The sequence below is a fragment of the Uranotaenia lowii genome, chromosome 3 (assembly GCF_029784155.1).
Source record: "Uranotaenia lowii strain MFRU-FL chromosome 3, ASM2978415v1, whole genome shotgun sequence".
Classification (NCBI taxonomy): domain Eukaryota; kingdom Metazoa; phylum Arthropoda; class Insecta; order Diptera; family Culicidae; genus Uranotaenia; species Uranotaenia lowii.
In genome coordinates, this window is record NC_073693.1 from 183,960,708 (window position 1) to 184,063,701 (window position 102,994).

General features: G+C 34.6%; 7 protein-coding genes across 10 annotated transcripts; 4 read left to right on the forward strand and 3 right to left on the reverse strand.

The window, feature by feature from the left end:
* The first annotated feature begins 7,999 nt into the window (after positions 1–7,999).
* Positions 8,000–48,587, forward strand: LOC129757530 (uncharacterized). The gene is made up of 9 exons (XM_055754800.1): positions 8,000–8,506; positions 31,027–31,243; positions 43,182–43,924; positions 45,314–45,430; positions 45,635–45,810; positions 45,880–46,153; positions 46,215–46,506; positions 46,605–46,735; positions 46,892–48,587. Exons 2-9 carry the CDS (start codon positions 31,038–31,040, stop codon positions 47,041–47,043), a joined length of 2,091 nt encoding a protein of 696 aa, XP_055610775.1. The 5' UTR covers positions 8,000–8,506; positions 31,027–31,037; the 3' UTR covers positions 47,044–48,587.
* A 2,371-nt stretch (positions 48,588–50,958) lies between these two features.
* LOC129756518 (protein-L-histidine N-pros-methyltransferase) lies at positions 50,959–53,209 on the reverse strand. Its single transcript, XM_055753427.1, has 6 exons — positions 53,065–53,209; positions 52,233–52,324; positions 51,882–52,172; positions 51,675–51,826; positions 51,354–51,526; positions 50,959–51,241 (listed from the first exon to the last, which is right to left on the reverse strand). Exons 1-6 carry the CDS (start codon positions 53,153–53,155, stop codon positions 51,030–51,032), a joined length of 1,011 nt encoding a protein of 336 aa, XP_055609402.1. The 5' UTR covers positions 53,156–53,209; the 3' UTR covers positions 50,959–51,029.
* Positions 53,210–55,610: 2,401 nt separating this feature from the next.
* LOC129754395 (uncharacterized) lies at positions 55,611–58,304 on the forward strand. The gene is made up of 2 exons (XM_055750447.1): positions 55,611–57,966; positions 58,097–58,304. The coding sequence occupies exons 1-2, from the start codon at positions 55,768–55,770 to the stop codon at positions 58,292–58,294; spliced, it is 2,397 nt and encodes a 798-aa protein (XP_055606422.1). The 5' UTR covers positions 55,611–55,767; the 3' UTR covers positions 58,295–58,304.
* Positions 58,305–60,296: 1,992 nt separating this feature from the next.
* On the forward strand, positions 60,297–63,759 carry LOC129752821 (protein ROP). Its single transcript, XM_055748601.1, has 8 exons — positions 60,297–60,414; positions 61,237–61,398; positions 61,465–61,620; positions 61,680–61,783; positions 61,852–62,000; positions 62,070–62,844; positions 62,917–63,101; positions 63,161–63,759. Exons 1-8 carry the CDS (start codon positions 60,387–60,389, stop codon positions 63,378–63,380), a joined length of 1,779 nt encoding a protein of 592 aa, XP_055604576.1. The 5' UTR covers positions 60,297–60,386; the 3' UTR covers positions 63,381–63,759.
* A 5,291-nt stretch (positions 63,760–69,050) lies between these two features.
* On the reverse strand, positions 69,051–72,937 carry LOC129751205 (putative fatty acyl-CoA reductase CG8306). Of its 2 annotated transcripts, none has more exons than XM_055746570.1 (11): positions 72,802–72,937; positions 71,236–71,350; positions 71,085–71,165; positions 70,769–71,020; positions 70,566–70,711; positions 70,388–70,497; positions 70,141–70,333; positions 69,957–70,076; positions 69,705–69,824; positions 69,354–69,611; positions 69,051–69,285 (listed from the first exon to the last, which is right to left on the reverse strand). In XM_055746570.1, exons 2-11 carry the CDS (start codon positions 71,341–71,343, stop codon positions 69,147–69,149), a joined length of 1,527 nt encoding a protein of 508 aa, XP_055602545.1. In that variant the 5' UTR covers positions 71,344–71,350; positions 72,802–72,937; the 3' UTR covers positions 69,051–69,146. The 2 variants fall into 2 exon arrangements, with proteins under 2 accessions (XP_055602545.1, XP_055602546.1); XM_055746571.1 differs by lacking the exon at positions 72,802–72,937 and adding an exon at positions 72,423–72,445 and having other exon boundaries at positions 69,057–69,285.
* A 3,445-nt stretch (positions 72,938–76,382) lies between these two features.
* LOC129751204 (protein dachsous) lies at positions 76,383–99,993 on the forward strand. The gene is made up of 7 exons (XM_055746569.1): positions 76,383–76,582; positions 76,735–76,802; positions 76,983–77,272; positions 77,334–77,446; positions 93,643–95,099; positions 99,417–99,583; positions 99,846–99,993. The coding sequence occupies exons 2-7, from the start codon at positions 76,751–76,753 to the stop codon at positions 99,897–99,899; spliced, it is 2,133 nt and encodes a 710-aa protein (XP_055602544.1). The 5' UTR covers positions 76,383–76,582; positions 76,735–76,750; the 3' UTR covers positions 99,900–99,993.
* Positions 84,108–90,469, reverse strand: LOC129751206 (uncharacterized). Of its 3 annotated transcripts, none has more exons than XM_055746573.1 (6): positions 90,356–90,469; positions 90,224–90,297; positions 89,930–90,162; positions 89,570–89,782; positions 89,353–89,472; positions 84,108–84,568 (listed from the first exon to the last, which is right to left on the reverse strand). In XM_055746573.1, the coding sequence occupies exons 3-6, from the start codon at positions 89,939–89,941 to the stop codon at positions 84,503–84,505; spliced, it is 411 nt and encodes a 136-aa protein (XP_055602548.1). In that variant the 5' UTR covers positions 89,942–90,162; positions 90,224–90,297; positions 90,356–90,469; the 3' UTR covers positions 84,108–84,502. The 3 variants fall into 3 exon arrangements, with proteins under 3 accessions (XP_055602548.1, XP_055602549.1, XP_055602547.1); XM_055746574.1 differs by having other exon boundaries at positions 89,842–90,162; XM_055746572.1 differs by having other exon boundaries at positions 89,570–90,162.
* Positions 99,994–102,994: the final 3,001 nt, after the last annotated feature.

Sequence of the window (102,994 nt, forward strand, 5' to 3'; positions counted from 1 at the left end):
CTGAATTCTGAATCTGAATTCTGAATCTGAATTCTGAATCTGAATTCTGAATCTGAATTCTGTTAAAATCTCTTACTGTTTTTGTGAAAATAATTTTATAATAAAAATAGTCAAAATAGCCAATTCCCAAAACCGGCGGCTAAATGCGCATATTTATGTTTTTAGCTTTATTTCATTTACAGTTGCAATATTTTTCATGGTAATATTTTGTTCATATCGTATTTTTATCGGATCAGTATTAAGCTCTTCTTTTTTCACCGTAAGATTGTGATTTGAGCGTAGATTAAATGATTCAATGATACAAAGTAAGAAATTTATAAGATTAATCTTTTGTTTTTTTTCCTGATATAGGCATTTAACCTGTCTGCATTCGAAACCTGTCTCTTATTCCGATATCTTATCATTTACAACTTTGCCAAAAGCTTCAATTTGTTGAATTTTCGATTTCCAGATGAGTAAGAAGAAAATCCATTAACATTTTTGTTAACAGATTCTGTACGCACGATAAATAAAGCTCATTATATTTTAATAAAACTGACAAAAATCTTGTTTGAATTTTTAAATTTTTTTTGACTTCATATAACCATAAATTTTGTTCATGCTACGAGTCAGAAGCAATACGCTTTTTCTACCCTCAAACTGCACTGATTAGATATGTTGAATCTCCAGCCATATCGTCAATCGGCTGTATACGCATAGTACCCAATATGCGCATTTAGGAACACTTCCCCCTAAGCGTGCGCTCTTCCAAAGTGACGCCATAATGCGACTTACTGTCGCTATTCGAGACTCGGAAGAGTTGTTCGAAGTGCTTAGTCCATCGTTTGAGCTGATCTGTTCGATCGGTAAATAATCACTCATAGGACTGATGATTGAAATTTAAAACCCGATTTTCATTAACTTTTAACTTTTTCGAATCAATTTAATATTTTTTGTAACGAAGTATTGAAAGAAAATTAAATGAATAAAATTCAGAGATATTAGTAAAAAGCGCCCGGGTAGGAATGTTTAGGAAAATTGACCAAACTCCTGGATCTACGAAACTTAAGACCGCCGAATTCAAAATTTTTGATTTTCTCAAGTTAACAACTTTATGTTAAGTTCATGGTTTTGTAGAATTTCATTTCGTTGTTTAATTCATGACTTTGGAAATTTTCTATAATACATAATACATAAATGAAATATTTCGTTTTTGACCCTCAATAGATTTCAATTATGAAAAATACTACATAATAAATAAATTTCAAAGAGTAAATGACTATTCACGATTATTAAACCAAATTGAGGGTTGGCAATTAAGAAACTTAATGCCCCAACATGTTCTTTTAAAGTTTTATCACAGACAAAGTTTTACTATGCGTTTAAAGTGTAATACGGTCAAAATTTGGTCAAGGGAAAACGCGTGTAAATCAGTGAAATCGTTTATTTGAAAAATCAAATTTAATTTCTTTTTCAAGTTTAATTAGTATAAAATTCAGGAAAAATATTCAGTAAGGCTTCCGTTTTTCCAAATCCGAATTGCCGGGCCTTACGCTTAACCCTTGCCATCAGATTTTGTACAGCCACCTTGTCCACCTTCTTCGCCGCAAAAAGCTAGTTTGCCTCGAACTGCTGTTCGTCCTTAGTAGATTTTTGGTCATCTTTAGGTTCCGCTTGACAATAGCTAAGTATTTCTCAATTGGGCGGAGCTCCTGCACGTTGTTGGCGGCCTACCACTCCATGGCCTTTTTACCGTAATAACAAGATGCCAAATCCGGCCAAAACAGTACGGAACAACCGTGTTTCTTCAAGAAAGGCAGCAGACGTTTATTCAAACACTCTTTCACGTCAATTTCTTGGTTGACAGTCCCGGATGCTATGAAAATGCTGCTTCTCAAGCCACAGGTACAGATGGCTTGCCAAACCACCCGAATAGCCAAGACCATGGTATTAGTATAAAAAAAACCATAATTTTCAATTTAACAATAAACTTCATCGTAATATCTAAATATTTATCAACCGATATTAATCTTGAAACTACCATAATTTGGAAAGTCACCATTAAGTCTATTGTTAATTCAAAATCTTCCATAGTTGACATTTCTATCAAAAGCATGGTTGCACAGTTTTTTTCTTGTAATTTTTTATGTTACAATGTATTTCAAGGTAAAATGAAAATCCAAACCATACGAAAATTGATAAATTTTTGCTCTTTTGCACTTTTACAATTTTCCGTGTAGAGAATTTTTTTCGCGCTCAAACTGTTTTTACGAGAATCTTTTCGTGATTTTCGCGGCTGAAATCAGCTTAAGAAAAGCTCCGGAAAAGTTCCGAAATCAACCTTGCGGGGTTCAGATAGGGAGAGGATGCCTTCAACTGCAGTGATGATGGTAAGAACTTTTATTATTATATATTCATCGATTTGTATGATGATAGAAATTTCTTTTATTTCAGAACCTGCGACGGCAAAGTTCCCAGCTTCAGGTGAGGCCCGCATATAATTTGGCTGACGTGGGCAGGTCAGACGTCCGACGCAAACCCGTATCGCACGGATTGGTGTTCTGGTGGACTGGTGAGCAGCCGTATCTCAGAGAATGGTTGTGGAGAAGAAGGCTCAAGAGCCGCAGGTGTTGAAGGTTGAATTGAAAACGGTTCGATAGTCCCGGAAGCTGCTTGTAGTCGGCTTTGACGTAGGTTTCGTCGTCCACTACCACGCAGTCAAACTTCACCAGCATCGTCGTGTACAGCCTCCGGGATCGCGCTTTGGCCGTCGTATTTTGTTTATCATTGCGATTTGGAGTCACTACCTTCTTGTAAGCAGGCTTGTAATTGGTCACCATCGTTTGAATTTTTCCGGAGACAACAACCACACATCGTTCGTGACAATCGTGGAGAGTGCAATCGTTTGATCGGAGAGCAAAAAAATGTCAAATGAAATTCTGATCTTTGGTGTGGTTAGTCGTTTGACTTTCATCCCTCTTGCGTAGATAATCGAGATAATCATTCCACATTGTTCGACCAACACATCCAAACATCACCCGGCGCTGCAGAGTGGCTAATTTTTTTTTCAACAGGAGGGAGTGAATAGAAAAGATTGCATTTGCTTATTGAGTCTGTAAGTTCTGCTGCGTGAAAGAGATAGGCGATGTCGTGAACTGTCGGGAATTATGGTCGTTTGACCATCAAATTATCCCTCTCGTGTACCAAGACACGAAATTTCGTTCGACAATCACACAAAGAAGAATGAATGTCGTTTCGTTTGATGGTAGTCGACTGTTCGGCAAGTTTTCGGTTGCATTCGTTTGATGGCACGAACAATGAAACTGATAAAAGCAGGCTGTGCGACTGTCAGAGAAAATGTCGATGGTTTACAAGTCTGCTTGTAAGTCGGTAGTCCGGCTCGTTTTTTTTTGGCTCGATGCACGGTTGTAGACGATACACCCAGCTTGTTTGCAGCATCTCGGAGAGAGAGGTTAAGGTTTCGCTTGAAACTACCGGCAACTCTCTCAGCGGCTTCCGGTTTTCGATTTCCCCCCGATCCAGACTTCCTGGCTGTCGACAAACGTTCCCCAAACACTTTAATTACATTTGTAACGGTTGATTTGGCAACTTTTAGCGATTTTGCCAGCTTTGCGTGCGAGTAGCTCGGATTTTCGCGATGCGCGAGCAAAATTTTGATACGCTGCTCTTCTTCCTTGGACGGCATTTTGACAACTGAAGAGTGAATTCCAAAATCAAAATAGGAGCAACATTCTACACACACACCTTCAAAATGAGGGGTGTTCAGGTTTTTTAAATGCAAAATTGAAAGAAATACGTCAAGTTTATATTGACCAAATTTTCACCCTTTATTCAGTCTCATCTAAACAATTTTATTTTGATAGGGGGAAGCCTTTCTTTATTACATCTTGAAAAATTCAGGCCCTACAGAATAGATGATTGAAAATTATCTTCCGACTCCCTCTGCTGTTCCCTACCCATACTAGGTATCTGTTAACGCATAACATTCTTCCAATAACCGAACTCTGTAATTTGAAAATTTTATTTTTTTTTTGTTTCGATTATGGTCGTTTTAACATCTTTATGTCATTCGCGACTAATATCATTGAAAAACTTATCCGGTACAACTCTTGGGCTCGAACTCACGGACATCGGCTCAGTAAGCAACTGACTTGCCAAGGGAGCTGTATGCTAAACAAATGCTAAACAAGAACGTTATCAGTTTTATCTCGCTATTGGCTGGCGGATCGCTCGATTTTATATTTCACTAGCTGACCCGGTGTGCTTCGCTACACCTTCTAAAAATCAATAAAATGTGTGAAAATAATTTCATTTTTAATAAATTTTTGATACCTTGAGAACTTTTACATCAAATTATTATTGGAAGACAAAGAAGATCATATTTCCTGAAATGATTTTTGTGAAAACTTGATCTGAAATTGTTTTTCAACAGTCGTTTTAAATCTGATATTAAGAACTCGTTTTATTTGCTCCCAGCAAAGGGTCCACGAACTGCCATAACAACATTTTTCATAACTAAATAACATCACATTTCACATAAATGTGGCTCCATCTGTTTGATAAGTTTTCGAGCAATACATGCTTTCATTTTCTTCTCCTCTGAAAAAAGCAGTGGTCTTGAATCTTTAAAAACCTCTGGTGTAAAGTGTGTTTTTTTAATAACCATAGAATCATTCCTCGTACCCTCAGCTCTCCCATGTAAAATTTGGTTAAATTTATTTGATGAGCTCTTGAATTTATCAAAACAAACGTATTTAACTATTCCAATACTTTTCCCAATTTGTTACCATCTGCTAGATTAGCACTCCATTTATTAGAAAAATTGTATGGGAGCTCCCGTTCACCTTTCCAATCGAGTCAGTTAAAGGAGGAATAATCCTTAAACAATCATTGAAAAAAATCTACAGAGATAAGCTCTGCTATTAAATTTGAATAATAAGCTCTCGAGTGATCCAAAAATTTTGTACGATAATCTCCTTCCTCCTTCCCGTCTTCCCGTTGGCGAAAGGGAAGGTTCTCGGAACAAAAAGAATCATTTCTCGTATTCGAATATACTTCCATGACATTTTTGTTTATTCGATTAGTTCTCGAGTAATGCATAAGACTGTATGGGAGCTTCCCTCCCCCAAACATCGTTAAAACTTGACTCGTAGTCTTTCACCTTCCTATGTGAAATTTAGATTCATTTGCATGATTAACTATCGAATAATGCAACCTCCCCTTTGTATCTCCCCAATCGAAGAGGGTGGAGTCCCAAATAAGCATAGAAACATTTGTTGTATCCAAATAAGCACCCATGTCAAATTATTATTTTCCCATTGGAAGGAGGGGTACCACACCATTTCAGGGACTTTTCTCGTACCCAAATACACTCCCATACCAAATTTGGTTTCAATTGCATGATCGGTTTTCGAGTTATTCAAACATGTTTTTTTTGTTTAAAAAGTCCCTCCCCCCTTCCAAAGAGTGGGAGGGGTCTCGAACTTTTATAGGAATCTTCCCCGACCTCCAATACACCTATCTGCTAAGTTTCACGTAAATCGGTTCAGTAGTTTCTGAGTCTATAGCTGATTTAAGTTATTTTGGAATAGTTCAAAATATATCCTTCTATCAATATTCATCCAACTTGGTGAAAGTCTTATACAACTTTTGACTACTATCCCCGAACTTGCGGTAGAAAGAAAAATTCTTACTTAAAAAAGTCATAAAATGCTGGCTTTGCTTCGCTATTTTCCTTTTTTCAATAAAAGGAATTAATAATGTTTAATTTTAGTTTTTAAGTTTATTGGAATGATTCGCTGGATCATTTAGATCCGAGCAACTTGTGAAGGTCAATTCGGTAAAAAAGCATAAAACTTTTAAAAGCATTACTGAATCACATCACAAATTTCAAACTTTTGCATACGTATTTATGAAACCTATAAAAACTTTACCCTTTACACTAAATTTGAATCCTTTTGAAATGTAGCTGCATATACGGATCTTAAACTTGAACATAGATTCTAATATTTGATATTCGACAATTTTTGCTATTCAGAATCTATTATTTTCTCTTTTGAATAATTTATTAAAAAAATTGTGACGCTTTTTAATCGATTCGAAAGCTTTTTTTGGCAAATGTTTTTGAACAATATATTTTGAAGAATTTTAAGCATTGTCATCCAAAGTTAATGCTTTCCAGTATCACACAAAATAAACTAACAAAACCAGATTAATGTATAGATCGTATACGAAATCTGTCATAATTAAAAAAAAAACTGTCGGTGATAACGCTATAATAAATAGAGGAAAAATCGAGCATCACAGCTCCGTAAAATTTTGAATATTTAAATCTTAAACCTGGCTATGATTTGGTACTTGAGTTTTGCAATGTTGTTGTTTCAACAATTCTACGCTGCGTAATTTGTAAAAATGTAAAATTTAAAATGACACCACCACCCCCCCCCCCCCTGAATCCTTCCAAGGCCCCCAAATTTCAAAGTTCCGTTCACCGCCCTCCTGGAAGCTCTCAAAGCCTCCCAGGTTGCGGTAGGGACCACTTTGAAAACCATTGATCTAAATCAAAACTTACAAAGTTTTGTTGAAAATTCAGTCTAGGTGGCCAAACATAAATCAAACTGAAGAAATAAAAACTTCAATTTACATAAACTTCATGCAAACATAAGCAAGGTCCGCTAAATTCAACTAGTATTACATTCATTTTTTGTGAGCATACTTATTAGTGTAACATTATTTCCAGCTATGTAGCATCACACTGAAGTTACATGTGCTTATTTTCGTTGTAATTCGAAGTTATTTGAAGCCTTTCATTAGGGATCGGATCTCCAATGTTAGAATCTTACTCAACTTAAAAGAGGCAGCCGAAAAAATTTAATGCAGAACTAATTTAACCCTTGTAGAGAGCACATTTATTCCGTCCATTTGTCAAATGCTGATATTTCTCTCAATGTGTACAAAAATCTGCTATAGGCAGTCATGTCTAGACCATTTGAATGGAGTTCGGCAAAATAGTAAGTAAGCAATCAAACTGTGTTTTTCTAACTTCAAAATGCACAACCATGAACAAAAAATTGATTTGAACTGAATGTTTTTCTCTCACTAATTTTTTCTTGATTGCAAAGTGCTGTAGAACATGTGACTTCAAATTAAATGTTCAGTTATGTACAGAATTAACAGTAAGAAAAACGATTTGGTACACTTGCTCATACGGATACGCACTATGCGTCGCAGAAAAGATATTGTAAGGAAATATCTGATCATGGTTTGGCGTCAATGTCAAAACTAGGTCTAGAAAATATGTCAAAGCAGCGGTGCAAAAATGATTTGTTTGGTTCAATTTATTTAACGGTTAAGCCATTCAGTTTTCATTCCGCTAGCGCCAGTTACCAGATGGAGAGTGAAGGAAAAAAATCTCTAGAACAAAGTGTAGGAAGAGTTCTCGCATAAAATTTTCCACCAACATAAATCCAGTTATATCATGCAGTACATTCGATCGTCTGGGCTAGTTTTTTTTTCCTTCGATACTCCCGTGTGCCAGAATTTGCAGCATTAACGGGTTGCATATTTAGTATGACAAAAATTTTCCCATGACGTTTTCCTACACATTTTCGTGGGCTGATGTGTAACTTTACAATCATTGTAGATGAATCTAAGTTTGTGTAATTGGTACAACCCAGCATGGCAGTTTTAATGCCTCCACCGCATTTCTGGCCGTGGTGTGGTTAGATGGAAAACATAAGGCCGCGGAATTGTGTACCACATTACCGTAAACTAATTCTCGCTTTTCCTCTTTACTTTCCTCTTCCATTAAGGTTTTCGTTCGAATAAATCGCTCTTTTCTCCTCTTTCTCTTAGTGATTCTCTCGTAAAAGTCCCAGTAGAAACTCGTGGCTACGGCACGTTCAGCAATACACTTTTGCCAGTCAGCAAACGAGTGTCTGAAAGAGAGTTTTGAGACAGATACTGCTATGTTTTACAAGAATAACCATCCACATCTTCCGAAAGGCAATAAAAAGCCTCGCGAACATTAGCTTCAAAGTCATTGCCCATGATGCAACCTCAATGTTAACATCGAGCAAGTTTTGCTACTTTTCCTTAGCCTCGTTTCCAGTACTAATGACTGCAACAGTGCTTTTGTTCTTAGCGTGCGGTTACGGTTCCAAAGGATAATCATTCTTTCACCATCCTGTCTAATCTGTAGTGATCGTCGTGGTGTGTTTATGCTGTAAAAGCTCGGATCGGTGACAGAAAACTGCAGTTAATTGTGCACAACGTGGCTAGCGGCAGTATTCAGTTGCCTCAAATACCGTTACAATTCCATCATCCGTTTACGGTCGAAGCCGAAGAAATTGTAAGAAGAAGTGATAATACAAAACTGTAATAGTCGTTTCAAAAGATTCAGACACCCGAAAAATTGGAGATCGGAAATTGGAGCAGCGAAACGGTGCCGGTGATTTACCAGTTCAGTGAATAATTCTGAGATTTTTATTCATCGAACCGAAGAAAGGTATGAAATGAATCAACTCAAGTCATCTATATAGTGCATAAGCGAACACAGAACATCCAGAGTGAGAGAAATCGCGAACAACGACTACCATTGAAAATGTGTCAAACAAAAAACTGCAGCTTCTATCTATGTGTGATGGGAATTTGGGGGAAAAAAGAAGGTTCGCTGCTAACCATCCGTTGAAGTCTCTCTCTGGAACACGAGCAAAATCGACGTTTTTCATTCCGGCTTTCTTGCGCCGTACAGAATGGGTTAAGTAGTATGTGCTTTCTTCGGCGCGTTGTATTGGTGTAAGGTGATCGGTATCTTGCTGCGAAACTGTGTCACACAAGAGACGCCCTCTCGGAGGTTTGCCTAACTGTAGATTAGAATAGGGCTCACTGAATGCAAGGAGCATATTATAGATGCTCATTGTGCTGCAGGTCAATGATGTTGCACTGCTCTGGAAGAAGCTGTGTACTACCGATTCGTCTCGAGGCTGCCCTGAGATCCCGGTAACGGTAAACTGGGAACGCAAATTTAGCATCCAACGAACTGTACTCCGTTCATATGCAGATGTTGCTTTAATTGCTGGGAAGTGCGGAGCCTGGTGTTTTCGTATGTTGTGTTAATTCAATCATTGTACACGGAGTGAACTGAAGTTTTACCTTTGTACGTTCAACATAGCGAATACTCTGCTGTGTCAAATTCAGTCGCCGATTAAAATTTATTTGAAAAGTTGGGTTCATCATTTAACTGGATTTAAAAAATTACTACACATTGAGTTCAGAATAATACGTGGTCTGGATCGTGTTAATCTGTAGCAAAGTGATGCTAAGTTATTTAAATTTTTAATTTTAAATTTTTCATTATTCTCATTTTGACATCTTTGTTGATTATTTTAAAATCTCATAACGTAATATGATTTACAATATTTTTTAGTTCATTTTTTTATAGTATTTTTTTCATCAAAAATATTTCTTAGATTCAGTAATCAAAGTTTGTAAAATTTAAAGGTTCTTTTTTCGTCTGCACTTGTTTAATTTTTTAACGAAAAATTGGTTTTGTAATAAAGGAACATGAGTTTGTTATGTTCATTATGATATAAATAAATGTCTGATTTTTTTTTTCAAATGATGTTTAAACAAAATTGAGCCATATTTTACTTTTTAAACTTCTATTTAATAATCTTTCACTTCATCCATTCAAAATTCACACAGTGAAGCCATCTAGGCCAATTTTGTGAATAAACTGAATGTGAACTAGTTGCTCCTGACAGCCAACATTTCAAATAATAGACAAAATTAAAAAAAATTGAACCACCCTAAAATCCATGGAGTACGTTAAACAGTAAACACAAGGCTTCCGAAAACTCGAACTTTCACTCTAAAGTCGCTTGGTTTTTTTAATTCTTTTAAAAACCCCGTCTTCAATTTTTGTGATATGGATTTCTCTACAAATTTTTACGAACTGATAAAATTGTCAATGAAAAGATACCAAAAATTGTGAATTTTTCGTTCAGCGGATTCAAACTTTCAAAGCTCTAAGGCCAAGTAACTAAAACGCCATTTTTTTATGAATGCATAAAAAAGAAATATTAGTTTAAAAAAAACTTAACTTCAGATCAAATGCTTGGTTTATTCCCAGTAGGGTAAGTATGAATTAAAATAGGGTTCCCATATCCCGCAACTACAAACAGACTACATTGAGCGTAAAACCTCGGATTACACAAAATACTAGCCCTAACCTTTTGCTCTAGCATTGCATATCACCCAGACGCTTAGCTTGGCTTACATGGATTTTATTTTTCCTCAAACCACAAAGAAACATGATAAAACAATCTATTTCAAAAAGAGTAGGGTAGAGTGGGGTATCATGAGTCACTTTTTGTCTTTGCTCCATAAATTTATTATAAAAGTTCCGAAACGACCAAATATCGTGCAATGTTTATGAGTTGACCCAAACAAAACTAAGAGTAGATTTTTGTTACAAACTTCATGTTTTCCACCAACGCAATTTGCGAGTGCTTGTACAATTATAGATGTTATGTTTCTTTAGCTGGCCATATAATCCAGGTCACAGGTAAATTTCCTTTACAAACATTATTTGATATAAGTGCTCATTTTATTTGTATACGAGGCATTTAAGCATATTACCTAAATTTTCTGCATATTGATTACTGTTTGCATACTCAAAGGCGCTTATCGAGCTTACTGTTTCTAAATACCAAATATGCATGTTTATGAAAACAAGATGTGAAAGTAATTTGTTAAAAGCTGTATTCCTTTCGTAATTTTTGCAAAAGACGTGAGACAACTTCATAAAATGGAAGAAGTACGTTGGTTTTTCTGATCAAAAGTCTTTCAACAATTTGGTAAAATTTCCCAAAAAGAGGAGTACGTGCTGATTTTGATTAGAAGTTTTCTATGAAAATGTTCATAAATTCTCGCTTTTGTGATTTTTTCTTGAATATTTTCTCTCCCTGCATGCGACGGTAATTGCGAATTCATAGAATCTGATGACTTCAAGAATCTAAAGTCAAAGAATTTCTCGTTATAACAATGTTTTTAAACATGTACGATTCACTTTGGCAGTGTTGCTAGATTTTTTTAAATGAAAATATACAACTTTCTTTGAGACGTTATACCTTTGTTTTCTTTCCAATAGTTTTGCATGTTGTCAAAATTGTAATCAAATAATTTTTTGTTAAGCTCTCTATATATTAAAATTCCATAATAAAACGACACTCTCCCAACAGAGTTTTCCGTTTTTCCGAACAAAACATATAATCAAAACAGGCGAAGCTGCATTTTATGATTAAAATCTGAAAAATCCACAAATTCATTTCGTCCAAGAGGGAACTTTTTTGATCCCAGGTGATTTTAAATTTCATAACAGGTAACAACTGACGATTCTAATCTTGTTTTTTTTTGCTTTTAACAATCAATCAATTTTCACCCCTAATTTAATCTTAACCTGGAAGACCAAATACCAACATAACTGGAAAATATGGTTGTTTGTTAGTGAGGGAATCCTTTCTGAAAAATATTATAAAACTGTCATTTTAGCTTCAATCACCTAAATTTGACCAAAAAGATCAGAAAATATATTAAATCTACTTTTTATTATTGATACAAACTATTACAGTAAAGAATCCTTGTTTGTGATGATTAAACTGAACAGTTTATTTGGCAGTGCACTAAAATTGTTATGAATTAGCAATGAATCGCATATAATTTAAGAATTGAAAAATAGATTTAAGCATTTTAAATTAATGTTTTTTCTTGCATGACATAATGATGCACTAACATCATAATTCCTAAAGTTGATATGATAGAATTTTTTTTATTTACATACCTAATTTCTTTTAATAAAATAAAATATGTTTTGTACTCTTGTTCAACGAGAGTGCTGGAAATTCTTCCAGGCCACTCTCGGGCATTTAACTGTTTTAAGCACTAAGGCTCGTGCCCTCACAACGTACAGGCTGTTCGGGAATTCGAACCGAAATCCACGCTCCACGCTGTCTTTAAATTAATAATTTCCTACTCCATGCAGCTCCATTTAGATCGCTCCCGGTCGGCCCTGAGCTGATGATATCATTAAAAACAAACATTTATCTCCAAATCAGCTCAGATGCAAACAAAACGGTGGAAAACGAGGCCACTCGAATTAATTCGATTGAATGCGCCTATATTGAACGTTACTTGTGCTTCCTCTTCAAAGACTGTGAGTTGGTATAACGGGTTTCTTTCGGTTTCGTGAAATCATCTGCCTCAAATATTTTTACTGTTTCTATTTGGCTAACGTTTCTTGTGGTTTGCAGTACGTTCTTGTTATGAATGCTTTTTGAAGAACAGGGTAACGCTTGTTTTCCGCAATTTCCCCTTTTTTCAATCTGGATCATATGAACGATATTTGAAAAGATGAACGTTGATATAATTTGACCAGATGATGGCTTTCAGTTCAATTCAATCTAGATCAAATAACTGAGATCTTCCCAATTTTCGAAGCTTGCGTTCTTAATAGCGAACATTATTGTGAAAGTTGGTTACTTAAACCTTAAACTTTAATTTACAGAAATCAATGTTTTTTTTCAATCGTCTGGTCATCTGATTGTTTACTCCAAACTTTTCCCTAAGCGCTGATTACTAAAAATAGGTTCTGAAACATTCCCACGTCGAGGAACTATAATGCCATGGACAATTTCAATTTAAAGACTAGCCACACATACACAAGCTGGAGTAAGGTATCCATCTCGGATTAGGAATGGTTTCAATTGTCCACTTATGAAGATAAACGTTCAACCTTTTTTATATGGATCTGTCATAAATTTCCTCACGAAAATGGAAACGACATGTTATTATTCATGCTTTCATCAATCATCAAGATATCATACGCAATCAATATCTTTCACTTTCAAAATTTTATCAAAGAAAAATTTTCATTTTGCAATTAGCCTTAATCTTGTATTTGTTCTTTATATTATTTTTAAATTTTTTATAATTCAGTTCTTCAGTATTCTACCAATCATAACTCTGTATGTATGTGGTTGTTGTTGTACTAGACTTTTTTTCGAAATCCATACTGACAATCATATAATAGTACCACTCTGTTTTCTGATATTTAATATAATTTTTTTGTATAAAAATAGTACCACTTACGCATTTCTACAAAATCAAGATAATTTCTTAATACATTAAGAACCGCGAAGAAATTCCAGTCGGTAAACACAAAATCTCATCGGCATTCTATAAATCAGAAATCACTGAATCAAATTTTTCAAATTCAGTATTCATGTTACAAATGTTGGGTTTAATTATAAAAATGCCATCCCAGAACATACAAATTTTAAAGTTCCTTCGTAACTTGAAGTGAGTTCAGTATATTGCATTCAAATAACCATTACATCTGCGTAAAAAGTAGTTCCTGGTACCGTAATCCGGGGTAATATTGATCACTTTTTTCAATATTTTTCGATTATTTTTTCTGTTAAGGGGAATGTGCCATGTTTCATATTTTTAAAACCAGTACTGGACTCCTATGAACGTAAAACATGGTTGCGGAAATTTATTAGACTACTTTAAATTCGCTCTAAAAATCGATTTCTTCTCTGTTTTCAATCTAATGCTTTGGGGTAACATTGGTCAGTCTCTATTTTCGACGGTTTTTACGAGTTTCCTTGATCATAAAGGATACAAAAACCTTCATAATATTTACAAATGCTAGTTTATAAATTTTATCATGCTTTTTAACGTTTTCTTTTAAAAACATTTATAATCGGAAAAATAACAATTATGGTGCATACATTTAGGGGCAAAATTTAAGTTAGTTGCTAAATAGTTTGAGCTACAAAATACAAATGAATTTTCTAGTCCACACATTCCTCTAGACCCTCCCACTATTTTCATTTTCATTTTTTCTTCAAAGTTTACCATTTGATAGGGTTCCTACCCATTTGTCCAATACGGGCTCTTGGAAAATGTCCTTATGTTTTAAATATTAAAAAATTATCACTAAATCACTGTAAAAATAGCACTGTCAATACACATCTACAAAGAAAAAAAGTTGTTCTTTCACTTTCAACAACCTGTTTGCATCTAAATGCTTTTTGGTATCATCAGGAGAGCTGTTTGTTTTCGAGCCTTAGGAAACATAGATATTTTAGGATTTTGATATTGAATTTTTACTAATACAAAAAAATTTCAAATACAAACCAAATTTTGCCTATTTGATACTCAATAAATAGGCTTTCAAACGTAGAAAACAGTTTTCAAAAATTCAAACTATAGACTGAGTTGTTGTTGGTCAAAATTACCCCGGCGATCAAAGTTATCCCATTTTACGGTATCTCTAAAGATTAATACATCTCGTGCAATCATTGGGGAAGAGCTAATCGAAAAATCGAAAATTTGATTAGAGTTGTTAAATGCAGAACTAAAATAGCAACTTTTTAATAACTCTATCAACAACTAAAATTCCATGTTTTAGAAAAAATGCTGCTTAATTGAAAGCAGCAAAAATGTTTCCATCGTGATATTTGGTAAGCACCTAATATTATGATTTCAGACTTAGAGTTTAAAATAAATAGGATAAAATAAAAGATTTTAATTTAAATTAAAAAAAAAAGCAGATATAAGAGTTGAAGGGTAAAATTTAAAAACTAAAATCACAATTCAGCGTTTTTATTTAAAATTATAATTTCCAAGCAAGATTTGAGAAACAAGTTATAAATAAAAATCACAAATACAAAATTAAAATCAGTCCTCAGACCTAAAGTAGGAATTGTAAAATTTATAATCCACTCGAAATGTTTATTTAAACTTCATATTATTGAAACACAAAAAAAAGCCATTTATGTAACTTGTTAAAATGTAATGCATATTATAGTTTAAGTAAAGAAATAGCTTCTCTTTTCGTTTTAATAAAACAGAAATTTTGTCAAATCCTTCTTTTGAATGTGACAAAAGTTACATTTGAAAACATAAAATCGACCTATGCAACAATTGTAAATAACAAAACGAGTTTGGCTCCTTAAAGCCTCATGATATGAGCCGTTTCGATCAAGAAAATTACAAAAATATAATATCAAAATGGAAAATACATGTTTTAAACACACAATCAGTAATCGTTAAAAATATCAGATAAGGAACCTGAATGAGTTTAGGACCTTAAACAAAGCTTTTGAGTTCTAAAACTCAGAAAAACCATGGAACTGAAGAAACAAAACAAGACTTATAAATATTAATGTATTGCATCTTTAGTGCAACATCGGAAGAAGACAATATTAAAAACATAAAATAATCATATTTTGAAAATCACTTAACTAAATTTGCGATTCGAGATGAGAATGTGCTTATGATGAAAATAAATTGAAAATGATCAATTGGAAAATTATGACCTTAATTCACGATATTTACTTCAGTAAACAAAGTTTTAAAAAAGAAGTACTTCAGAATCAATAACATAAAACTTGGTTTAAATCAGCTGGAAAAGTTTTATTTATTTATTTATTTATTGTTCACGGTCTTCGATAACTCAATATCATACAGACTGGTTACTTAAACTACGCTGAGGCGACATCCATTAATTACGTAACGCAAAAAAGGGACTTTTTTTACCCCCTCCCCTCCGCATGTCACAAATCGTAACGCTGCGTCCTACCCACCGATAAAAGTTACGTAACGCTGATTAACACCCCCTCCCCTCTTCTCATTGTTTTGAATTCTGAAGGTTAAAAAACGAATTTAAACATAATGGTTTTTTCATCATTCTTCAAATCACATACAACAGAATAAACTGAGTTAATATCTGCCCAGATTGCTTCTTAGAACTCAATAATGATAACTCTCTGTTAACACTGATTGATTGTCTTATTCCGAGTTTCCATGTGCGTGTTAGCTGATGGTCTAAAAAGTCTCTCTCAAAATCTTCATGAAAGGAAAAGATACCAACCAGAGGGATCTAAGTAAGCATCGATCGTTCGGAGATGTGTTTGACAGTCGTTCCCGAAGATGTTCTACATCATCATGAAGATAAAGAAAAAAAAATCTAAAGCATAGTTTGAAGGAACGAGAGCTTTTGTTGAGGTTTACTGAAATTTGTAAAACATTAACTGAGAAGAACTGGAAAAGGTGAATGGTGGCAAAGATTGGATTACTTATGGAACAAGCCTCAAACTGTGAAAGTTTCGAGTATGATCAATCCATTTTTTGTATTATTTTTTTTTTAGTATTCTACATGGCAAATTGAAAATTATCACTTCAAACCCGAATCTTATAGAATCATGTGAAGTGTTTGGCAAGGAACTCCACGCTTCATTCCTCCCTCTTGTTCCTGTATCTTTTGCGTTTTACATCACATGGTTGGCCTGGCCTTAGTAGTTTCTGCAATGCATGTTCGATATTTCAGATATCTACAATAGTGAAACGACAAATGCGGATCGCAAGTTTATCATTTTCCAGGATTCCTTCAAGTTTCGGCCATGTTGGTGTTAGAAGACGAAGAAGAAGAGGAAGAAGAATAAATGGAAAAGATACAAACTAATTAGAATAATATTGAAGCTTACAAATTTGGTTTACATTCCCCTGGAAGATTTGCATGATATCAAAATAGCTGCGATAAAAATGAAATTTTTCAAAAGAGAAAATCGTTACGTAGCGATGAGCATACTTCCCCCCTCCCCTATGTCACAATTCGTAGCGTTACGTAATGAATGGATGCCCCCTCAAAACTATCCTTACTTATATTAAAATCAAAACACACGTACACTTGGTTGAACAATCTACAAGAGATGTCAAATGGCTGATAAAATTCATTTCTTCCATAATTGTTTAATCTTAGCGGCTCGAAATTTCTTAGAGAACGAGATGGAACATGATACGGTATCATTTCGATGAGACTGGCACTATCTGCCAGTGTTCCCGGATATGACGTCGAATATGAAAAGCCGACGAAGCAGCACAGCACGTGAACCGATTGGTTCGATGTTCAAGATTCCACATCGGCCATGGTAGGAGGGAAGTCGTTGAGGTTCATTCCATGGTAAATTTGGAAGCGCGTATCGCAGGAACCGCTTCTGGATTGACTCAAGTAGTTTCAGCCCGCCAATTGATTCGATTTTCAAATCTAAGACTGAAATTGGAATGGATATTCCATAAAGTGACTCAGTATTACTGATTGGACCAATTTATACACGTAGTCTTTGATTTTTTTCCAAAATTGATTTTCGGAAAAACGATGTAGAGTATATAAACCACCGAATATTTCATTATTTATTGAAAAGCATACAACAATTTTACATATTTCATTCTCATAATTATGCCCCACTGTGCAGCACTGGACGCAGAGACGACTGGAACCAGGAAAGGAAGAAACGTGAACAACAGTACCACTCCTAAAGTTGGAACGATACATGAACTCGTATATGAACTAGAAGCATTTTCTTCAGACTAAAAAAATTATGATATTTTTTGAGTTACAGGAAACTTGATCCTTTACTAAAGGAGACTTGATCCTTTAATCAGGGTACCCCGACTCTTGGCAAAAATCTAGCAAAATCCGAAGATAAAAAGTCGGTTGACTATTTTTTGCCATATTAGTCATATTAGAAGTATCAGACAAAAAGAATTTTAAAAATTTGTCTACTACCTTAAAGTGATTGCATATTTCAAGGCGCAATTTTCAAGGTTTTTAGATAAATTTAGTATTTTTAGTTCTTTTTATCAGATATTACTGGATAAACATTAGTTATAAGACAAATATTAGTAACTTCATGATAACCAATGATCACGATCCATTCAGAAGAAAAATGTATTTTTTTGGACTACAGGGATCAACTATACCCATAAGATACATTTTAGAAAAAATCTTCTTAAAAAATTTAGAGTTTACTATTGCTTTGAAAATATGCCATTATTAAGTTCATATTATACTCCACCGATAGACATATTGAAATAAATATTTTTATCATATTATTTTCATGTGAGAAACATTTTAAAGAGAATTTTTCAAACAAAGGTCAATAACTCGGAAAATAAAATTTTTAAAATTTATTGAGGGAACATCATTGGTGTTTTGTTCTATTTGGCACATTTTTCTAGAATATTCGACATTTGTAAGACATTCCTGTTTCGAGATATAGCGAAGGAGTCAAGTATCCCAAGGGATCCCAAGGGATCAAGTATCCTCATTCTTCCCTACCTATTTATACCACCGGGGGCAAATGTCCCCTGACACTTTTTCCGCTAAAACTCTCTTATTTTTCAACCGATTTTTACCAAAGCTTGTAACAGGACTTAAATATGATTTTCAGACAACATTCAGCTACAATGATAACGTTATTCAAAGTCTAAGAAAAAAATCCAAAAAAACTGCAGATATGGAAATATTTTTTTTTTAATTTCTTTAGATCATGGCCAAAAAAAAGTAAAAAAAGTTCTGTGAAAACCGAACTTTTTTTTATAAATCAACCGCCAAAGCTGTTCCAGCCACAGTAGAAATTTGTTTAAAAGTGAATTGGAAAGTTGACATAATATGTGACATTGTAGCACCTTTAGATAAAAAAAACACAGAATTAGGTGTTAGAATAGTCTCAGGAAATGCAGTTTAATAAAAATTTCTTAAAACAGCTACCTCTGAATAACCGTCAAGAATTCTGTGATTCGTGTTTTATAAATCTAATGATGTCACAAATTACGTCAACTGTAATGAGGCTGGAACAGCTTTGGCGGTTGAAAAAGTACGGTTTTTACACCACTTTTTTACATTTTTTGTGACCATGGTCTAAAGAAATTTAAAAAAAAAACACTTACATACGTGCACTATATAGCTTCTAACTTCAGAATTCTCAATCACTGAGTGAATTTTATTCGAGCACTTAACTGATTTTCCGGAAGCATGTTTTTCGATTTTTTTTTCTTAGACTTTGAATAACTTTAAAGTTAATTATTGTAGCTGAATATTGTCTGAAAATCATATTTGAGTCACGTTACAAGCTTTTCAAAACTATGAATTTTGTAAAAATCTGTTAAGAAACAAGAGAGTCTTTAGCAGAAAAAGTGTTAGGAGTCATTTGACCCTCGGCGGTATAAAAAGGTACATATATACAAAGTGTCGGTATGTTTAGTGTTAACACTAAATTCATATAATTGAAGAAATTAAAGATTGAAAAAAACTATTTCAACTTTGAAAATTCAATTAATTAGAACATGACACTAGAATCTGAGGCCTTATATTAGAATAAAATAAGCAGAACTCAAAACAAAAAGATCCTGGCTTTAAAAAGGGAAATTTGGAAGTACGATCATATTAAACGTACGAACAGGTAAAGATTTAAATTAAATACCACAAACTCAACTGAAAAAACTCTGGCTACAGAATTAATTTCTAAGGATTGAAGATTTCGAATTAATTTCTTTAACCTCAGACAGAAATAGAAATTTTATAAATAGCCACGTTTTACAATTTGTCAAATACAAAAATTTATTTTCAACATACAACGAAAAAACACTTTTTAGAGTGAATAATTGTTTTCTAAGTTTAAAATTAAACAATCACACCCGTAGAAGGTACATCCATTTTGATAAAAAGAGCAACATATTTACAAAGCCTTTCAAGAAAAGGGAACCATTATTCTGAAAGCATAACGAAAACTCGTTCAAATGTGCTCAATTTTTCTTACGATCGATTGTGATCAGATGAAATAAATGAAAAGTGAACCAACCTGATAAACATATGTTACAACGTTTATTTACAATACAGGGATTAAGGGATTGAAACATATACTTCAAGCGAAATTTTCATAGTCTAATCATATGTTTAATGAGGATTTGTTCTGGTGTTCTGGTATTCTGGTATTTTTTTAAACTAAAAAAATGGTGCTCACTTAAGATTAACATAACATCACATTACTTTGTTCAACAATCAATGGATGATTTAAAATAATTGTTGATGGCTTTGATCAGCCAACGACGGCTGATGCAGCCAGCAAGGTTGAAATTTAACAGTTGCGTTATATTGTATGGGAACAACGGATGGGTAATCATTATTGTTATGCCTTGCCGTGAATTTCAGTGCTCCCACGTTCTGGTTACAGTTCATTATGTTTTGCACAAGTACAGTTCGATGGAAAGAGTCTTCAGGGGTAGTTTAACTTTTCTCGTCAAATATTCCGACTATGACTGGCGAACAACAGTGTTTGTTTCTTTTTTTATAACGCCGCATTTTTCCCATAAGGTTTTTGGTTTAAGCTTTCTATTTTACTTTACATTTTATTATACTTGTTTGCTGCTTTCATATCATGAGATAAATATTCTAATGTTGGAGAAATTTTATTCAATTGAGATCGATATTTCAATGTATTACGTCAGTGTTGTGTTTGGAGCGTTTTTAGCACCTTGAACCACGAAACCTCTTTGCCTATCATTTCTTCCTCGCGCGTACTTTTTCATGGTCGTACAGTTGATTCATTGAAAAAACAAATCATCCATGAAACTGCGAATGCTTTATTTGAATTCTGTTTTACATAACTTCACAGCGTAACCTGGCGATTATCTTCGTCTTCAGTTTTTTCGTCTTTAGCTATTTTAACCAACAAATTACTCAAAAGTTACAAACAAAAGATAACGGCTTTAAGATGTGTACCGGAAAAAGACGGTACAATCATTAGAATCAATAAATCAAATCAATATACGCTGCCCTGTCAATGAAAAGTGAACTCAATCAATATTTAACATTCAAATCCACCAGAAAAACAGTTAACTGCTAGTTTGTTTTTTTTTGTCCGATACCATAAGGGAACAACCAATGATTTTTAAAGCCCCACTTCTTCCTTGAAAAGTTTGCCTTTTTTATAAAACCGATGATTCCATTTAGTTAAAAAATCTTAAATCTCAAATTTCAAATCTGAAAACCGAAATCTGAAATCTAAAATACAGGGCTCACAAGTTACTTTTTTTGAAATTTGGTTCCTTTTCTTTCCTTTCGAGTCCTGTGGGAATTCACACGACCTAAATTGAGAGAATGACTCAGATTCAGTAAGGAAGATTATTGTTTTGTTTTGCTTTGATATATCGCTTACACTTGAACATCATATGGATGACAATTGCAATTTAAACAAAAATAGTTTTTCGCCTAAAAAATATGTAGTTTTTTGTTTATTTGTGACACTTTACCAATGTTTTGGCATTCGTGTCGAGAAAAAATAATTTCTAAAGTGACACTATTACAACATGTTTAACCAAGATTTAAAGTGTTATGAATTTTAAACCTCGAATTTGTTAAAAAAAAATTTCAACTTAATTTAAAAAAAATAAATCAAAATCTGTACAGTGCACTTAATCACATGACAGGAAACATTCCATGCTTTCAATGCTCTTGGTTGTAGTAATGGAATCATTTAGAATTATTTGAAACATTGGTAGATATACATAGATTTCGATCCCTTCTTGAGGTTTTCGATAACTTCCAGTAATTTTTATAACTTTTTAGAGGTTTACTGATATATTTTCTACAATATTTCAATAAGTGTTTCTTGGATGGATACAACATTTCTGAGGTGTTTCTTGGATCTGTTAATTTTTTAAAGATATTGTCGTGTTGAATCATTTATGAATATTTTTTTTAATTCCTTCCTTTTTTAACATCATTTTTCTCTAGTAAATCTTTCTAATGATTGATATGTAAATCATGCAATAAAGTCTGCAGTGAACCTCTTTGGAAATGTTCCATTTTTGTATGTAAAATGTAAGTAATCTTTGAGTTAGTTTTAAATTTGAAAAATTATATTCTACCTTGAAGACAAGTATCGTAAAATTATTTAGCCTTTTTTGTGTCATCTTAAGTCATTTTTTTCGCTAAGCTTCTTTAAGTCATTGTTAATCTTCTGTCAACATTTTGTCCTTTACCTTTTTTCAATCCTCTATCATTGTTTTGTCACTTTTTCATGAGGACCTCCCAATTTTTAATTTCATGACTCTTTCATAAAGTGAAATTTCTATAAATGTAAATCTGATCTCAATTTCGAGAAAATTCTTCAAACTTCTCGTTAAACATGTATTGGTTTTTTATTTGCATTTGTAGATCTCTAACATATAACAATTTTATTGAAAATTTCGGTTTCTGTAAATTTATTTCGAATTGTTGACTTTTTTCAATATAATTTTAGACTTTTTCAACTCTTTTAGTGACATTGAAAAAATTCAGATGGTGTAACACTATAGAATGAATTTTCAAAATTTGTGGGTTTTTTTCAAAGAAAATGGATAAACTCGAAATTCTTGTCGGGCTTAGTTGTCCTAGTCTTCGCAGTACGATCTTTTGGTTCCCTCCCATTGTTTCTTTAGAACTTTAGGATTCTGCGTTCGCTATTCTTAAATTATCTAAGCCCATTTAAAATGTTCCTCTTTTGTCCAACATATTGCTTTTCTAAAAGTGAGGCCAAGAGCCTTCCAAAAAACGTTTTTTATTTAACAGAATTGTCTTTAAAGCATTTGGTTTTTTATGTCATTTTTAGTTAGTTTTCGTTTTGATCTGGTTACTACTTTTACCCTAATTTCACTTCAAAGTAACTATTTTGCCCTATTTTTTAACGCATAGTCGCTTCTAGCCCTGAAAATAAGAATTGATAAGCTTGAAATCTATCACAATTTGAAGCACAAGCAAGCTCTAATATACCTACCGTCAACTGGAAGACATCAATGTCAATGGGGTGTAGATAAAATTTTATGCAGTTGGGGATCAAAAGAATTACAGTTGATAGAACATAGCAAATTGACGCGATTAAAAAAATATGTGTTCCGTCCAGGGTTGCCAACATTTCTTTCCCAAATTCAGGTAGCTTGAAAATAAAAATCAGGATAAATCAGGCTAACATAAAATGATCGAGCTGAGTGCAATTTTTGGTCACCGTTATAAAATTTTGCGGTGTATCAGTACCGTTCATAATTACTACATGCTCACTGTCACTTCAATCTGCAAACGCGACATTTTTTGTTTTCATGCCTTTTATTCACATTACCTTTCAAAGGTTGGCCACTTATCACATTTGTTCTGACGAAATATATCATTTTTCAAATATGTGATATGTGATTCAGCAGTTGTTTGAAAATTTACCTTTTTGGACTTGTTTTATTCAAACTGTAATATTTGAGAAACTAATCAAAGCCTTTTGGAAAAATTCTTGTTAGTAGTTCTCACGAAGTTAAGCTTAAATGTGGTGGATTTGAGTTTTCGTAGAAAAGGATGCGCAAGAACAGGATACGCAGAACTTAATTGCCGATTTCTATAAAAATATGAACGAATGTTTGCATACGACAATATTATGTACCAGTCATTAATTTATTCTCTAATCAATTAATGTTGATAGAAAGTACATTTTCCTAAGTTTCTGACTTTGAAACACAAATCAATCATTCATTTCCTTTTTATACTTATTATTTTGAACAGTATGCAATTGACTGATTGTTGGGCGAAATATGAAATGTTTTTCCGTAAAACGTCCAGCTTTTCATAAGGAGTTTCGCAGTATCTAAGATAAATTTTGTAGTTTGAATGAATTTTAATTTAAAGTCACATATATTTTACAAGTGTTTAATTGACTCAGTCAAAGGTGCGATAACACAAGGCAACAAAATTCAAATTCTTTCCGAGGTGCCAAAAATTTGAAATTTAGTTTTGACTAATTTGGAGGTGCAATTCAAATATGCAATTTTGTTTTTTTTTTTTTTCTACCAGCTCTGGTTTTCAAAAATTCATTTAAGAAATTTGTGCACTTTTTCGGCATAACTGTAGAATAAAACATGATTATAAAAATTAAAATTTTTATGCGATAATCAACTTTCCCGAAGACCGCGAGTGACTTTGAAATTAAAAATTTTATTTATTTTAATTTTTCCCTGTTCTGTTAAAACGGAATTCAAATGAAATTTTAAACCAAAATGAATTTAAGATATTTTTTAAGGTGTAAATTAAAACGCTTGGCAGTCTTTAACATAGAAGTAAAAAATAATAATAAGATTCTTTATCTTGAAACTGTTTTTTATACGCCTCATCAGTAAAACTGGATGCGATAGACAAAATCAGACACAAGATTCGAGTTCAGGACGCCGAAATGTTCTAAACCAGTTATAAAAAATCAATAGAAGATTTTAATCCAGGATATGAAGTTATTGAGTTCAAGGTTGGAGTTACGACGAGCAAGCACTGATTTTTGAACGGATTTTGCTTATTGAAGTTTAAATATTTTTTTGTGAAAACCAAACAATCAGGCAAAATCAGGCTTATTTCAATTTAAAATAATGCGAAAAAATTGAAATAATTGCACGAAAGCTTGTTTTGCAATAAAATTGCATACTATATCGTTGCACTAAACTTAATAACTTAAACTTATCGATAATTTTTTATCGAATAATTCAATCAAATCAAGAAAACAAAAGGTGGAATAACTTCCATTTTCTTAAATTTGTTATTTTTGTCTTGTAATCTTTCAAATATTGGAATTTTTTATTAAAATTTACATAAATTACTTCAAACTTTATTTATTTCCCCCTTCGGGTTTTTTTTGGAAATTTCAAAGGGGGAGTGGGGGGGGGGGGGGGGTTTGCAAAAGAATAAATTGATATTTGTTCCAGCCTAATTTGGGATTGACAAAAAAAAATTTATCTCCAAATGATGGAATGAACACGAACAACTCTTGCAGGGTTCTTCCGATTTGCATGTAATTTTTGTTGTTGTTGTGTTCGTCGTCGGGCAAAGAAAACATAACGGAGAGATCATTTTAAAAATTGTTTGTGGAGTTTGATAATTAATTTTTAATTTTTATTTGTATCAAATAAAAGTCATGGCACCCATTTTTTCATTTTTTTTTTTTATTCAAATCACCTGTCAAGGCTTACTAATGCTCATACATCTTTATGTAGGAAGTTTGCCCATTTTCAATGCCTCTTTACTCTTCACGTGGTACTGTTGAGATGGATACTTGGATGTGATCTTCCATTTGGGGTGAAATATAATACGTAACTAGCTGGTATAGAGCATATTGACGAATATAGGTAGTTATTTTTTCCTGAGAACCATGAAAGGTTCAACATTTGTTAAATAATTGTTCGCCGTTAATATTTTTTTTTATATTTTTAAAATTCATAACAGTGAGTGTCAGATTTTTAAAGAAACTCAATATGGCTGTAAAATTGTTAACAGACTCAAAAGAAAACAACAATTAGATAACTTCAAAATAAGTATTCCATAACCAAATCATTTTGAATATTGTATGGAGCACCACGAGAAAGTCATTCAATTGTTTTTAGACAACCTAGATTTTTTTTCGTTTATTATAAGAAAATGTTAAGAATTTATTTAATAGGTGCAAGGATGGAATGTTTGGTAAATTTTAGATTCCAAGGAATTGCATTATTTCATAAGAACAATTGAAAGATAAGGAAACAATGGAAAATCCACCTTAAAACACTTCTTGCGAATCATTGACCGCCACACATCAAAAGCTATTTAAATCATAATTGAATTCAACTATTTTCTTATGTTTTGGTCTCTGTCAAAAAACCCTGCTAACTGAAAGCCACATTGTGTTTGGCGGCAAAGGGGCCACCAACCCTAACTTGATTTCAAGAAAGTAGTGTTTTTTCATCGGGACCGATATTTTTTAAAATAAATGTACATAATTTACTTTTCTTTTGAATAGCTGATGATCTTTAAAAATTTACCATCAACTGTGATTCATCTGATTGCATTTAGTGATAATTCTAGTAGAAAAAATATTATTAAATTTAATTATTTTTTCTATTTTAATAACCAGTTAGCGGATCACAAATTCCTGATTTCTGGATATATGGAGTGTGTCACGGATTAAAGGCTTATAAAGTACAAAAAATGTATTTGTACGAGATAATTGGGTTAATATTGAAGCGCCTATCGTTAATTTACTGTAAAAAAAAACAATTCAGAGTGACCGCAAGTCCCTTTCCAATGCCCAATTGATTAGGCAAAGACGCACAAAACATGTGGTGATTGAAATTTGGTGGAAAATACCTTACACGAATTATTATAAATTAATCCTGATGAAAAAATCGTTGTTTGGAGAGATTTATTAGAAATTACCAAGACCAAGTCGATCTTCACCCATGAAATCTCTTAAACTACTGTACCAGAGTATATTCCTCATCAAAACAGCAAAAAATATATTTAAACGAAAACTAACTGACTCTTGTAGCAATGAATATTTATGTTTTCTTACCCAACAAGATCAAAACATGTGAACATGGATGTGAAAATTTGTGGGTGGCAAAGGGGTATTAGTGAATTTATTTGCCAAAATTAAAAAATATGTGTCGCCTCAATAAACGTCAAATAAACGTTGTTTTTTGGGAAAATGTTGTAAAATGCTTTGTTTTATTTGAGAAGATTATTCACATGAAAAAAATCATTAAAAAATCTATGGAATTTACTGGAACACAACGAAGTTCAAGTGCTTTTTTCTCGGAATCAGCCTTCATGCACTTATACACCTTTGGCTCTAAGGGCCTCAATTATGAAATCACAGTTTTGGGTCAACTCATAAACTTTACATGCTATTTGCTCAAATTGGATTTGGTACCCCACCATTTTTAAGAACCCAGAAAAAAAATCCTTTTTTTAAAAACAGTTAGAACTCATTGATTTTTTTTAATTAAAAAATGCCTAATGATACGCTAGAAATATAAAAAAACTATACTATTTTTTCCATTTTATATCTTATAATAAAGAAGTTATGGAGCAAAGAATAAAGTGACCCATGATACCCAACTCTTCCCTATAGAACTATAACTTATAATTAGATCCAACACTCAGTTTTAGAAATCTGAAACAGGGAGCATATTTAATAACATTATCGAATACTTCTGGAGAATACATAAATCAGAAATCTTAACCGTCTTAAACTTTTTTTTTTTTGTTTCGATTATAGTCGTTTTACTATCATTATGGCATTCGCGACTTTATCAACGTTACAGTTGGTGGATCGTTAGGAAAGAGTGGGGATACTGGATCCCCTTTTCTTATTTTCACCATATCTTTTTGGAAAAATTTAGCAACTCGCACTCTTTTACACTAGAAGCATTTTCGTGGGAATAAAAAATTGCGTTATTTTTGAAGTTAAGGGAGACTTGATCCTTTATTCAGGAAGCCCTAATCCATGGAAAAAATCAAACAAAACCCCAAGATAGAATGTTAATTGACTATTTTGGTCATGTTTGTTCTCATTTCACAATCTATAATTGTCAGAAAAAAAATTCTATAGCTTATTCTCAACCCTTATGACATTGCATACTTACGGGCGCAATTTTTTATAAACAAGAGTAAATAAATTATTTTAGCCCTTTTCTTCAGATAATTGATAGATGAATATTAGCTATTGGATAAATATTAGTAATCTCGTAATCAGCAATGACTATGATCCATTGAGAAGAAGAATATACCGGGATCATTTGTACCCATATATTAGGGATCATCATCAACATTTTAGAAAACTTTTTCTGAAAAAAGTTGGGAGTTTTCCATCGCTTTGAAAATATTGTTTTTTGAAGTTCATTTTACACTCGAAAGATTGATGTATTGGAATGAATATTTTGTTATAATATTTCCATGTTTGGAACATTTTAAAATGATGAAAAAAGATCTTCAAGTCACATTTTGTGAAATTTTTAAAACAAAGTTCAAAAACCCAAAAACTTATTTTGTTAAAATTTTTTGAGCTTCAACCATTGCTATTTTGTTCCATTTGGCACATTTTTCTAGAACATTTGATCTTTGTACGACATTCCAGTTTGGAGATATAGCTAAGGAATCAAGTATCCCCAGGGATCAAGTATCCTCATTCTCCCCCATTGAAAAACTTATCCGGTACACTGTGTTCGATGTTTACTCTTGGGCTCGAAATCGCGGACATCGGCTCAAGAGACAACAGACTTGTCAACTGAGCTATATCACAAGCACTCATAACCGCCTTAAACCCAATTTTGCTGTAAAATTCGCAGCAGCTTAGTTTTATGATTACAAATAACTTTTGCTCTACGAAAAAATGTATAAATGAGGAAAAAAATTTAACAATTTTTTCAAAAAATGCATATGCACAGGGGCTTAGGAACTTCACTTTCAGTACTTTCTCGGTAGTAGTTTTCACACACTCCAATTATTTTTGCTAAATTTTGAACATATTAAGACTGACTAAAGGCTATATTTTTACATAATTTTTGTCAAAATTGAACACCAAACAGAACAAAGATATTTCAAATTTACATAAAACGTTTATATTAAACACATTTTTTGAACTGTTGTTGTTCCCAAACCCTCCGGTAGACAGGGTTTATGTTTCATCTCTGCTACTTAACTTATGATATTTTTTTAAAACAATTCAGAATGGTGGAAGCTCTTAGACTTAACTGCCAATCAGTTATTAGGATCGAAAAACAAATGAACCGAAAATTTACCTAGCAAATTGTAATTTTTCAAAAAATATTCTATTTCCAGTTTTCATGTTTTTAAGCTTCTCTAAGCTGAAGCTTTTGAGAACTGCTGTCAAACAGTTTTCATTAGTATGGATTGTTAGATTGTTAGACATATTTTAAAGAATTCTTCGCAAAAAGTATGTAAAAATAATGATTGGACACATTTCACGCACTTGTACCGCTCAAAAGTGATTTTTATCCGTTCGCGTATCAAAAAATCTCAAACCTGTCTATAATTTTGATATTTCAAATCACACAAAACCAACGGAAAAAAAGAGAGAGAAAAAATTACACATGTTTTTCATGATTTTTAAAATAAGTTTTCTTTTATTGGAAAAAGTGGTTATTTTGACAACTTTTACAAAACAATTAATTATAATAAATGGATGAATTTGTTTTGGAGCCAAAAAATACTGCTTTATTTTGTAGAAAAAAGAATTTGTTTATATCCAATGAAGTTGTTTTGAAAAGCGAACATAAACAGTCGTAAATGAGTGAATTCACGTCTCGCAAAAATCGAACTTTTTAATTCTACGAGAAAACTTTGACATTTTCTGACACAAAAAAATGAGATATTCTTAAAACCCTTAAAACCCTTAAAACGATTCTAAAACCCTAAATTTTATAGAAATCGGTTGGATTCCAGCTGATTTGCAACAGCGCGAATGAGTAAATTCACGTCACAAAATTGATTTTTTGTAAAATTTTATATGGAAAATATGCTCTGAAAGCTGTTTTGACCCTCTAGATGGTCGAATTTTTACAAATCGAGCATAATTTTGTTGATTTTTTTAATAAGTTTCATTATTTTCAAATAAAACTCCTAAAAGATTGAAAAAATTTTTTTTTGGTGAATCTTTAAATGAAGACAGTAGTAATATTAACGTATGATCCCTCGATATGTTGCTATTCAAGTGCCAATCAAAATTAGGAAAAAGTTAGGTGCAGATAACGAAAATTTATGATTGTAAAAATCGGAACAACAAAATATCGTATTTGAAAGTGCACATAAAATTTGAAGGCTCTAAAGAATGGTTCAGAATAACTTTATGTTTCGTGGCGTGAATTCAGTCAACTATCCTGTTCTGTTTAAACTGAGTGAATTCACAACTTCAAATAAGCCTAACTTTGCTCGTTGTTATTTTATTGAAAAGCTACGTACATCAAATTATGGGTAATTGTTTTTTCTACAAGTCATTCGAAGACATCAATATTTTATTTCCATAGAGAGAACAGGAAATCTAAGTTGTATTTACTAAAATCAAAAATGGTCAATTCTAGCGTGAATTCACGTCACAAAAGTAATCGATCAGAACAAAAATAACTTAAATTTTATAATGACCAAATTATATTCATTTTGAAGAAAATTCAATTTGCGACCGTTTGCTACAATTTGTTTCATTTTCAAGTAAATTGGTTGACTTCTAGAATGATAACAGTGCAGAAAAATCCGGAAAAGCGATTTCACGTCACGGTGGAATGTGTCATTAGTTTTGGTTTTATGTAGATTTTGGTAAGCCCCATGAAGATAACTTACTTTGAAATGCTCAAGTGTCATAAAGAATAATGGCGGGAAGCCATTTGATTTTTACTTTTTTTTACAATACAAGGAATCAATTTATTTCAAATCGCATTCCGTAACTTTTATAATTTTGACTTACCAAACTAATATTGCTACGTAAAGAACTTTCACTTTCAATGCATTCAATGAATTTATATTAAAAAAATGTAGTAGCTTCGTTTTTTCCATGATAGTTAGGTTGTCTACCTTTCGCAGTTAAAAGGTAATCAGGCGAACGTTCAATTTTTGTCAATTTTTTTCTTCAATTCCAGCTCAATTAAACTCGTTTCATTCAATCGCGACAGCTTGCATATTTCCCCAAATGATGCTGGGAATAGCATTAAATAAAAAAAAAGATAAGTCGAAAGCTGGAGTAACTTTCTAACTACCACCTACCCTTACTTGTCTCGAAGTATCAAAGCTGCTCTACTCGTCGAGTCTCCTCATCATTACATGGAGAGGCCGTAATGTCCGCAACATTCACCTACAAAAACCAATTTAGCTGAAGGAAAACGATCACCAGCTGGAGAAAAACCGCTATTGGGAAGCCACGCTTGGTGGCTTCACTAGGCGAGTTAAATCTGTGCTACATTTCAGTTTTCTCTGACCCGTTTTTCTATGGTACCTACACAGTGTATTCCGACAATTGCGGCAGCTTGTTCAACACACGACTGCAATGCACTCCAGGCGTCCAGTAAGTAGCCTTTTCTTGAGCACTTTTGGCTTTGAAATCGCAAGGTTACTTTCTGTTTTAATTCCGGTGCAAATTTAAGACTATATGAGGAAATGCGGCGGGACTCTTGCTATCTAATGAAGGAATGTTCGAAAGTTAGACATTTCGAGCTCAATAAATAGTTTGCTATTTGTTCACAATGCTTCTATTTATCCAGTATCTACTTACTGGATCGTTTATTATCAAAAAACAAACGCACATTTTCAGAAAAAAATAATTCTTTCTATTTTTGTTTTTGCACTCTTTACAGGCCCGTGAACAATGAAAACACGCATAGCAAGAGCGATATTATCAACGCATTTACTGTTGGGCCTGGCAGTGAATCTCGCTGCCGGGCGAATAGCATTCGAAAAACTGACAGATTACGATTTCCAAGGAACGACATATTACAGTGTGAAAAATCTTTCGCTTTATGAATGCCAAGGATGGTGTCGAGAGGAACCGGATTGCCAAGCAGCTGCTTTCAGGTGAGTGGATCAATCATCTTTGGCGAATACAAATGCAACAGTTCAACTATACTCAAGTTTTTTTTTTATCTTTACACAAAATGTAAAATATTATAACATCTACTTAAATGTATAACTTACCAGAACATTAGACTGCTGCAAGCATTGAATGAACATTTCAAACTTTAATTTATTCACCTCCCAGAACTTTTTTTGGTAGTTTTTAATGCCACAAATCGCAATAAAAATTTTGTCAGCTATTCATTCAGTCCTGAATAAGCGCAACGAGTTTCAATTTTGTGTGGAAATTTGTATGGGAAAACAAAATTATTCATTCAAAAATTTCCAGAGATGCATTTAAAGTTTGAAAAAAATATAACTTTGGATGATAAATATTCCTTGATGCTCGCAGACATTTCATGTGAACAAACCACAAACCTAACTTGTACCCCAGAAAAGTTATTCGATATTATAAAAGATAAAAAATTCAAAATACATTTTTATTTTATTTAGCGTTTTTGACTGCTAATTTGAAAGCGGTTCTATGATTTGTATAACCTATTTAGGCCAGAACAAATATCAATTTCTTCTTTTGTCAAACCCCCCCCCCCCCCCTTCCTTCGGAATTCCAAAAATCCCGAAGGGGTGAATAAAGTTTTAAGTATTTTATGGAAATTGTGAAAAAATATTCAAATATCCGAAAGATAACAAGAGCCAAAACCAAATTGTGGAAGATAGGAGTTTTTTCACCATTTGTATTCTTTATTTTATTGATTTTTTCAATAAAAAAATAATTGACTTATAGGTTTTGTGCAATGATATAGTATACAATTTTGTGGCATACAAGATTTCGTGCAATTTATTCAAATTTATCAGTTTTTTGCATTATTTTTTTATAATAACCCCCCCCCCCCCCCCCCCCTCGCGATGGTCCAACTCCGAGTGACAGAAGAAGGATTTGAAATTTATTCCGGCTTTGACAAAAACATTTCATCAAATGAATGAAAGCTCTAGTGAGCATAGCCTGCCATTTTTATATCATTCTAAATTAATTCAGACTTTTTATTTTGAAATAGTCATAACTTTTTTTACTTTTTCTCAAGTTTGCAAAAATATGAAGCTGGAAAAATGGAACCAAACTTTATTTAAAGCTATTTAAATTTTCTAGATGATGAAATGTGCGAAAATGTTTTCTTCCATAAAAATTGAAATGCTTTGCGCTTATTTAGGAATCATCACTCAAATTTTACTTTTTGGTGACCCAAATGGCATCGAAAAAACATATGGGAGCAAATAGTCAATTTTTGCAGCGGGGGATTTTTTTTATTATCTGACGGGTTTGCGCCGGGGGTCTTCAGATTTTCCCCAAAATTGAAAATTTGGTTCATTTTTGCGACTTAAAAACACATGTATTTTTTCAGATTTCTAAATTTTTTATTTTTTGAGTTAGCTTCGGTTAGATTTTTTTGTAAATAAAAAATAACCATTTTTCAAAGCTACATAACTCTGTTGTTTCTCAACGGAAATTATAAAATAGCACATCCAAATGCATTGAAATTTTATCAGCTTTCCAAATAGAATAGTTGAAAAAAAAATAAATAATGGCCTTCAACATGAAAAGTTGTAAATAAACTTTAAATTGCATCTAAAAGTACCGTCTGCACCACCGAATATTTTGCAAAAAATACCATTGTATAGCTCGATTCATGATGCAACTTTCATCTGAAGACACCAAAGTGGGCCATTAACACCTTGAAGAGTTATGAAAGAAATAATGACAATAAATCTCTTTTTTTGCGTCGAAAACAAACAATGGTCGAACAACTGCACTCACATATGGAGATAGCAAGCACTTCTAACAACATGGAAACAAAAGAACTTATCAAAGCTGGTAAAAAACACTATTTTTTTCGTCCTTTTCAGACTGCCCCTACTCGCATAACAGTCCCATATGAATTTTCGTCATTTTAGGTCAACACAAGGCTTCAACATAAAAGACTAAAAGACTAAAGGTTTCAAATATGGTCGATAAACAGTCCCATAATGAATAAAAATGGTGCTCTCGACCTTACCAATAACCCAATTTCTAAAATTTCAGGTCTAACGATTTATTATGACAACCTAGAAACGATTTTCGTTTATGCTGAAAGTGGTGGTCACGATTTGAAAACATATTCCAAAACAGAAAAAAGCTGATTGTCTCGTTTGCTTATTTTTGTATATGGGACTGTTATGAAAGAAGGGGCGGTAGACTGTTGCAGCTTAACTGACTTCATGTTATATCCAAAAATCTAATAACGTATTCGTTTATACCCAGTTTTGCACCAGGTCACAACAAGTTATGCACATTTTACTGTAATTTTAAGAAGTTTATGCGCTAAGTTTTGCATCCGTAATTCCCCAGATTTGATTTAAAATGGACGGTGGAACACTGAAGATTCGTGTGTGAGCGATCGAGGTAGCAAAACACTGACGACGAATTATGTTCGTTCTAGTATGGTAAACCTCAAAACTGGGCGAATGTAGAAAACGAATACGGTAAAAGTATCATATTTTCATCATTTTACAGTCTGGGCTGGCCGAACTGAGCTCTTTGATTATTTCTACAACATTTGTGCCACTTTCTCCTTTTTTAATCAATGGGAAAGAATTTTGGTGTCCAGTGCTTAGCTCCCGATATAAAAACTATGTAAAGCACGTCTATATTTCATTTTTTGAATCACATTTTTGTGATCCCAAACACAGGGACTGAACCTTCTACTATTGGCATTGATTATACTTCACAATGATCTTTGATCGAAAAATTAATAAGTTATATAGTATATGACCAGGTTGTAAAAGCAATATTCCCATTTTTAGTTATATCACATAAACAATACGATACTCAGAATTTTGGTTAAAATTTAAAGTCAGTTTTGCTGCAAACACTCTACAAAGCACGAAAAAGTAGTGTTTTTTACCTGCAGTAGCTTTGGTAAGTTCTTTTGTTTCCATGTTGTTAGAAGTGCTTGCTATCTCCATATGTGAGTGCAGTTGTTCCACCATTGTTTGTTTTCGACGCAAAAAAAGAGATTTATTGTCATTATTTCTTTCATAACTCTTCAAGGTGTTAATGGCCCACTTTGGTGTCTTCAGATGAAAGTTGCATCATGAATCGAGCTATACAATGGTATTTTTTGCAAAATATTCGGTGGTGCAGACGGTACTTTTAGACGCCATTTAAAGTTTATTTACAACTTTTCATGTTGAAGGCCATCATTTAATTTTTTTTTCAACTATTCTATTTGGAAAGCTGATAAAATTTCAATGCATTTGGATGTGCTATTTTATAATTTCCGTTGAGAAACAACAGAGTTATGTAGCTTTGAAAAATGGTTATTTTTTATTTACAAAAAAATCTAACCGAAACTAGCTCAAAAAATAAAAATTTTAGAAATCTGAAAAAATACATGTGTTTTTAAGTCGCAAAAACGAACCAAATTTTCAATTTTGGGGAAAATCTGAAGACCCCCGGCGCAAGTTGTCAGATAATAAAAAAAAAATCCCCAGCGGTCAAATAAACATATTGGTGTTAAAGACTTTTTTATTTTATTTTACACAGCACAGTGGTGCAGAACATCAATCTAACTGTACGAAATTAATAGCGCTCAGGGATGAAGATATAGACATTTGATGTCTTCAGCAAAATTTTTCAGTTTTACATGGAGCATATTCCAATATCAAAATTTTTGCCGAGAGGTCCACCAATAGCGAGATAAAAATGCTATCTTTTTGTTCTTCAAATTAGGGCTTTGATGTTTTCGACAAAGTTGTTTATCTGATCAAAATGATGTTGAATATGTCAAATTCCTATCACATCACCCTCAGAAGTTACAGTCAAAGTAAAAAAATCTCTTAAAAAACAGTTTTTTGAACCTGACACGTTGTAGATTGGATAACAGGGTTTGTTGTCTTTGAAACAAAGTTGTAACAAGCCACGATCTACAATTGTCTCATTCATTATGATGGGTTTAGAAGTTGCTGAAGCCCTATAGAAAGCATATAGTGTATTTTATTGGCAATTTTAGAAGGCTCGTCCATTGAAAAATGCACATTCTCGCAACACCCCCTTTTATGTGATTATTTTTTATGATAAGCGGAACCATTTCCATTTGAAATTAGCGGGGAAATCAGTGGAAATAGTAGAGATTTGAATGATTGAAAATACACTTTTTATATGAAAATAACCTATTTTACTAATAGAAAAAATGTTGATAACATTTAATTCATTAATAAAGTGTTGCAGTTTTCTTTTAAATATATTGGTTTATTAAAAGACATTTAAATTCGATTTTTCAAATTATTTAAACTAAAAAAAGAACTAATGGTTGAAGCGGTTATTTTGTACTGGCAAACCCGGTTCTTATTCTTTTATATGAAGGAAAATACTAATTTGCCAGCCAGTTTGCGAGACCAATATTGCAGAATAAAAGTTGATATTAAACGTCGCTTTGATCGAAAATTTCCCAAAAAGAAAAAAAATGCTTTCATGTGGTGCTTCCAATCGCATTTCAGACCAAGCTTCTGGATTCAGATATAAAAATTACAACGTGAATCTTAATTTTTTTAAATTCCCAAAAACACAACTTTCACAAACATTTTTCCACTTCGATGACCATCAATTTCGAATGTATTTTTACCATTAAGTAACTTAGATATCACTTGAAATTTCCCAACAATCACAGCACTATGGGGCATCTCCATGCAAACTGGTGGCCAAAAATATATCTCCTCCAATTGAAGTCCTAGAGGGTTATACTGTCTTCGGCAAAGTTGCTCTGAATGCCGAATACTATCTAACCCCCCCCCCCCCCCCCCAAGCCCAGATCTGACCCCCCCCACCATCATTTTTAAAAAATATGGTGTATAAGAGTATTGTTTTACCAACCAGGAATTTTGATAAAGAATTATTTGTCTACGAAAATTCTCCCCCTTGCCCCACACAAATTTACCTAACCCCCCTACACTATGGGGCATTAGACTGAGTCGATTTGGGGTCATTTTCGAATTTCTCAAACCCTGGGGTCTTAAAAGCTTCGTTTTGGTCCGAAACTCATCCATGAATTTTTGCAGAAGTTTTAAGTAACGTTTACATGAGTAAATTTGAACTTTTAGGTTGGTATGGAAAAATTGAATATTTTGTACTGAAAAATCAACATCATTTTTGTTTCTCATGTGGAACTGAGCCTGCTAATGGTTTTTGTGCCAATTTATAAATATTTTCCGCTGAACAACTTTGTCGAATACCATAACTTCGTATCTTTTTAGAGAAAAAAGTTATTAGCTGTTTAACAGGTTTATGTCTTACCCCCAAGCCTAGATCTGACCACACCCCCCGTAATTTTATTCATTTTCTACATCTTCATCAAGATCAAAATCATCATCCAGATCAATATTATATTTTGCCTTGATAAATTCAAATTCTTTTGTTGCATTGACTTAAGATTCTTTTGGATCAAAAAGTGACACTATGCTCCTATGTTCCATATTATCACAAACATTTTTTTTCAGATTTTTTTCGACTAAATATCTACTGCACAATAAACACGTAAAGTTTGAGTTTAGTTGGTAGAAAATGTAAATTGGCATATTTCCTTTAGGAAGTTTAATTACAGTAACAGTAGTAATAATAAATATTTTCGATTTTTTTGGTTTATACTTGCATAATTGATAATTATAACTGACAAAAAAAAACAAAAAAAACAACATTTTTTCGAATTTGTGCCAAATGCTCATCCGCAGCTATCTGCAACTGGGCTCACGTTCCGCAGATAGTATAGATTTGAAACTAAACTGTGATGGTGGTCTCTTGAGACTGCTCGGCCCTGCTCGTTAGATATAGACCAACTTAGGCCAAAAAATACATTTTTTCAATAATTACCCATTTTTGCTAACTTAAATTAACCGTGTAAACTTTAAATCAAACCCATTTTGAAGTTCAGACAATTACCTTTCCAACGGTGTATTACATTCAAAAGATGGACTATTATTCGCTGAGAAAATTGCATTTGTTTAAAATGTATTTTTTCTACAATTTTCACAATTTTGCTAGGTCTGATGTCTGTGGCGCAATGAGTTTTCATCACAGACGGCTGAAATTTTGGGAATCTAGGCTGAATTCTCTGGCTATCAAATGGTATACAAGACACGTCATTCAAAGCAAGTCAATTTTTCGATTTTTGGCCACCACTTTCCCCATAGTGCACAGTGGTCAAAAATGCGAAAAACGTGATCGTTGCTTATAACTTTTTTAGTTCACATTTTAGGTTATTGGTGTCTTCGGAGAAGTTTTTCAGTATATTCAGCACTATAATAAAAAAATATTATTTTTCTTATTAATCGCCCTACAAGTGAGATAAAATTTCTAACTTCTTTATTCTATGTTTTAGCTCTTTGATGTCTTCGACAAACTTGTTTAAAATCAAATTTTCTATAACTTTGTTTCAGATGTCAAGTTTTTAAAATAATTACTCTCCGAGCTATAGGCTGAATAAGAAACTGAACCTCTAAAAATCAGTTTATTAATAATAACTTTTTTCAGTTAATTTTTAACTTAATAATATGTTCTAAAAGTTGTTTGTCTTATTGAAATACCCAACTTTGTTGAACATTTCAAGTTTGTTAAATGTGATACTGCAGAGCTATGTTAATAAGATTACCGAAAATAGTGCTTTTTCACGCCGCACTTTTTTTATCACAGTAGAAGCAATTTTTTAAACTAAATCCATAGACTTTTGAAAACATTTCAGGTAAGTTTGGATTTGGATTCCCCATCGGGGGTCCGGTCCTCGGAAAGCAGTTTCGCTCACAGTTCACAACGATCAAAAACCGCCAACTTCAAAATAAAATTGATCACTGTCACTCTCAAGATTAAATCATGAAAAGTAAAACCTATTAATTTGCTATAAAATATTTTTGAATAGGAATTGCGAAGCTCGAAAAAAAGGCGGTCCGAAATTATTTACTAAAGACATTAGGTATATGTACACTATACAGGCTCAAAGTCTAATGTTCTCGGTTATTAAGCAAAGATCATGATTTTCCTCATATTGATATTAAGGAATGTATGGACGATATTGGAGTATTTATCGATATGACTCAATGACCTTATCAGCCACTGGTGGGTTTTCATACATACACGCATACATGTCTCATCATCTCATTGCAATGTTCTTAAAGTGAAACTTCAAAGTAAAACATTTTGAATTCACAATGTTTTATGATGAAATCCATGGTTTTCATGACCATGGCTGATCTACAGCTCGTGTATGAATAGAAAATTTAAAAAAATCAGTCTATAGAAACGAACGTGAATATCTGGTGAAAAAACGCAACCAGTTAAGAAAATGCAAAGGGGGGATGATTTGAAGACATATAAGATGCCTTTTTCTCCCTCCTTTGAATCACATTGAGCAAAATCAGGAATAGTTTGCAGAATTTAAATATCGAAGAAAAAATAAGTAGAAAATTCATTTTCCGAATACACCCTTTGATACAACTTCAGATAACGAAACAATAAAATTGTAAACGAGAGAATAATGTTATAAGAAGGTAATTTTCCAAAATTTAGAATTTATTTCAACCAACTATTTCTCAGAAGAAATTTCCCATCAGATTTTAGGTTCTTAGCGGAAAACTTCAATAACTGTTATCTTGGAACTATCCGTATGGAAATGTTAGCATATGTTATGTTTTTCTTTTGAATTATAGCCAATTTAATCTGGTTATTTAAAACTTTTATTACAGCATAAACTTTATTCTGAAGTAGTTGGTATTAAATATCCAAAAAATAGTTGCATGCCAGCTGATTTTCATCAAACAGCGTATCAAAGTTGTAGAGGATAGAATTATTTCACATCATAAATAGACGAAAAACTTCAAATATGTCCTTGTGTAACATTGTATTAAGCTAGAGTTACCATATCCTACAACGCCAAAAAGAGTACATTTAAATGAATTTTAAAAAGATTTTAGAAAAACGGAAAGAAAAATATAATTTATGCCAATTATGTGACTTACCTGACAATTTTGAATTTTTCAATCTATTACATTTACTCAATTAAAAAAATCTAACTTTGATGTTATTTTTCTATTTCTTGGTTGTTTTGGTGGAAAGTAAAAGGCTTAATTTGGTTGGAATTTTCGATGAAATTGAAGTTGTGAAAATTGTTACCTGCTATTTCGTTCTCAAATGATAAAAAACGTGTTTTCTTTAATGCGACGTTTCGACATTTAATTATGCGATTTCTAGCAATTTTTCCTTCCTCCATTTTTTGTAATTTGCCAGAACTCTTGGAGACATAATAAATGTCAAAACGTCGGTTGAAGTAAAAACACATTGTTCTTATTTTCTTATTATATTCTTTAAGAAATCGTCGAAAACCCTTTTCGACTTTTTGGAATTTATTCTGATGAAACATGATAAAATGTCCAACAAGAGTTTTTTACTTATAACATTATTCCCTGTGTTCCTGTGTCGTTTGATTTGCGTACGAGTTTTTAAAGTGAGTTTCTGTTGTGCATATTGCCTACTGTTTAGGCGCAAAGGCGCTTAATGCCTTCACAGTTAATTTCGAAGTCTGGAAGAACCCTTCTTTAAAACCGGATATGTTATATGTTATGATATATTGTATTTACCGGAGATAATATATGTTATGATATGTTGAATTTAACTTTTTGGGAAGTATTGCTAAATAGAAAAATTGTTATTGACGAAAAATCATGATTTAATTCGATTCGTGATCCCTTCCATTTTCATCCATCGTTTGGAGAATTAAACTAAGGAGGTAAACTGAAGTATCTTGGAATGAATGCATAGAATGTTGCATTTCTTTCGAACTTTTTCTACATAAGAACATGAATTTTGTGAAAAAAAAGAAATCGTTTAAAAAAAAGCCCATAGCAACCGGACAAAAACCATTGCATCATCGAGTAAAGTGGCCAACTTGGACAGTCGACCGTTTTCATACTGGTAGACACTTCTGAGGTGGTTTGGCTGAAATCGGGAAGCTCAAAGATTTTTTCTTGATATTGTTTTCTGCTACGGTTATTCCGGAACATCTGCGGAGTCTCTAAGTAGCCATTCCCTAGCCATACTTCTGTCGGAATGATAAGTTCGAATGAATTGACCATCCAAGAGTCGATTAGAAATGAAGCGGGAATGTCCAGGACCTGTTTTTGATGTGTTCGAAAAACGCCTTATTTCGAGAAAATCGTTTTAAAAAATTGTTTAAAATAAAACCGTGTAAAATAAGATCGTTTGAAAAAAGAATAGTGGAAAAAGAGGATACTTGATCCCTGGGGATACTTGATTCCTTAGCTATATCTCGAAACTGGAATGTCTCATAAAGATCAAATGTTCTAGAAAAATGTGCCAAAATGAGCAAAATAACAATGCTTGCAGTTTAAAAATCTTTAGCAAAATAATTCTTTGAGTAAATGAACTTGGTTTGAAAAATTTTACAAAATGTAACTTGACGATCTTTTTCATCACTTTAAAATGTTCCTTACATGGGAGAATTATGAAAAAAATATTTGTTCCAATGTATAATTGGTTCGAGCGTAAAATGAACTTCATAATGCCATATTTTCAAAGCAATGGAAAACTCTCAATTTTTTCCAGAAAAAGTTTTCTAAAATGTTGATTATGGGTACAATTGATCCCCTAGAGTTGGGTACAATTGATCCTACTTCCAAACGGCATATTCTTCTTCTGACTTGATCGTTGACGTTGATCGACTTGATGATTGCTGATTACAAAATTACTAATATTTATCCAAAAACTAATATTTATCAAACAATTGTCTGAAGAAAAGGGCAAAAATAATTAATTTTCTCTTAATTATAAAAAAAATAGCGCCATTAAGTATGCAATGTTATTAGCGTTGAGAAAAAGTTATAGAATTTTCTTCTTATGTCTGCTATAAACTGTGAAATGAGAACAAACATGACCAAAATAGTCAATTAACATTTTATCTTGTGGTTTTGTTTAATTTATATACAAGGATAAGGGCTTTCTGAATAAAAGATCAAGTCTCCTTCAATAGGGGATCAAGTCTCCCCTAACTTCAGAAAAATCGCAATTTTTTTACTCCCACGAAAATGCTTCTAGTTCATCAATGGGTTCAAGTATCGTTATAATTTTTGGAGCATAGAAACTTGAAGTTACAAGCTGTCAGAAAATGTAAAAGACGGCGAGTTGCTAAATTTTTCCAAAAAGATATGGTGAAAATAAGAAAAGGGGATCAAGTATCCCCACTCTCCCCTACAGTGTAAAGGTTATCGGAGATAATGGCTGAGAACGAAAGGTGTCTTGCCCTCTAAATCTAACTCTTTTGGATTGGTTAGTTATATCGGTCATATCTTACATGTTGTAGAGAATAAACAGGAAACCTTTTTTTTCAAATTATATATGAACCATACCATTCCTATGTGGAACGAAATTACAATAATAGAGGAGCATGCCGCGTACGGTGGACTTGAGAATTCTCTGAAGCTCATAGTATTGGTCTAAGGTAAAATTTGTCCAAACCAAAAGGTGTGATTGATCACTATTAAGTTGCTTTCCATTCGAGTAAAAAAAAATATTCTGACCAGTTGATTTTAAATTATCGTGATTTTAATTTGTATTCGAACTTATTTACCCTGTAGAACAGAACCATTTTGTTTCAAAATGAATATAAAAATTGAAAACTGTAGGGGAGAGTGGGGATACATGATCCCCTTTTCTTATTTTCACCATATCTTTCTGGAAAAATTTAGCATCTCGCCGTCTTTGAAATTTTCTGACAGCTTGTAACTTCAAGTTTCTATGCTCCAAAAATTATAACGATACTTGAACCCATTGATGAACTAGAAGCATTTTCGTGGGAGTAAAAAAATTGCGATTTTTCTGAAGTTAGGGGAGACTTGATCCCCTATTGAAGGAGACTTGATCTTTTATTCAGGAAGCTCAATCCTTGTATAAAAATCAAACAAAACCCCAAGATAATATGTTAATTGACTGTTTTGGTCATGTTTGTTGTCATTTCACAATTTATAGCAGACATAAGAAGAAAATTCTATAACTTTGTCTCAACGCTAATAACATTGCATACTTAAAGGCGCTATTTTTTTTTATAATTAAGAGAAAATAATTATTTTTGCCCTTTTCTTCAGACAATTGTGTGATAAATATTAGTTTTTGGATAAATATTAGTAATTTCGTAATCAGCAATCATAACGATCAAGTCAGAAGAAGAATATGCCGTTTGGAAGGAGGATCAATTTTACCCATAATCAACATTTTAGAAAACTTTTTCTGAAAAAAGTTGAGAGTTTTCCATTGCTTTGAAAATATGGCATTATGAAGTTCATTTTACGCTCGAACGATTGATACATTGGAACAAATATTTTTTTCATAATTCTCCCATGTAAGGAACATTTTAAAGTGATGAAAAAAGATCTTCAAGTTACATTTTGTAAAATTTTTCAAACCAAGTTCAATTACTCAAACAATTATTTTGTTAAAATTTTTTAAACTACAAGCATTGTTATTTTGCTCATTTTGGCACATTTTTCTAGAACATTTGATCTTTGTAAGACATTCCAGTTTCGAGATATAGCTAAGGAATCTAGTATCCCCAGGGATCAAGTATCCTCATTCTCCCCTACAGATTCATCACGGTTATTCCAGAGTTCAGAACCAGAAGCTATTTTATAACAATCATCGAAATAGGAAACAATAGAAAATTAAGAGCTAGTTCTGTTTTTTTTCTTCGTTTTAATCATTTTTAGTTTGAATTTTAAATCGAAATTTCAGGTTATATTTCTATCATTTCATATCGATAGCTTTAACATGCAAAATAAGAATAGAATCATGTTTTGTAGCATCTAACAAAACTTTGTTTTTTCTTTTGGCTTCAACATTTTCTTTGCTTAGTTTTGTCGTCAACCCGTTAACGCCTGTTCAGGAAACGTTGTGCCAGTTACAGAACGTGACAGCAGCTAACAATCCCGCAAGCACGCCGCAGCGATCATCCAGCATGTACTATATGGTAAAGCTGTTACTAAGATCCGAGAACTCGTGTCAACGACCTTGGAATTTCGAAAGAGTTCCGAATAAAATCATACGAGGATTGGATAACGCCCTTATTTATACGAGTACTAAGGAAGCTTGTCTGTCGGCATGCCTAAATGAAAAACGCTTCATTTGTAGATCAGTAGAGTACGATTACAATAACATGAAATGCGTTTTAAGCGATTCTGATAGACGAACTATCGGTCAATCCGTTCAACTAGTCGACGCGCAAGGTGTTGATTATTTTGAAAACCTGTGCTTGAAATCCAACCAAGCGTGTAAATTTAACCGAGTTTTCCAACTACCTCGAACGGGCGTCTCGGAAGACAAGGTGTCGCAATTCGTTGGCCTTCACTACTATACCGATAAAGAACTGCAAGTTACGTCCGAATCCGCCTGCAAGCTTGCCTGTGACATTGAAACGGAATTCCTGTGTCGGTCGTTCTTGTTCATGGGACAACCCGTTGGATCCCAGTACAATTGCCGTTTGTACCATCTTGATCACAAATCGCTTCCCGATGGACCCTCTACGTACCTCAATGGTGAACGCCCTTTGATAGATGTCGGTGAACCGTCTGGAGTGTATTACGAAAACACATGTGAAAGTAAGTATGTTGCAATTGGAACTAGTTCAAAAAATTTAAAAACAAATCGTGAACTTCACCGAATCGACCGAAATTTTAATTGTAAAATCGGGCGCTTAAAATTCATTAATTCGTTCGGGATTAAAATTCAAAAAAAAATCAGTTGAACAGATTTTGAGTTATGCTGCAATTACGAAAGTTTTGGAAAAATAGAAAAAGTACTTTCACTTAGAGTGAATAACATAAATTTGAAATCTTTTTTCTACACATTGAAGGTGAATAAATTTGCTATCGATCATTTGAACTTTATTTTTGCGATTGTCTTGAGTATTGTTGATATTAGTGAATTTACCAAACGGTAACAAATTAATCGCTGTACTAAATTCGTTTCATGTTATTGAATAAATTTCTTCATTGATCTTTTCAGATTTCCGATTCCATTCAGTGTTAACTGGAGATAGCATTCTTATTTTTCTCTTTTTTCTGTTATTTCAATTGAAAGTGAATCATAAGTTTGTGATTGCGCTGATAACATCCACTTCTTCATAGCATTCAAAACCAATTAATCGATACATTTCACGCTAGATATTTTTCTTTTATGATGTTTTGTTACGAAAATTCACCCAGAAAGAAAAGAGTTTGAAAACAAAAATACACGATTTTATTACAAATTCTGTCTTAGCTAGACCAGTGCCAAAACTCGTACGGGGTCAACGGTATGAGCAATTGGAAATTGATAGGCCTCTTAAAATTTTCATCTCTTTTTTCATCTGCGTGAAATTTCTCCTCATGGGTGGAGTATGTTGTAAAAAGAAATTGCAAACGAAGCTGTGCTTGACCCAAAATTATACAACTATACGAAAGAGAAAACCATCAATCGCTAATCATTATGATTTCCAAGAAGGAAATAAGTGTTTATTGGTTTTTTTACGCTGCCGTTTGCTCTTTATGTTTTGACTGCTTCAATATTATTTGAGCAGCATAGGCTTTTTTGTATTTTTACATAACTTGAATGCTACTGAAACATAATTATTGTAAATGGTTATGCTAAATAAGCCACATAACAACTGCTTCAGAACACAGCCACAATACAGATTTAAAGTAATAGAAACTAAAGTTTCAAAGTCCAAAGGTTCACCACTTTTGCCAAAGTAACGAACTAAACACGTCTTGAGTTATCTTTGGTTTACATCTAATTGCTTGCTCTTCTTAGACCACGTGGCGCACCCAAGTATACTCTCAAATAAACGTAATATTTTAGAACAGAACACTCATGACCTACTGTTTGGATGATTTGCTGAAATTTAAAAAAAATACCTCAATCACATGACAGGAATGAATTACAAGATTGGTTTGTAGGATGCACTCAATAACTAAAACTTATTTTCTTCGTTTATTGTAACAAAATAGAAGCCGCGCCTGGAGAAAATACATTGCCGGTAGTTTTCGATGCTGCAGAAGATCATTCAATAACAAATTTGACGAGAAACGATGCTAACTGCGATAAAACAGGAACCTGTTATGATGGTAAGTGTTTATTTTCCAAATGAGACGCCTACGAATTGTTGCTGAAAATAATGGCATAGTCATTCCCTTATAGTTTTGAGATTTTAGGTACTAATTTTGTTTTGCTGGGAATATTTTTCTTTTCATTAAACGAAATACATTGCAATAAACCTAAAAGCGATTTGAATCCACATACTGGCGATAAACCATTTCTGTGTCTTTTAGTTTCTGTCCACTGTAAAGACACGCGAATTGCTGTGCAAGTTCGTACGAACAAACCGTTCAATGGTCGGATATATGCTCTCGGTCGCTCCGAAACGTGCAATATTGATGTGATCAATTCCGACGCATTCCGGCTGGATCTGACGATGGGAGGACAAGACTGTAACACCCAGAGTGCCGTATGAAAAACATGACATTAGGTAACTTTTTCAACTAAGATGCTATATTATAACGGATATTTCTTTCAGACCGGTATCTACAGTAATACAGTAGTTTTGCAACATCACTCGGTCGTGATGACAAAAGCTGACAAAATTTACAAAGTTAAGTGTACTTATGATATGAGTTCGAAGAACATCTCCTTCGGTATGCTTCCGATCCGCGATCCTGAGATGATCCATATCAACTCATCACCAGAGGCACCCCCGCCAAGAATCCGTATCTTGGACTCGAGAAGTCGCGAGGTTGAGACAGTGCGAATCGGAGATAGGTTAACGTTCCGTATCGAAATTCCAGAAGATAGTACGTCGCGAAGAGTTTTTCGATCGACGTTATTATATTCATCTGTTTCTCTTATCCCCAGCTCCTTACGGCATCTTCGCTAGATCGTGTGTAGCTATGGCCAAGGACTCGAAGAGTACTTTCCAAATCATTGACGATGACGGTTGTCCTGTGGATCCCAGCATTTTCCCTGCATTCACACAAGATGGAAACGCACTACATTCCATCTACGAAGCATTCCGGTTCACCGAAAGCTATGGTGTCATCTTCCAGTGCAACGTAAAGTATTGCTTGGGGCCATGTGAGCCAGCAGTGTGTGAATGGGGTAGAGATTCCGTGGAGTCCTGGGGCAGAAAGCGACGTTCTTTGACACGGTAAACAATTCATATCTGACTCCTTTTCTCATTTCAAACTTTAAGCAAAGCCAACCATTCCATGAATAATCAAACATGTTTTTTTTTTGCTATCCTAGGAACGAAACCGACCTTCCAAATGAGGAAGAAGAGGACATGAATATTTCCCAGGAAATATTAGTGCTAGATTTTGGCGATGAGAAAAATCGCGATTTCCTACGAAGCGAAGCGAGCACGGAGTATGGTAGAGGTAAGTGGTTCTCCAACTAACATCCAGAGTAAATCCAACTTAAGTACGATTTTGGAAGCTTCTAAGTTTTATTTACATTATCCACATTAATAATAATTTGCTGATAATTTGTTGTTCGATTAACGTAGAAATAAAATGATCTTTGTTCTTTCACAGACAAAACAGTGACCATCATCGAACCATGCCCTACAAAGACCTCTGTGCTAGCGTTGGCCGTAACATGTTCGCTCATGGTTTTGGTGTACATGTCTACGCTGTTCTGTTATTATATGAAAAAGTGGATCCAACCACATAAAGTCATGGCTTAACTGAATAGAAATGGATCGGACCAATTGGACACGGCTATAGGATGTAGCTTAGAATATTGCTTGTGCTGTATTACCTTGATAAGGTTATGTTTTTCTTGAAGATCGGCGATAAACGTGAAAAATCGATCGATAGCTGCATGAGGGTTCCAATTCGAGAAATCTTATAGAATAATTTGATATTTATTTTAGTCTTAAGAACCCTATTACTCCGAAATTAATGAGAAGCTGAGCGTGCAAAATGGATAAGCTAAACGTGCAAAAACTTTCGACCCTTACATTAATACATAATTAAGATGGCCGGACTAGTTTGGTAGCTAAGTATATTGGAAGTATCCAACATTCAACACCGTGCGATAGAACTACAAACATTTATTTTTTAACTATTCAAATGATTGAAAAAATCTTCTTACTGTAGTTCAACAACAGTAAGGTTCTTTTCTCAAATTTTCCGACTTCCAAATTATCACGTTTTTAAGCAGATTCCAGATGTAGACATTCGTATTCCAAAAATGTGCCAAGTCATCGGTTTAGCGTTTTTGTCAATGCAATGCACAATTTTCATCAAACATTGTCTCAATGAAAAAAGTACCACCAATTTCCGGTAAAAATGTCTATCGCATTTTAGCACGATCGTAAAGCTGACTTTGTGTTTAGGATAAAAAAAATCATTAGGAGTTAATAAGGCATTGAAAACAGTGCAGTATTGTCAATCCTCTGAGTATGATAGAAGCTTGGGATATCTAAGTTTATATGTACAACGACCGATAATGCGCTTTCTATTGGGTTAATAATAACGTTTAAGGAGATAACTGGAAATGTCAATCTATCAAATTCTTCGACTGGGACCTCTTAATCTGGTCAACCGTAAAAATCTCGTGATGTTTTGTTGAAAACACGAGATTCATTTAGTGCTTATTTATTTATTTGTCATTGAAGAAGTAATTAATTTATTTATTTATTTGTTTTTTATTTATTTATTTATCTGTTAAGAGTTTATATATTCAATGGCTATTAGAGAAAAATGTGCTGATGTTTTCATTATGCCCCATTCAAAAGTTTCGTTTTATTGTGACTTGGTTTTAGAATCGAATGTACATAATGTGGTATACTGAAAATCAACAAAATGTTGTATCGTACATACTGTTTAAAAAATGCAGCGATTCCATCGAATCAGAATAAAACCATTCATTTAAACCATTTCAAAACTACTCCCAATCAGTGTTTTGAAAGATAAAGTGTTATTAACCCATATAGAGATTGCAGTAATAGAGTTATTTATGTTAAAAAATATAGTAATTGACATCACAAATGACCCGTAACTATTACATGAAATCATCAAATTTAGGGCCGCATTTGTCGAAAACGTAAAACTGAACAAATTTATTTTAATATCTCATAATCACTCATTTAGCCTTTGTCCTATTTTAAACGCACGACAAATCATTCTTGGAACCCCCTTAAAACCAGCTGTATTTTTATTTGTTATAAATAAAAATTTTATGCAAAACATTCTTAATAAATTTACTAAAAGGTTTTAAATATTATTAATTTATTTGTTTATGCGTAGATCCGAAATCCGAATTCCAACATGTTTAAAAAAACAAAACAAGACGTCAAAGATAAATTGTCTCAAAAAATATCAATTTCTCATTTTGCCACTACTGTCCTTTTTATCATTTTTGAAACTCCTGCTCTTTTAGTCATTTTGTCATTTTCGTCATTTTTAATTATGTCATTTTTAATTTTTGTCATTTTTGTCATTTGAACATTTTGAACATTTTGGACAATTTTGTCATTTAGGCCATTTTTATCAATATTTTTTTTTTTTTTGTCATTTTTGTGATTTTTGTAATTTTTGTAATTTTTGTAATTTTTGTAATTTTTGTAATTTTTGTAATTTTTGTAATTTTTGTATTTTTTGTAATTTTTGTAATTTTTGTAATTTTTGTAATTTTTGTTGTTTTTGTTGTTTTTATGGTTTTTATAATTTTTGTAATTTTTGTAATTTTTGTAATTTTTGTAATTTTTGTAATTTTTGTAATTTTTGTAATTTTTGTAATTTTTGTAATTTTTGTAATTTTTGTAATTTTTGTAATTTTTGTAATTTTTGTAATTTTTGTAATTTTTGTAATTTTTGTAATTTTTGTAATTTTTGTAATTTTTGTAATTTTTGTAATTTTTGTAATTTTTGTAATTTTTGCTATTTTTGTAATTTTTGTAATTTTTGTAATTTTTGTAGTTTTTGTAATTTTTGTCATTTTTGTAATTTTTGTAATTTTTGTAATTTTTGTAATTTTTATAATTTTTGTCATTTTTGTCATTTTTGTAATTTTTGTAATTTTTGTAATTTTGTAATTTTTGAAATTTTTGTCATTTTTGTAATTTTTGTAATTTTTGTAATTTTTGTAATTTTTGTAATTTTTGTAATTTTTGTAATTTTTGTTATTTTTGTAATTTTTGTAATTTTTGTAATTTTTGTAATTTTTGTAATTTTTGTAATATTTGTAATTTTTGTAATTTTTGTAATTTTTGTAATTTTTGTCATTTTTGTAATTTTTGTAATTTTTGTGTAATTTTTGTAATTTTTGTAATTTTTGTCATTTTTTGTTATTTTTGTAATTTTTGTCATTTTTGTAATTTTTATAAATTTTGCAATTTTTGTAATTTTTGATTTTTTTTTTTTTGTAATTTTTTTGTCATTTTTGTATTTTTCGTAATTTTTGTAACTTTTTCATTATTGTCATTTTTGTCATTTTTGTCATTTTTGTCATTTTTGTCATTTTTGTCATTTTTGTCATTTTTGTCATTTTTGTCATTTTTGTCATTTTTGTCATTTTTGTCATTTTTGTCATTTTTGTCATTTTTGTCATTTTTGTCATTTTTGTCATTTTCGTCATTTTCGTCATTTTCGTCATTTTTGTCATTTTTGTCATTTTTGTCATTTTTGTAATTTTTGTCATTTTTGTCATTTTTGTCATTTTTGTCGTTTTTGTCATTTTTGTCATTTTTGTAATTTTTTGTCATTTTTGTCATTTTTGTCATTTTTGTCATTTTTGTCATTTTTGTCATTTTTGTCATTTTTGTCATTTTTGTCATTTTTGTCATTTTTGTCATTTTTGTCATTTTTGTCATTTTTGTCATTTTTGTCATTTTTGTCATTTTTGTCATTTTTGTCATTTTTGTCATTTTTGTCATTTTTGTCATTTTTGTCATTTTTGTCATTTTTGTCATTTTTGTCATTTTTGTCATTTTTGTCATTTTTGTCATTTTTGTCATTTTTGTCATTTTTGTCATTTTTGTCATTTTTGTCATTTTTGTCATTTTTGTCATTTTTGTCATTTTTGTCATTTTTGTCATTTTTGTCATTTTTGTCATTTTTGTCATTTTTGTCATTTTTGTCATTTTTGTCATTTTTGTCATTTTTGTCATTTTTGTCATTTTTGTCATTTTTGTCATTTTTGTCATTTTTATTTTTTGCCTTTCTTTAATTTTTGTCATTTGGGTTATTTTTGTCATTTGAACATTTTGGACAATTTTGGCATTTTGGCCCATTTTGTGATTTTTGTGACTCATTTTTGTTTTTTTTTTATTTTTGTCATTTTTGTCATTACATAGATTTTTGTGAATGTGAACGAGTTTAAGAGTCATCTAGTGAGAAAATTTTTATTTTCGTTTCCAGAATGTTTGTGGTGCATCAGAGCACTCTGGTGGCGGAATAGGACTTTATGTTATCAAATGTTGGTGGTGAATTCAATAAATTCGCTCCAGAGACATCTGGCGACATAATTTGGTTTTCCATTTCATAGAAAACGCTTCGTTATTCCTGCAGGTTTGCAAGTTGTTCTACGAAGAGGCATGGTTCCTAGGAATTTCCCACCCTTTCTTATGAAACACAATAGTTTAATGAAATACGCATTACAGATTTATTATTTTTGAACATTTTGTACTACCATACAGCAGCTACGCTTACACCTACTAGTTCCGAACTATTTTGAACAAATAACAATAATGTCATTTAACCAATAAAATGCTTGTTTAAGATCGCCTTCACACAGGTAGGGTGCCTTAGTCCAAGATAATATTCTAAAACCTATGCTTTCTAGTTGTTTAAAAAACTTTTCAATTTCTTGCTCCATAGTTACACCCGTGTGGTTTGGCCAATGGTCGAAAAGTGGTCTCAATGGAAGGTGACTAGAATCTGCGGGATAAAATAATTACAAAGATGAATAAAAAGAATCAAAATACGAGTGATTCTGTTTGTTACTGCAATAAGAAACAAATACAGTTTGTAACGATTTCGAAAACTTTACTTTTTTCCACATAGTGGCTGTAAGGCAGAACCAATGCCAAGAGGAGTCTTCCATCAGGTGCCAATCCGTTGTACATATCAAACAACAGTTGATGTGGATCGATGCAACGATCCAGCACGTTAAGACAGGCAATAAAGTTGATGTCTTTTAAATGTTGAATGTCTTCTAAAACTCTGAAAATACAAAGGAAAACACGTTTGAAAGAAAAGCTGCCGCGCTCATAAACAATATCGTACTAAGATATTTTTTACAACACAAAAAAGGGGGAGGCTTAATAGCGGCACGTTAAGCAGAAAACGTGAAAAATCAAATGATTCGTACGTTATACTTTTTTCAGATAACCTATTCCGCATTATCCAACTAGACTCAGTTGCGTGCAGTTGTATCGAACTTGATGGAAAAAGTGCAGCTAAGGCATTCACAAAACGTAACGTAACTTCTCCATCTCCAGCACCGATATCCAGCACATTTATCTGAAAGGTAAATTACAACTTAATTCGCGTACAAAGAATATTCTTAAACACTTACAGAGCGCATTTTGTTGTTATGAATTTCACTAAAATTACTCTTCAACAACAAACGCTGGAATTGAACTTCTGAAAGGATGAACATTGATCCTCTTCGAAGAATGCCATTCACGTCAGTTTGAGTCATGAAAAAACTCAATATTGCTTTGGCAAATAAATGCCACAACTGCATCCATAATTTATTAGACAGTTCTTTAGACCTATCAAGCCATCCCAAGGTAATTTCATCGGGACTTTTCATTTCTACAAATCTATCTAAATATTGACTTGGAGGGTTATTCAAAGTGTACCACTGAAAAATAGAATTTCGTTAAATAATGCTTTATATTTATTAGGTTTTGTTTTATCATACCTGCGTCATGTCACAGTTTTCCAACTCCAAGTCATTTCGGGTTTTGTCAGCAGCCATACGAGCTAAGAAACTCCTGGGAATGTAATGGGTATCTGAAAAAAATAGGGTTTAAAAGGTTACTTTAGGAGTAGTGTGTGATACCACATTGATGAAACGAGCAAGGTTCGAAGGAATTGCATCCTTCTTAATTTTTCGTCCATCAATTTATAGAAGAAAAAATTGATATGACGATCATTTAAAAAATGTTTTAGTTTTCAATGCTGTGATTCTTGAGAGATATCTTATTAAAATTAAGAAGGCCTTGTGCTATCCTGACTTTTCTAGTTTCTTTAAACAAACTAACTGAATATCAGAGGAATAGCCTTATAAATAAATTCATTAAAATTTAAAAAAATGGGTGGGCTGTAAAGAAATTCAAGGTACTGTTAATGTTAGTTCAAGAAATTATCACAAATAGCACGTATGCAAAATAATAAGATAATTCTTTCGCACGTGACGAAACCGGACACGAACCCTTTGCGTCGCCAGACTTTTTTTAACTGGACTTGGACGAATCGAGTTAATGATGTTAATTCAGGTCAGGAATTAAGGTTCTAAAAGGTCAGGAATAAGCACCACAGCATTCTTAAAAATCACGCGAAAAATCTCAAAGAAAACCTTTTCAGCATATACGAAACATCCTTATATTTATCCTTAAATTGATTGTGCAGCTTCAGGAAAGCTCTATCGGATGACTTTTTCCCATTTCGTTTAAGATAAAAAATCAACTAATAAAAAACGACAACTATTACTGGGTAACAACTAAATTTTTAATATATAAACTTGAACTTACCTGCGTTGTTTGCCATAAATTCGTCTTGAACTCGTCCTGAATAGATACCGCAAACAATTTTTGCTGATTCGAATCGATAAATTTTCTTCATCCGAATATTTATTTACATTATCATACACACTCGTAAACTTGTACACAATCTGCACTATATGCCTCCCTTTAACCATCTGTTTTTGGCCTGCACACGTAGAACTTTTTTATGAGTACATAAAAAAGTCGACCATAACTTTCGATTTTAAATTTTTAAGAAATTATTCTGATGAAAAAACAACGTCTCGAGTTAAGAGATCCTTTCAAGATTATCATAGAAACGGTCTAGAAATCATTATTCATACTTAAGTATTTATATTTATGATTAGTTTTAGCAACATATTTTGGCAAACTAGATTTTTTTTTATTACATTTGTTTTAACATTATTTGTCAAGAGAAAAGGTAATTCAGGTTTTGTTAGTTTTTAAACGTTAAAAATGGATATTTTTTAATCATTTACGGGTAACAGGGATAGGCTTGAAAACAGTCTCATATTTCTTAATTTGATAAACAGTTCGCACGCTCCTTTATTTTAACTCAAAATTAAGTACGACCGATGTTCAAAACATAGTTCGATTCTAGGAACTTAATGTTGAGTACTCTTTTTCCTCCTTGCGATGGTTCAAAACGGAATTCGAAATTGATCCTTTTTTTCCTTCGGCGAGGGAGCAAAGCTGAGTTCGACCCTATGAACTAAAACTTGAACTCTTTTTGTTAGACTGAAAACACTTAGCGAGTTCAGTTCAAACCGGAACAGCAACCAACGAACACGTCGCAAAATTTTGTTGTTCCGGAACAATTACCGGAAGACAATGAAGGAACTTCATAACGCTCACCGTGTCAGCGTAAAATTCTGTCCGTCATTGTTATCATACGGTGAGCGGCTTGGAAAGTCGGGAAACTTCCGGATGTTGTTTACTTCCCGTAGGAAGTAACACCCGGAAGTTTTCTTTGACCGGGAGTGTCAAAACTTTCCACCGCTCCGTAATTGCAGTGCAATGTACCGGAACAGCAACATCCGGGTACAACAAATTTTAATCATCCTTTAATTCCCTGAAAATAAGCTACCCTCGAAAAAAAGGATAAATTCGAGTTCGGCTGCCGAACTTAGTATTGAGTATGCCTATCAGAACTTAGTTTTGCTATTGCCCAGTAGAACTCAAAGTTGAGGGCTGCCACCAAGGGGCTGAAAGAGAAGAAAATTTCCGAACTGACATTTCAGTACCGCACTGACGTTTTGGTTCCAAAATTCCATTGAAATCAAAGGGGAACTGACGTTCTGGTTCCAAAAAGTCAGTACGGTCGGTTTGTATGTGATTTGACCATTTGACAGTTGCTTCAGTCCTTTGGCTGCCACCGACGTGCTGTTTTGAACCAAAACTACTTAATTTTGAGTTGAAAAAAGGAGCGTGCGCGTTGCATTCTACACAGCAAAAAATTTCTAAAAGTATACGGAATCTAAAACATGAGTAGTCTAATTTTTTACAAGTGTAAATCGAAGACGATGTAATTTTCAACTCCTTTTGATGTAATTTTAGTCTTTTTTCAAAAAGTGAATAGAAATACATTGTTTAGCTATAATTTTACATTCCGTGATGTAAAAATCAAGCGGTCAATGAATTTTATATCACAAACAGTGTAAAATTGTATGTTTGATTTAAAATTGAATGGAAATGTGCAACTTGTGCGGCGCGCGTCGAATAAAAAGTAAACAAGTAAGAAAATTATTCGAAAACGAGTCGTAGGCGTAGCTCTAGCATTTCCAGAATCCTTCAAAAGCTGGTAGGTTCATAATAATGTCATATTGAAAAAAGAATGCTGTTTAAATTAATCAGTTTTCTCTCCATTGCAGCAAGGTCAGATTTTTCGCAGCGGCAGTGATTTTTCGGAGAAATTTTCGTCAGGCGGAGGTGACGCTGACCGAAAAATAATGGTGTTCTAGGACGAATCGAGGATCCTGGTGATGGCCATCTGTGCAACACCACCGTGCTGGGAATCATCGGATGAAACGAAAATTCCAGGCTGACGCTGTGCGTGGTGGTGTATTTTTTTTAGGTTATTTTTGGAAATATACGCGAAATTTAAATTTTAAAAGCAGCCTATTCATTCATAGACAACAGCAAAACCTGAATATTTAGCAAAGATTTCTAATATTTACGATAATAAATCTTAAAATTTACATCCCCGTGTATTTTTATACGACGGCTTTCGTCGCCCGATTTCGTGCATTGTTTTCGATCTAAATTTACACGCCTCAAAAATTACATTCTTGAAAAAAATACATCGTGATAGAATTTTACATCAAAATCGATGTTCCGTTTTCGTGCATCGTTTTCGGTCTAAAATTACACGAATTTTTCTTGCTGTGTACCAGAAGTAAATCTTTTTCATAACGAAGTTGATCAAACTCCTGCCAAACATAATACTATGTTGACTTAAACAAATAAAGGGAGCTAATATGGTGTAAACAACTAAACAGCATTTCACGCATATTTCTGACCAACATCTAGGACATATGAAGAAAGGTTGATTATCAAAAGTGTTGAAAATTGATTTTTTCAGTTTTAGTATTAGAATCAAACGAAAAGTACAAAAACATCTTTAGTATTCTTGTACCATTCTTCAATTCAGTATGCTTGCATTACCAAAGAACTAGAATAAGTGCTTCAAAGATGAATTTTATTGATAATTTATTGAATCAAATGTCATCCACATTCAATCAGCAATTAGAGCTGCCGAAACAAGCTGAAATTTCTATGGACGAGACCTTCAAATGGCGTGCACTGAAAAACAATCAATTTGCGAGTCGATCCAAAGGTACCCGTAGCTTAAAAGACAAACCTGAACCTGAAAACAGTGAATTATCAGAAGCACCATGCATCAGTGACAAAAATGAAATAACTGCTTGTGCTATGATTGAAAATTTAATTGACTCTACTGTTCAAATAAGTGATACTAATGTGGAAATTGAAATTGCCAAGGACATAAGTGGAGATGAGATTCGTGAAGCTGTTGCGGCTTTCCAGGTTTCGACTGAATTTTTATATCACGACCACAGCAGAACCACAAGAGAAGTAATTATTTCCAACGGAAGTGATTCTTTGCCAGTGAATAGTGAGCAAATTTCATATCCTGCAATTGTTGATAAACATGACGAAAGAATCTTGGCAACTGAATCTTGTTCAATCGATCAAAACATTGATAAAACCAAAATCCATTCAGAAGGAGACAAAGATCAAATCACAGTTCCAAAGCCGACGGATCAAATAATCAGTCAGATGTCTTCCACTTTCAATATTCCCAATGAACTGATCTCGAATAGTACACCCGTTAAGGGAAATTCTAAAAGGTATGGTAGAATTCATGGTAAATTGGAGCATAAACATAAAGCAACATCAACTTCAAAACTGTCAAAAGAGGTCATTCGAAGATCTAATCGACTGAATAACAAGGAATTGTTCACTGATGCCAAAGAAAAATTGCAAGGAGAAAATTCAATCAAAAATCAAACAATACATGATCGTTCTCAACACTCTATTAATAATCGAAATATCAAAAGCATCAGGACGGTCATGAAGAATACACCACGAAGCAAAATCGAAAGCAGCATGAAAAATCAAACTCGAAGCAATAATTTACCAATCTCCGTGTCATGCAGCCCAGAAAACTCTATAATAATTAAACCATATGATCCATCAACTGATAGAGATAATAAAGAAACCCAGCATGCAGAGTTGAAGATAAACCATGATCAATGTACACCAGTTATAGCTATCAAATCGCAACATATAAATAACAAAAGCATGAAAAAGGCGATTTTAAGAAGAAGGTGTAAAATGAGATCTATGAAACAAATACGATCAAAGCATCCGAGAACTAAAGCTATAATTACGGAACGCAAACGGAAAACCCTAAAAGAAAACGAATCAAGTATTTCCAAAGATAATAAAAAATCTCCACTTCTCCGTGGTCGTCTATCAAGACCTATAAAATTATCTGCTAAAATATTAGCTAACAGTGAATTAAGACAAGGTTTCGAATTGCAAAACTCCGTCAGATTGAGTCTGAACACTGATCTTGTGCAGGCACAAACTTTGCCAGAAATACCTAAAGAATTCGCTTCGTCCAAGCCCAAAACTCCGAAATCTACTAATAAGTCATCATCCATCAATTCTGCGGAGTTAGAAGACTTTGGATCTACACCTACAGCTATAAGCACTGCTCCATTATCCGCCGAAGAATACACACAAGTTCTAGGAAAAAATGATCATGTCCAGTCCATCACTGTAGATTCTTGTCATTCTAAGGATGACAACCAAAACGCTAGTACAGATAACCTTGAATTGAAAGAAAAACACTTTTTGATGCTTGGACTTGTTAGAAGTCACACCATAGAAAAATCATTGAACGCTAGTAACGCAGTTATTAAGTGTGAAGATTCAAATATCGCAAACAAAGCAATGGACAAAAGTTGTCCAACATTTGGCAACAAAAAAGGCAATAATAGCAGATCACCAATCATTCAAATGAAAAACTCAAATTCTAGTCAAAAGAAATCCAACCTAACTAATGTCAGCCATAATGATTATCATCCTATGGTTATCTTACCGCCTGATTATCAATCAAAGCATATATGCTATTGTCGAAAACGTACTAGATACTTCACAACAAAGACCAAAAGTCGTACTTTTTGCACGGCCACAGACAGCGTAGATGGTGAAATTTTCGGTTGCCGCAATCTACTAAATGGAGACCTTCTGAACCTTCTTCGTCCCAGTAAAGAAACCAGCTATCAGTTGTTTTGCAACGCTCATCATCGAAGATTTAGGAACCACGGATGCTGTCCTTTCTGTGGAGTGTTTTGCTTACAGGTAAATTTAATTTAACACCACATTCTTTGCTCAAAGTTATTCCAATTTCAGATGATTTTCAAAAATGAACCATTGTCAAATTGGACTTTGTAGATTATAACCAACATTCGTTTTCAATTTTTGTTTCTAGGGAGATTTTGGACTTTGCTTCAATAAGCATCTGTTTCATTGGGAATGTGCTGAAAGACTTGCAGTACCTTCCAAATTTAGCGCAGTCCTTCCTGAAGCCATTTATCAATGTCCTCACTGTGGACTAGAAAGTCATAAAAGTAAGTATACATTCAAGGTTCAGCTTCCAACAGAATTTAAGATCATCTCCCAAAGATAATATAATTTAAATAAACAAAAAACTTTCATTCAATATTTAAAGATTTGTTTAAGTATCTCAAAACAGTCCGAAAAGACATTTAGTATCAAGTAGCGTTCAACAAGCGATTTATTAAGCGATAATCAATTTTAGTAGTTGAACAAATCTTTTTTTTTTGTATATTCTTTATTTGAAACGACTTATACATTGAGGCTTTAAGGAGCCAAACTCGTTTTGGGTGTTTACAATTGTTTGCTTATATGGTTAGATTATCACTTTTTGAAAGGAACAGAAAATCGAAAGAGGAAATAAGAAGAGAGTTACAGACTAACATCAATAACTTTTAGGTGAAGATTTAATTCGAACATGTAGTACGAGTTCAACACAGCTAGCACTAACTGGAGCGTCGAGTTGTTTTCCTCGGTTGAACAAATCATTCAAAATGCTAATATAAGCCATGTAAAATTTGTATTATTAATTTTTCTGATTTGTGTTTTCTTGAGCGATAAGACATATTTTAAGAAGAGTATTGATTTTTTTTTTTGGTCTAATGAACCAAAAATTTGGCCTAAACAATCTTCGCCATTTGAAAAAAAAAATCAATCACTTTTTAGATTAGTCTTTTGCGCATTGCCTTTTCATACACGGATTTATTCCGCTCATGATTTCAAAAAGTCAAATCGCATATACCTAATACCTATATAATTATACCTAAATCTTATTTCCTATTTACCATATCAAATTTGGAGCTGTAGCATGTCGTACTATATATAATCACTTAATTGTACTGACATCCAAGCACTAAATTAAAGCAGAAAAGTACATATGTCACATATTTCTTAGGTAATCATGCTGAAGGTTGTTTCTATCCCAAGTTTGATTGTTGACAGTTTTTTCGGAATGCAAAACATACGACGCTTCAAGAAAACATTTCAAGATTAGTGAAAATCTCAGTGATATAATCAATAATGATATTGAGTGTATGAACAATCTAGTGAAGTTTTTTGAAAAAAATAGCTTATTCGGAAAAATTTAATATAAATTAACATTAGTTATTACGTGAGGGTAAAAGTTCAAGACTAAAAACCCTCTTTAAATAAATGTACAACAACAACAACAGTTTTTTCAACAATAATTTAAGAACGCTTCGTGCGCTAATTGGCAAAAAAACATTTGAAGTGATAATGTTCAAACACATTTGCAACCCGTGTAATTCGTATCAGTAGGAAATCATATTTAAAAAGAGTCATCAAAAGGCAAATCAATTTTTATAAATAAGAAAGTATTTATGTTGAAGCCTGTTGTAGTTTTTAATCAGAAACAATCGGCAACCCTGAATCATGTAATTTTGCATACACTGAAAATCGAAAATACCCAAACTTGAGAACTGCCACCCGCCAAACCTAAGTTCAAGATTGACAACTTAAGTTTGTGAAAAAATCACAGCTTGCCAATAAGCCAAACTTGTCCTTCAAGCGAAGAACTGTTTTTTTGGGGGGTTTTTGTTGTAAGCGCATCTTATTCTGTTACCTCCATCGTGGCAGATTTAGGTTTGGGGGGTAAGTTCAAAGCGAAGAACTGTTTTTTTTGGGGGACAACTTTTATTCTCGCTTCATTCGCAGAAAATCTCACATATACGATGATGTAGCTGCCTCTCTCAACAACTCTCCGGTGGTCGAGCGGTTAGCATCCTGAGATGGTAATCGCAAAGCCATTGCAGGTATGGGTGTGATTCCTGTACCTGGCAATATTTTTTTTTATTTTGATTTCCATTTTATTGTGGTATCAGATTTTGGGGGATGAGTTCTCCTTTAAGAGCTTAACTTTGTGCTATGCCACCAATAGCCAAACCTGTAGGGAGGGAGTTTCATTCGGGTTGGCGGGGAAAGTTCTCAAGTTTGGGTATTTTCGAGGTTCAGTGTATGACATGCACAACCTTTTAATCGAAATTCTTGTTAGGAAATGAACGGAACATGAAAAGTGCTATGAATATAGTGACGTCATGGATGTATCAAACCTTGATGATTCATTTCTTATAAGACTGACGCCAGGGCTTGGCAGTTTTGATTATTGTTCACTACTGTTCAGTCGAGGAAAAAATATTCGATTCGCCATGGCGCTGAAATTGTTAGTTGGGCAAAGTGAGTTACGATTTTTATACATCAACGTGATTTAATTTATACGAATATTTATCCGGTGTATAGAGTGAAGATCAAAGTGTTGCTGTGAAATGGAAAAATCCGTTGATTTTGTATAGCATAATACTTTTATGCTTTTATGAATTTGATAGACTCGTGATTGGCGACGAAGTTTCATTTTCACACCTTACGTTTATAGTACTGCATTGATTTGTTTTTCATAGAACAGGATTATGATTTATTTGATAAATATGTTTAAATGTTCATAATACAAAGCCTTTTCATAGGTGAAAGTTATATTTTTGGATTTTCTGAAACAGTTCAAAATGTGAAATTATTGATTTTTCTCATTGCGATATAGTTGCGCAGATGTGTATGACGTCATCATTCTTTGCTGTCAAAAAGACTGCAATATTGACATCGAATGAATCCAAATGAACACCCACTGGCAAAACTTCGAGAAATTCTTGTTGTATATTCGAGAGGAAATTTGATACAAGTTTTAATTGCTGATAGGCTACAATTGGTTAGTCATCAGCCATGGAACTTGTTTTATTTAACGAGCCTATTAGTAACAGGCAAGAAATTTTATTTTAAAATACAGGACTTCCATTATAAAAACGTCGAATGTCGTTTAGATTCTTTAATTTTCATATTTATTAACTTAACGTTCAAAATTTAGAAGAGCTTAAATTTGAGAAGTTTCTGTCCTGTTGGTAGAAAGATTTAAAAATGGCATAGCTTCACTTTCACTTTTCTTATTCTCATCACGTTTCACGAATCCTTTTTTTATAATTGTTTTTTAAATCTTTATTTTGTTTCTAGAAATTATGAACGAGGTGGTTCGCTACAACGGATCACCAAGTAAAACACGAGCCAACGGAAAACCGGGGACGGAATGGAGAATCTTAATAGTTGACAAACTTGCCATGCGCATGGTCTCCGCATGCACTAAAATGCACGAAATCAGCGCCGAAGGAATAACACGTGAGCTCGACTTTCTACTATTTTAAGTTAGAATGATTTTAATTATGTATTCCTGTTCACCTACAGTTGTTGAAGACATCAACAAAAAAAGAGAACCACTACCAGCAATTGAAGCGGTCTATCTAATCACTCCATCTGAAGATTCCATCCGTTTGCTGATGAGAGATTTCGAAAATCCGGCTAAGCCAACGTATAAAGCTGCTCACGTCTTTTTCACCGAAGGTACATTAACGCACAGTCATAATAATTCTTGAGATTGAGATTTTTTTTCGGTTTTTCAGTTTGCCCGGAAGAACTATTCAATGACATTTGTAAATCTGTAGTATCGAGGAAAATCAAAACTCTTAAGGAAATCAACATTGCTTTCCTTCCATATGAATCCCAAGTAAGTATGATTTGATGTTTTTTATAATAAGCTTATCTTACTTTCTTCATTGATAACACTTGTACTAGGTATATTCTCTGGACTCGCCTGTTACATTCCAATGTGCGTATTCCCCAACATTGTCTTCAGCTCGTTATGGTAACATGGAGCGCATTGCTGAACAAATTGCAACATTGTGCGCAACTTTGGGGGAGTATCCTTCTGTGCGTTATAGAAGGTGTGTGTTATTTACTTCATTCCATGGGTAATAGTGACATGCCATTGCTAAACATTTTGTATTTTACAGTGAATGGGATGGTAATGTTGAACTGGCACAGATGGTGCAACAAAAGCTCGATGCGTACAAAGCTGATGAGCCAACCATGGGTGAAGGGCCAGAGAAAGCCCGATCTCAACTGGTTATTTTAGATCGCGGATTTGACTGTGTTTCTCCTTTACTTCACGAGCTGACTTTGCAGGCGATGGCTTACGATTTATTGCCAATAGTCAATGATGTTTACAAATTTGAACCATCGCCAAATGCTGCTGAAAAGGAGGTTTTGTTGGACGAGAATGATGATCTCTGGGTTGATCTGCGCCATCAACATATTGCTGTGGTGTCACAAAGCGTTACACAATATTTGAAAACATTTACCGAATCAAAACGATTGACCCAAAGTGAAAAACAATCGATGAAAGATTTATCTCAGATGATCAAAAAAATGCCTCAATATCAAAAGCAGTTGTCGAAATATTCAACTCATTTGCATTTGGCCGAAGATTGCATGAAAGCTTATCAGGGTTATGTTGATAAATTGTGCCGTGTAGAACAAGATTTGGCAATGGGCACTGACGCTGAAGGAGAAAAGATTAAGGATCATATGCGCAACATTGTGCCAATTTTATTAGATTCAACTGTCTCTAATTACGATAAAGTTCGTATAATTGCCCTTTACGTTATGATCAAAAATGGTATTTCCGAAGAAAATTTGACGAAACTAGTAACGCATGCTCAAATCGAGCCAAAAGAACGAGAAATGATTACTAACTTGAACTACTTGGGAATAAACGTTATTGCAGATGTAAGTATTAAACGTGTTCTCCAACTTATAGCAATTTTAATTTTTTGCAAAATTTTATCATTCGTTTTATAGGGCAACCGCAAAAAGCCTTACACTGTACCACGTAAAGAACGCATTAACGAGCATACCTACCAAATGTCACGCTGGACACCCGTTATCAAGGATATCATGGAAGACGCTATCGACAATAAGTTAGATGAACGCCATTTCCCTTTCCTCATTGGCAAGAAAACAGCCGGATTCCACGCGCCTACAAGGTATGTAAAGTGCGATAATTTAATCAATGATCAAATCAAAATAAAGATTTGATTTACAGCGCTCGCTACGGCCATTGGCACAAGGATAAATCTCAAACAGCGGTCAAAAACGTGCCACGTTTGATTGTGTTTGTTGTTGGAGGATGTAGCTATTCTGAAATACGATGCGCCTATGAAGTGACCGCTGCAGTTAAGAACTGGGAAGTCTACATTGGATCGTCACATATTCTCATACCCGAAACATTCCTCAGTGATTTAGGTTCTCTCAATAAAGAGTAAATATCAAAGCCTTGTGTTGAAGTATTTACGCATTCAATGTTATAATTACATCACTGCATTTGAAATGATGCTATCTAAGAAATTTCTAGTTACACGAATGCTAAGTTTGTAAAGTATTTCCTAATATCTGATATCAAACTGTCATAGTCCATCTATAAGCTTCACTGTTATTATTTTAGAGCTTTGTATATAATCTGTATTCAAAATAATAGCTGTTATTTATTGGATCGTTTTGAAATTCAAATTAAAATAAAATCTATCGTTATAATTCACATACGCAAGAAAATGATACCCATAAAGCTACATTTCCAGTTTCATTCAGATTACAACCGTAGTATAGAAAACGTGTGGATCAAAAACAAAAAAAAAATGTAAAACATGACGTTTCTTATTTCACATCAATAAAAATTTGATTCAATTACCAAAAACAAATGTTTTATTGGGAATTTCAGGAGGTTTTTTCTTTATATAGTACGCCGGAGCAAGTGCAAATGTTCAACTTTTCTCCGTTAAAAACAATTGAAAATCAGTACATTCAAGTTATATTATTACAGTAAATTAAGTATTTAGATCAATTATGATCAGTTTAACTCTATGATTAAGTTAATTCTAAACATTGTTTATTTGACTCAAATTTGCTACAGCATTAAAAGTATTTGATAAATAGCAGAAGATCCTAGAGCAAAGAAAATGCTTATGATACATACACAGCCAGATCTTGTCAGCATCCCGGTGAGTAGTGGGCCGGGCCCACTGTGCAGTATTGGACGCAGAGACAACTGCAACCAGGCAACGATAACGTCACTTCAAGATAATGAAGAAGGCTTTTCCGCGAACAATCATTCTTCTATATGGACCTTCGATGTAGGTGACGCCATCTAGAGAGTTCCGGCAACAAGATTCATGCATCTAGCCATGGTAACTAATGTGTTTCTTGAAAATAAATCAGCATAACATGTATATCTGTCAGAAGTAAGTACTGCAGAGGCATCTACAATAATACGGTTGCTTTGATAATTTTGTATGTTATTTGACGTTGACGTTGTTGAATACTCAAACCATTGACCCCCATGAAAGGTGTACAAGCTATTTTAGCAGCCTGTTATGATACCTCCGCTCAGAAGGGCTGCTCCTGGCTGTGCAAGAATTTTCCATAAGCCACCGCACGCATTGAAAACAGGAGTTATGGCTGTTTTACCCTCAATTTCCCAACATTTTTCAATAAATTCAGGAAATTGAGCGCTTCGTTGGACTCCTCGGAAAAGATCACACAAGATACGTCCCATTTAGTTCAAAATTTTCAAGTCCTTACATGATTTTTCTAAACTATTTGAAATTATAGGGTAATTAAAAAAGAAAAAAAAGACAAACGCCGTCCTTAGACAATTTAGGCTTTACAGACTGGATAAATGACGTGGACAACTTAAGATTAACATTTAACACCCAGTACCGAGATGGGAATCGAACCCATGTCATCAGTGGACCGTCGATTACCGTCTTACCACGCTAACCACTCGACCACCGAGACGTACAATTGAGGGTAAAACTGCCATAACTCCATTTTCCGAAGCGTGCGGGGGTTCAAACAGCCTCCAATCGATTCCTTGGAAAAAATCACACAAGATACGTTCCGTTTGGTTCAAAATTTTCACATGCTTTTTCCTGAAATAATTGAACTATTTATGGGGAATTGAGGGTAAAAACAGCCATAACCTAATTTTCCGAAGCGTGCGGTAGCTCAAGCAGCCAACATTGACTTAGAAAAAAAAATGCATAAGATAGGTCTATTTTTGCTCAACATTTTCAAGTCTAAATAAGTTTTTTTCTTGATCAATTTTCCGAACAAATTTTCCTTTTTGTTACAGGACATTTACGTTTTTTTACAGGAAATAATTTTTGCTGTGTACAGACAGATTCCACCGTGACGTGAAATCGCTTTTCCGGACTTTTCTGCACTATTATCATTCTAGAAGTCAACCAACTAACTTGAAAATAAAAAAATTGTAGCAAACGGTCGCAAATTGAATTTCCTTGAATATAATTATAATTTGATGTTTTCGTTGTAATCGATTGAACAACAACGAACGAAGTTTTGCTTATTTGAAGTTGTGACGTGAATTCAATCAACAGCACAGGGTAATAGTTGAGTGAATTCACGTCACGAAATATAAAGTTATTCTGAACCATTCTCTAGAGCCTTCAAATTTTATGTGCAAATTCAAAAACGGTATTTTGTTGTTCCGACTTTTACAATCATAAATTTTCAGTATCTGCACCTAACATTTTCTTTATTTTGATTGTCACTTGAAAAGCAACATATTGAGGGATTATACGTTAAAATTGCTACTGTCATCATTTAAAGATTCGCCAATTTTTTTTTTTTATTTTTTTTAATCTTTTTGTACTTTTATTTGAAAATAATGAACTTATTAAAAAATAAACTAAATTATGCTTGATTTGTAAAAATCCGATAATCTGGGGGGTCAAAACAGCTTTCAGAGCCTATCTCCATAAAAAATTTACAAAAAATCAAATTTTGTGACGTGAATTCAGTCATTCGCGTTGTTGTAACTCAGCTAGATTCTAATCGACTTCTATAAAAACTAATGTTTTAGAATCTTCTTATCATTTTCAAAGAAGATCTCATTTTGTCAGAAAATGTCAAAGTTTTCTCGTAAAATTGAAAAGTTCCCTTTTTTGTGACGTGAATTAACTCATTTGCGACTGTTTTTGTTCGCTTTTCAAAACAACTACATTGGATATAAACAAATTCTTTTTTCTACAGAACGAAGCAATGTTTTTTGGTTTCAAAACGTTCTAAAAAAATTTCCAAAACAAATTCATCCATATATTTTAATTAATTATTTTGTAAAAGTTGTCAAAATAACAATTTTTTCCAAGAAAAAAAATTTATTTTCAAAATCATATAAAACATGTGTATTTTTTTTTCTCTTTTTTCCGTTGGTTTTGTGTGATTTGAATTATCAAAATTATAGACAAGTTTGAGATTTTTTGATACGCGAACGGATAAAAATCACTTTTGAGTGGTACAAGCGCGTGGAATGTGTCTTCAGGGTGTTCAATAAGTTCGAATACAAATAAAAATAACGATAAATTAAAATCAACTGAACAGAATATTTTTTTCTTTCTCCAATGGAAAGGTAATTTAATAATGACCAATCACACCTTTTGTTTTTGGAATTTTTTACCTTAAAATAATTATATGAGCTCCAGAGGTTTGTTAAGTCCACCGTACGCGGCACGCTCCTCTATTGTTGAAATTTCGTTCCACGTAAGAATGCTAACGATTTTTCTATAGTCAAAATAGGTTTCCTGTATTTGTTTAATCTCGACAACATGTAAGATATAACTAATCAATCCAAGAGAGTTATATTTGAAGGGCAAGGCACTTTTCATTTTGAGCCAAAATTTCCGAAAACCTGTATTATTCTGTGTAAAATTGGCCTATAAAAATAAACACTACATGCACAATTAGCAAAACAATCCATTAATTACCAATGTAAACTAAATACAAAGTTACACAAGCACATATTTAATGGTTTTCGTCTATTTATGATGTAAAATGGTTCTATCCTCCATCACGTTGCTGAAAATCAACTAGCCGTAGCTACTTTTTCGACATTTCACACATAAATAAATTATTATTATCATTGATACGAAAAAATAGATTTTATATAAGACAAGGTTAGGAATTCTGTTTTTGTCTATTCTCGACAACATCAATGATTATGAGAATTGGACCAATAAAGGCATATGAGGTGACCTGTAAACTATTTATTTTGGTCAATGGATTTTTCGTCTGAAAAGGCTGAAAAACGAACATTAAACAAAAATTAAATCTTTGACACCAAGAATAGTTTGTGTGATGATAGCACAAAATTACTCTAACAAAAAGTTAGATGTAAGGTACACCGGGGTAAGTGTGGACGCGGGGTAAGTGTGGACGATGGCTATTAACACTAGAAAGACCGCACCAGTCAAAATGACTGGTTGGACACTTTGTTTGTTGCATATCTTTTGAACACTACGCTCTAAAAATTCGCAAAAAATACGACTTTTCATGAATTTTGAATCTCTACAAAACTGTGTATTTTTTTATTTCACTAGCTCTTTTAATAAGCGAGAAAAATTTCGCCATGGACACTCGGACCGTGACCAGTCAAAATGACTGGTAAAATTCAAAACCCTATAACTCAAACAAGATAATTTTTTTTCGCTTGCTTTTGGTTTCATTTGCAATCTACATTCAAGACAATGAACCTTATACTGTATTTGTTTTCTCCACTCGTGGAGTGTTCCACCGTACCCGATAAAAACAAACACAAATCCTCGCCAGTGTATTGCTACCTCGCTCACTCACACGCTCTCTCGCAACACTGGCAAAATTATCGGTGGGCCACCGTCCGTAAGCAGAACTCCGACAGGTCAAAACCAGTGCAACACCGTCCGAATAAACAAACAGTTTGACAGCACCTAGTGGTGCACCAGTGCAACACTCGGCATAAACAAATACGGTATTAGTTGATTTATGGTGGGCAGGAGTGTGTCATTCGTAATTAAATTATTGATTTTCGATGCGAAGTCATGGAAATTTGTAGAAAAAGTTTTCGGATTGACCGCTGTGTGGCGCTTCAAGCACTTGACTCCCAATTTTTTTTTTTGATAATTATTTGACATATTCATTTTATGACATACACGCATTCGCCAACTATGCGAAAATGAGGTGATTCCGTGCACCCATGGTGAAAAAATATTTCCATTTTATAACAAAAATGATATTGAATAAATAACAAAATAATTTCAAAAGAAAAAAGTTAAAAATATTATGATATAAAAAATTTTCCCTTTACCAGTCATTTTGACTGGTCGCGGTCCGAATAGGTATATTCAATTTGCCGGTCCTTCTAGTGTTAAAACAAAAGTGTGCACTATTTTTTCAAACTTTTAATGCAGAATGTTCAATTTACTCGTAATCTATCCAATAACTGTGAAAAAGATACGATTCCGAGAATAACGGATGTTTACAGCGACTTTTTGCGAATGTTCTATTTTCAACTACTAAATACTAGTAGCACCATGAACTTTTTTCAAAATTTTGGACGGTTCGAGCAATAAAGTAACGTATTCGACCAAGAATACACAAACTTGTTGAAAATTTTCTGAAAAATCATAGGTAAAATCTACCGTCCACACTTACCCCATAAAGCGGGGTAAGTGAAGACACCAGCAGTCCATAACAATTTACTTGATAACTTTTCTCGCTTTGATTCTTTCAAGCTTATCTCTTCAGCGTTTGTTAAAAACATGTTCTGCATCACATTGAACGCCATTTTATCAAAATTGATCAACTGCTGATTTTATTATGGTTTTTTGAAGTTGAACTATACGAAAAACCGTCAACACTTACCTCGGTGTACCTTATATATGTAATACGGCTTTACCACACCATTTGATTAAAAAGGGTATTCGAACTCATTGAACCCTGTATATTTTATCCGAGTACGAAATCTGATTTGAAAATGCTAATTCTGAGATCTGAATCCGAATGATCTGAAATCTGCGACACAAAATATTGAATCTGAAAGTCCTTGAAGAAGTTTTTAACAATTGAAAGGATTTCTTTCAAAAAAACTCTAGAACAGAAATAAATTGTACCTTATCCTTCCATTTTATCCGAGACCAAATTGTAATCAAACAGTCGTAGTTCCTTGTAGCAGGTATACATGGAAAATTCATACATATTCATCACAGCAAGTTTAAAGCTCCATACAATACAGGAACCAAGACCAAAGCACCAATAGTCGGAATTCCAAATGCTTTTGATATGATAAACCATAGAAGTGCAACAATTAGTGCTTGAAATAGGATATGAACGATTAGTAATCTGTTAAGAAAAAAAAATTGAATTATTCTGGCTTTTACTAGTTTAAGTAACAAAACTGCTCAACTCACATCGAATCTTTCTTGCGAGCTGCTTCCAGTGATTTGGGATGTTCGTTGTTGAGATAACGGCGCACTCCCTGAGCCAAATTCACGAAATATTCAGGCCACTGCAAGGACGTGATGTCAATTTCGAATACGGTTCTGTCTTTTTCAGTCAGCTGTCGACTCAGTTCCAAAGTTTTGGCATTGTTGAACTTCCATTCGCTGAAAATAAACTTTTCCAATCGATTCAGTGACTCCCAAACATTCGTGTGTAATCGAACCAAACTGGAAATTAAAAAAAATAATAAAGGTTAAGTTAAATGATACGAACTAATCTACTAAAAATAGCATAGGATTTCCAATTCAATTATCACTTACATGGGTCTTCCTCCACATATTTTGGTAACAAAATCTAGCAAGTACGCTGGTAAGAAATGAACGAGTATCGCAGAGATTTTGTATAACCATAAACTCGGTACAAACTTGAGATGAGGATACCTGGAATCAGCAAAATTTTAAGTAAAGTTCTTTAAAAAAGGAATAATATTTTTTCGCAGAGAATTTTAATCATCTAGTGCTTGAGTTAGACACTTGTAGACTCTATTTCATTTGTAAAATAAACTTGCTCACCACACAGCAGATTTCAATGGATATTTGTGCAGATATTCGTTAACCTTATCTTTAACACTATCCCATTTGAATGGATTACACGTACTTGACGTGCAATGGAAAATACTTATTTGTTTGGTGCTACAAAATAATGATAAATGATAAATAGTGGTCCTTCCTTTTTGTCATCAATTATTTTCCTTACTTCCTGTCCGCGATATAATAACCCGTAACTAAAATCTGATTTACTACAGTGTCAACCGGTATGTAATCACAAATAAGCTCTGTTCCAACTGGCAATCGCCGAATAATACCCTTAGCTGCGCCCATCAGAAATCCTTGAGGTCCGTTTTTTGAAATTGTCCATCCGGGAACAGGTTCCTTCCATGCACCAGTTACTGAAAGATGTCGATATGATGAAAGTATTCTATCATGCTGATAAATTTACTTACTCATACTAGGTCTAACAATCCCGCATGGGAAAATGCTGGCACATTTGTCCACCTCGTGCTCGGCTAAATGCTTCGTAAATGTATAAGTATTAGGATGATCCTTAAGTAATCTACAGTTTAAATAAGCGTTGTTTAAATAAAGAAATAAATATTGAATTCGATTATAACCAAAACAAACCTATCAGTAAGTTCGTCTAATGCGTCTTCGCTTAAGGTGTTGACGAGATCGATAATTTTCTCTGCACTTTCGTGCGTTGGGTACAACCTTTCTTCGGTTTCCTTCAGAAATGCGTTTACATATGCGCTTGATACATGAACCATGCACTGAAATTAAAATTTCTCTTTAAAATTATTGACGAAGATTTCAATTTAATAGCTCACTTTTAAATTTTGCATTTCTCTACACAGTTGCATGACACGGCGAGTTCCCAGGAGGTTAATCTGTACAGTAGGTTTCAAGGTAGCTTGGAAATCCAATGTAGCAGCGGAGTGGATGACTACATCAATAGTTTTCGCCAGCGCAGAACGATCCTCTAGAGAAAGACCCAAATTTTCCTCTCCAACGTCACCCGCTACTGCATGCAGCTTCTTGAAAATATCGTCCGATACTTGCTGTAGTAGGGTTTCGAATATCTGCAAGCAAACCCAAAAATTAAAGTAATAATTTGAATGCATTTTTTCTGTGAAAATTTGTTACAGCATTCGTGGTAATTTCCTGTAACCTTTCCGCAACATTTTTTCCTTTCTTCGGTCTCATCAATAAATAAATGCCACCAACCTAAAAAAAATATAGAGAAATATAGTTGAATACTAGTCAACAACATTTATAATAGTTCTTTTCCACTTACATCCGGACACGACCGCAAAATCTTCTCAACTATAGCGATACCTAAAAATCCAGTACCACCGGTGATGAAGATATTTTTATTTTTATAAAAGCTTTGAACACTCGACATTTTGTATCTGAAATGAAAAAAAAAATTGCTATGTACCGCACTGTTTTTTTTAAATAAGTTTGGAATTAAGGAAAAATATATCTATTTTTTTAAACTAAATCTTTATCTTTTCTCATATTTGACGAACGAATTTCTTAAGGTACCCTTGGTGACTGTGAAAATTCCTTAATTTGTTTCACTTCCTTATTGACTATTCCGTAATCTGACGGGATTCGGCGTGGCAAGGTCACCTCACTTCCCTTAACTTAACCCCTTTACCTAAATTTAACAATTTCGTCGAATAAAATTGACATAGGACATTGACAGAGGACAAAGGGATTTTTTAAAGTTTATGCAACGATACAAAACTTTAAATTTTTTGACCATTTGGATGTTCAAGAATTAAGGAACGAAAGATTGATAAAAAACATTGAGAAAAATATTAAGTGCTCTTATAGGTGGTGGACTCTGGTTTCTGCTGTTATACCTACAACATCCTTATTTTACATCTTAAATTACTCAATGAACAAGATGCACCCAAAAATCAATCCCCGAAAAAAAACACATATTGTGTTAAACCCTATGAAGAAGGGAGGGGCGGACTTAAATATGCCGGAAGAACGTCCTAGCTTATCAAGGCCTAAAATGTTTCAAAACATAAAAAATTGTTTCAATTATAATTTCTAATTGTTGTTTTTGTTGGCTCAAGGTTGAATCCCGAAAATCAAATCCAATTTTACATGTATAAGTTAAGAAGATTGATTCTCATCAAATTGTATACTTTTTCCAAGCTTTTTAGTCATAATTCCTGAGGTTGTCAACAATGTTGACTATCAAAAACCAGTTGTAAAAAACCGTTATGCATAAGGAATTTTGTAATTTGGATCATACGCTGAACGGCATACTCAATCAAATCAACAAAAAAGATTTTCAGATTAAAACGCTGGCCAAATTGGACTCACAGTTTTTCTTTTTATTTTTTGGATAACAATTTCAAGTCTCGTGTCATACTCAAGTGACAACAGTTGAACGAAAAATAATCAAAACGAAACTGCACCTTTGGAAAGCATTAGTAATTAATATTAATTTTGAAATTTCACCTGTGTTAATGAACGCACAAAGAAAGCACATCGTTTGAACTGAACCTTTTTGAAAGCAGTTCAAGTAACCTCAATGACCGATGAAGCGACAAACTTGATTTCAGTTTTGGGACTATTCAACTGACGAGGGGAAGCTTGCATGGATCTACGTACATGATCAGTTAACTTCGAAATTGTCTTCCTACGTTTCGTAAGCCAACCATGAATAACAACATGAACAAAAAAAAAACTGATTACGTCAAACAAGTTGAAGTGCCACCAAAGCTAGAACCTTCATTTCACAATTAGACACACCAAATGTTCAAAGTCACTTATTCAAACACTATTTCACACTACACAGCGAAGGAATACCAATGGAAAATAATATGGAAATACTTACATGATTATTAAACAGAAATATTTATTTAACAAACTTGGTTAGGACTGAGCAATCCAGCATCACTCGTGGCACTGTTGGCACGTCTTTAAACGCTTTAAAAGAAGGTCTCGCAGTTTTATTTCTCTCGCTCGCGATCACCGAAGATTGCTGCAAGATGATCGTCTCATTTGATTCATCTTTGCGGGAGCATCGACTTATGATCTCTTCGTTTTACCTTTGCCGTTCATTCAACATCTTGTAAAAGAGATTTGCTGACTGAGAGACTTTCTATTGAGGAAAGAGAAATGAAAACGGATTAATACCATTCTGCTGAAGCGATCCAAAATTTTAAATGTCGACTGCAACATGTTCCATAAAAGATTTACCGCATCAAAAAATAAGAATTAAAAATGTCACAAATGATGGGATACAAAAATATCGAAGTGATGAAATTTTGAAAATTCGGAATGAAAGAATGAAAAATGAAATGAAATTAAAGAAGGTTTTAGTTTGCACAGCTGTTCATCAATACAGTTAGCTTATCTTTTGATTTTAGCAATAAAAATTGATCGAAATAGCATGGGCTTGTGATATAGCTTAGTTGGCAAGTCAGTTGCTTCCTGAGCCTATCTATGGGTTCGAGCTCAAGAGTAAACATCGATCACAGTTGTACTGGATAGTTGTTCAATGACTCCGCCAAGTGCATCGTGATATAAGTCGCGAATGACATAAAGATGTTAAAACGACTATAATCGAAACAAAAAACAAACTCTGAATAAGTTTTTGTAAATAAATTCTGAACTTAACATTTACCGATTGTCATTGAATAAAATCACTGATTTCCAGCCCTTTGGCGATTGATTCAGCTATCCATCTTGCCGCAAAGTCAGTGAGACAAAGATCAGCAAAATGTTGCTGACTTCTAGATTCGTTGTAGGTAAGAAAGGAAATTTCATCATTTGAAAAACTTTGGGTTCAGCTTCTATTTCGAAACGATTTTTATACATACCATATTTAGATTTTTTATTTTTAATATGATTTAAAGTTGTTATAATCACTTATTTTGAAAATGTAGATGACCCAATGTCACGCTTGTCCACCACATTTTTTTCAATTTGTTAAAATACGTATACACCAGTTGAAAAGTGAATTCATTAGTATTTTATTTTTGCATCTAAGTTTCAAAAAGTTTATTTTTGATTAAAAAAAATGTACTTTTTGATGAATACTTCAAATTTTTCTCACTACACGGGTTACACTCAAAAATTTTAAGATTTTTTATAGCTTTTATCTTAATAGAGGGTGGAAAAAGGGGTATTTTTAACGATGTGAGGCAACGAAATTTAGATGTTTTTTTTAACGTCCATCCACTTTCTTTGCACAGAACCCCAGTTTGCTTTGAAGTGCTTCTCGCTGCTAATTGTTTTTTGGGTCTTCTTAAAGTTCTGCTTAACTATCGCCCAATATTTTCCTATTGGAAGAAGTTCTGGTGTGTTGGGAGGGTTCTCATCCTTGGGCACAACCTGAATGTTGTTAGCGGCATTCCACTCCAAGGCCCTTTTTTCATAATGCTTTTGAACACATTCTTTCACGTATATTTTCTGGTTGAAGGTCCCGGTTGCAACAAAAATGTAGCTTTTCAAGCAACTGGTACACTGGTATTAAACTTTGATAGTTTAATATGTATTCCAATTTCATTTATAATAATAGTGTTTGGTACTTGGAAAAAGGGGAATTTTTGATGACGTGACGCAACGAAATTTATATCGTTTTTTAAGTATACAACGCACTCTAAATATACAATATGCAAACTTCTGAATACACCACAACTCTATATTAAAAATTGTGAAATAGCCTATGAGTAGCCCCAACCATTCCTTCAAAGAGCGATAATTTGCTCACTGGAATGGTTTTACATTTTGTAAAAAAAAAACTGAAATTCGGATTCTCTTCAAAACTTTTGAAGCCACGTTCAATGTTTTTTACATAATTAGAATCGGTTGAGGAATAAAGAAGTTACAATGGGGTAAATGAAATGATGTGACGCAACGAAAACTGTGTTGTGGAACAAATTGTTTGTTCATTTTTGGTACTAGTATTTCATTGCATCTTTCAGGCGCACATTTTAATGTTACAAACATTGCATACTTTTAAAAAGTTAACAGTTAGAATTTTAGGCAATTTTACAACCATTATAACTTTTTTGTTATGACTCTAATCGAGGTGTAATTACGGGTGAATTTGTCATGATATAAGCTTCAATAAAACTCACATTCAAAACCAATCGATCACTATTGAAATAAGTTATTGAAGAAATCCCAGTACTACCTTTTTCGTTGCGTCACGGGAGCAATCGTGTCATGTGACGCAACGAAACGTCAATTCATACAAAACGTTTTCACAAAATTGTCTTGTAAACCACTGCTTAAACAAAAAAAACTTTTATTCATTGCAAATTGAAGGTTAACTTGAGCAAAACAAGGCAATATATAGTTTGTCTGGTAGAATTTCAACACCAAAAAGTTATCACAAAAATCATTGAAAAAGTTACGCAACGCTGGAATAGGTCAGCTGTACTTTTTCAATGAAATCGAATTGATTACCTTCTGGTTACGGGAGGATGCCTTCGTAGCAGTCTCTGTGGTATAAGCATACCGAAATTTTCCGAAAACATGCACGCACTTTATCACTTCTGATGAAATGGCGTGTATTTTTTTTTTAAATAGTCAGTTTGGATAAAATCGATCTTAAATAACTGATAATCTAATAAAGCTAAATGCAAAATGGAAGCTGATTTTGAATCACTTTATTATCCTACATTCAATCTAGGATTCATATTTTGCCTATTTAGAGATACAACGCTTTAAAAAAAAATAAATTTCACTATTTTTAGAAATTCCAATAGATAAGATTACAACCTTTTCTGACATCATTCCAGACCATTCCAGCCATGAAGTATTTGATTTGATATGAAAAATATTAACTAATTTAACAACTTTGTTGAAGACTGCGAAACGATTTGACTTACGGATTTATAAATATCATAAAAATATCAAAGTTTCAATGTAGTTTAAATTTTCTTTTAAGTTTCATTCAAATTTCCTTTTTTTGAAGAATTGGAAAAAAATACAAAAATAGCTTTTTACTCAAAAAAAAAAAAAAATTCTCGTGGATCTGTATTTTCAAAATATTGTTATATTCTATAGCTTTGCCAAAAAAAAATTGCACAAATTTGTTTAATTAGTTTTTATCTATTTCCAAAATTTATAGCGAAAACTAGAGTTGATTGAAAAAAAAACTAAATGAATATTTAGAATCAGCGCTCCAAATCAATGTTAGCTCTAATATTCTTAATACCTCGAAAATGTTAATTTTGTTGCCTTGTGCAAAAATATCTGAAAAAAATTAAATAATTATTCTCTAACGTATACGTTTTACATTTCTAATAATTTTTTTCCCTGCAAACATTTGCACAACAAATTCTCAATGATCAATGACGTCATAGATTCAATTTGACGGTACAGGTAAATTTCGACGTCCTCTTTTGTTACCTTTTTGTCTGCATTCATACAACACGCATTGACGGTTGTGAGTTTTGCTTTTCTGCCATAGCTGTGTGCAGCTACCTTGAGAGAGCTCTGTGCGCAAGCTAAGAAAACAAGTCATTACCTACCTGTATTGCGAAGATGCTTGGAAAAACTAGTTAGCTTCGAGTAATTTTTTGATTAATTTGAATAGCTATTTGAAAAGTGAAATCCTCGAGAGATGCTCTTGACTGATATAGTTTTTAAGCTGATTTGAGGTAAATTTTATCGAATAATGTTACAAAAAGCCTTAATAGTGATGTAGCTTAAATGTTCAGTGATGCGTAACTGTGATGGGTATCTTATAAGTTCAACAGCAAACTGTAGATTGTCTACCGTTTGTAATATATTTTCTTTGCTTTTATTTCAGATCTAAAGTTCTCAAAATGTTGCAGAGATTATTCATGACAATTTTCATATGTTTTCATTACACAAAAGGTAACTGTTTTGCTATTTCGATAGAATTTTTTAACGCTGTCCTACGAAACACTCCTTGAACGGGATAAAATGTTCATGTAGTTCGACATCATGTATTTTCAACAGTGTCTTTCTTTTGATCTATTTTTATCTAAAATTTGGTGTGATTCGAATAATAACACAATTCCCCTCTCCTTACAGCACAGGTGCATCTTATCGACTCGAGATGTTATTTAGCGGAAGGAGGATCGGCCGAAAACTTTTTGGCAACTGAAGATGCCGCTGTAGGGTCCGTGCTTGGTACCCTGAGTGTCAATGGAGATCCACTGAATGACATAACCCTTTCACTACGGGAAAAGGATTCCCCGGTTACGATAGAACGAAATACCAAGAATATTATTTTGAACAAACCACTCGACAAGGAAGGGCTGGAAGGGCCGTCATCGGTTTATGTGAACGTCATTTGTGACCGAAAACAAAGCAACGATCCGGTAATAGTAGATGCTGTTCAACTGTAATTCAAATATCATAAATTGGTATACTTCCTTCCAGAGTTTTCTGATACCGGTAAACATAAGGGTTACAGATGTGAACGATAACTCTCCCAAATGGATCGGAGGACCGTATGCTGTAAACATATCAGAAGTTACAATCATAGGAACGAGGTAAGTGAAGTCACTTTGGTTGAATATCATACTGTCTAGTTTTTGCTGGAAAACAGTTCCAAATCAAAACAGTGTCAAAAAGTAGATCTTTTTGACACTGTTTTGAAAACTGTGCCAGCATTTTTTTCCGTAAAAAGTTGCAAAAAAATCTTCAATGCACTCAATTAGTACTGAATATCGACCGATCGCTGATTGTGAAAATGGTCTCTTAATTTCAATAAATACCAATACATTTTTTTTATTACAACTATTTGGCTTAACTTCTGTTACATAACTGGTTAAGTGGGTATCGAAAAAACCCTAAGCTTTTTTACGGTCATTCCCTTATATGTACAATGTTTTTACAACTTTTGTAAAATAGGTATTTCGTTTCGAAGTATAATTTTTAAAAGGCCTGCTTTTTCTACAGATAAAAGGGGACAAAATAGTACTTTTCGATACAGTTTAAAAACAATGTTTTGATTTCGGAGGAAAAACTACAATCGTTTTTTTATTCAGAAATGATAACTTGATTTTACAAGGATATTTTCGGCATTGCAAAAAATGTGTATCCACCAACTCGTTTTTTACCGTAATCCGGGGTAATATTGATCACTTTTTTTCAATATTTTTCGATTATTTCTCCTGTTAAGGGGAATGTGGCATGTTTCATATTTTCAAAACCAGTACTGGACTCCTATGAACGTAAAACATGGTTGCAGAAAGTTATTGGACTACTTTAAATTTGATTAAAAAAAACGATTTCGTCGCAGTTTAGGTATTGATGCTTAGGGGTTACATTGATCAGTCTCCATTTTGACGGTCTTAACGAGTTTTCAGTATTATGATTGATAAACACAGTGAATAAGCTCAATCAAAACTATAAAAAGACTAACAAAGCTTACAATGCTTACATGTCCAAACATGGGCAAAACTCCTTATAATGATGAATACAAAACATAAAAAATTTCTAAAAGTTAAACGTCTGATTTTGATGTACATTTTATGTGAACCCGAGCAACGCCGGGTAAAATCAGCTAGTTAATATAGGGGAGGAGCGGGCTATATGCACCTATTAAGAAGAATACTGATTTTCTCAAATATTGCATCGAATATGTGTACAAAAACTATATACACATGAGCAGGCATCTGTTTTCTACACATTGGAGTAATTTTTAACGTTGAAATCTCCTTCAGCTTTTGAGAAATCGATTTTATATAACTGTTGTCAAAATTGCCGAACCTCAAACCGTGCGGGCTAAATGCGCCTATTTATGTTTTAGGCAAAATTTCTGTTTCTTGACAATATTTCCGTATAATTTCATTGGAAATGCTAAAAACTGATTACTTTCATACGACAAAGCTGAAGTTTTATAAAAATTTATTTCTTCTATTATTTTATACAATAAAACAGAAGTTAGGGTTGCCATATTATGGAGGCAACTCATCCATAAGATAAACTTTATCAAATCTATTTTGAGATCTTCAATTCTCTCTAAAGGTGTTAATTAGAGCTAGAATTCGAAGTTTAAAAGATAAAAACCATATATTTATTCTATTTAACCTATTATGGGTAGGGGCATTTTACAAACATGATGGGGGCAACAAAAACACTCTCTTATTCCCCTTTCTAATCATTATGAAACCATTATAATAGCTTAAATTCGTTTTACTTCTCAGGTTAATTTGAATATGAAACAAAAACCACCCAACTTTTAGTTTTAGCTTCTTTACGTATAATTTTTAAAAGTCAAAATATTACATCAAAAGGTATCAAAACACTGTATGAATTTTTAAATTTTATGAGTTGGTTTATTCACAAAATTCTTTCTTGCCTTATGTTCAAAGCGAATTACCCTCAAAATGCATTGTGTCATATGTTGTCTTGTTAGCCATTTCGTCAAACTGCCGTAGGGTCATTTAACCCGATAGGCCATTTTTTTTTTTGGGAATAGCAGTTGTATGCATTTTTTAAGTCATTTGACATCAAAATTACAATTTCTATTCTCACGCTTTCTATCAGTTCTCCCTTTGGTGATTTTCGAGTGTTAAAAAAATCAGAACTTTGAGCACTTTGAGCACTCCTTAGTTCGATTGAGCTGAAATTTTGCAAAGGTTAGTTTTTTGGGTCAACCAGCTACACCCATAGAAGAGGTAACAGAAATCCAATGCCTTTTTAGCAAATCTCTGTGCCGAAAATGCTCTGAAATGTGCACTGTGCCGAAGACGGTATGTTTGAAAAACCGTAACTGGCATAAGGACTCGGCTTCCAACCAAAATTATGCATGACCACTACATTCAAGCGAAACAAGAAAAACATTTTATGGGATTTCGTTCCTATTGGATAATCCATCCCAGAAACAAGTAAATAAAAATAATAACCACAGCGCCGTGGGGAGATTCGAATTCAAACCACCGTTCAAATCGTCTTACCAGTCCGACATCTTAACCAGTGTACTATTTTAGCTTCATGCAGGATGAGGGCTGTTTGTCATAGGCTTTCTGCCACCGATCAATCACAAAAAACGCAAAAAACGCACGACGGAGGCTTCCCGGCGTTTGGCCTCCTTTCAAGGTATTCCTTTGTTTTGTGATGGAAACGGGAAAGGGAACGGGAGTGAAGGAAACGGGAAACCCATTGAATGAGAACTGTGTTTGCTTACCGCCTGCTATTACATACACACGCTACATATACACAGCTGCTAAAGCCGGGCAGCTTGGCCGGTGCGTGGTTGTTTGCCGGTGAATTGAAGGAATGCTTTTGTTGTTGCTTTTGCTACATACACACGCACAGCTTAGCCGTGGTTGTTTGCCAGTGGATTGAATTGAAGCAATGTTTTTTTTGTTGCTTTTACTGCATACACACGCACAGCTTAGGGAACATCCATAAATGACGTAGCATTTGAAGGGGAGGGGGGGGGGAGTTTGACTTTGTGTGACGATGTGTGACGAGAGGGGGGATAGGGGCCCAAGTAAAGCTACGTAGCTTTAATTAAATATTGAAAAAAAGCAAAATTGAGCAAAATTATGCCTAATTCAATCCAGTCTGAACATGCAGCTTTTGACTCCTACTGCCCGACTGTTTTCAAGCGTATCAAGGGGCGTACATGCAAGAAATGCAATTTATATTTTGCTTCAAATGTTCTCCAAAAGGAGCATTGCAAAATCTACAAGGCCCTCAGCCTCGGATAGAAAGATTCGCCCAAAGCGAATTGTAGGCAAAAGAGGACACGAAGTGCTGGTCATCACTCCGGAGGACGATAGAGAGTGAGTGGAGGCAGCTTACATCGCAGATGTATTTATTCCAGCGGAACAGACGATGGAGGAAAGCTGCCCAATGATTTCATTGGAATCCCGAATGGAGATAATTTGGACCGAAGCAACTGATTGAATACTTACTTGCTATCCTGTTTGTTGAAAGGTAGCTTGATTTTTTTTGACTGATTGATATGCTTTTTTAAACTTCCATTTATAACTTCTTTCCCTTTTTTTGTTATTTTTTGTATTATTCTTGCAAAATGCTGATAAGAAATATAAAAATTAAAAACCGATTTTTGAAAATGCGGGGGGGGGGGGGGGGTTATTAAAGCTACGTTATTATATAGGGGGGGTCTATGACTTTGTGACGAAATGCTACGAAGGGGGAGGGGGGCGTATAAAAACTCAAAAAAAGCTACGTCATTTATGGATGTTCCCTTATAGGGCTTGTGATATAGCTCAGTTGGCAAAGTCTGTTGTCTCCTGAGCCGATGTCCGCGAGTAAACATCGAACACAGTTGTACCGGATAAGTTTTTCAATAACGATCCGCCAACTGTAACGTTGATAAAGTCGCGAATGCCATAAAGATGGTAAAACGACTATAATCGAAAAAAAAACACGCACAGCTTAGCTTGGCCGTGGTTTGCCGGTGCCGGTGGATTGAATTAGAAGGATATTTTTGTTGTTGCTTTTGCTACATTCACACGCACAGTGCTCGGTTCGCTGGCTGCCTGGTGTTGGCCGGTATTTATTTCCATCCTTCTTCGTCTTGTGATGCGATAGGGAGGGACGTGCAAACGTTTTTATTTTGTTTCTTTCAGACATACGCAATTCGGTTAACTTGGGAGATTAATGCCAGTGGGAGCAAATCGAATCAGCACCGGTCGCGTTAATTGACTACATGCCATTGGCACAGAGGCTGAATTTTGGGTGTATATATGGTCAATTTTTGAAATTGGACACGGCCATTTTGGCTGCGACCTCAATGAGAAGTCCAAAACAGATAAAATTGTAATGATTCTTAGTTTTTATTTGTTAGAAAAGCTGTCTACATGTGTAACAAATGGCAGATAAAAAGTGATTCAAAAAAATACATCCATTCTTCTATAAAAATTATGAAATTCATCAGAAAAATGTTCTGCTTTTGATTATTTTAAGGATTTTAAGCATCCAGAGAAACACTTTGAACCTACTATTGCAAGTTGAATAGAATTGTGTAGATTTGACGTGTAACCATTCATTTAATGGTTACAATAAAAATTGTGATTTTTGGGCCAGTTTGGATGAAAACTTTGTAAATATTGTAAATAAAAATTATTGTTCGTAAATGTCTAAAATTAGGATAAGATATCTCATGTTTGTGTGGTGTCTTGTTCTAATTTTAATAGCAATCGGCTGGTGTCATTTAGGGATTTAGTTTTGTTTATTTATTTATTTATTAATTTATTAAATTCTTCGTTATTTATTTATTTATTTATTTTCGCGTTATTTATTTATTATTCATTTAGTTAGTTATTTGTTAGGTTTAGTTTTGTTAGATTAATATATTTTGTTATGGAACGCACGCCATAAAATGTTTTGTTCGAAAAGACACCAGCCCTCTATATGTCAGTTCCTGTATTGTTCCTGTCATGTTGCTGTCATCGAAGGGGACGAGAACATCACCGACGGGAAATGGGAACAGGGCTAAAATCAGAGGCAGAAAAGGTATAAATAGAAGGAGCTCGCAAGACGCGAGGCTTCTTATGCAAGTTCCGGTCCGTGGTTGAGCTGCAACAGCGACGTCACACACTCAACGTGACCCTTACGTTTCAACCCGTAATTAGGCGGCTTTGACCCCTTTCCCCGTTAAAAGTGTTCCGGCAGTGACCCGGAAGAAAATCAACGGCTAGTTGGAAGACTACACTTCGTTTTTCCCCAGCTAGTCGGTCGAGGCGGCTTCCGTGTAGTGGACCTCGGAACAATTGAATTCCCCCAGTGCTGCTAATCATCATCAGCAATTCTATGAACACACCGGTGTCCCGTGAGTGCGTCAGGTCGTGCCAGTGAAAGTGCCCCAACCCGTTACAACCCCCTTCGGGGCACTCCGCGCTGTGGTGAGGCCTGGTGGGAATTCCGTCCGTGTGTTCTAGGGCCGACCGAAAAGCTAAAGCCCCTCGATAGAGTGAGACACTCGCGTGGTGACAGTGCACAAAGAACGCTCCCCGGACCGTGTAGTGAAACGTAGGCCTACGCCCAACAGGCCGAGTTGTTGCTCGAATTGCTCATCGTGCAATTCGACCTGGTTCCTGTAATTGCCCTGTTCCTGCTTTCGCCATTGATCCCGTCCGACGTCCTAGCCAGTCCCCCAACGAGTCGACCACCGAGAACGGCCGCATCGAGACCAGTGAATAAATGCGCAAGTACTAAATCAAAAATTAAAATCCCGAAATATTACCTTATTTTCTCTTGGGTCATTGACCCCTCCAAAAATAAAGAACACGTAACACAGAAAGAAACGTGAAATTCTTAGTTTCATAAATAAAAATTATGTATGGTCTTTCTTCATCCAAATTGTTGCGTCTTAATTTAAAGTGCATTCCCTAAAATCTAAAATTATTCCTTCTTGTTGTTCGTTTTTGTAAAATTCAAATAGGTTTTAAAAGTCCGCCCAAGAAGCATAGTTTTAATTGTAATTGTTGTAAAATTTCTCCGGTGATCAATACATTTTCCCCTGTTGAGCTAGCGCAGGGAAGTAGGGTCAAAACGACTCTAACAATTGGCGCCCAACGTAAAAATTTTGATCAAATTTAATCCTTTCTATTTTTAAATAGTAAGAAAAAGTGGTCTACTTCCAAGACCAGAAGTAGATCCCTTTTTCTAATTGGTCTCCCGGAGAAATTCAGTTAAATTTAACCTCATTAAAATCGCGTAGTCGTTGAAGCAAGTTTTTTCAAAGTCAATTTCACGAGGAAATTTTGGGGATGAAAATTCACTGATTTCAGCGAATGATTATAACTATTATACAAACCATACTCTTCTCCCGAATTGTTGATCAATCTGAAATTGTTACTAACCATTCTAAAGTACCTTCTTATCCAACAGCAAAATTATAAGTTCATATTTGCCAAGACTAATCTTGCATTTAGTTGTGTTCATACCAGATATTGCTTACGTCTTGGCGTTTAAAAAAACCCAAAGCCACCCACATAAGTAGCATATTTCTTTTTCAGCTCACATATCCAAAATTATCAGATTAGTTAATTTATTACTTACTAAGCTAGAGTTAGTCAATGATGGAGGACTTGAATTTCAATCAAGCGATAGATCGCTTGGTGAAGTGGTATCATGTCATGCGGGTGGAATTATTGGAGGAAGATGAACTTGAGCAAGAGCTCAAATGTCGCGACGTGATACTATCTGGGTTGGATTTATCTCGGAAAAGAAAATGTTTGCGAGATGCATTAAAAAGGGAAAAAGAATCCGGTTTAAAGTTAAGTTCCTTAAGCCTAAGAACGGATCCCGAGAATGAGCGGGAACTTTGCCTAATTAAATTTAATCAATTAAAAACACTTTTGAAATCTAACAGTACGGATGAATCACAGAAAAGGATTTGCTTAGCCCGCCTAGCCCATGTGGGTACACGAGTGGCTACCCTTCTGTGTTCGTCGCGTGGTTCACCGAATCTTTTAACGCAGATGCAAAATGTGTTGGTGGAATTAGTCCAGCTCATGCAATCTGGATACGATCCGACGGGTATCGAAACTCAGGAAATCGTGGTCCAAAATCCATCGCAAGCTATCACCGAGGCTAACACCAACACGGAGGTCGAGCTTCCATCACCCTCTGTTCTGGGCCAGGACGACCTGGATTGGATCCACAGCTTGCAGGCGAGGATAGTTGGCCTAGAAGAAGAATTGGCAAAACGAAAAGAAGGAAGAGAAGTTGAGACTCAAACGGAACAAGAAGTGTTTAATGTTTCGAACCCACTGGAAAGGGATTCCAGAAATCACTCTGAAAACTTTTCTGCTATCTCCAGTTTTCAGAACAATTCTTTCCCTCAAATTTCCCTTAATCCTACTTATCCTCATCCACATTTATCTTACCATCAAACTACCAATCCTTATCCATACCTTACAGCAAATAGTTCTCAGTCCCACAGTGAGAATAAACTTCCAAATATTCCGTCCAACCAGCCCACCATTTCCAATTTTCATTTGAACCACCCTCGCAATCCTCAAAACCATTTTCCCATTCCTACCAATCAAAATCCTATTAACCCCCATCAATCCCTTCCCAATGTGAATTTCTCACATAATGCCGGACAGCCAAATTCCTGGTCAAACAATTGTCCAAATCTGAATCCTCCTCAGCATCAGCTCCAATATAACGCGTTTCCAGGCCAGTACCAGGGACCATCCGGTCAACCTCAAGGACATTGGGGATCACCTTACGGGAATCCTGGGTTTTCGCATCAGTTTCAGACACCTTTTCATTCCCGGCATACTTTGCCAGTATCCAAATGGAATATTGCAAAGTACAGCGGAGATGATCAAGGGTTGAAACTGAATGAATTCCTGGAAGTCGTTTATGCTCTGTCCATGGCTGAAAGGGTGTCCGATCAGGAGCTTTTTGAATCGGCTGTACATTTGTTTTCTGGGTCTGCCCTTAAATGGTACATGACACAGCGATCCCTGGGCCGCCTCGTCAGTTGGCAGCACCTAGTTTTCGAGCTCCGCAGGACGTACATGCACCCAGACTTGGACGCTCTCATCAAAATGAAGGTGTACCAAAGGCGTCAACGGCAGCAGGAGTCCTTTCACGAATTCTACAGCGAGGTAGAGAAGCTGATCCGCACGATGAGCGTCCCTATACCAGAATTCGAGAAAATCCAAATCCTCCAACAAAACATGAGAATGGACTACAAGAAGTTCATGGCTTTCATCCCCATCTTGAACTTGGAATCCTTACTTTCAGCGGGTCAGAAGCTTGATGCACTTAATTTTTCAGCGTACAGCAAGGTGTTCGGCTCCGATAAGGCGGTTCACGTGATCGAAGACCAAGATACGGAGCGGCATAGATCAACTAAAACCAAAAAGCAGCCGTCAAACTCTGATTTCGTATTACCGGTTCAGCAATTGCAGAATTCTAATTCATATCCGAGGGGTAGTTCAGCAGGTCCTACAACGAATGCTGTCCCGAAGAACCAGATCCAGTTCGCGCAAAGTTTACCTGGCCCGTCACGGCAAATGACCAGTAAATCTACAGCAGTTGGGGAATCATCTGGCAGCCAGTCGCAGCCTCAACTCACCCTGGAGATGGTGGTAAACAATCACAAGCCACCTCCATCAAATCGGTGCTACAACTGCAATCGAGAGGGACATCATGCAGCAATTTGCCGTCAACCACCCGTCATTGTCTGCTTCAAGTGCGGGCTTCGTGGATTTCCGACTGCAATGTGCCCGTACTGTTTAAAAAACCACGGTACTGCGAGCCAAAACCGCGGTTCGCAGGAACGCCAGGCGTAACTTCTTCTGACAATTTGTCAACTCCTCCGTGGTTCTGGGAAACGGTCCCGAATCATTATTATTCCACAGATACTGAAATCTGCAATATTTCATATCCATTCCTAAATGATCACCGTCCATTTGTAAACATCCAGATTCATGATATTCCCGTTTGTGCCCTACTAGACAGTGGCAGCAATTACACCTTGATTAACCAGAGAGTTTTCCGCAAGACAAGGCACGAAACATTGAGTCCACTGACCAAATCGCTGGATCTCCGGTCAGCTAGTGGTGATTCGATGGAAATTTTAGGCCAGGCCTTTCTGCCTATCCAGTTTGATGGACGAACCAAAGTCATCACTACTCTGGTAGTGGCCAATTTGTCTATCGACTGCATTTGTGGGATGGACTTTTGGACCAAATTTCAGATCGTTCCCACTATGTTGTCTGGGGATTCCGTGAATGCAGCGGTCCTGGAAAATATTTCTTCATCCTCCAACTGTTTGTCGCTAGAAGAAGAAAGAAAATTAGAGGAGATTAAATCGAGTTTTTTAGCAGCAGGTCACGGTAAACTCACCATTACTCCTATGGCCACTCATCGGATCGTCTTGAGGGAGGAATTCAAAGGCAAGCCACCAGTCCGTCAATTCCCGTACGTGATGTCTCCAAAAACGCAGGCGTTGGTAGCAGTAGAGCTGGAGCGGTTGCTCGAGGCCGGCATCATTGAACGGAGCAATTCGGATTGGTCGTTGAATTGTGTGCCGGTCATCAAACCCAACAAGGTTCGGCTTTGCTTAGACGCACGGAAAATCAACGAAAGAACTGTCCGTGATGCTTACCCTCTACCCCACCCTGGAAGAATATTAGGTCAGTTACCAAAGGCAAAATATTTGTCTACAATAGACCTGTCCGAAGCGTTCTTACAGGTTCCCTTGGAAAAAGAGTCCCGGAGGTACACAGCTTTCAGTGTGCAGGGAAAAGGGTTGTTCCAGTATACCCGGATGTGTTTCGGATTGGTCAACAGTCCTGCTTCATTGGCCAAAATCATGGATTCCGTACTGGGTCATGGTATACTGGAACCGAATGTTTTTGTATACCTCGATGACATCATCGTGGTTACAGAAACATTCGAGCATCATGTGCAGCTTCTTACGGAGATCTCTCGTCGTCTACGCGAAGCCAACCTAAGCATCAACCGGGAAAAATCGCGATTCGGGGTATCCGAAGTACCATTTCTAGGATATCTTTTAGGAACAGAAGGCTTGAGGACAAATCCCGATAAGGTACGGGCAATCCTTGACTACGAGCGACCAACTACGGTCACGAAACTCCGGAGGTTTCTAGGAATGGCCAATTACTATCGGCGATTCATCCCAGATTTCAGTGGGACAACTGCGGCTTTAACAGACCTACTCCAAACCAAGTCCAAACTGATTCGTTGGAATGAGAATGCTGAGACAGCTTTCGTTTGCATAAAAGAGCTGTTAATTTCTTCGCCTATTCTGGCAAGTCCCGATTTCAGCCGTCCTTTTACAATTCAGACCGATGCCAGCGACGTAGCAGTAGCCGGTGTGTTAACGCAGCAGCAGGAAAACGGAGAGTGCATTATTGCATACTACTCCCACAAACTTACCACACCACAAAAAAATTACCATGCTGCCGAAAAGGAGGCATTGGCAGCAATATTAACTATCGAGGCCTTCAGGGGTTACATTGAGGGTTACCATTTCACCTTGATTACCGATTCATCCGCTCTTACTCACATCCTTAATGCAAAATGGAAAGTCGGATCTCGTTGTAGTCGGTGGGCGCTCAATCTGCAGCAATATGATATGAGAATAGTGCACAGGAAAGGCAAAGAAAATGTCGTCCCTGATGCACTTTCTCGTAGCATTGCAACAGTTGACGGCTCACCTACAACTTGGTACGATTCCATGATGCATAAAGTTGTGAGTAAACCGGAGGAATTTGTCGATTTTAGGGTCGAAAATGGTAATCTGTTCAAGTATATCTCTGTACCCGACTTCCCACACGATTCGAATTTCGAATGGAAGATGATACCACGCTCGGAGAATATTCCAAAAATAATTGAAGAATCCCATAACTCGTCATTTCATTCCGGATACGAGCGAACGCTAGCACGGATAAGACAGCGTTATTACTGGCCTCGGATGGCGGCCGAAATTAGGAATTTTGTTCGGCAATGCTCAACGTGCAAAGAGGTAAAGCCCTCCAATGTCGCAATGGTACCCGAAATGGGTAAAATGCGATTGGCAGATCGTCCCTGGCAGATAATCTCGGTGGATTTTATCGGCCCTCTTCCCAGAAGTCATAAGGGCAATCAGCATTTGTTGGTGGTTTCGGATTACTTCTCGAAATGGGTCTTAGTTCAGCCTGTGAAGAAAATCGCTAGTTCAAGCCTGTGCGTTATTTTGAAAGATCAATGGTTCATGAAGAATTCGGTTCCTGAGATAATTATAACCGATAACGGTTCTAGTTTTCTCTCGAAAGAATTCAAGTCATTGCTTGATCAATTCAAAATAACACATTGGTTGAACTCACGATATCATTCGCAGGCGAACCCCGTAGAGAGAGTAAATCGAACCATCAACGCTGCTATCCGCACGTATGTGAAAGAGGATCAGCGGCTTTGGGACACGAAAATCGCCGAACTAGAAATGATCTTAAACACCAGCGTTCACATGCCCACTGGATTTACACCGTATTTCATCGTTCACGGGCATGAATATGCGGAACTGGGGAACGATTATCGCCTAGCACGTCACGATCAAAATCTTTCTTCCGAGCAGTTTGAGGAGCGACGCAAAACACTGTTCAGGGACATCTACGAACATGTAAAGAAGAATCTTGCCAAGGCGTACGCGAGTTCAAAACGAACGTACAATTTGCGACTTCGCCCGGCAAAACCGTTTGCAAAAGGGCAATTGGTATACCGAAGGAATATGAAGCTTTCCAACGCGGTGGAAAGTTATAATTCCAAGTATGGTCCGCAATTTTTGCCCTGCCGAGTAAAGAGCGTACGAGGCACATCCTCGTACGAACTTGAAGATTTAAATGGCAAGGACTTAGGAGTTTGGCCCGCAGCCCATATAAAGCCAGCATAGCATAATTCGCAAAATTATAATAAAAAGGAAAAATTAAATAACAAAAAGAAAACTCACCATGACACCTTTCAACCAACACCCGGAATTATCTATCCAAAGGTGACCGGGAGAAGCAGTTTCCTCGTCATCACCGTCTCCATCCTGCTTGACATTAAGCTCCACCTTAGTTCGTTTGTTCTGCTCTTGGAAAAACGATAGCAATTGCTTCATCGAGACGAACTCTTTAAGTAGGATAGCGTGATTTTCACGATCCTGCACGGTTCAAATCACGTACCAATTGACCTCCTCGATGGACATCGGGCTGAGGATTGAATGCTGGTCCAGGGTACCATGGCGGAAGGTACATTGAGCATATCGCTTTTCCTCCTCCACAGGAAAAAAAAACTATTCGCGGGTTCAGTTTATAATCTATCCTGCTCTGTTGATTGACTGATTCATCCATGGCCATAGTTTCATTCAAGGTGGCAATTAATACCCTTCTCGAGTACTGCAATAAGGGTAGATTTTCCGTTAGCATTTACAAATGGTAAACAAGAATTTCTTCACCGATTTTATCATCCTTCAAACCCGTCTCAAACTAGCGAGCTAGCTGGCTAAAGGGAGAGCTGAACCGGGACGGAGTCATCACACTCACCGGATTGTTCATCGGACTGAATCGCACTTTGGCTACGTATCGCGGAAAAGGATTCCAAATGGTAATAGGAAGGTAGCCTCGCTATGAGACGACGACGGGGAAGCAGGATGTTCCAAATCTGTCTTGCAGGAGCCGTCTCCTCTATGGACAAACCATTTCTCCACTCCAAGGTACGTAAATATCCGAGAAGCACTCCAACCTTCCGTATCGTATCCGCGGGAATTTGCTGACACCTGAAAAAAAAAAAACCAACAATGTAACCCGCATATCGAAAAACGCAAAGTAGAATTTTACCTGGGTAGCCGGCATCTAGGAAGCGCCCAGCAGGCTTTCTCGACTGGATCCATTTTATCACGCCTCTCAATTCCCTAAAAACAACGGTTTATTAGCTAAAAGGCAACAATTATACAAATTTTCTCAACTTACTCTTCCTTCTATCGTCCACCGCATGCAGAGAAATCAAAACTACAGTTATCCCCATGCATCAATGAATGACGTTTGATTGCCACGTCATCATCCGTCATCATCAATCACCAGCAGTCATCATCAACGAAAGCGAGTTTCGTTCAGTTTGGCTCAGGACGCAGCCAGTTAGTGCGATGTTTGCACACGATGAAAGATTAAACCCATTTCTGCGTTATTTCGCTATTTTGCACTCAAAATTGAGCGATAAATGAAATAACGTTTCGAGTTGGTAATTCTTATGATAAAATCAATCGTTTCAGTTGCACGAACTGAAACTGATGAATTAATATAAGTTTTTTGTTCGTAATAATGTTATTAAGTGTTTGATGTTAGTTGTAGGGCTTGAAGGTTGAATGATAGCATGAACGGTAGTATGAATGATTTAAGGAACGAAAGAAAATACTAGTCGGATGAATGAAGAAAGAATGCGTGATTAAGGTAGCAATAGGTAGTTTAGTTATTTATTTAAGGCTAATTTAGGGTAAATACGGAAATGAATCCCTCGTCGATGCAAATCTGGTATTGAAAAACATTTGATAAGAGGTGTCTTGGCAATTTATGATCTCTTAATTTTCTGAGAGCCTATTGGACGAGATCGCACACTGAATGATTGGGGGGGACACTTTTGGTTTTGAGAAACGATTTGGATCAGAGGAGAGAAAGAGGGAAACTTTTTTTGAGATGACGCAAAATGGTAGTCAGTGATCAGTAATTCCTATTATGGACTCGTGATTTGGTGGAGGGAAGACTTTGTTTTGGCGACTAGTTCGGGATGACTCCGTTGAAGAACGAACAGAAATGGGCGTCTTTCGGGAAAAATCTTGGGCCATTGTTACCGTGCTTTGTAACCCCGTCTTCAAATCGGCTACGTGAGAAGATTCCTCTGCAAGCATGAACAAATTAATGTAGCGATCCTAATGCTAAGGGAGCCGCGGTAGGTAAGGCGCAAATTCCTGCCGTGCATAGTGACCCGGCATTAGAATCGATAACATGAGGAGATTCCTCTGCTTGGATATGACTCAATTACTCTAGAATATGTTGCGAATTGAAGACCAAGGGAGCCACGGTATGTGAAGCGCTTGCACTCTTACTTCACAATGGCTATGAGGATATTCCGTTACATTTCTGTGAAGTTAATCAGCGGAGAACCCAAGGAAAAAACCCTCGTTCGAGACAGGACCTTTGCAACCGTGTTTAGTGACCCAGCCTTAAAATCGTCTACGTGAGAAGATTCCTCTGCAATGATGACCCAATTACCCTAGAATATGTTGCGATTCTAATGCTAAGGGAGCGGCGGTAGGTTACGCGATTACACATGGTGTGTTGTGACCCGGCATTAGAATCGACGACATGGGAAGATTCCTCTGGTTGGCTATGACTAAATTACTCTAGAATATGTTGCGATTTTAAGACTAAGGGAGCCACCACAATGCATTGGTCCTCGGGTTTTTTCACCCCCGACTCCGGGAAGATTGTAACCATTCATTTAATGGTTACAATAAAAATTGTGATTTTTGGGCCAGTTTGGATGAAAACTTTGTAAATATTGTAAATAAAAATTATTGTTCGTAAATGTCTAAAATTAGGATAAGATATCTCATGTTTGTGTGGTGTCTTGTTCTAATTTTAATAGCAATCGGCTGGTGTCATTTAGGGATTTAGTTTTGTTTATTTATTTATTTATTAATTTATTAAATTCTTCGTTATTTATTTATTTATTTATTTTCGCGTTATTTATTTATTATTCATTTAGTTAGTTATTTGTTAGGTTTAGTTTTGTTAGATTAATATATTTTGTTATGGAACGCACGCCATAAAATGTTTTGTTCGAAAAGACACCAGCCCTCTATATGTCAGTTCCTGTATTGTTCCTGTCATGTTGCTGTCATCGAAGGGGACGAGAACATCACCGACGGGAAATGGGAACAGGGCTAAAATCAGAGGCAGAAAAGGTATAAATAGAAGGAGCTCGCAAGACGCGAGGCTTCTTATGCAAGTTCCGGTCCGTGGTTGAGCTGCAACAGCGACGTCACACACTCAACGTGACCCTTACGTTTCAACCCGTAATTAGGCGGCTTTGACCCCTTTCCCCGTTAAAAGTGTTCCGGCAGTGACCCGGAAGAAAATCAACGGCTAGTTGGAAGACTACACTTCGTTTTTCCCCAGCTAGTCGGTCGAGGCGGCTTCCGTGTAGTGGACCTCGGAACAATTGAATTCCCCCAGTGCTGCTAATCATCATCAGCAATTCTATGAACACACCGGTGTCCCGTGAGTGCGTCAGGTCGTGCCAGTGAAAGTGCCCCAACCCGTTACAACCCCCTTCGGGGCACTCCGCGCTGTGGTGAGGCCTGGTGGGAATTCCGTCCGTGTGTTCTAGGGCCGACCGAAAAGCTAAAGCCCCTCGATAGAGTGAGACACTCGCGTGGTGACAGTGCACAAAGAACGCTCCCCGGACCGTGTAGTGAAACGTAGGCCTACGCCCAACAGGCCGAGTTGTTGCTCGAATTGCTCATCGTGCAATTCGACCTGGTTCCTGTAATTGCCCTGTTCCTGCTTTCGCCATTGATCCCGTCCGACGTCCTAGCCAGTCCCCCAACGAGTCGACCACCGAGAACGGCCGCATCGAGACCAGTGAATAAATGCGCAAGTACTAAATCAAAAATTAAAATCCCGAAATATTACCTTATTTTCTCTTGGGTCATTGACCCCTCCAAAAATAAAGAACACGTAACACAGAAAGAAACGTGAAATTCTTAGTTTCATAAATAAAAATTATGTATGGTCTTTCTTCATCCAAATTGTTGCGTCTTAATTTAAAGTGCATTCCCTAAAATCTAAAATTATTCCTTCTTGTTGTTCGTTTTTGTAAAATTCAAATAGGTTTTAAAAGTCCGCCCAAGAAGCATAGTTTTAATTGTAATTGTTGTAAAATTTCTCCGGTGATCAATACATTTTCCCCTGTTGAGCTAGCGCAGGGAAGTAGGGTCAAAACGACTCTAACAGACGTCATTCTACGAAAAAGACATGAAAACCACCCTAAATTACTAGAAGACAAATAACGACCCAATTATGCGTTTATATTACCTATAATAGCTAAGAATTTTAAATCTTATAATAAGAGGTGCACGTACAATTATTTGAAAAACCTCTCAAACTCGCAGAATAAAATTACGAGCGTAACAATAACAAATCCAAGGGTCATCAAATATTTGTTGCATAAATATATTAAAGTACCAATCTCTTTACAGAATTTTGCAAGGCGTCAGAGCAGTTGACTTAGACCAGCCTGGTCCCTATTCTACAGTCGAATATCAAGTTTTGCCAGGCCCCCACTCAAAATTTATTGACTTTATATCTCCATTAGAGGGAACTTTAGTTTTGAAGCATGAACTAGATTATGAAAGCCTACGAAATTTCACCGTGAAACTACGAGCTCAAGATCAGGGAATTCCTCCAAAGTTTTCAGATACTTCATTGACAGTTTTTGTTTTAGACGCGGATGATCAAAATCCAAAGTTTTTTAGCGATGTTTACTACGGATCAGTTTTAAATAACAGTCAAATAATCGTAACACCAGAAAAAATCAATGCAAAAGACCAAGATGCGGGATTAAATGCCTCTCTTGTATACTCGATTGTCCCATCATCTTTTTCGAGTAGTTTTAAAATAGATTCCAAAAGCGGACAGATACAGGTCATAAAACCATTGAATACATCAAATAGCATAACCCTAGTTATAAAAGCAACTCAAGCAGATAATCAAGACAAATACGCTCTTAGTACAATTATTATCTCTACACTTTCTTCCAAGGCTCCAAAAAAACCGAACTTTCGACAATTGAAATATAGAGTGAAGATAAGAGAAAATTATGGACCAGGAGGAAAAATACTAACACTCGATTTTGTAAACACTTCACCATATGTAAGGTTTAAAATAATGAACGAGTCAGAGCTCCAATGGTTTTCGATAGATAACAATGGTAATATATTTTTGAAAAAGTGGTTAGATTACGAAACAAGAATTTTGCATACTTTCACGATAGAATTATCTGACAGTAACTTTCAAGACTATGCAGACGTAACAGTTGAAGTGATAGACGTTAACGATTGGGAACCAAGGTTTCGAAAGCCGCAGTACACATTCACGCTGAAAAGCAATGTAAATGCTTCAACGCCCATGTTTTTAGGAAGAATTGAAGCAGCAGATGGAGATGTCAATGATAAAATTTCATATTCAATACAAGGAAAATTTTCCGAAATGTTCCGTATCGATAAGAAAGGTGATTTGTGGCTGAATAACGTCATTAGGGATAGACCTTCGATCTACTTACACCTTATAGCAACTGATTCTGGAATTCCTCCAAAGACCTCTACAGTACCGCTTATGATTCAGTTCGAAGAAATTCACACATCTCCATTGAAGTGGTCAACAGGAATAATTAGTACTCTGGCTATCGTCAGTGTTCTGTTCGTATCGGCGATTATCGCTGCATTTACTTATATTTTCAAAATATGGTGCAAACCGCAAAACAACAATCTTATGTTAATCAACAACGATAGACTGCCCAATAAACCTAGCAATTGTAACATAGGAATAATACCGTCTCATGCACGAGGATCGAATAGTTCTCTAAGCGCCAGTGCTTCAACTATCTTGGCCGCCAGTCTTGAACGAGATCATGAATCTTATACAGCTACAATAAGAGGTAAGTCACATAGATTAAGCATGGGTACGTAAATAATAACATTGATTATGATTATTTTAAACCTTAATAGCGTCTAGATGTGTTGAAGGTCGACCAAGTAAAAAAATACAAAAAAAATTATATAAAATCCCCACGATACGAATAAATTCATATAGCAGAAATAAATTTTAGCTTATAATTCTCAATCCGTTTCAGATTTGGGTTCAAAGATCCGGATTGCCAAGATTCTAGGTTTTGGATGAAGAGATTTCAGACTAAGGTTTTAGATTAAGACCTCAGAATAAGTTCTTAAACTAATATGCCAGCTTTCAGTACCAGATTTGCGAGAAGATTGAAATATGCAGTCAGAAGCCAGGTCAGGCAAATAGAAATTCGCTGCAGCATTTTTTTTTTTTTACTTTTCGGCAAAAAACTGGCATGCTCAGTTTGATGAAATTGGTAAACCTGTTTAATGCAGAACTCTCTTAAAGGTTTAAAGCTCCTGATCAAAATAGATAGATGATAACCTCAATCGACCGAGACGTGTAAACAAATAGTCAAAAATAGTTCTGAAATTTCGAACGATATCTATGGGATTTGAATCAAAATAACAATTTATGGAAAATTGAGGGGTCTTTTTGTTCAAATAAGTACCTAATCAGTTGCATTCTTTGAAATAACTTGTGTGGCAATTAGTAACATTGATGTTCAAAAGCTTTCAATAGTCTGACTACGGGTAAGATTTTCTTGGAAAATTAAGCAGTATTCCAGCAAAATACTCTAATTTCAGAAAGCATTTTTCAAATGTAGTTGTTAAAAAAAATAAAAAAAAACATGTTACAATTTGTAATGAATGCTTCTTTACTTTAGATCCTACAAAAAGTTCCAGTTATAAGAGAATTTGGCGAAGAGTTTTTTTTAACTCGATAAAAAATCCACGTAAATTTTTTTTGGTTTTTCCATCCGCATAAGCGCTTAATACATTGTAAATATTTTGGTGGACATTTTTATATTTTCTGCAGAATTTCAAAATAAGTAGTTTTGCTAGAAAACTAATATTTTTAAAATTGTTCTTACGTTTCTGCGGAATTTCTGTTATTATTAGAAATACACAAGCAAGCAATAGAGTAGTAGTAGTAGGTATACCTAAGGAATCTAGTTATCCTGCCCTACACCAAGGAATATTTCAATAAGGCGGTTCCGAGAGTAGAGTGTCCCAAATCCCAAATAACCCAACTTTTGAAAAAGTTATACGCTGTAAGCTAAAATTAATCATATGCCTAGTACGAGATTTCATGCCAAATATGGGCCAGATCGGATCACGGGAAAGGGTCGCTCAACGACCCTGAAGTTTGTATGGGATTTTGAGACATTTTGTTGGGGAGAAACATGAAAAACCGGTTTTTCATCAATAACTTTGATCCCCTTCGGTTGATTTCTTTTGAATAAGGTTTTTCTTAAAGCTCAAGTTATGACAAATAGGTCATCCGAAGACTGTATTTCGGTTAAAGTTAAGATACAGAAGATATAAGGCTTCAAAAATCGACTAACTTATTCAAGTGTGGTATTCATCACTGTTAACACTAGAAGGACCGGCAAATTGAATATAGGATTCGGACCGTGACCAGTCAAAATGACTGGTAAAGGGGAAATTTTTTCTATCATAATATTTTAAACTTTTTTCTTTTGAAATTGTTTTGTTATTTACTCGATATCATTTTTGTTATAAAATGGAAATATTTTTTCACCATGGGTGCACGGAATCACCTCATTTTGGCATAGTTGACGAATGCGTGTATGTCATAAAATGAATATTTCAAATAATAACCAAAAAATTAAAACACATTATCAATCTTATTATAAAATCATGTTGGATGGCTATGGGTATTGACCATGGGTGCACGGTTTCACTTCAGTTTTGTTTTAGTAGATATTTTCTAGCATCCATCGCTCTGAAATTTTTCAACCCGATGCCTATAAATTATACCTGATATTGTAGGTTTTGGAACATATTTTTTATATATGTAGAGCAATTTACCATGGGTGCACCGATTCACCGCTATTCATCCAAAATCAAGTGTTTTGCATGCTAAAGGTAAAGAATAAAGACTTTTATAGATTCAAATAAAAATTTGTGTTAAATACATGGTTTTTCACTATGAGTGCACGGATTCACCGCGTTTTAATCAAATATTGAACTTTTTGCAAATTTTTGAAAAACCTTTTTCACAAATCTTAACTAAACCAAAGTCGAAACCATGTCTTTCATGTTCAGACATAATGATTTAAATAACGATTTTTATTTAAAGTTCCGCTTTTTCATTCCTGGAAAAGAAATATTTCAATTTTATCTTGAAATAGTAAATTTATTTATTTTTTATTGCAAAACAGGTTTTTGCAATCGTACATTTATCTGATAAGATCTGATCAACATCCAAGAAATTAGAAAACGGTTACCATGGACCGAGTGAGTTTTAAGGATTATATGCATCAAGTTATGTCGTGCGACGGAAAACAGTGAAAATTAAAATAATGAATCAACATTGTCAAATTTACACGTTGATTTGTTTTTCTTTAAAAGTATTTAAATTGACAAATATTGTATTTCAAATACCTATCATGTCTAACTCAAAAATATGTTGTGTTCTGAAGCAAGTTGAAAACTATTTTTCTCTATATAATTTACAACGGTGAATTTGCAGCCATTCCGTGCACCCATGTTGAAATATCCGCATCCGATGTGGTCTATTAGATAGGCTGGCGCGAGTCTGGTATAGGTATGCCAGGCGTACTGGGTTCGATTCCTTGTATCGGCATGAAAATTCTTGGGTTCAAACCCCAAAAGTTGCCGACAGGTAAGATGTATTTCCTCTTATAATAAGAATGTTCAATCAGGAATACCTGTAAGTGAACTTGCATTGGAAATTTGTCGAGCCTAATAATCTAAGAATGCAAGTGAATACATACTTGGGCAGAAACTGCGGTGAATCCGTGCACCCATGGTGGATAACCAACATATAAGAATATATCGTGCACCCATGTTGAAATATCATGTTAATTATTCAGTTTCATAGCTGACATCTTCAAATTTGAATAAATAAGTACTCAATTCATAATAATTTTACTCATTCTAGTTTAGTATAAAACATAATTATCACCTAAAACTACTCGATTACTCGAATGGACATGTATTAAATCTAACATAACTTTTACAAATCTTGATGAAATTTCGCCAAATTTTGACAGAAAGTTTGATGATAGTTGAGCAACAAAACAGACCAAAAAAAATTGGGAGTCAAGTGCTTGAAGCGCCACACAGCGGCCAATCCGATAACTTTTTCTTCAAATCTTCACGACTCCGCATCGAAAATCAATAATTTCATAACGAATGACACACTTCTGCCCACCATAAATCAACTAGGACTCATTGTCTTGAATGTAGCTTGCAAATGAAACCAAAAGAAAGCGAAAATTTTTTATCTTGTTTGAGTTATAGGGTTGTGAATTTTACCAGTCATTTTGACTGGTCACGGTCCGAGTGTCCATGGCGAAATTTTTCTCGCTTACTAAAAGAGTTAATGAAATAAAAAATACACAGTTTTGTAGAGATTCAAAATTCATGAAAAGTCGTATTTTTTGCGAATTTTTAAAGCGAAGTATGCAAAAGATATTCGACAAACAAAGTGTCCAACCAGTCATTTTGACTGGTGCAGTCTTTCTAGTGTTAATGAGGCGTCAATAAGTTCGAACGTCCCGACTCATTAACAGTGATGAATACCACCATTAAAAAAGTTAGTCAATTATTGAATACTAATAACTTCTTTATCTTAACTCTAATGAAATGCAGTCTTGGGATGAAATATTTGTCATAATATGGGCTTTAAGAAAACCCGTATTTAAAAGAAATCAGCCGAAGGAAACCAACGTTATTGATGAAAACCCGGTTTTTCATGTTTCTCCCGAAAAAAATGTCTCAAAATCCCATACAAACTTCAGGGTCGTTGAGCCGATCTGGCCCAAAATTGGCATGAGATCTTCTACTAGGCCTAGGATCAATTTAAACCTGCAGCACATAACATTTCACAGGTTTTGAATTTCCCGTACAAATTTGGGGCAGTCTAGCCGAGAGCCATATTAGATTTTTGTGACGTCACAAAAACGACTGATTTGAAAGTATGGCAGAAATTTCAATGAAAAACACGCTTTAGAACAAAAATGAATTCCAATTTCATTTTTATTATGTTGTAAGGCTTCTTTTTGATTATGACATGTTACGACAGTCTTAATAAACTTTTATTTTTTATCGTTTAATGATGGTATGTTTTAACTTATTCACAGACATCGTGAGCAGATCTCATAATTCGATGCATTCTCTGAGAAATTGTGATACTGAGCAGGATTCACTAACTAATTCTGAAAATGGATTTCAAATAATGCCAACATCTCACGGATACAGTGCAAACAGGTTGCATCCACAGTGGGCTCAAAATAGAGCCACAGACAAGGTAATAAAACTAAAACGTTTTGCTGTTAAGAAAGATAAAAGAAAATTCATACGAAAATGAGATACTCTTCAATTGAGTACTCCTACATTTAATTTCATGTCTATAAATCTCGAGCTGCAATTTAAACAAAATTGATCAGAATTGCCATCTATTTTCGATTGAATTTAGTTTTTAGAGTGAACTATAGAATGTGATTGAATAACCTTTGAATAATTTAAAAAAATCATAAAAAGATTTACTTAATTATTTTTTTCTATTACAGGTTTCGGCGGCGAGCGACAACGCCTGCGAAAATAATCTAACAGTTTATTTTTAGAACTAATTTACAAGTTCAATAGTGGTAGATATATTTATACAAAAACTAGCCAATGGTTTGTAGAGCTGAGTAATAAAAACCCTCATGGCGTTAATTGAAGAAGCATTAATTCCTACACCGAAAAACATAAAATTTCTTGAATTCAATGAAATAAGAAAACACATGGACAACGGAAACAGTTACAGTATTTAAAAGTAGTACCATAGCATAGCATTTTTTGATGTTAATATTGCCCACTTTAGATTCTTGAAAATATGTTTATTGTTTATCCAACAAAACCCGCCCCACTAATTGAGCTCATTTTTAAAAACATTAAAAATTGTATAAGAAAGACTTTTTATGGCAAAAAGCGGTATGGTAGGATCCAGGAAGAATAAGAGTTCGTTGTGTGCATACGGGTATCTTCATCCCACGTTATCAAAATGAATTATTAACAATTTGCGGCATTTTATTAGGACTAAAGTAGGCTCTAGGTCCAAACTAGGAGCACTCACCCTTTAACTTTTTCAAGAAATTCAAGAAAACAAGCATCAAAATTGATTGTCAAAAGAAGTCTCAACTAATTTCTTAATTCAAATATCCAACCTTTAGATTTGTTCAAGAGATTTCACTTTAGAATATTTAAAATAATTTTTCTGAAGGAACTCAAGAAATTTATTTCAAGGGAATCTTTTGGGTGTCTTAATTGGGAAGAAGATAATGATGATCGATTTTGTATAATACTGCACCATGCGGGCAGACAACATAATTGAATGTTAAAAGTAATATGGTGTGTCTCAAATCTCTTATTTATTTATTTAAAAAAAGCAGGTTGTTTCAAAATTTCTCGGATTGACATCGATGTAGACATATCAGGATTTCTTATTTCGTTGAATTTGGCTCATGTAATATAGGCAAAGTACTCTATAACAGAATTTCTATCACTTCTGTGAAGGTCTCTTGATCCCATTTTCTTATCATTAGAATATGAAGGTTAGTTTATTTAAAAATGGGTCACTTTCTTTTGCTGATAGCTTATTTTCAAGTTATCGGACATACAAAATTTGGACAGTATTTTGTTGCCTGTAAAAAGTACTATTCGACCTTCTTCAAAATCCACCATCATCAAATCGATAGCTGACAAAACCGTTGATTTTTCAAAAAATCTGTGCGTGAGTGGTGGAAAAACTTGCAAACACTGCAATGTTCACAAAATTCAAATCGTGCGTTTGAGTGAAGGACATGATCGGCAACTACGGTTAAGGGTCATCAGGGAAGTCAAGGCTCATTTAAGGATTTTTAATATTGAATAAACTAAGTGTAGATCGCTGAAATGACCCGCAAATTTTTCTCCGATAAGCTTAAAGTGTTGCCTAGCTGTAAGTCATTAAAACTTAACCTGAAACAAATTTTTTTTGCTAGTTTCAGAGATCGTAAGGTGTATAGCCGGTATCGAGGCAATGAGACATGTGATTTCTGATGGACGACAAAACTTATGCAAAAACTCTATTTCAAACAAATTCTAGCGGTTGAATCCTGTGATATTTCTGGTCGTGACAATTTCCTTTGCAGATTAAAGTATATGTTTGCTGGTTGTTTTGAAAAAAAAAAAAATGATTTGCCCAGACTCTAAATACTCCTGTGGAAAAAAAACTACAATTTTCAAAGCAAAACTTTGGTTTTCGCCTTTTTTAAAAGCTTAAAAAAAGTACTTTTGAATGTATATTTTGCAACCTACGAAATTTTTCCATGCATCATAATAAAATTACCTTTATAACCTCCATAGAAAGTATTTCGATCAAACGGAGGGTTTTTGAGATACACGCATTCGTAATTGTCCCATTTAGCTTAGCTTAGCTTGATTAACTACTCACATCCACCTTAAACCGTAAAACCCGAAGTGCATGGTTCTAGAAAATGTATGCATTGCTTGTTCCAAAAACATATTATGATAACAATCGCTTCGAGGTCCACGATCGCTGGCGTGGCTCAGTAGAACAAGTTCCACATTGCCAATGGTTGCTACTCCGTGATTGACCGAGGCCATCAATTTTAATCAGAGGTCAAATGAATGGTGCTTGGGATTAGCAGCTCATTCACACTGCACAAAACTGATGCTCTCTCTTTTAACGTCAATAACGGCGCCGGCCACGTCCTAGTAGTCAATAGATAGATTGGAAGAAAGAGAAAAGGATGAAAGATCTATTTTGTGCTTTAGGACCGAGGTTACCTCTGCATCCTAGCAAAACAATTTTGGTTGGGAGAGGGGTTAAAGGAATTGATTGGAGACACTTTTGACTAGTGTTACGGTGAACCTTAAAATTATTTCCTAACTCCTATTAGTTCCTGTTGAAAGCTTTCGGCATCTCAAAAAACCCCAGACAACCATTTAGTGGGTATATCGGATTTGCAACGCAAGTATACGTGCAAATATACGTGTAAACATATCGTATAAAATGTAGCAAAACCAGTATATACGTATCATTTTGGAGGCCATATAGGTACATTAGCAAACATATTCTTGATTTGGATTGTATTAAATTACGATTTGCACGACTTGTCATGCGCATTATTAACGACTACCCTGATTCTTTTTGGAATATACTATGACAATTTACATCATCAAATAGATGATTGAGGTTGTAATATACGACATTTTTCGTAACAATATGGAAAGTTTGACGACTTATTTGGTCGTCTTTTGCGACTTGAATGCAGGGCTCTCATTTTTCGTCAGTTGAATAAAAATAAGATTATTATTTTTTTTTACTTTAAACCAATTGACGCTCAAATGCATCCCCAACCAATTCATCCCCAAAAATAATAAAAATAAGATTATTTCAAAGAAATGCGTTTTTTGCTGTCAAATTCAGGTTTATATCGTACAAATTTATTATTTGCCTGATTGCTGATTTTTTTCAACGTTCATGAAGTTATTGTTAGTACCTGGGCTTGATCCCCTGACCATACGATCTGCAGCTCATGATGGTTCCTCGACGCTATCTGGAATTATAAATTCAAGGGGATTTGCTTCAAAGGCATTAAACCAAAAGCAAATCGTATATTTCTATAACTTAGATCTTTTAAATCGTAGAACACGTCATCGATGATCTAAA

Coding starts and splice junctions, on each gene's coding strand:
- LOC129756518 (XM_055753427.1), bottom strand. CDS start 53,155: ATGAAGAAAATTTATCGATTCGAATCAGCAAAAATTGTTTGCGGTATC. Junction 51,827..51,881: donor ATAACAACAAAATGCGCTCT/GTAAGTGTTTAA, acceptor TTTACCTTTCAG/ATAAATGTGCTGGATATCGG. Junction 51,242..51,353: donor CAGCCACTATGTGGAAAAAA/GTAAAGTTTTCG, acceptor TTTATCCCGCAG/ATTCTAGTCACCTTCCATTG.
- LOC129751205 (XM_055746570.1), bottom strand. CDS start 71,343: ATGTCGAGTGTTCAAAGCTTTTATAAAAATAAAAATATCTTCATCACC. Junction 70,077..70,140: donor TATTATATCGCGGACAGGAA/GTAAGGAAAATA, acceptor ATTATTTTGTAG/CACCAAACAAATAAGTATTT. Junction 69,286..69,353: donor GCTCGCAAGAAAGATTCGAT/GTGAGTTGAGCA, acceptor TTTTCTTAACAG/ATTACTAATCGTTCATATCC.
- LOC129757530 (XM_055754800.1), top strand. CDS start 31,038: ATGAAAACACGCATAGCAAGAGCGATATTATCAACGCATTTACTGTTG. Junction 45,431..45,634: donor AACAGGAACCTGTTATGATG/GTAAGTGTTTAT, acceptor TGTGTCTTTTAG/TTTCTGTCCACTGTAAAGAC. Junction 46,736..46,891: donor GAGCACGGAGTATGGTAGAG/GTAAGTGGTTCT, acceptor GTTCTTTCACAG/ACAAAACAGTGACCATCATC.
- LOC129754395 (XM_055750447.1), top strand. CDS start 55,768: ATGAATTTTATTGATAATTTATTGAATCAAATGTCATCCACATTCAAT. Junction 57,967..58,096: donor GTGGAGTGTTTTGCTTACAG/GTAAATTTAATT, acceptor TTTTGTTTCTAG/GGAGATTTTGGACTTTGCTT.
- LOC129751204 (XM_055746569.1), top strand. CDS start 76,751: ATGTTGCAGAGATTATTCATGACAATTTTCATATGTTTTCATTACACA. Junction 77,447..93,642: donor GTTACAATCATAGGAACGAG/GTAAGTGAAGTC, acceptor ATCTCTTTACAG/AATTTTGCAAGGCGTCAGAG. Junction 99,584..99,845: donor AAAATAGAGCCACAGACAAG/GTAATAAAACTA, acceptor TTTCTATTACAG/GTTTCGGCGGCGAGCGACAA.
- LOC129751206 (XM_055746572.1), bottom strand. CDS start 89,812: ATGCTAACGGAAAATCTACCCTTATTGCAGTACTCGAGAAGGGTATTA. Junction 89,473..89,569: donor TCCATCGAGGAGGTCAATTG/GTACGTGATTTG, acceptor TTCCAAGAGCAG/AACAAACGAACTAAGGTGGA. Junction 84,569..89,352: donor GTTGGTTGAAAGGTGTCATG/GTGAGTTTTCTT, acceptor TTCTTCTTCTAG/GCCAACTATCCTCGCCTGCA.
- LOC129752821 (XM_055748601.1), top strand. CDS start 60,387: ATGGCGCTGAAATTGTTAGTTGGGCAAA. Junction 61,784..61,851: donor TCCTTCCATATGAATCCCAA/GTAAGTATGATT, acceptor CACTTGTACTAG/GTATATTCTCTGGACTCGCC. Junction 63,102..63,160: donor GGATTCCACGCGCCTACAAG/GTATGTAAAGTG, acceptor TTTGATTTACAG/CGCTCGCTACGGCCATTGGC.